The sequence below is a fragment of the Peromyscus californicus genome, unplaced genomic scaffold, assembly GCF_007827085.1.
Source record: "Peromyscus californicus insignis strain IS unplaced genomic scaffold, ASM782708v3 Scaffold_17__1_contigs__length_78620276, whole genome shotgun sequence".
Classification (NCBI taxonomy): domain Eukaryota; kingdom Metazoa; phylum Chordata; class Mammalia; order Rodentia; family Cricetidae; genus Peromyscus; species Peromyscus californicus.
The window spans coordinates 62,880,711-62,995,077 of NW_026294469.1; the positions used below are offsets into that span (position 1 = coordinate 62,880,711).

At 44.1% G+C, this 114,367-nt stretch overlaps 3 protein-coding genes and 1 long non-coding RNA gene across 38 annotated transcripts; 3 read left to right on the forward strand and 1 right to left on the reverse strand.

The window, feature by feature from the left end:
• Positions 1 to 15,429: 15,429 nt before the first annotated feature.
• Cxxc1 (CXXC finger protein 1) lies at positions 15,430 to 25,530 on the forward strand. 4 transcript variants are annotated; one of them, XR_008219251.1, is made up of 16 exons: positions 15,430 to 15,702; positions 16,394 to 16,512; positions 16,613 to 16,713; positions 17,009 to 17,244; positions 17,334 to 17,549; positions 17,918 to 17,944; positions 18,022 to 18,267; positions 18,430 to 18,549; positions 18,699 to 18,883; positions 19,139 to 19,346; positions 19,423 to 19,533; positions 19,659 to 19,708; positions 19,869 to 19,965; positions 20,196 to 20,348; positions 20,428 to 21,521; positions 22,553 to 25,530. XR_008219251.1 is itself a non-coding variant. In XM_052742509.1 (15 exons), the coding sequence occupies exons 1-15, from the start codon at positions 15,700 to 15,702 to the stop codon at positions 20,572 to 20,574; spliced, it is 2,007 nt and encodes a 668-aa protein (XP_052598469.1). In that variant the 5' UTR covers positions 15,431 to 15,699; the 3' UTR covers positions 20,575 to 20,872. The 4 variants fall into 4 exon arrangements, 1 of the variants encoding a protein (XP_052598469.1); XR_008219249.1 differs by having other exon boundaries at positions 20,428 to 20,961; positions 21,194 to 25,530; XR_008219250.1 differs by having other exon boundaries at positions 20,428 to 20,961; positions 21,234 to 25,530.
• Positions 21,164 to 46,139, reverse strand: LOC128112971 (uncharacterized). 2 transcript variants are annotated; one of them, XR_008219253.1, is made up of 4 exons: positions 45,323 to 46,139; positions 45,015 to 45,145; positions 37,856 to 38,082; positions 21,164 to 21,276 (listed from the first exon to the last, which is right to left on the reverse strand). It is a non-coding gene; the product is annotated as an uncharacterized LOC128112971 (long non-coding RNA). The 2 variants fall into 2 exon arrangements; XR_008219252.1 differs by lacking the exon at positions 21,164 to 21,276 and adding an exon at positions 28,853 to 32,409.
• A 234-nt stretch (positions 46,140 to 46,373) lies between these two features.
• Positions 46,374 to 60,779, forward strand: Mbd1 (methyl-CpG binding domain protein 1). 31 transcript variants are annotated; one of them, XM_052742510.1, is made up of 17 exons: positions 46,375 to 46,632; positions 47,632 to 47,767; positions 50,996 to 51,110; positions 51,200 to 51,396; positions 51,474 to 51,556; positions 51,795 to 51,835; positions 52,218 to 52,364; positions 52,459 to 52,587; positions 52,773 to 52,847; positions 52,960 to 53,070; positions 53,153 to 53,221; positions 53,768 to 53,935; positions 54,260 to 54,559; positions 54,648 to 54,782; positions 55,134 to 55,265; positions 55,353 to 55,414; positions 60,002 to 60,779. In XM_052742510.1, exons 2-17 carry the CDS (start codon positions 47,658 to 47,660, stop codon positions 60,072 to 60,074), a joined length of 1,947 nt encoding a protein of 648 aa, XP_052598470.1. In that variant the 5' UTR covers positions 46,375 to 46,632; positions 47,632 to 47,657; the 3' UTR covers positions 60,075 to 60,779. The 31 variants fall into 31 exon arrangements, with proteins under 31 accessions (XP_052598485.1, XP_052598488.1, XP_052598491.1 ...); XM_052742512.1 differs by having other exon boundaries at positions 53,771 to 53,935; XM_052742514.1 differs by lacking the exon at positions 60,002 to 60,779 and adding an exon at positions 56,715 to 59,305.
• Positions 60,780 to 60,844: 65 nt separating this feature from the next.
• Positions 60,845 to 104,498, forward strand: Cfap53 (cilia and flagella associated protein 53). Its single transcript, XM_052742544.1, has 8 exons — positions 60,845 to 61,411; positions 67,364 to 67,593; positions 68,356 to 68,529; positions 72,265 to 72,568; positions 73,125 to 73,343; positions 75,903 to 76,119; positions 93,682 to 93,784; positions 104,130 to 104,498. The coding sequence occupies exons 1-8, from the start codon at positions 61,343 to 61,345 to the stop codon at positions 104,356 to 104,358; spliced, it is 1,545 nt and encodes a 514-aa protein (XP_052598504.1). The 5' UTR covers positions 60,845 to 61,342; the 3' UTR covers positions 104,359 to 104,498.
• The last annotated feature ends 9,869 nt before the right edge of the window (positions 104,499 to 114,367 follow it).

The window sequence follows — 114,367 nt, forward strand, 5'->3', positions numbered from 1 at the left end:
CACAAAATCTTCCCCCTACAGCTGCCAAGTGAGATAACAAGAAGTGGTTTTGCGCTTAAAAGCCTCTTACTCTAAACACTTGGTGATACACTTGGGTCTGGAATACTGGAGTGTAATAACAGCCAGCTGGAATAAAGATTATCACTTGGCTACAGTCTGTGTTTGAGCAGTCATCTCTAGTTGACTCCCCATAAGAGTGTGTTGCTTTGGCCTTTTTACCTGGATTTGGGGTTGGAGTTTGCTATAGTCATAAAGCTTGTGCAGTTACTGCTTTTATTGTCTGAGTCATCACTTTGAAGCCTCTTCTGGTTTACAATGAATGATGCTGCCCTTCATAGACTGGAAAAAAACTGAGCAACCATTGTCATTGTAATCTATACAGTGGAGATTATCTACGCCAAAATGCATTGTTTAGGGCAGGCATTGTTGTGCATGCCTTTAATCTCAGCACTCAGGAAGTAGAGTTTGTGAGTTTGAAACCAGCTTGGTCTACATAGTAAGTTCCAGGACAGCCAGAACTATGTAGAAAAGACTATCTATCTATCTATCTATCTATCTATCTATCTATCTATCTATCTATCTGTCTGTCTGTCTGTTGTGGGATACTTGATACACTGTTTAAAGATGTATTGCTGTGATTGGTGTAATAAAGAGCTGAATTGACAGTAGCTAGGCAGGAGAGGATAGATGGGATTTCCAGGGAGAGAGAGGAAGAGGAGAAGGAATTTAGGTAAGCAAGAGATGTCAGGGAGACTGTACTGTAAATTCTAATTGTTCTTAATAATAAAAACCCAGAGTCAGATATTGGGGTGAATGCTGAAAGATCAGAGAAGTAAAGGAGCCAGCCACTAGAGAGATTTCTTACTTCTACCGAATCCTCAGACCAAAAAAGGGGCTGAGCTCCTGTCCCCACCCACCTTATATTCCTTTCTCTGCCCAGCCATATCACTTTCTGTCTATCTGTACAGACCTCCAGACCTCTATGGCTAACTAATGGCCAGCTCTACCCTCTGATCTTCAGGCAAGCTTTATTTGTTAGAGCATACACAAAATATCACCACAGGAGACACTGAAGAGTTTGGACATATGGAACAGAGTAGAGATAACCAAGCCATGTGGTAGAGCATAAATTAATATAAACAGGTTAATTCAAGTTATAAGAGCTAGTGGAACAAGCCTAAGTTAATGGCCAAGCTTTCATAATTAATAGGAAGTCTCCATGTCATTATTTTGCTAGCTGGCAGTCCTGATGAGAAAGTAAAACTACATCTATCTATCCATCTATCTATCTGTCTATATTTGCTTCACTATGTGGTCTATAAAATTGGTAGTTAAAGCAAATAACTAAAAGCAAGTCAATCTACAAAGTTTCTTCAGGTTTTCCTTTTTTTAAAATCATTTTTTCCTCTTAATTTTACAACATCTAGTGCGATTGTCAAGTCAGGAATAAGTACAAAGCTATGTTAACATTTGTTGCAGTTTTATTTAGAATATCATTTGAAAAATTTCTCTTACCCTAAAACTCAGAGTCTCACACAACTGTGTGCAGAAAAGAGTTTATTCAAGCCCACAGTTATTGTGAGATATTTGATTACACTGTGTAAAAATATATCACTGTGATTTGTTTAATAAAAAGCTGAATGGCCAATACCTAGGCAGGATTTCCAGGCAGAGAGGACACTGTGGAAAAGAAGAGCAGAGATGCACTGAGATGCTGAGTGAGCAGGATGGGCAATACATAGATGAGGTAAACAAGCCTCAGGGCAGCACAGATTAATAAAAATGGTTTAATTTGAGTTGTAAAAGCTAGTTAGTAACAAGCCTAAATTATTGGTCATGCTTTCATAATTAATAAGAAGTGTTTGGGAGCTGGCAGGAGGGACAGAAAAATCAGCCTACACAGTAAGGAGAGCAGCCCAGGAAACACCAATTTCAGTTGACCAGATTAAATACTGAGAAATGACCATGAAGGATCTAGTTTTACACACACACACACACACACACACACACACACACACACACACACACACAGAGAGAGAGAGAGAGAGAGAGAGAGAGAGAGAGAGAGAGAGAGAGAGAGAGAGAGAGTCTTCTCAGACAGGATCTCAACAAGCCGCTGGGCCTCGCCTTCACTGAACACCATGCTTCCAACTGTGGAGACCAGTGTCTTGTAGGGTAGGAAGAGGAGGCTGTTGCAGTCTGAGTTCAACAAAAAAGATATGGAGTAGTTGGGGACACAGTTCAGTCTGTAGGCTGCTTGTCTGGAATGAGAAACCTGAAACCCTGCCATTCCTCAGCATCTCAGCACATGCCTGTTATCCTAGCACTCTGGGGATATAACAAGCCCCCAGTCCTTAGCACAACTGATAACAAGATAAAAAGCACCATTCAGGCCTTAGAACCCAGCATGCCTAAAATAGGCAGCAATGCTTGTCAAAACAGGAACAAGACCCAGTCAACCTGCCAAAATAGAAATAAAGGCTAAGTCAATGGTTCCAGAATTTACCTAGGAAAGTCCCTAAATGTGCTAACTTGCTCTTTGGCCTCTGTAGATCTGCTTCATGCTAACTATTCTTGCTAACTAAAGTGTATCAACCCAGGATGTAGTTTTTGTGCTTAAAAGATCAAGAGCAGTAAGGTTTGGGGCTACATGATTTGGGTAAGTTCCTCATGCAGCTACCAGCAGTAAATAAAGACTTTCTATTCTTTAAGAATGTCTGTGTTTGTTCTCTGGTGGAGTTACTATACAACAGAGGTGGAAGTTTAATGTCAGCCTGGGCTAAATACTCTATCTCAAAAAGTCTAATGAGACAGACAAAGAAATGGATAAAGAGTGCTATTCTGTTAAGTTATTGTGCAAGTTGTAAAACTGAAGTAAAATTTGAAGTTAAAGAATTATTATTTTTTAATTTATCTCTTTAACTAAGTGTATGTATAGGCATGTTCATGTGTGTGCAGTGCCCTTGGAGACCAGAAGAGGTTATAGGATTTCCCTGGAGCTGGAGTTGTAGAGTGTTGTGACTGCCTGATGTGGGTGCTGAGACTTGAACTCATGTGTTCTGCAAAAGTGCTCTTAGACACTGAGCTATCTCTAGAGCTTCTTATTTGCTGCCACCACCCCCCTGTGTGTGTGTGTTGAACAACCAAGGCCCCTCCATCTTGTAAGCCTCAGTATTGCTGACATAGATCCAGGACCCAGAAAGTACAAAGTCAGGATGTCAGGAACGGCCATCTGGCCATCTGGTAGCAACTGATTAACCACAGAATGTCCCAACCTGGACACAGCTCAGGAAAAGGGTTTAACAAATAACAGAGGTTAAACTGAACATGAGCTATCAGCAGAATTCTGGAAAGTCCCTAAGCACGGGCCAATCAGGATTGTACCCGTACTGAACCCCCCCTTATGTGGTAACCTTGTGGTTTTGCCTTTTAAAACCATGCATGCTCGGGGAGGGGCACCTCCTCTACCCTCCGCTGTGATGGTGTGCTTGATCCACGAACATGGGCAGAAACTGGGGGCATAGGGCTAGCAAAACACAGACCCCCCCTATATATGTGGAAATTCAGGCAGGCACAGACTCAATTAAAGTCCACCAATAGCCCATGCCCCTGGAAGCAGAGGAAGAGATAATGCCCCACATAAGATTGCTGACCCTTGGGGTCCTAAGGCCAGTCTAGTCTGCATGGAACACCCCACTGCTACCAGTTAGAAAGCCCCACATCAATGACTATAGGCCAGTACAGGACCCAAGAAAAGTAAATAAAAGGGTAATGGACATACAACCCACGGTGCCCAATCCCTATACCCTACTGAGCACATTGCCCCCAGACCAGCAATGGTACTCAGTCTTGGACTTGTAAGATGCCTTCTTCAGCCTGCCCCTGGGCCCCGAGAGTCAGCAGTACTTCGCCTTCAAGTGGCACAACCCAGAGATCAGAATCAGTGGTCAGCTAACCTGGACTAGATTACCCCAAGGATTCAAGAATTCTCCAATCATCTTTGACAAGGCTCTACATGAGGATCTGAGTGAGTATAGAGCCCAGAACTCTGATATAAGCTTGTTGCAGTATGTAGATGATTTGCTGATTGCGGCTGCCGACAGAGAGACCTGTCTAAAGAGAACTGAAGATCTGCTACAAGCCTTAGGAGATCCGGGGTACCGGGCCTCTGCAAAGAAGGCCCAGATCTGTCAACCCTGGGTAACGTATCTGGAGTACATCCTTGAAGGGGGTCAGAGGTGGCTGTCAGACTCCCGTAAAGAGACAGTGCTAAAAATACCCACTCCCCAAACTACAGAACAAGTGAGGGAGTTCCTGGGTACAACAGGATGCTGCCACCTGTGGATCCCTGGATTTGCAGAGCTGGCCAAACCTTTGTATGAAGCAACTAAGAACACCTTGGACTTTGTTTGGACAGAGGACAGGCAGAAGTCATTCAGTGCCTTGAAACAAAAACTCCTAGAGGCTCCAGCTCTTGGCCTGCCAGATATAAATAAATCCCTTTGTTCATAGATGAAAATAAGGGGGTGGCAAAGGGAATGCTAACCCAAACAACAGACAATCAAAAACTAACAAGAAATTCTGGACCTCCTGCAAGCATATGGGGGCCCACAAAGCTGGCAATCATACACTGCCCAAGGCATCAAAAAGGGACCGGGTTGATCCAAAGAGGAAATAACCTAGCTGACCAAACAGCTAGGGAAGCAGCATCAGCCCCCCAAATAGCATCAGTCCTGGTAGACCCCAGAATGAGAAGTCTGCCACGGGTCCCCCAGTACTCCCCCACAGATCTTGCTTGGATTCATGGCTTGCCCATGGAACAAATAACAGAGGACTGGTGGAGGACGGCAGGTGGACGGATCATTCTGCCATGAGGAATGGGACTAACAATACTCAGGAAAATCCATCGATCCTCCCACCTGGGAATCTGGAGGATGCAAGACCTACTGAGACAGGCCAATGTGAAAATACGGAACGGTAGTCAGGCGATTGAAGAAATAGTTTCCAAGTGCCAAGCCTATAAAATGGCTAATGCCATCTCAACTGTCTCCAACCTTGGCGCCAGATAGAGAGGAACCAGGTGTTTATTGGGGAGTAGACTTCACTAAAATAAAGTAAAAAAAATTTAAATATAAATATCTATTAGTGTTTACAGATACCTTCTCTGAGTGGATTGAAGCGTATCCCACTAAACATGAGAGGGCAAACGTGGTGGCGAAGAAACTGATAGAGGAAATTCTACCCAGGTATGGATTTCCAGCAGTAATAGGGTCCGACAACAGCCCAACCTTCATCTCCCAGGTAAGCCAGGGAATAGCCACTGCACTGGAGACAGATTGGAAGCTTCATTGTGCATATAGACCCCAGAGCTCAGGACAGGTAGAAAAAAATGAATAAAAGAGACCTTAACCAAATTAGTCCTGGAGACGGCACAGACTAGGCGACTCTCCTTCCCTTTGCCCTGTTTAAGGTGAGAAACTCACCCTATCAGATGGGACTTACCCCCTTTGAGATCATGTATGGCAATCCCCCACCTAGAATACCGAGCCTACAGACTGAATTAATTGCCTCAATGGATGACCAGGACCTCCGGATGCCATCCACAGACTCCGGCTTACCCACCAGGATATCTGGCCCAAGCTTCGGGCCATTTATGAGGTAGCTTCCACCCTTCTCACCCATAAGTTTAGACCCGGAGACTGGGTCCTGATCTGGAGGCATCACCGCAAATTCCTGGAGCCACAAATGGAAGGGGCCTTACATTGTCATCCTAACTGATAGGGATTCACAATATGCCCCCATGGTTGGACATGATTGCGCTTGCCCGGCAGACCTAGACACTTCCGCCTAGCCATTTCCGGGCCAAAAGGTCTCGCATGACCAGGACCTCGTGGCTTTGTGTGGTTGCGTAAAGCGCACAGCGCAACCATGTGATCTACGTGCATGCGTGGAATAGCCACATGGGCCTGTGTGTGCAGGCGCGGCCCAACCTTTATAAGCCAGTGCCATGTTTCCAACTCCATCTTTATTCACATGTCTTTTCACAGGCCTGAGCAAAACTGTCTCTCTCCTTTATCTTAATAAAACTCTTGTTAGTGGATTCTGTCGTGTTTTGTGACATTTCCTCGTAGGGTAAGAGCGCCGCAAATAACTAACATCTGGTGCCGTGATGAAAAGGGTGCTTCCAGGCACTCTGCACTTGGAAACCCATAAACCAAGGACTTTGCTCTGTACACAATAGACCACTGTCCATTCGCCTGGCCTCACAAATTTCCATGTAACACCACTGCTTCAATTGGTGAGTCCCCCACTTTTTGGCCAGCATAAACGGTTTCCTGAATCTGTGAGAATGACCGTTGACCATCCAGAATTTCACTGAGTATTCTTGAAACTGGGGGAACCCCCGACCATGGTCTTTACTGGCTATGGTCGGCCCCTATTGCAGGCCTAAATTTCTAGCCATCTCCCACGTCTGCAGCTTGAGCTATTCCTCGTGGTTGGACCACTACCACTGGGTGTGTCCTGGGGCTATGTGGGAGCAACACGTTTTTCTGGCTTGATGAAGTGGTAGATGCTGTTCCAGATTCCCAGGGAGTCCTACATTCATGCAGCAGGGGCCCCTGCTTTTCAGCTGACAAGACGGCTAGTAGCCTGTGCTCGGTAAAGATCCATCCTTGGCCTTAGGGACACCTGGGGCCTTGGCTCCGGATCACATTTGTTTTTTTAATTTTATTTTTCTGCCCTATATCATAGCTTTCTTCTTTCTCAGTGCTAAACTGTCTCTTCTGGATTCCTTCTCTCCTGCTCATATGTTCCTAGCTATGCCTAAACCGGAGGATTCTCTGACTCCGGAATCTCTGACTCTGGAATCTCTGACTCTAGATCCTGCTAACGAACCTCCACCTATCTGACCTCCGGTTCCCACTCCTACTCCTAGGGCGACTGTTCCTTCAGCTCCTCTTCCGGATTCTTTTTCCTCTAAAGCTGATTTTTCCTCGGCAGCCCAGTTTCTGCCCTGTCCACTCCCATCTCACACAGGGAACCTAGGGTAATAATAAAAGTAAATGGGCACCCCATCTTGTTCCTTTTGGACACCAGAGCTACCTACTCTGTCTTGAGAGAGTTTGGGGGGCCTACTTCTCCTTCTCGTCTCCCTATTATTGGTGAAATTATTAAGGCCACTCCACATAGTCAAAAGGGAGGTTTATTTTGTGGGGTAACTTACAAGTGAATGGATAGTTTACAGAGTCTGGAAAAGGCGTGGCGCAGTCCAGCGGTGTTGTCTGGAGAATTCTGCTTGGGCTACCTCCAGTGTCCAGGGTCTAGGAACTAAGAGCCCGCGCATCTGAAACCTGGGTCTTCAGCATCCTCTCTCAGCCCCGCCTTGTAGGCGTGACTGTTACCGAAGCCTCAATGGGGGTTGGAGCTTCTAGGTCAAAGCGGGAATGGCTACTCACTATACCCTATTGTCGGGATTGGGGGACAGCCTTACCTACCTCATCAGACACCACCACTTAATTGTATTTTCAGAGGCATCCCTCACACACACATTCTTAGTGGTGCCAAGCTGCCCTGTACCTTTAATGGGAAGGGATCTTCTAGCCAAGGTAGAAGCATCCATTTCCTTTGCTCCACACATTCGCCTCATCCCAGACGCGCCAGCAGCTCCTTTCCTCCTTCTCCTAGCCACTCACTCTACCGACTCTAACCATTCTTTTCCCTTGCCAGCCTCTCTGGTAGACCCAAAAGTCTGGAATACCCAGAACCCTTCTATCGCTAGGCACCATCAGCCTATTACTATCCAGCTACAGAACCCTACTAGATATATCACCCAAGCTCAGTACCCTCTCTCACTCCAGAGCCTAAGAGGACTTAAGCCTATCATTTCTGACCTTCTCAGGAAAAAGCTGCTCCACCCAACCTCTTCACCTTTTAACACTCCCATACTTGCTGTTTAAAAGTCTAATGGAACCTATCACCTGGTTCAAGACCTCCGGCTCATTAACTCTGCAGTGGTCCCCCTCCATCCTGTAGTGCCTAACCCTTATACTCTCCTGTCCACTATCCCCTCAGGAACCTCTCACTTCTCAGTTCTAGACCTCAAAGACACCTTTTTTTCTATCCTTCTCAGTCCTCAGTCTCAAAATATCTTTGCTTTCACCTGGACTGACCCTGACACTCACCGGTCCACACAGCTGACTTGGACTGTTCTGCCACAGGGATTCAGAGACAGTCCACACCTATTTGGTCAGGCTCTGGCCTCTGACCTGCTTTCTCTGTCTCTCCCTGGCTCTAAACTAATACAGTATGTTGATGATATTTTACTCTGTAGCCCATCCTTACAGGTTAGCCAAACTAAGACCTCTGCTCTCCTAAACTTCTTATCCAGCTGAGGTTTCAGGGTATCTCCTTTAGTTCAGCTGTCAATTCCCCAGGTCACCCATTTGGGTCTAACTATTACTCCAACCCACAAGGCTATTACTGTAGACAGAAAGCATCTAATCCAGTCTCTTACAGTCCCTTCTACTAAACAGGAGATTCTGTCTTTTCTAGGAATAGCTGGCTTCCTTCGGTCTTGGGTTCCATCTTTTTCTCTCCTTGCTCGCCCCTTATACAAGGCAGCTCAGGGCTCACTACATGAGCCCCTCCTCCATCCTGTCACTAAACCTTTCCAGAAGCTCCAACAGGCTCTTCTTCAGGTCCCAGTGCTTCACCTTCCAGACTTAACCTGTCCCTTCTCCCTCTATGTAGCAGAGAAGGAGGGATTTGCCCTGGGAACTCTAGGGCATCAGCTGGGACCCTCCTTTGCACCTGTAGCCTATCTGTCAAAGAAGCTAGACCTTACCAGTCAGGGCGGGGCACCTTGCACCCGTGCCTTAGCAGCTGCAGAGCTCCTTATTCAGGAATCAAAGAAGCTAAATTTTGGGTCATCCATTACTGTTTTCTCTCACCATAATCTGTCCCATCTCTTAGCTTATAAAGGCTTACAAACTTTACCTCCTTCCCGGGTTCTTTCTCTCCAGGTGGCATTACTAGAGGATGCCACACTTACTTTCCAGACCTGTCCTCCTCTTAACATCTCAAGCCTCCTCCCTCAACCTAATGCTGACTATTCTCCTTCTCATTCCTGCACTGAAACCTTAGAGGAACTGTTCCCTCACCCTTCACACATACAGGAGGGCACATTGCCTCAGGCTACTTATACCTGGTACACAGATGGCAGCTCCTTTTTATATGAAGGGACCCATAAAGCGGGTTATGCCATAATGTCAGATACTGAGATAATAGAGGCACAGGCATTACCCACACACACCACTAACCAACAGGCTGAGCTGATAGCTCTCACCCGTGCCTTCCAATTGGCACAGGGACAATCTCTAAATGTTTACACAGACTCCAAATATGCTTTTCATGTCCTCCTGTCGCACGCTACTATTTGGAGGGAGCGTGGCCTTTTCATAGTAAAAGGGGGATCCATATCTAACTCAGGCCAAATAATGGCCATGCTGGAGGCTTCCCACCTCCCCAGGGCTATAGGAATTGTCCACTGCCAGTCTCATCAGACCGATAGCTCCATCATCTCTAAGGGAAACAACCGGGCTGACCAGGCAGCCAGGACAGCGGCCCTCCAGGGTCAAGTCTCACCCCACCCACCACAGGGAATCCATACAGTACAGCCTACACCCTCACAGGGAACTCCAGACACTAGGCAAATTCTTTCCTGTCTACACCAGCTCTTTCATCCTAATAATCTTGCTCTGTCTCAATTCATAAAAGCTCACCTGCAGCCCACCTCTGAGGACTTACAGTTCTTAAGAACTATTACTGCCTCTTGTGAGATCTGCCAAAAAACAGATCCCAATACCAAGTACAGGAGTCAGCCTTTTCCCACCCACCAGGCTAGAGGTTCCCTTCCAGGGACTGACTGGCAGCTCGATTTTACCCACACGCCCACTGTCAAGAAAGTTAAATATCTCCTCGTGATGGTGGACTCATTTTCAAATTGGGTGGAGGCATATCCGGTTTCTAATAAGCAAGCTCAGACAGTTGCAGATCTCCTTCTCTGAGAAATCATTCCTCAGTTTGGGGTTCCTGCTTCTCTTCAGTCTGACAATGGCCCGGAGTTCACCTCTCAGATTTCTCAGACACTAGCTAAGGCTCTTAACATTCCTTGACGTTTTCATATCCCATACCATCCTCAATCCTCAGGAAAGGTGGAGCGTACCAATCGGTCTTTAAAATCAATTCTTACTAAGATGTCACAGGAACTTCATCTCAACTGGGTAAGATTATTGCCTCTAGCTCTTCTCAGGCTCAGGGCTCTTCCTAAAAAGCCTCTTTCAATTTCTCCATTTGAACTAATGTATGGAAGGCCAGTTCTAACACCAAGTCTTCTATCCAATCCTCCAACTGTTCCAGATAGCCTGTTAACTCCCCTTCTATGTCACCTAAGGTCTATCCTATGGAGATTTGCAGACTGTTCATTACCTCAGCCGTGTGACAATCATTGTCCACCTCCAATTCACATCGGGGATCAGATTCTTCTCTTTCCTCCAGGCCAGCGCCCTTCACCCCTTTCCCCTATTGGCAGGGACTCTTCAAGGTAGTTCTTGTGACTCCTACAGCTGCTAAACTCCAGGGCTCTCCTCACTGGGTCCACCTGTCTCATCTAAAACCTTTTATCTCACCTCCATCCCAGAAAAATCTCTCTTCATATACAGTAAAACAAACAGGGCCTTGCACTCTCAAGCTCCAGAAGACATCAGGATCCACTGCCTTGTCACCAATTCCAGAGGAATAAGATATCACCCCTTCCTTTCCCAACTAGGGCCACATAGAGCTGAAGACAAAAAGGACCATCAAAATTATCCAGGTGATTAAAAAAATGTAATACAACAGTCTATCTATCATTGTTCAATATTCAGCAACTGATCACCTGCGTTTCCTAAATGCTAAACTAATGAAGGAAACAGGTGCCTTAAATAAACTACCTCTAATAAGGCTTGTCTCAGGTAAAAATTAAGCAGAGTACTAAAACACCATAATAATCATTAATTCTATCACAGCCACCTTTTTAACATGTCTCCATCTGGACAGGCCAGATCTACCTCAGATAAATGTCACCTCCAAAAATAAAATAATAATGATTCTTTTTTCTCTAAGCTTTTTCTATGTCACCAGTATCTTGTCAGACAAAAGGTTCCCAGCCACACCACAAAGGATGGACAGCTGCAGAACAAGGGGATGACAGAACTTCATTCCAGGACTCCCACCATCATCCCAGGACTTCAGAAGCTACCCTCCTCATTTCCCCCAAGAGCCAACCGACGCCCACCATTCAGCCGGAAGCAGTCTTTGAGAGAAACCGTGCCCCATACCCACTCATCTGACATTTTTTCTTTTTTAAAAAAACAAGAGTCTGGGATGATAGGGATTCACAATACACCCCCATGGTTGGGCATGATTGCACATGCCCAGCAGACCTAGACACTTCCACCTAGCTATTTCCGGGCCAAAATGTCTCGTGTGACCAGGACCCTGTGGCTTTGCGTGGTTGCGTAAAGCACTCAGTGCAACCATGTGATCTACACGCATGGGTGGAATAGCCACATGGGCTTGTGTGCGCAGGCGCAGCCCAGCCTTTATAAACTGGAGCCATGTTTCCAACTCCATCTTTTTTTTTTTTTTTTTTTTTTTTTTTTTTTTTTTTTTTTGGTTTTTCGAGACAGGGTTTCTCTGTGTAGCTTTGCGCCTTTCCTGGAACTCACTTGGTAGTCCAGGCTGGCCTCGAACTCACAGAGATCCGCCTGGCTCTGCCTCCCAAGTGCTGGGATTAAAGGCGTGCGCCACCACCGCCCGGCTCCAACTCCATCTTTAATCACATGTCTTTTCACAGGTCTGACCACATCTGTCTCTCTCCTTTATCTTAATAAAACTCTTGTTAGTGGATTCTGTTGTGTTTCATGACATTTCCTCACAGGGTAAGAGCACCACTAAATAACTAACAATGCTTACCGCCCTCAAAGTGGACAGCATCGCAACCTGGGTTCACTACTCCCATGTTCGACTGGCAGACCCATTTGCCCTTCCAGAGGAGTACTGGGGAGAAGCCTGGGAAGACTCCAAGCATCCTTCCAACCCACTGAAGCTCAAGCTATGTGGAGAAGAATGACCCACCCCATGAATCCTGCATTTCTGGTGCTATTGCTGCCCCTGATTTCTATGCTACTGGGAGTTGAGGCAGCTAGTGTCCATCTACCTTGGAACCCCCATCGACCCACGCACCTCACCTGGCTCATCATCAAAGCCAAAACGGTAACATAATCAATAGCACCTTGTCCATGGCACTCAGGGCCACTTGGTTCCCCAATCTGTATGTGGACCTCTGTGACTTGGGAGGGGCTGATTGAGGAGCCTCTTCAGATGAGGTAGAAAAAGTCTCGGCTGAGGCTGCAGTACCCCGGTGGGGGTGGGAGGGTGAGCCAAGACAAGGAGCAAGGGATTCTATGTTTCCCCGGGGCCACTCCTGGACAAAGACACAGAGAAACAAATGTATGTAGCATATTGTGGTAGCTGGAGATGTGAGTCCACCAGGTGGATGGACTGGACACCTGCGGTGAAGGGAGACCTAATCATGGTACAGTGGTCAGGGGATATGTGGATTAGGGGAATCAGATTCTGTGGGGACCCCCGGTCTCTGCCCGACCATGTGAGAGAATGTTTCCCATACCAACTCCCGGCTACTCCTGGAGGTTGATGCAATCCACTGGTTATTAGGTTTACTGAAGAGGGAAAGAGAACAGAACAGAACTGGACTAGAGGCAAACCCTGGGGTTTGAGATTATACACGTCCAGGGCATAGACAACCCCCACTGTGGCACTAAAACCCCAACTAGGACAGCCCCAGCCTCAAAGAAGGCCACCCTCTCACAGAGGCTCCGACTCCCCTGAATGATACAGTAACACAGGCACCCAGGTTGCCCCAAAGAACACCGGATTACTTTTTGCAGCAATTGCGTGACCAAACTTACCGGGTCTTGAATGAGACAGACTACATAAAGGCTTCTGCCTGCTGGCTCTGCTACAAATCCACTCCCTGATTCTATGAGGGGATTGTGGTTTCAACCGAGGTCACTCTGACTGGTAACCCAGCATACTGCAGATGGCAGAGTGGGTAAGCTTACCCTGGAACAGGTCTCGCCCGGGTAAAAGTGTCCGGAAGGTCCCAAAAGAAAAGCAGTTTCTTTGTAATTCCACTTATGTAATTCCACGGAACAGGAGGGGCATTTCTCCTGTTAGCTACTTAGTCCCACATGGGGACACTTGGTGGGCTTGTTCTACAGGATTCACTCCCTGCATACACTTCCAAGTGCTTAGTCAGGTACAGGGGTATTGCATATTGGTCAAACTTGTCCCGAGAATAATGTACCATGCTAATGAGGGGTTTTTTTTAGGTTTACTGGAGGCCGGTTCATCCTCCCCTTAGGTTCCAAAGAGAACCCATCTCCCTTGCGCTTAGTGTCTTAATTGGAGCCCGTATATCTGCGGGTGTGGGAACAGGCTCAGCGGCACTCATCTTCCAACACCAGCAGTATTCAGCCCTTAGAGAAAATATAGATCAGGATCTACAATGGATAGAAAAATCCATCACTCACATGCAGGATTCCCCTAGCTCTTTAGCAGAAGTAGTGCTGCAGAACAGAAGGGGACTGGACCTCCTGTTCTTGCAGCAAGGGGGGCTTTGTGTGGCACTTAAGGAAGAATATTGCTTCTTCAGGGATCATTCAGGAGGGGTAAAAGATAACACGGCTATTATTAGAGAGGGACTTGAGAAAGGAAAGCGTGACCGAGAAACCAGCTGGGGTGGTTGAGTCCTGGTTCAACAGCTCTCTCTGGTTAACCTCTTTAATTTCTACCTTAATAGGCCCATTGATAGTCCTGTTTCTGGTACTAACCCTTGGGCCCTGTATCCTCAACCGGTTGCTCCAATACATGAGACAGAGGCTGGGTACAATCCAGCTCATGGTACAGAAAACACAAGAGTATTTGCCCGTAGAGACAAGGGACACCTACGAGCTGGCCATCAGGAATCCATGATTGGGTTTCCACAAGGCACATAAGAGGAAAATAAAGAACCAAGGCCCCTGCATCTTGTAAGCCTCTCCATTTTGCAACAAGCCTTAGGTTCTGAGCTCTCAGTATTGCTGACATAGATCCAGGACCCAGAAAGTACAAAGTCAGGATGTCAGGAATGGCCATCTGGCCATCTGGTAGCAACTGATTAACCACAGAATGTCCCAACCTGGAGACAGCTCAGGAAAAGGGTTTAACAAATGACTGAGGTTAAACTGAACATGAGCTATCAGCAGAATTTTGGAAAATCCCTAAGCACAAGCCAATCAGGATTGTACCCGTACTGAAACCCCCTAATGTGATAACCTTGTGGTTTTTGCCTTTAAAAACCATGTATGCTCAGGGAAGGGCACCTCCTCTAGCCTCTGCTGCGTCGGTGTGCTTGACGACGACGTCCAACGTCCCTGCTGCGATTTGAATTGCTCCAATAAACCTTGCTTTTGCATTCCAGTGAGTTCATGTCTCTGGTGGTCTCTTGGGGGGGGGGCGGTCTTTCGACTTGGGCACAACATGTGTGTGTCACACCCAGGCACAAGCACACCAGCAATAGCTTTAGTGTGGATTTGCACCCTCTAACCCCAGCTCCCTTTCCCCTCTCCCGCTGAGATTACCAGCATGTGCCACCACACCTACGAAGTTTTAAAACCAAAATACATAGCCAGGTGTGATGACTCTAATCCCATCACCTGAGGCAAAAAAGCAGGTGGGTATCTGTGAGTTTGATGCGAGCCTGGTCTACCTAGTGAGTTGAAGGACTGCCAGGGCTGGAGAGATCTTGTTTCAAAAACAAAACAAAACAAAACAAAACAAAACAAAACAAAACAAAACAAAACAAAACAAAAGGAAAACGGAGCCAGATCTGGCTGAAAAACGTGAGGGGCGAGACGGGTAAAAAGCGGATAAACAACTGGGCGGGTACGACACATTCATCTCTTCTGTGGAACTCTGGCATCTCATTGATAAACGTCGAAGGGTAAAGTGATTGGACGAAGGAATGAATGAGACGTTATCTAGGCAGTAACAGGATTATCCAGTCTGTGGCAGCAGCAGTCAGTGTACGGAGTCAACAATCAAGATGGCCACGCCCTTTGGAAGCCGTGAACCGGAAGCTACCATTTGTTGCCTAGGAACGAACGGAGTCCTCCCGATGAGGCGTAAACAGATGACGACATCTGCGTCGCAATCGCGAAGCAAGTGCGGCCATATTGCCCTCTGGCGGCCACCGTACGGACTTGACTGACAAGGTGGCGGCGCGCTGGGAGGACCGGCCCTGTAGGCGCGGCCATAGCTCCCCGGAACGTACGGTGTCGGCTACCTTACGGACTCGCTGGTTAAGATGGCGGCGCCTGGGCGACATTGGCGGCTCTAGGTGGGCGACCTATTTGTTGGCTGCTAAGCGCTCGTCCGGGGCGTGCGGAGTAAGAGTGCGGTGCCGCGGGGGCGGGACCAGGAGCGGAAGTGGTTGTGGGCGCCTTTGCCACCGCCGCGGACGCCGCCGCCGAGGGGCTGGTTCAGGTTCGCGGGTTGCTGCCAGGGATCCGGAGCGGGTGCGCTGTGAGCGGAGAAATGGTGAGTACCCGCTCGGAACGGGGCTCCGAGGCAGAGGGCGGTGGGGTTGGCGGCGGCTGCCTGTTGGCAGGCGAGCTGGGGTGCCGGGGCTGGGGGCCGATGGGGAAAGGTGTGAGATGGGGTTGGAGGGGAACCATCTGTGAGTTCTTTGCTGAGCCGTTTGTAGGGGGTCCGTAGTGGAACTTGAGTGGACTCCAAGACGGCAGTTTTGTAGGAAAGCTTCACCTGAGGTCCCTTGGTCAGGGAGAGAGGAAGGACTTGGCCATGAGTATTTACACAGGCTCTGGAGAGCCGTCATCGGGGGTGGGGTGGGGGGTGGGGTCTGTGAGCTAAGTTATGGAGACTTGTGGGAAGCCGGGATGGGACGACAGCAGAATAAATGAAGTGGTATCCGGGCAGAACTCTTGAAGGAGACAGGGTGGTGAGTGCGTGTGACGAGCAGTTAGAGTGACAGGATGCTTGTCAGTGGGGTGTGTGATGGGAGGGAGGTCTGGGGCAGAGGGATGGAGAGAAGTGTAAGTCACGAGGCCCCGGGTTGAGAGATGAGGGTCTGGGGGAACTATGATGGAGAGGCGAACTGGAAGCTGTGAGGGGAAGGAAGTCCAAAGACCCAGGAGGAATCTGTGGTGAGCCGTGGTGGAGCGGTAAGGGCGAATTAAGGAGTCCTCATTGGGGGCGGTGGGTCTCGCAGGAAGGAGACGGTTCAGACCTGGAACCTCCAGATGCCGGGGAGGACAGCAAGTCTGAGAATGGGGAGAACGCTCCCATCTACTGCATCTGCCGCAAACCGGACATCAATTGCTTCATGATGTGAGCTAGGGAGAGGCAGGTGGGCTGCCGCCTGGCAGGGTTGGGGAACGCTGATGGAGCAAACCCCTCATGCCTCTACCGCTTGCTCCATTACATGCAGTGGATGTGACAACTGCAATGAGTGGTTCCATGGGGACTGCATCCGGATCACTGAGAAGATGGCCAAGGCCATCCGGGAATGGTACTGTCGGGAGTGCCGAGGTGAGGCCTGTGCATGGGCAGGGAAGGCAGGTGGGCTCCGCGAGATGAAGAGGAGCCATAAGGGGAGGGATCCTGGGTAATCTTGGTGTCCTCTGTGGACAGAGTGATTGTTGGTCTCTGGTGGATTGGAATGCCAGCCCCCATGTGAGCAGTAATGGAGGATCCTAAAGGAAGGGGGAACTTTCTCCTATAGCATGAGCCAGACAAGTAGGTAGGGTGGGAACAGAGAAAGAGCTTCTGGGATCATTCAGATCCTTCCTGCAAACCCACTTTGGTCCCACTCTTTGCCTCACAGAGAAGGACCCGAAGCTGGAGATTCGTTATCGGCACAAAAAGTCCCGGGAGCGGGATGGCAGTGAGCGGGACGGCAGTGAGCCCCGGGATGAGGGAGGAGGGCGCAAGAGGCCTGCTTCAGATCCAGAACTGCAGCGCCGGGCAGGGTCAGGGACAGGGGTTGGGACCGTGCTTGCTCGGGGCTCCGCTTCGCCCCACAAATCTTCTCCACAGCCTTTGGTGGCTACACCCAGCCAGGTGAGTGACTGCGGTGGTTGGGGAAGGTGAAGTTCCGCTTTGGGCCCCCTTTCGGTTCCTGATCTCTCCCCTGGGCATCGCTCCCCTAGCATCACCAGCAGCAGCAGCAGCAGCAGCAGCAGCAGCAGCAGCAGCAGCAGCAGCAACAGATCAAACGGTCGGCCCGAATGTGCGGCGAGTGCGAGGCATGCCGGCGCACGGAAGACTGTGGCCACTGTGACTTCTGCCGTGACATGAAGAAGTTCGGGGGCCCCAACAAGATCCGGCAGAAGTGCCGGCTTCGCCAGTGTCAACTGCGGGCACGGGTGAGCATGGACAGGGCTGGGCGGGATCGGGTGGGAGAGCATGCCTGGGAGGCCCAAGTAGGGCTGCCGGAGCTACAAAAGAGAGAGTGCGGGAGGGGTGGAGCCTGACTATGTCCAGCCGAGCGGGAGGGGGCCCAGCATGTTCAGGTGAATGCCACATGCCATCGCCAGCTGGCAGGGACTGTATATTTCTACGTGGTCAGACATGCCAGGGCACAACAGCTAGAACCAAGCATATCTTTGTGGTGATGGGGAGGGATAGAACTACTTTTGGTGAGACCAGGCAAGGATGAGTAAGTAGTCGGGGCTAGGACAGGGTGACCCTCCCATTTTCCTGGGGCTGACCTAGGCCTTCCTCCTGCGCACAGGAATCGTACAAGTACTTCCCTTCCTCGGTGAGTCCAGCCCCCCAGGGCGGGGCAGGGCATGCGGGCAGGGCGGTCAGGGCCAGTCCTGAGATTCTGCCCCGCAGCTCTCGCCGGTGACGCCCTCAGAGGCCCTGCCAAGGCCCCGCCGGCCACCACCCACTCAACAGCAGCCACAGCCATCTCAGAAGCTGGGGCGTATCCGTGAAGATGAGGGGACAGTGTTGTCATCCGTGGCTAAGGAGCTACCGGAGGCTACAGCAACGCCTGAACCACTTTCCGATGAGGACCTAGCACTGGACCCTGATCTGTACCAGGACTTCTGTGCTGGGGCCTTTGATGATCACGGCCTAGTGAGTAGCAGGGGCATCCTGTGGTCGGGGAGCAAGGGGAGAGGGCGAAGTTACAGGACGGGAAAGAGGAGGCAGAGGGCACACAAGGCTGCTTTGGGAAATGAGGAGGTAGGTGGTGGTGTCGTGAGTCGGTCAGGTGGTCAGCGCATGCCCTGCTTGCAGCCCTGGATGAGTGACGCCGAAGAGTCCCCGTTCCTGGATCCGGCCCTGAGGAAACGGGCGGTAAAAGTGAAGCATGTGAAGCGTCGAGAGAAGAAGTCTGAGAAGAAGGTGATGGAGAGGGTAAAACGGGCGTTACAGGGAGAGGATGGGGCAGGGAGGGAGAAGGCAAGGGCCCGATGGGGAAAGGGCCGGAAAGCTGGCGTGCAGAGGCAGAGAAGGTCCGAGGCTGACCTCTGTTGCAACTTGACACGACATGTCTTGCCCCATAGAAGGAGGAGCGGTACAAACGGCATCGACAGAAGCAGAAACACAAAGACAAATGGAAACACCCAGAGAGGGCTGACACCAAGGACCCTGCATCCCTGCCGCAGTGCCTGGGGCCTGGCTGTGTGCGGGCCGCCCAGCCTGCTTCCAAGTACTGTTCCGATGACTGTGGCATGAAGCTGGCAGCCAAGTGAGTCTTTCCTGGGGCACCGAAGGGAGTCAGAAAGTAAAGAGTAGGCATGGCCAGAGCTTCCCCTCCAGACATCTACAGTTAGTTGTCTGTGTACTGTCAGTCAAACCCCCACCTGGCCACACGAACCCACTGTTCGGTCACCGTCTGCCCCTCCCCCTCCCCGTCAGTCACGTCTGTCCCTTCACTGTCCCTTGATCACCCCACTCACTGCTTTCGGTGTTTCTCTGCCTGCGCTTCACTGTCCCCCGGCAGCCGAATCTATGAGATCCTCCCCCAGCGCATCCAGCAGTGGCAGCAAAGCCCCTGCATTGCCGAAGAGCACGGCAAGAAGCTACTAGAACGCATCCGCCGTGAGCAGCAGAGTGCCCGCACCCGTCTCCAAGAAATGGAGCGCAGATTCCACGAGCTCGAGGCCATCATTCTTCGAGCTAAGCAGCAGGCTGTGCGTGAGGACGAGGAGGTAAAGAAACAGTATGGCCAGGCAGGAGCCCGTCCCTTGTCCTGCCTGGCCTCATCTTTCTTTTCACCCTCTACAGAACAATGAGAACGACAGTGATGATACAGATCTGCAGATCTTCTGCGTCTCCTGTGGGCATCCCATCAACCCACGCGTTGCCTTGCGCCACATGGAGCGTTGCTATGCCAAGGTCAGGGGCCGTTCTAAGGGAGGGGAGAGGGTGGGGATGTCAGTGGGCCCACAGGGCCCACAGGTTTGTTGTGTGGTATCTTGAGAGGGCACCCAAAGTCCTTTTGTTTGTGCTCATCCTTCCAGTATGAGAGCCAGACATCCTTTGGGTCCATGTACCCCACACGCATTGAAGGGTGAGTAAGGGTGCCACGTGGAGTTAAGAGAAGGGTAGTGAAGGCTGGGGTTAGAACTGGGGTTATGTGTGGAATTGGGGCTGGAAATGGGTATGTGGGTATGGGCCTCTGAAGTGGCCAAGGAGCTACTCAAGGCTGCTCTCCTGCTAACTTCTACCAGGGCTACCCGACTCTTCTGCGATGTCTACAATCCCCAGAGCAAAACGTACTGTAAGCGGCTCCAGGTGCTATGTCCTGAGCACTCACGGGACCCCAAAGTAAGGCTTTCCTTCAGTTCCCTGCATCCTGCCCCGCCCCGCCTCATGTCTCACATCCATCCATGTGTTCCTTTCTCTCTCCCTCCCTTCTTTCTTCCCATCAACTCCCACTTCCTCTCTTCCCTGTTAATCATCTCCAGTTTCTCCCCTTTTGTCTCCTCCTATTCACACTCCTTCAATTCTCCGTTCCTCCTCTTAGCTCATCGCCTCTGCCCTCGGTGTCTCTGCAGGTGCCAGCTGATGAGGTCTGCGGGTGTCCACTTGTACGGGATGTCTTTGAGCTCACAGGTGACTTCTGCCGCCTGCCCAAGCGCCAGTGCAATCGCCATTATTGCTGGGAGAAGCTTCGGCGTGCAGAAGTGGACTTGGAGCGTGTTCGGGTGGTAGGTTTTAACACCGGGTGTGACCAGGCAGCCTGGGCTCCGGGGCCGCTTCTCACGCATCCTTCCACTTCCTTGGCAGTGGTACAAGCTGGACGAGCTGTTTGAGCAGGAACGAAATGTTCGCACAGCCATGACCAACCGAGCAGGCTTACTTGCCCTGATGCTGCACCAGACCATCCAGCACGACCCACTCACTACCGACTTGCGATCTAGTGCCGACCGCTGAGCTCCACCAGCCCAGAGCCCCTCAGCCCTGCATTCCAGTTAGGGGAGTGGCCCTGCGTCGCCCGCTTTCTGTTCCTCCATTCATCCGTTTCTTCCACCGCTCCTTAGTTTTATCCCTCTGCCCATCTACTTTTTGGCTTCCTTTTGCCCTTATTAAAGGGCCTCTGACTTCCCGTTGTCACTGTCCCTCTCCATATTCAGTGCTGGGGTGAGACCGTGGAGTTTACTCACCCTTGCCTGTACCCTCCCCGTAAACAAATGGGTTTTGTTAATAAAATTTTCAACAACCAATAAGGGTATCTCTTGAGAGTCTTCATCCTTCTATTTTCAGTTGTGGTCCTGACCCATGACAAGATAGAGGTGGCATATCTACTCGGGAGGGGCTCTGGTAAGTGCGCAGGCTGGGATTTTCAGCTGACTTGTCTTGTGTTGCCTTATGCTGTGAGAGTGTGACCTATTTTGAGGAGATTCCAATGATCTGTACTCAGGCCCCTGTTTTGGTACAGTGGTATCCTGTCAGCGTTAACTGTGATCGTGTGTGTGTGTGTGTGTGTGTGTGTGTGTGTGTGTATGTGTGTATGGACCTGGACCGCCTTTATACCAGGGTATATCTTCTCTAGCCCAGAGGTCATGCACTCACGTTGCCTTCTCCTCCCAAAGACCAAGAGGATGCTTCTTCACCAGGAGCTCCATCCAGTCTGTCCTGCCCAAAAGAGACACAGAAGAATGCCATTCAACAATTGATTAAGAGTCTTTTATTTGTAGGCAGTTGAGAGCATGCTCATACCAAAGAGACCCTTCAACCCCAGAGAGAGGCGGGATGGGGCTTATAAAGCCCGAACTACAATTGCATTAGACCAAGGCTGAGTGGCTGAAGTTTCTACAGTTCCTGTTAAAAGATTCCAAATGCTCTAGTTGATTAGAACTATGGTCTTCCTGAAACTACAGGTATGGCGAGACTAGAATGTTTTCTAAGCAAGATGTGGTTAGCCAGGCTGGGGTGGGTGGTTGTGTGAGGCACACAAAATGGGATTTCCTTGGTTAGTTTATTCTCCACTGGTTTTAGGAGAGTCAAAGCGCTGACTTGTTATCTTCCAGTGGCATGGAGTTGTGCTGGGCCCTTATGAGTGTTAATCTGACAAAGGCTATTCGTTGTTTGATGAAGTTTAAGAACCAGTTGATTAAACAAAGCCCAATTGCCAGTCCTAGGAGGAGAAGAACAAGGAGACTTTGAGACCCGTATTTAAGGTAGTCAGCCGTGGATTCCAACCAAACCAGGAACTGTTGGCCTCTTTTCTTTTGGTGTTTACTTAGATTTTCTTAGACCATTTTGTAAGGTGTTTTTAATAAGGACTGATATATTTGCATAGAAACCGCTAGCTTTTCCTAAGGATACACATAGATCTCACCAAAGCATGAACAGTACATCTAGCTCCTCCCCCCAATTCTGTAGAACTGTCTCAGCCAAAGATTTCAACCTGATTGAGAAGCATTTCAAGGGAAGTCAGTAGGATTTGTGGGTCATCTGGGATATTCCAACCTCACTTCTTGAGATAATCATTAGGGCTGCTGTTTGATCTGGGCTAAGTCTTCTGAGGAGAGAGCCTCCAGCATATGGTGGAGCTGGAAGCCAGGAGGGAATGTGCTCTGAGCCCCCTTGGGCCATTGTAAGCATATACCTTGAGAAAACATGGATAGTAACACACAAGGTTAGACTCCTGTAGTCTGTCAGAGGCCAAGCATTATTGTAAGTACAGAGTACAGGCTAACCAGGATCCTTGCAGTGCCAAGTAGGCTTTTGAATCAGACAGGCTGAGGGTGAAAGTATACTGCAGGATTCTGAGAAGGGAGATTTTTGGAAATTAGAGTCATGTTATAAAGCATGAAAAACTATTATATCTTCCTAAGGTTAACTGCAGGGCAGAGACAGGACAGGTGGACTTGCTGTCATTTGTAACAATTGGTATTTTGATCTCTAGCCCTGCATAGTGAGGCAGTTTGGAATTCACAGCCAGCAATCTCCAGCAAATCTGGGCTGAGAAGGATTAAGCAGCTGGTGTATTTCTTCTGACATGGGAAACAAGACTCAGAGATTGTGGGGAACTGTATTTGATTTATTCAGAATGGGGTAGAGGTAAAGAGAGGGATGAAGTCGGGTGCTGTGGGAGAGGCAAAAAGTGGGTCTCCTACATTGGCTATAGAGACAATTGGCCCTGGAGGCAACCATTGGTTAATGGGTGAGCAAAGCTCCTTCATTATATTCTGTAATGTACAATCAGAGGTTCCAGGTGGACACAACTCCCCTGAAATAGTTAAGGACCTGTTGTATCCAAATGAAGATAACTATGCTGGATAGTTTTGTGTGAACTTGACATAGACTAGAGTCAGTTGAGGAAATGCCTCCATGAGATCCAGCTGTAGGGCATTTTCTCAATTAGTGATCCATGGGGGAGGGTCCAGCCCATAGTGGGTGGTGCCGTCCCTGGGCTGGTGGTCCTGGGTTCTATAAGAAAGCAAGCTGAGCAAGCCATGCAGAGCTAGCCAGGAAGCAGCACCCCTCCATGGCCTCTGCATCAGCTCCTGCCTCCAGGTTCCTGCCCTGCTCGAGTTCCTGTCCTGACTTCCTTCAATATGAACAGTAATATGAAAGTATAAATCAAATAAATCCTTTCCTCCCCAAGCTGCTTTTGGGTCATGGTGTTTTGTCACAGCAATAGAAACACTAAGACAATGACATAACTGCCTCATCTTGATAGATGCCACATCCAGTGCAGCAAATGCTAAAACTTGGAGATCCTGGAGGAGAAGAGCAATGACCTCTTGGGCAGGGACTCACATGCACTCTCTGAGTTCCTTATATAGACAAAGGAAACCAACTTTATTTTATACTTTGGTATGTTTAAAAGGCAGGGCAGGATTGCTGGGAGCATCGGGCCTTATCTAGAGCTTGGTCATAAGGGCTCAGAGCTACCTCAAGACATATTTCTCCCAAAAGCTCACCTAAAGGCAGTTTCCTTCTGGCTATCAGATTGCCCTGCAGTTTTCCCACAGAGACATGAACACCAAGGGGAGGATTAACTGAATCACAGGTTTTGCCTTTGAGGAGAACTTTATAGGCTGTCTTCATAGCAACAAATGCAGCTTCCAAACTGGGAGGAGGCTATTATCATTTGGTCCCCCCCCCCCAACACCACCAGTTATATGGCTATAGTGACACAGGCCAGTAGGGCAGAATTCAACTGAGTCTTCACACCTGATGTCAGTAGGTTGGCCTGGACATAGATAAAAATCTGCCTTTCCTAATTTTCAGTGCTCATCTAGTATTTCCTGTTACACTTCAGAGGCAGAAACTTGAGGCTGGCCTTGAATAAGACTGTGTTCTTGGAGATAGGTTCAGTAAAGACCTACCCAATGGTGAAAGAGATGAGTCAGAACAAAGGACATGACATGGTCAAGTTTCAAGAGTCTTATGATTGGGAGTCTTGCTTGACAGTGTCTTGTTGGGGAGTGGTGGTCCATTCTTGATTTTGGTCTGGGGCTAGCTTGACTCAGGAATGATGGATCCAGGCTAGAATTCCATCTACCTTGATGATGGTTGGTATGGTGAGATGTAAAGTCCCCTTCATGTAGGGGTTAAGCCTTCTTTTTGGAATTTTTGATATATACCAGATCTCCAGCAAGGACTTGAGGAGGGAATTAGGAGGTTGTCTTGGATGTTAAAATGAACCACACCTTAAACCTGTTGGAGGCTGCAGACACTATAAAGAGACTTTGTTGTGGGATATTTGATCATACTCTGTGAAGATGTCTCTGTTTGACCTCACCTGCCTAAGGCACCTTAGTTTAATAAAGAGCTGAATGGCCAATAGCTAGGCAGGAGAGGATAGGCGGGATTTCTAAACAGAGATACAAACTCTGGGAAGAATGTGAGGCATGGGGATTCACCAGTGAGACAAAGAGGAAGTTGGATATAACAGTATGAAGGAGAGGTAACAAGCCATGTGGCAGAACATAGATTAATATAAAAGGGTTAATTTAAGTTTTAAGAGCTGGTTGGGAATAAGCCTAAGATAAGGTAAAACTTCCATAATTAATAAATCTTGTGTCATTATTTGGGAGCTGGCAGTCCAAAGAAAGACCTGTTACAAGACTTACTGGCAATTTCTTCTAAAATAGAGTCCTTTAATCTAGGTAGCACAGGAAGTGGCCTCCCAAAAATAATTTCACAGGAGGTGAGTCCTACCTTATAGGAAATCCAGCTAACTGGACGGCAGACCAGGGGTAGGTGGTTGGGCTGCTTTGCTGAACAGTTGGGCTATAGATGATGTGAAAGAAAATCATTTATCTGAGCTGATTGATAGACAACCGGAACCTGGGAATTATTTCCTGTAGGTGTTGTGGAATATTAGTTCAAGATGTGTTACATTTGTTTGTGCTTGTGAAATATTTGTTTGATGATGCAAAGATGTGTTACAATCTTTTATGTCTATCTATGGACCATTTAGCTTTTTATTAAACTAATCACAGTGATACATCTTTATGGTGACATTTTATTTGTGCTGAAATGTGATTTTATTTGTATATTAATAAATAAAGTTGCCTGGGGGTCAGAGCTAGTAGCAAGCCATTTAGCAGAAGTCTGGCTGTGGTAGCACATGCCCTTAATCTGATCACATGGCAGGAAGAGTCTGTGTGTTCAAGGACATAGCCAGCTTGGAGACACACGCCTTTAATCTCAATACCAACCATAGAGACCTGGAGGTCTGTATAGACAGGCAGTGACGAGGTCATATGGTTGGGTTTACAACCAATGAGAAGGCAGAACATAAAGTCAATAAAAATACAGATGCACAAGAAGTAGGTCTCTTTCTCAGGGGAAGGACGGCAGTGACAGTGAGGGGGTAAGAAGGCAGTCTTAGCTCTTGGCTGCTGCTCGATCTCTGGGCTTTTAACTCTGCATTTGGCTCTGTGTTTCTTATTTAATAAGACCGTTCAGATTTACATCTACACATCTTTACACAGTGTAATCAGATATCTCACAACATTTCACCCTTTTTGTCTAAATAGAAAGGGAAAAGTTTTAACTCTAACATAGTAAAAAACTATATACAATAAGAACAATTATCAGGTAAGAATATAATGTCCAGTCCATTTACTTTAGGTAAATTCAGAGAAAATATTCCATTATCTATCCTATCTTACCCCGAAGTTTTATACTTAAATCATTTTTGTCAGAACTTGTATTACCATCTTAAAATATCTTTTTAGATAAACAACTTAAGATTTTATGTTTTCCCACCTTATATACTTTACACTTCTTTTGTGAGTTTCTTTTCTGAACTAACAAGAAAAACTGTAACTATAACTATCTAGTCTTCAACTCCATCAGAGATCTGAGAAGGATATAATATTACCTGAGTAAACAGGAAGTACAGAGCAAACGAATTCCACAACCATAGAAATGACAGAAACAGCTGGCTACCTGGACAATCACCCAGAGTTCTTCAATAATATTGGGGCATCCATCTTCAGCCTACAGGCCTAGAATATCTAACAGATTTTTCTGTGAAGCAGAAATTTTGAAGGCCTGTCCTGCCTTGTCTTGGCAAAGTTTAACATTCACTTTCTTTTGTGTCCTGCTTGTCCAATTTGGACAGCATACTATCAACAGTCGAGGCAAGGGCAGTTTCTTGCCTAGTGACTAACTTTTGCCACAAAGAAAGAAAACTCCATATGGAGGATCTTCGATGATCATCATCTTCCCTGAAGTAGATTGATGCAGCCAGGAGCAGATGTGTCTCATTGTCATGAAAGCCTTATGTTATTAAAACATTTTAAATTCTATATTCTGTAGGTCTCTGAAGCGTTTGAAGACCATCTAGCTATTTAAAATACATTTCTAGTTGACCTTGAAAATATATCTAACATGACAATAATTTTGATTGTTATAGATGACTAACTACTAACCTGTATATCTTTATTATTCTAAATAGTTTTTCCAGGACTAGAACTTTACATTTTTAAATTAAATTTTTACAATACCTTAAACAAGACACAGAAACATATAATACAGTATAACAAAAGTAACCTTAAATTTGTATGAATATACAAAAATCCATATCAATGTAAAATATTTGAGGCTAGGTTGTTAAAAAGTAGACTAAACAATCTAACCTTTTATCACGTCATTTCTATACTATATTCTCCATTTTTCCTTCAGAAAGCGATACTTGCATCTAATTTCCTTTGTTCAGAGTCTTTCCTGATCATGACCAATAACAACTTGTAACCAACTTCCCTAAATAATGACAAACATCCATAACCCACTGAATGACCAAAAACCATCGACCCCACCTCTCGGAAATGTGGATGTCCTATTCTCTAGACTGCTTCCCATTGTCTGGGGGTGATGGCATTTTTAGGGGACCCTGAAAAAATTGGGATAATGGTCAAGTTCTGGGAGAGCTAGCTGTATCATTTGTTGTCCAGTCTCTATGTAATGGGAAAGTGCAGCGCTCATCTGAAGTCTTGGCTAGAATAGTTTGTGAGGCTGGGCCATCTTAGCTGGCATCTTTGAAATTTTTCTGGATACAGAGTTCTGAGGAAACTGCACCAGAGGAACTCTGAGAGGCTGGATCACTTGGGCCACCCATTTTCATTGGTGTTTGGTCCCCTTGCTCTGGAAACACACAAACTTTCAAAGGTAACATACACATCAGTATTAACACAAGTATGGGTTGTGCATTGTACACAAGCCATTCAAAGATGATTTTTTTTTTGTTTTGTTTTATGTTTAAGCAGGTAAAATATAGCCACCTGTCTTGTAGTTTTCTTAGGTTTATTTCTTTATATCTGTAGCCAGGATTTTCAGGGGTCTCCCCTGATCAAATCTGATCTTTATCAACCTTGAATTAATCCACAGCTGCTGTGGAGTATTACTTTACACTGTGTAAAGATGTGTCACTGTGATCTGTTTAATAAGAAGCTAAATGGCCAATAGCTAGTCAGGAGGTCTAGGAAGGACTTCCAGATAGAAAGAGCTCTGGGAAGAAGTAAAGAAGAGTTGCAAGTGTACACTAGGAGAGCAAGAAATGCAGGAGGAGAATTAAAAGCCACGAGTCACATGGCAACACATAGATGAATAGAATTGGGTTAACTTAGGGTATACAAGCAAATGGGACAATCCTAAGCTATAGGACAAGCTTTCATAATTAATAATAAGTCTTTGTGTCATTTTTATGAGCTGGCAGCCCAAAGAAAACTCCACCTACATATGGCACCCAATGTGGGGTGCCATTTGTTGTTGGACTTCTTTCTCAGGATTGTCAGCTCCCCAATAATGACATGGAAGCTTATTATTAATTATGAAAACTCCACTGATAGCTTAGACTTGCTTTTAACTAGCTCTTATAACTTAAAGTAACCCATTTCTATTAATTTACTTTCTGCCTTGTGGCTTTATGACCTCATCTCTATACCACCCATCCTGCTTGTTCTGCATCTCCTGGAATCTCTACCCTTCTTCCCAGCATCCTCTGTGCCTGGAAATCCTCCCTAGCTATTGGATGTTCAGCTCTTTATTAAACTGATCAGGTTGATACATCTTCACAGTGCACAAAAAAATTATTTCACTATAATTCCCCTTTAAAGTCTCTCTCTCTCTCTCTCTCTCTCTCTCTCTCTCTCTCTCTCTCTCTCTGTGTGTGTGTGTGTGTGTGTGTGTGTGTGTGTGTGTGTGTGTGTGTGTGTGTGTGTCTGTGAGAGAGCTGGCAGCCCAAAGAAAAATATGCCTACAAACAGCCTTTTGTTTTCTGTGAAACAAAAGCATAACCTCTTCCCCAACTCAACATATTTTTTGACTTCCATTTTGAAATTAAGGCATTTTAAAATATATAGGTTGGTTTAATTTAGCAGTTTCCATAATCCAATGTCTCTCAGCAGCTATTGTTCACACATCACCAATCAAAAAATTTAAAGTCAACAAGACACCATATAGGATCCAGACTCTCTGTATGTTTTCCATCTTTACAGGTCTTATCCTTTTTATAATATTTTATTCTTTCTTTAAAGACTATCTTATTATTTATAAACTATTTATTTTTTCATGACTGTCTATACCCATTTTCTTTTCTTTTTTTAAGCCTACATACATTTTTAAAACACACTGTAATTTGTTTAGAGGTTTTTTTTTCCATCTGAATCTGTCTTTATTGAGCATCAACAATGCTCTCTGATTGCATGAGTGTGGAGGCCCACAAATATTTTCTAGTGAGATCTGAGCTTGCGTTACCCAGCAGAACTGCATTAGATGATTGCTTGACCATGTGCATGGTTTCTAGGTGGTTGGAAGGGTCTACATTTGGCTGAGCTAGGGAGAGGTCTTTTGCTCCACCCCTTGGCATTCCTATAAATAGCCCTTTAGAAGAAACAGGAGGGACCAGTGGAGAGGATCCAGGCCATCTTGAGCCGATCCTGTATTTCTGTTTTTCTCCCCTCTATCCTTCTATCTAAATCTCTTATCCCTCACTCCTCAAGAGTACCCTGGGATAGAATGTGGGAGCTGGTCTCCCAGCTGGCCTCCCATACATGAGACAAGTCAAGTGCCATGCAGCTCAGCTTAGCTCATGGTGCTGGCACATGCTGCTGCCAGCTGGCTCCAGTCCACAGGCAATGGCCAGTAGCCATATCCCTGAACATCACTGAGCCTACCCAGAAGACTGTGGTCACTAGGAAACCATGCTTGACTCCATGTTCTGAACTTCAAAAAACAACTTTTCTCAGTCCTTATGTGGATATATGTAGCCCCATTTGGGGTACCATTTGTAGACAGATTTTCTTTGGGATTTCAGCTTTAAAAAAAAAATGACATGGAGACCTATTATTAATTATGAAAGTTCAGCGTATAGCTTAGGTTTCTTTCTAAATAGCTCTTATAACAAGTTAATCCATTTTTATTAATCTTTATGCTGCCACATGGCTCCTGGCTTTTACCTCTCCTCCTGCATGTCTGGTTCCCTCTGTGTCCAGCTGGTGACTCTTCTTCCCAGAGCTCTTTCTGTCAAGAAGTCCCACCTAGACCTCCTGCCTATCTATTAGCTATTTAGCTTTTTACTAAACCAATGTCACAGTGACATATCTTTTCACAGTGTAATCAAATATCTCGTAACAGAGAATGGCCTGCATACCAGTACCTTTGAATCCTTGTTTAGGGTTGACCTGACTGTATGAGAGGCAGAGAAAGACTGGCTAGGTGGTTAGTTTTTGAACCTGGCAGATCTGTTATTTAAAAGATAGTGACCCAGTCAGTTTGGTGGCACCTAGGTGGGTCCTCTGGTGTAGTTGGTCCACAAGGAGATGTCTGAGGGCTGTGGGAAGAATGATCCTGTAGTCCAGCAGGGTCCACCATTGCACAGGGTTCTTTTGTGTTCCCTAGGAATGAGCACTGTCTTCTCTCTCTGTGTATGTTGGCTGAGGGGGAACACTAGGTCAGAAAAGGTTATGGGCAGAACAGTGCACAGCTCAATGCAGAGTTCGGCAGCCTGCTAGGGCCCCTTGGTCTGTCAATGTCAGCCTTTTGATGATCCCTGCAGTGTATGACTGTTATTTCCTTGGGGAGCCAGATAGCCTCGAGGAGAGCTAGACTTTCCTTTTTGTTTTTGATGGTTTTTCTTCCACAACTAGGAGCCCCCTTACCCTATAGATTGTGGCATTGGCATGAAGACTGGTGAAGGAATACCTGCTGTCTTTGAAGATGTTTACCCAATTACCCTTTCCCAAGCAAAGCCCAGGCAAGAACAATCAGCTCAGCCTTTTGTGTGAAGGTGCCCAGAGGCAGGCCCTGGGCCAAAATGATATCCTTTCTGGTGGTCACAGAAGCTCTTGCCCCTTGAACCCTATTCATTATGAGGCTGCTTCCACATGTAAACAAGCCAATGTCTGCCTCAGGCAAGGGGATGTTTGGGTGGAGGTGGAAGTCTGGGAAGCTAATCTGAGGAAGATGTCCAATGGATCCTCTCAATTCTTTAAGAGTACTTTCAGGCTGGGCAGTGGTGCTGCACGCCTTTAATCCCAGCACTCGGGAGGCAGAGCCAGGTGGATCTCTGTGAGTTTGAGGCCAGCCTGGTCTACAGAGCGAGATCCAGGACAGGTCCAAAACTACACAGAGAAACCCTGTCTCGAAAAAAATAAAAACAAACAAACAAACAAAGAGTACTTTCAGGTCACTGTCTGGCATCACTGTTGCTGGGCTGAGGCTCTGAACATGGAGCTGATGGAGAAACAGGCTCTAGTATTGGGAAATGTGGCCATTTGACATCCATCAGGCATTTGATCCCTGGAACAGGATCTCCATAAGGGGTAAGTCCTGGTCTAAGGTGAGCCTGTCAGCCTCCTTTACCAACAGGGCTGGTAGCAGCTATGACACAGTCAGGGTGACCACCCAGAAGCCAAGCATTTGGATAGGTATTCTTCAGGCCTCTGATACGATCCAAAGGTCTGGGTAAGCATACCTTTGGTAATCCCTCAGAACTCATGAATGAAAAGGAGGATGGAGCAGTTTTGTGACATCAGGTAAGGCCTGAACTGGGTATTGTATTAGGGCATTCTCAAGTCCTGAAAGGCTTGGTTTTCTATCTCAGTCCATTTTCATGGTTTCTCTGCTGTAGTAGTCACATAGAAAGCCTTGCTATCTTGGCAAGACCAAGGATCCAAAGACAGCATTAACCTGCTACCCCCAGAAATTTGCATAGTTGTTTTTTGGTCTGAGGCATGGGGATCTGGAGGATGGCTTGTAGCACAAATTCTGATTGGTATTATTAATAAAAACCCAGAGTCAGATATCAGAGTGAAGGAAGAAAGATCAGAGGACCAGAGCAGCCGCTAGTAAGACTTCTTCCCTCTAGGAATCCTCAGATTGAAAAGGCTGAGCTCCTGTCTGCACCCTGCCTTATCACTTCCCCTCTCCACCCAGCCATATCACTTTCCGTTTCCTCCTTTCAAGTGCTGGGATTAAAGGTGTGTGCCACCACTGCCTGGCATCTAGTGGCTAGCTCTGCACTCTGATCTCCAGGCAAGCTTTATTTGTTAAAGGACAAACAAAATATCACCACATATTCCCTTTTTGTCTAAAATAGAAAAGAAGGTTATAACTAATATAAGAGAAACTATATACAATAAATACAATAACTATATATAATATATACAAGCAATAATTATATTAACAATGCCCAGTCCATTAACATTTAACAAATTCAGAGAAAATATTCCACTATCTATCCTATCTTGGTGAGTCCAAAGGGTTTTAACTAATTCACATTCTATTCTAACTTGCATTATCAAAACTCTCTTTTAATGTCTCTCAACGCTATACACTTTATACCTCTTTAGTGGATTTCTTTTCTGAATCTGGTAACAAGGAAAACTAAAACTATAACTATAAAGTCTTCAACTCTATCAGAGACTCAAGAAGGAAATATTACCTGAATAAGCAGGAAGTGCAAGCAAGCAACTTCCAAAAACTGTGAGAAATGACAGAAACAGCTGGCTGCCTGGACAGTCATCCAAGATTCCTTTGCAATATTGGGGCATCCATCTTCAGACTACAGTCCTAGCATATTGGTTAGACTTTTCTGTGAAGCAGAATTTTCTGAAGGGCTGTCATACCTTGTCTTGGCAAAGTTCAGTTTTCACTTTCTTTTGTATCCTGCTTGTCCAATTTGGACAGCATTTTGTCAGCAGTCAAGGCAAGGGCATTTTCTTGCTCAGTGGCTTACTTTTGCCACAAAGAAAGTAAATTCCATGTGGGGTTTCTTCAATGTCCATCTGAAGTAGATTGGTGCTGCCAAGAGCAAACATGTTTCATTGTCATATAAAAGAACCTATGTTTTTAAAACATCTTAAATGCTATATTCTGCAGATCTCTGAAGTGTTTCAAGATGACCTGTCTAAAATATATCTCTGTTTGACCTTGAAAACATACCTAATATGACTACAAGTTTGATTGTAATAGGTGACTACTAACCTACATTCCTTATTATCCTAAATAGTTGGTAATAATAACTTTCAAGGACTAGAAATTTGTATTACATTGTTAAATGAGCTATACCTTGAACATAATTAGAAATGTATGTCGAGTATGTTCTAACAAAAATAATCTCAACTTTTTTCAGTATACAAAAATCCATATCAATGTAAAATATTTAAAACTAGTAGTTGCTTTTTTGGTTTAGAAGTAGATTCAATAATCTACCTTTTTATCCTATCATATTTATATCCCCTTTTTTCTTTTCAGAGTAGATTCAATAATCTACACTTTTATCCTATCATTTCTATATACCCCCTTTTTTTCTTTTTAGATTGAGATCCTGAATCTAATCTCCTTTGTTCAGCTTTTTTCCTGACCATTACCAATAATAACTTGTAACCAACCACCCTAAACAATGACAAATATCTATAACCCATTGAATGACCAAAAACCACCCACCCTACCTCTTGGGAATGTGGGCATCATGTTCTTAAATTTACTCCCTGGGGGTGATGGTATCTTTAGGGGATATTGAAAAGAAAAAAATTGGGGTAATTGTCAAGTCCTGGGAGAGGTAGCTGTATCATTTGTTGTCCAGTCTCTGCATAATGGGAAAGTACAGGGCTTGTCTCAAGTCCTGGCTAGAGTAGTCTGTGAGGTTGGATCATCTCAGCTAGCCACCTTGAAATTGTCCTGAGCAGTTTGTAGTCCAAAGCCAATCATTGGGTGGTGTTTGTCAGCTTAGCAGCATTATCATAATCCATGTGGAATCATCATTATGGGGTCCCCATCATCTGGCTAAGGCCTTTCAGCCAGCCATAGCAGTTGCCCAGGCTCCCAAAGCCTGAGATCCTCTGGGTCTGTCAGGAGAGTAATTGTGCCTGGGCCTCTCCAAATCCTCACAAACTATTCCACCTATGCCCACAGTGCCATCAAAACAAAACGAACAAACAAACAAAAAAACCCAAAACATTGGGTACCTGACTGTCCTCATGTCCTTTGTGGCATGAGGATATTAAGCCTAGATCACCCACCAGCCGACCTCATAGGTCTGGCCATGGATGACTGAGGAGGCCAGGAGGCCCTTGACCGAACCACCACAGTCTCTGACAGGGGGAGCCTCAGGTAGTCATCACAGTATCAGGGCTATTCATCTCCTTCCTTCTGGATACCAGGGCCACTTTTTCAGTCCTGATGGAGTTTTAGGGTCCTGCCTCTCCTTCTCATTCCTCTGTTGTTGAAGTAAGGGGATAGCTTTACCAGCTTCACCAAACCATACCACTTAGCTGTATTTTGAGGGGTATTACCCTTACCCACTCCTTCCTAGTGATGCCACCCTGTCCCATCCCCTTGCTGGTAAGGGACTTCCTAGCTAAAGTAGGAGTCTCTATGTCTTTTGCTCTCCCATCTGTTTGACCCCAGGTTCACCAGACATCCCCCTCCTCCTTCTCCTCCAAACTCACACAATCTGGCACACCCTTTCCCTTACCAGCTTCCCAGGTGGATCATTGGGTATGGGACACTCAAAACCCCTCTCTAGATAAACATCATTCCTTTCTCCTTTGTCTCTTATAGGCCTAGGTCAAACTAACAATGTAGCCAGAAGCTCAGGAATATTAAGATGGTTAGATGGAGAAAATTATGGCATATTCTGCCCATATGTCATCCTCCATACCTAACATACTATGAGGAAGAGACATGCTGTAACAAATGGATGTATCTTTAATCTCTGTTATGGACTAATATCAGCTAAAATGCTATAGATGGGTTTTAAATTTAAAAGAACTTGGGTAAACAAATCCAAGCCATAACTAAGCCTATTATTTCAGAAATTATAAATGAAAGACATGGCCTAGGGTATCAAAATTTATCCTGGGGGCCATTGTCCACTGCTGACCCCATTACTTAGAGATCTGATGCTCCTATCTGAGTTAAACAATGACCTTTCAATGCTGAGAGAATTGTAGCTGCTACCTGTCTGGTGGGGAAAAAACTTATGTATGGGACATATAAAGCCTCTCACCAGCACTTGAACCACCTCAATATTTGTTATTTAGAAAAAAATCAGGCTAATAGACAGTTACAAGACCTTTAAAAATTAAATAAAATTTATTGACGCCAAGGGGAATTTCACACTCTGACTTGCCATCTCTCATGGCCATCCTTAGAAATCAGAATATAATTGTCATAGATTTATAAGATTGCTTCTTTACCATACCTCCTCACCCTAAAGATTGTCAGCATTTTGCCTTTAGCTTGCCTTCTAACCCTGCCACAATTGAGGCCAAAGCAGACATACAGAGTAGGAGTTGCATGCTCTGCTTATCCAGTACTCATTTTATTGGGCAGGGTTCCTCATCATATGTACAGATTAACTATCAGAACTGTCAATTATAGTCCCCTCAAAGTCCCCCAATCCAATAATATATATGTACATGTATGTATGTATATATGTACATATGTTTCAATACATTTATTGCACAGCTATTATATTTATATCAAACTATATAAAACTTGTGAGTCTATAGATTGGCAGATAGGTCTACAGGATATACTGACACTTTCTCATGTCTGTCCAACAATTACAAATTCTCTCCCTATGGAAGTTCACCCACGAGGCCTATGTTCTTATGATTTATGGCTATAAAATAAGAAGTAATAAACCATTTATTCCACTGCTTTTCAATTTTAGGAATGCTTAGAGCTCATAATTGGACAAAGGCCTTACATATACTTCAAGAGCTCTTAAGAACTGGTGCTTAACTTCTCACATCTCCCACTACAGGCATTCCTTATTACCCCCAGGCCAAGCCACAGAGTTACACCTAAGCCTCTAGGACCTTCTCACTGGTATTTGAAAAGGTCCTGATATTTTCATGTCAGGAAGAGGATATGCTTACATGTTTTTACAGGACACTGACTTGCCTTTATGGATCCTGGGTCACCTGATCACACCATATGACCAGGCTACTGCAGGATAGAGGTGCTCTAAAGTTGCCAGCCTGATTACAGGCTGCTAATCACTCATAGATAATTATTGGGCTTTGAATTTATAAATAAATTGATATAATTCCAGGTCCTATTGATGAACAGAGTTCATCAATGATATCAAAACCTGTAGAAATATGATTAAAAATAATAATTCTGTTCTAAATGTATTTTATTAATTTTGATAAAATGATAAACAAGATTTGATATATATTATATATATAATATATATATATATATATATATATATGAAACATTTCAGACTTTATTCTCTAGCTATCCTGCTGTTTTGTTAAGACTCCAAGGATTCATAATTTTGCTCTGACAAAATTCACCACTGTTATCATATTGCTAATATGTCTAAAGATTTTGTCTTTTAACAAGGTTCTTATAAGATTTAGGAGATCAAAATTCACCAACACTCACAAGCCAAGAAGGACCAGGAGGAATGTAACATGACTACAATTTATGTTTCCCACTTACAAATTTTCCTTTTTCTCTGGAGGAAGGGGAAGCTTTCCTTCTCCCTGGCCTGGTATCCCTTTCTCTCATCTGCTAAAACCATGCATTTAATATTCCATAGGTACACCTAAGAGAAAATGTTTTCTCTTTAAAACTCTTCATCTTTAAAACTCTTCTGCTGCATGTTCTACCATTAATATATATATTTGTTCCCAGCAGAAATTCTAATTTAAAGAGTTACAGGCTGTCATTCTCTGGATCACAGACACGCTGTCCAGCTGCAGGTCTGCATCTCATCCTCCAGCCCACACGGATGTGCAGTCCAGCTCAACCCTGCACCCTGCCCTCCAGCCTACAAGACAGGAAATCCTGCTACACATCTCACAAAGCCTAAAACAGTCTGTTTTTGCTGGGTTTCCACTGAATTCCAGCCTTCAAGACCCTCAGCTTTGCCCCCATATCAGCAGGAATTAACCATGGATGATTTCTACAACTCCTTTGTCACTTACCCTTCTTTCTGAACAGTACTCTCAAGCCCAGGGGCTAAGCTGCCCTTAAAATTTTCTATTGTATAATTCTACCCATGATCCTGAAATGTATATACTACCAGATATTCCCCTCATGTACTTTTCACAATTGTTCTATAAGTAAGTCTTGCTATGTACACCCTGACACAGGTTATTACTGTCCTCTCACAGCTAATGGTTTAATATTACATTGATTACAAATTTAAATTAGGTAAGCTTCAACTGCAGCTTTGGTCTCACAGATGCTCATGACTAATTCAGGTAATTTTATCTAAGAATGCCTCTTTAAAATACAGTTTAACCAAATTTATCACTACTAGAGATTAATAGAGTCAATGTTCCAAACTAACCATTTCTTTTTGATAAGTCAGAATCATAGTATTTAGACACATTTGACCATATTATGACATACTAGCCAATGATAGATTTTTATGTTATTCCTCTGCTCCCCTTCTTGGGACAGAGATAGTCTAATTATATACAAATATACCTATTAGATGATTAAACTAATTCTCAGCTTGCCATCTATATAGATTATTGATTATAAGTATATTTTATAGATTATAAATATGTATTGATACAAATATTGATCATATATCAATATTAACTGACCATTACTTATCATTTTTCCAGTCATCTCCAAATTAATATTTATTCACATCATTTCTTGCCCTAGAGAGAATTAAACATTCTTTTTTTAACTATACAAGAAAAGGGGAATTGCAGTGGGTTGCAAGAATATATTATAGAGATTCAGCTGTATATAATAAGCTATACTTTGATTGACCAAGGATTCCTTCAAGAGGAAGCCATTTATCAAGGAATATTTGGTGTTATTTAGCTTTTACTATATATTGGCTATCTTCTGCTATGAAATTCTTGTGTCCTCACATACTACTAGGCCATAGGACAGTTAAGCTTCTGAGACCTCCTGCTGATCCACTAGGTAACACCCCTGCAGGGCCTAGGAGACAGGCAGACTATAGATGCATAGCTTTGTTTCTTGTGCAAATGAACTTCAGACCATCCCTTGCCTTCAGGCCTAGTAGCATTGCAGAGCTATTGACTCAGGACAATAGGGCTTCTTGCATAACCAGGTGCAGTAAAGACTGGAGCAGAATTACTGATGCAGGCAGAGCTGCTTGGCCAGAGAGAAGAGAAAAAGGTAGAGTTTCTCAGAGTCGGGGGTAAGGAGCAAGGAAGGAAAGATGGAGGACTATTGGTGAAATTATTAAGGCCACTCCACGTAGTTAAAAGGAAGATTTATTTAGTGGGTAACTTACAAATGAAGGAATAGGTAGGTCGCGGGGTCTGGGGAAGGTGTATTGCAGTCCAGCGGTGTTCTCTGGAGCTCTGCTCAGTCAACGTCTCCGTCTGGGGTCCAGGAACTGAGAGCACTCGCCCATCCAGATCTCGGGTCCCCAGGCGCCGCCCCACCTTGTAGGCGTGACAGTTGCCGAAGCCTCAATGGGGGTTGGAACTTCCAGATCAAAGCTGGAATGGCTACCCACTACAGAGGACAAAGGAACAGAGGACTAAGATAAGGTTGAAAGCATAGGATCTTACTATTAGGCAATGAGAGGACAGAAATAGAAGGGACAGAGAGGAACTGAGTGTCAGAACAGAACTGAAGCTGTATAGGTAGAACTTTGTCTTAGAGAAATAAAGTAAACGGATGAAAGAGCATGGTGTATATAGATTCCTTCCCCTCAGATAACACCATGTCAGATGTAACATCTTCCTCAGGACCCTGGGAGGAACTTTCTCAGGGCAGGCCCTTGGGAAAATTCTGATATCATCCAATTACAAAACCCTTTTACTCCCATCCAGAGTAAAAGACAAGATGTAGCCTGCCAACTGGATTCTAGTTGTTTGGAAGTTCTGTCTGTTTTCTGTGTGCAGATGGATCAGTTTTCTGGTGTATCCATAGGTTTCATTGTAAACATGGGTGTTGTGATGGAAATTGCTCAGGCTTAGTTGAATGTATGAATGATGGTGGCCACTAAATGTTTTGTTTCTGACTGGTCTGCAGCGGAACAATCTTGGCACATTGTAAATATGTATTACTCTCATTGGTTAATAAAGAAGAGCTGACTGGCCTATAGGGAGGTAGGAAGAGATTAGGTATGAGAGCCTGACTAAGAGGATGCTAGGAAGAAGAGTGGAGTTGTGGGAGTCACAAGGCAGAGGATGCAGGATGTGTAGAAAATGAGGTAACAAGCCATGAGCCACGTGGTAGGACTTAGATAAGAAATATGGGCTAATGTAGGTTGTAAGAGCTCTTTGAGTGTGTGAACTTCCTGTGTTTTGTGTTTGTTGGTTTTGTTTTTGCTCTCTCTGCCACTGCCAGCCACCAGCCATCACTGCTAACTCTGCTTGCTATGGCTGCTTTGGTGGCCAGAGCTCAGAATCTATCGCTGGACTTTCTGGACACTGGGTTCAGTTTACAAAAGATGGGATTTAAAACAATGCTTGTTTAAAAAGGTATTAAAGCTACACTTCCATGCATTCATATACAAGAATGTACCTCTGGCCACAGTCAAACTTCTTAAATGCAAATCAAAGAAATTAATCTTTGAATAAACTTTTACTGTCTTCTCTCCTCACCACCTGTCCCATCTTCTAACATACAAGGGTCTGCAAGTTCTCTCTATTCAGGTACCACTGGTATAGGATGCGATACTTACCTTTCAGTCATGCTCATATCTCAACATTTCAACTTGACTCAAGTTGCTGATTTGACTCTCTTAAGGTGTGTATGGAATTTTTATTTCTGCTGGCTTCTGCTACCCATCAGTTGCCCCTTCCCCCCAACTGCTCTAACCATCCATATCTCTTCACCTACCTGGAAAGTGTCCCCTCTCTGCTCCTGGAGCCTCCTACACCCTCTGGAGCATCACCATGTGGGCAATTCTCTACTTTTTAAGACACTTGCCCCTCTACTTATGGTAGAATCAACCTCTCTTTCTTTGCCTTCTCCCCCTAGGAGATGTCTTCTAAGTCTTGCAGCTTAAGCCTTTATGGGCCTCTGTGACCTTATCCCTCCTGTCTCTCAGCTCTGCTTTGGAAGGTTTCACAGCTTCTATATGCCCTCCTGGGTTTCTCTCTTGCTTTCAGCTCACACTTGGAGCTTATAGAAACTCCCTCTGGTGGAGTTGATTTTGTCACCTGTTGTGGGATAATACTTTTATATACTGTGAAGATATGTCTTTGCCAAGGTGCCTTCTGATTGGTTTAATAAAGAGATGAGTGGCCAATAGATAGGCTGGAAGAGGTTGGGTGGGACTTCTGGGGAAAGAGGAACTTGGAAAGAACCTAGGTGCAAAACAGACCCCAGCAAGATGTGGAGCAAGACAGACATACAGAATGACAGAGAGATAAAAGCCATGTGGCAGAACATAGATTAATAGATACAGGTTAATTTAAGTTATAAGAGCTAGTTGGGAACATGCCTAACCTAAAGGCCTAGCTTTCATAATTAATAATAAGTCTCCATGTCATTATTTGGGGCTGGCAGCCAACAAGAAAGTCCAACTACAGTGACCTTTCTTGTCTTCCTCCACAGACTCAGATTTTAGTACAACCTTGCTCTGTTATTATAAACAACTTGGCCTCAGTACAGTTCAATGGCAAAAATTGACATGCTTGATTTTCAATGGTGACAATGTGACTGCACAAAGAAATTTGCAAGATATTTGATTACACTGTATAAAGATATGTCATTATGATTGGCTTAATAAAAAGCTGAATGGCCAATGGCTAGGCAGGATATCCAGGCAGAGAGGATACTGGGAAGGGTGGAGACACCAGGGGACATAGAGCAAGCAGCATGGGTATTACGAAGTAAAAGTAACTGAGCCACATAAAAGAATGTAGATTAAAAGATATGGGTTAATTTAAGTTATAAGAACTAATTAGAAACAAGCCTAAGCTGCCAGCCAAGCTTTCATAATTAATAATTAAGTCTCTATGATTTGGGAGCTGGCAGGTAGGACAGCTAAAGACTCACATCAAACAAATGACCCAAAAATCTTTTATATATAAACTTTCTCTCTATTCCTCTATTTCTTCCTTTTTATACCTGTTTGGGGTAGCTCTTATGTATGCATAGTCAATGTTCAAAAGACCTCTACCTCTAACCTCATGGGGTTAGGAAATTACACTATATCGGCTGTCAGAGGTTAATTCAGTCCCCTGTAACTCCCTTATCCATTTCTCTTTCACCAGGGCTTACCTAAATGCCTGTTTTCTCTATAATCATATGGATGAGTACTGTAAAAAGTGGCCAGAAACTTGAAGAGGTTACCCATAATGGTCCTGCAAATATCATGGGACAATCTGGGCCATCCTAATTGCATATCAGCTACTGAATAACACTCTGTCTGTTTTGAGGAGTCCCGATTGTACATTCCTCCTGGGTCAAATGCATGATCACCATTCATAACCTTACCCATTGGACACTAGACACTTGCCTCTCATTAACTGCTGCTGTGGAATAATCTTTTTGTACACTGTGAAGATGTGTCACTCTGACTGGTTTAATAAAAAAAGCCAAGTGGCCAATAGCTAGGAAGAATTTCCTGGCAGAGAGGATGCTGGGAAGAATAAGGTGGAGATGCCAAGAGACACAGAGTAAGCAGGATGGGTACTACGGAGACAAGGTAATAAAGCTATACGGCAGAAAGTAAATTAATAAAAATGGGTTAATTTAAGTTATAAGAGCTAGTTAGAAACAAGCCTAAGTTATTGGTCGATCTTTCATAATTAATAATGCCTCTGCATTGTGATTTGGGATCTGGCTGGTAGGACAGAGAAAGACTCATTACATATGGTGCCCAACATCCAGCCATGTATATCCACATAAAGCCAGAGAATGCTTTAAAAAAAAAGGTTCAGAAACCAGAGTCAAAAGCGGTTTCCTGGTGATCGAGGTGTCTCAGGTAGGCTCTATGTACAGAGACTGCCTGCAGATTGGAGCCAGCATCATTCACTAAGCTGAGCTGCCCTGGTGGCTGACACAGCAGTTTAAGATTTGTCTCATGTCATCAGAGAATGCTACAGACGCTCAGTAAAGACAGATCCAGATGGGACAGAAACCCTCTAAACAGGTTACAATGTGTTTAAGAAAATGTGTGTGGGATTAAAAAAGATAGGTATAGGCAGTCATAGAAAAAGTAGTTCATAAATAATAAGAAAATGTCTTTAAAGAGAAAATAAAATAATATAAAAAGGATAATCCATGTGAAGATAAAAAATACAGTCTGGATCCTGTATGGTGTCTTATTGACTTTAAATTTTTTGATTGCTGATGAGTGAACAATAGCTGTTGAAAGACATTGGATTATGGAAACTGCTAAATTAAACCAACCTATATATGTTTAAATGTCTTAACTTCAAAATGGAGGTCAAAAAATGTATAACATTGGGGAAAGAGATTATGCTTTTGTTACCAAAGGAAACAAAAAGCTGTAAATTCTTTTCAGGTTAATAGAGGTCAGATTTGACCAAGGGATTTGACTGAGTATCTTGGCTACAGACATGGGGGAGGAAGCCAATAAAGAACACAGGATAGGTGATGTGTAAACTGATTCCCTCTGCATGGAAACAGCTCAGAAATGAGAAGAGAAATGATAAATCTTGTTGGCTACGGGTCCTCATGACTTATTATTACATGCTATCCTTTTATAAGGCATAGATAGAGATTTATATTACAGTTTGGTTATGCAGTCCAAACAGACTTATAAAGTTGAGAGATGCCTTTTACCTGCTCAGACATAGAACAAAAAGCCATCTTTAACTGATTTGCACATAGTGCACATTCCATACTTGTGTTAATGCAGATATATATATATATGTATATGTATACACATATACATACACATACATACATACATATACATACATACATACATACACACACACACACATATGTATATATATAAATCTTTATGTGTTTTCAGAGCAAGGGCACCAGTGTAGCTAGAGTTTTCCTGCCTGGCCCACAGTCAGGACAAATTTCTCTTACCTGCTAGTCCTACAGCCGCTGAGACCCAACCAAGTAAACACAGAGACTTATATTGGTTACAAACTGTATGGCCATGGCAGGCTTTTTGGTAACTGTTTTTACAGCTTAAATTAACCCATTTCTATTAATCTATACCTTGCCACGTGGCTTGTGGCTTACCGGTACTTTACATCTTCCTTGTCCTCATGGCGGCTGGCAGTGTCCTCCTCCCAGCTTCCTGTTCTCTCCATTCTCCTCTCTGTTAGTCCCGCCTATACTTCCTGCCTGGCCACTGGCCAATCAGTGATTTATTCATTGACCAATCAGCAACACATTTGACATACAGACCATCCCACAGCATACCAGACACAATGAAAATAGGTGGCCCAGGTGATCCAACAGAGTGCCTCTGTTGCAGTTTCCTCAGAGTTTTGCATGCAGAGCAGCTTCATGGTTGCTGGCTGAGATGGTCCGGCCTCACAGACTACTCCAGCCAGATTTTAGATAAGCCCTATATTTTCCCATCACACCAAGACTAGATAACAGCTAGACTTGAACATTATCTTAAATTTCTCAGGATCCCCCTAAGATGTAATCACCCCCAGACAGCAGGAAGAAGTCTTGAGAACATGGCACCCACATTCCCAAGAGGTGGGGTGGATGGTTTTTGGCTGTTTGGTGGCTTCTGGATGTTTATCATCATTTAGGGGGGTTGGCTGCAAATTGTTTCTGGTCATGGCCAGAGAAAAAAACTGAACAAAGGAGATTAGATTCAGGGATCTCTTTCTGAAGGAAAAAAGAGGGGATATAGTATAGAAATGATGGGATAAAAGGATGGATTATTGAGTCTACTTTTAAACAACCATCAGTCTCAAATATTTTACATCAGTATGGATTTTTGTATATTGATACAAATTTAAGGCTATTTTTGTTACACTGTATTTGTAAATGGATGTTTCCTGTCCTGACCACCCAGTTCCAAATAACTGACTCAGAGGCAGAATATGACTTATAAATACTCCACCAATAGCTCAGGCTTAACATAGTAAATAGTTATACAGCAAAACTGTTACCAAGTAAGAATTTCAGTTAAAATATCTAGTCCATTTGTATTTGACAAAATTAGAGAAAATATTTTACTATGTGACTCCAACATTTTGTACCTAATTTACCTTTTGTCTTAACTAAGAGAAACTATAACTATCAAATCTTCAACTACATCCAAGACCCCAAAAGGATGAAATGCTATCTAATGACAGGGATCTCAAGCTGCCTGGACAGTCTCCCAAAGTACCTTTGTAACGTTGGGGTATCCAACTTGGGCCTGTAGGCTGAGTGTATTTGACAGACTTTCCTTTGAACCAGGGAATTCTGAAGGGTGGTTCTACCTTGTCTTGGCAAAGTTTGGCAGTTACCTTTTTTGTGTCCTGCAGGTCCAGTTTGGATAGTAAATGTCAGCAACTGAGGCAAGGGCAGTTTCTTTGCCCAGTGCTAAATTCTGCCACAGAGAAAGTAAACTCCATATGGGGTTTCCTTGATGCCAATCATCTTCTCTGAAGTAGGTTAGTACTACCAGGAGTAGACATATTCTGATTCTGCCCCCTTGGCACCACCCTATGCCCTGAAGTAAAAGCCTATTCTTAAGGGAAACTCTGCCCATTTCTCTTTCTTGTCCTATCTCTTCTGTCTTCCCACCACGAGATGCACACCTCCCAAACTCTTCTCCCTTCTCCTTCTCTCTATCTCTCTTTCCCTCTTTCTCTCTCCCCTCTCTCCCTCCCCCATCAAATAAAACTCTTGACTGAGCATTGTCTGCATGGCATCTCTGTCTCTCACCTGCCAAGGGACACTTGGTTCTACCCGCCAGCACGTGTATATCATAATATTGGCGCCCAATGTGGGGCTATTTATTATGCGGCATTGTTTACCATGTGAGAGTAACACAAGGTACAACAAAATCCACTATAAGAGCTTATTAAGGAAAGGGGATAGGTGTAAAGAGGTTCATAGGTCTATAGAAATGACAGGTGTGGGAAGGAGGGGAGGAACGGGTTGAATCTGCTTTTATTGCCGCCACCCCTCCCCCCTCCCAGCATGCACATATAGTCCTACGCAGCTGTGCGCAAATTACATGATCTCACGGTGCATGTATTACATAGAACATAAGGCCCTGGGATCTCATGGCGCATGTATTACATACGACAAAAGGCCCTGGGATGACTAAGCATCTTGCCTGGCTGCTGGACAGCACATATAGGGTCATGTAGCTGGTGGGGTGGTGGTGGTGGTGGTGGTGGTTAGGAATCCTAACACTTTTAAGTGTAGCTAGGGGTATTTCAGGAACAGGTCATCTAAAATAAAATTGATTAAGCAGGCGGCAGTTATTTTAGTACATTTTTGATAGGCCGAGGTTTTAGTCTTTTCCTCTTTGGACATACCTGGGTAAGTTTTGAAGGGGGGAGGTTGTAGTGTGAGACCAAAGCACCTCCATCTTAATAAGGCCTCCATTTTGTAAGCTTCTACATTCTAGGTGTAGGTTCCTGGAACCGTTGACCCAAATTCCAGGAACCTGAAAGTACAAAGTACAGGATATCAAGTTAACCATCTGGGAGTGACTGTTTAACCGCAGAATGTCCCCACCCGCAGGCAGCCAATGAGAAATGTGGACAAACAACTACCCGCTTAGCAGTAAGATGAAGACAAGGCTTCCGGAAAGTCCCTAGAAATGAGCAAATCAGAAACGTACCCGTACGGAAATAATTCTTTGCTGTTGTAATCCTATGGTTTTTGCCTTTAAAAAACTATGTTCAATTCAGGCTGAGTACCTATTCCATCCTCCGCTGGGTCGGGTGTGCTTGCCGAGGTCCCTGACTAGGCTTGTATTGCGCCCGAATAAAGCCTTGCTTTTGCATTCCAGAATGCTCGACTTCAGTGGTCTCAATGGGGGTCTCGATCTGGGCACAACCGGTAGGAACTGTCCTTATTGGTCATTGCTTTGAGATACTGTGACGCGGAATCAGGCCTTGTCCATGCTCTCTCCCTTGTCCCTGCTATCAGGGGTGCTGTTTGTTGATTAACAGCCCTTTAAGAAACAGAAACTTGGACCCAGTTTGTAAAATGGAGGAAGTTCAGACCTCTTACAGTCAGCTGGCCAACATTCAGCTAACTGGATTTGTTTGAGTCTGCGTGATGTTTCCCAGTGGTCTGCAACCCCGTAACACCATAACCCATCAGGGCCACGGAGCTGTTGGGTGAAGCACACAAATGGAGTCAGGTTAAAGCAAAACGGGTTACCTTGGTCAGTTCACCATCCCCTCCCATTTGGGCCTTTGAGGGATGGGCAAGCTCTCACTTGCACCCTCATTCCCTGCTTCCGCACCATGCCCTCCCCCCTGGTTCCCGAGGAAGGAACCTGGCCAGGGTGCAGAGACCCTGGAAGTTCCCGGAAGTAGTGGGTACCAATCCTGAAGAAGGTAGTCACAGGAACAAAGGAGGGGTGTCTTCTAGGAAAGGAAGTGGACAGACACAAGCTAGGCGATCACACGCCTGCTATTTGTGGAGACAAAAACTACGAGCGGGCCGAGGTGGCCAGGCCGTCCACGCCCCCTTGTGTTGGGACCCGACGGCGCCCACGCTCGCTCTCGGGACAAGCAGAGTGGGAAGGACGCAAATGCGGGGAGCTCGGGGCGCAGGCGCACAGACCAAGGGAATCCGTGCGGGCTGCGGATGTCGTCAGCGCGCAGGCGCAGCAGGTCCCGGGCAAACCGCGCGCCCCACGGAATCGGCAGTACGCAGGCGCCGGAGCCACCCCACTGAGGGCAGGCGTGTCCGGGCTGCACACAGGTGCCGTTCACGGTCCGAGCCCGAAAGGCAGCCCGTGGGTTTCCGGTTCCGGGAGTAGCCAACGGCCGCGGAGGCCACAACTAGTGCTAAGGAGGAGGCTGCGGTGGAAGAGGAAGGAGAAGAAGAGTGGACCAGGCGGGACGCGCGGGCGGGATCCTCCCCATGGGTCCCCGGGCCTAGAGCGCTGCAGGCTGCGGGCCTCGTGTCAAGCTGGTGAGCCAGCCGCGGGAGTGCAAGTGGAGAGAGAGCTCAGGAGGAGGCTGGGAGGCATTGGGGCTCCCGAACGCTAGCGGGGAGACGCGCAGGGCCCTGCGGCCAGGAGGAGGAATGGCGTCTTCTGCGCTTTGAAAGAGAGAACTGGGGAAACTGGGCCCAAGAGGGGAAGGGAAGGAGTGTGGTTCAGGGCGATGACAGCCGTGTCGAGGTTCCGGGACGAGGAGGGAAGAGGAACGGAAGAGATCAGAACGTTCAGACAGGCATCAGGCGTCCAGGTGAACAGCATAGAAATGGGGACCCAAAGCTGATAGTGAGAAGCCGGGACCCGAGACGGGATGGGAGAAATAGCAGGGTTAGAATTATGAGGGACTCGAGACCCGTGGAGGACAAAAAGGAGGAGAACGTCAGAAGACGGACACACAGATGGTATCGTCCTGGAACACAAGCAGAAACTGAGAGGCAGGTCACTATGTGAAGGAACCAGGAAGTTTCACAGGACGATAAGAGAAATCGAGAATGGCAAAGTTAGGGGGGAGAGTAGTTAACACTGGCTGGAGGGGTGAGGGATGAGATTGGAGAGGAATTGTGGGTCAGAGTAATGAGGGAAAAGAAGTTTTGGGGAGAGCTCTTGGGTTTAAGAAGGGGAGACACCGGAGGCTTCCAGGCTGAGGAATGGGAAGATAGATGGAGTTGGGGGCTTTCATGCACATAAATGCAGCTGAAACACTGAAAGGCATTGGAAACTCAGGTCAAGGAAAGTTTAAATGAAGTTAAACTGAAGTAGGAGGGGGCCGAGGAAAAGAGAAATAGGGACCTCATACCCAGAGTAGGAGCAGCTTGTCTTCTCAGACAGAATGAGTAGTCTGCACCATGGAAGTATGTGTGCAGGTCTGGGGCGAGTATTAAAGGAAACATGACTTTTGTGGCCTGGAAACAGTTCCCCCACTTTCTAGAGCCTCAATTTCTTCCATGCTCTACCTGCTTCCAATCCTGCAGGCTTCTGTTCTTTTCCTGAAGCATCTATGGCTGAGGACTGGCAAGACTGCCCAGCCCTGGGCCCTGGCTGGAAGCGACGTGAGGCCTTTCGAAAGTCAGGGGCCTCTTGTGGACGCTCAGACATCTATTATCAGAGGTAATGGGTGGGTTGTGGACAGTGTTCAGTGGAGTGGGACCTAGTTAGTAGTTAAACGAATGGAATTCACATTGTGCATGTAGTCGGTCCTTATTAAAAGTTTTGTGTTCTCACAGTCACCTATTCTTAATAAAGTTTTATTTGACCAAAGTCAGTATTCACAGTGCATTTGTGATTATTCACAGACACGCATGGGTCAGCTAAAGATTTGACTTGTCTAGTGCTTGCATTCCCAGTCAGTTGAACAAGAACCTTTTGTTTCCTTTTGTACTGCAAATCGAGCATTCTTTCTGTTGTCTATTTAGTGCCATAGTTTTCTTGCCAAATTTGTTGTTTAAAATGACTCCCAAATAAAGTGCTGAAGGTTTTCTAGTGTTCTGAGTGCAAGAAGACGGTCACATGCTTTTCTCCTTGTCAGATAAGTTTCTTCCATGAATTGCATGTACTATCCGCTTGAGTTACAATGTTAAGACTCAGAAATGGTGCGTTCCGAAAGAGAAGAGGAAACTTGCTGGGATTGTGTGAGGCCGCTCTGGGAAGAACAAAAACTAACATCTGTAGTACTTGATGAAACGTCAGAGGAGTTGGGAAAGCAGCTAAATCTGTAGATCTGTGAACTGGTGGCCAGTAAGGCATACTGAACAGCATTGTTGTGAAGAAGGCCCAAGACCTATTAGCCAGCATTAGGAAAATATAAACCATTTTAGCTGCTTCTGGCTGGCTTTCGTGTTTCATAAGGTGATATGGCATGAAGACCTTAAACTTGTGATACAGGTTCTGTACATCAGGTGTGTTCAGAAAAACAAAACCAAAACACTGGCAGACAAACGTAGACAGAACATCCTCTGAAGCCAGTGGCCCTTAATCATTAACCGATCATGGAGTCATTTGTAAGAAAGAATGTTACAGTGTCTTGAAGCACATACAACAAGACTGCATTGATGAGCTGCTGAAAATGTGGCGGCCGTGCTGGAACCTACTGTGTATTTCCTGTGGGAGCAGTGGTTCTTGTTCCATAAATTCAGGGTGTTTGTAGCAACTTCCTAACACATAATTACTACATATATAATGAGAATTGACTGTAAATACATCAGCCTTGAGGTTCAGAAGCATGTGTTAGAATGTATTTGTGATAGAGCTATTAACATTTCTCCACCCTTCCTGTTTATCTGAGTTGCCATTTCCCTAGAAGAATGTAATACAATTTCAGATAGTTTTCATTATGTTTATAACTTTTTTTCACATATGAAATTATATAAAAATTTCAAAACTTAAAAGTAATTGTCAAAAGATACATATTTCTCAGAGTAGTAAATTGGTTTGTTAGTTTTGCAGATGCTGGTAGGAAATGTGGTACTTATGGGCCAAAGATAAAAAAAGCTTCTCATAGTAGTATCAGAACCGAAAATATCTGTTTCTGACATTTCCCGGAATCCCAGTTCCCATTGGATGACGTGAAGAGGGCTAAGTAGCATATATGCTGCACTGTCTATTGGAAAGACAGCCTGTCTATTTGAGCATAGGTAATCAAGTAGCAGTATAATAAGCATGCTGCCCTTTCCCCTGGAAGGGGACCTTTTCTAAAGTTACTTGTTTTTACAGAAAATGAGAAGGTAGTTTGTTTCAAGAGACACTGAATGCCTCTCACAATTCTTGCAGAAGTGAAAAGACTTGGAGTGTCATCCCTCAACATTAGCTACTTATACTTTGTATTGAATGTAGTTTCACTTTCATGTTTTAAAAAATACCTCTGTTCTAAGCTTTAATGCTCATTCATTTGGTATGTAATACATAACATATTTAAGTACTGGGCACTTGTCTAATGTTCATGAAGCCATGGGTTTGATTTCCAGGACTACATAAACTAAGTGTGGTAGTACACTTCTGAAATCCTAGCACTGGTGTGGAAGAGGCAGGAGGATCAGAAGTTCTAGGTCATCTTTCTTTACATAGGAGTTTCAAAGCCCTCTAGGTTAAAATGATATCCCCATCTCAAAGCAGAACAAAACAAAATACATATTTACATGTTACTTAATATGTGTTTTGTGTCGATTTTTACTCATATTTTCAACACTAATAGTGTTACATGTTGTAAGTATGTTTGTGTGTCTTTATTTTTATTCATTTTTGAGACAGGGTTGCTTTCTACAGAGCCTTGGCTACACTGGAACTCATTGTGTAGACCAGGCTGGCCTTAAACTCACAGAGATCCATCCACCTGCCTTTGCCCCCCAAGTGCTGAGATTAAAGGCATGTGCTACCATGCCTGCCTGTTTTATGTGTCTATATACAGTTACCAATAGTAATACAATCTGAGAAATATACAGTGAATACAGTTACACAAACTCGGGTGGCATAATACACTACATTATACACCTAAGTCAAATATTCATATAGTCATACGTTGCTTACTAGGACTGATATATTCTGAGAAACATGTTATTTAATGATTTTTCATGTGAAAACCATAGATTATAAAACTAGGACATGTGGTGTCATTAGACAATATTATCTTATGGGACTTTTGTGTATATGCAGTTGATCATTGATGAGAACATCATTGAATACCATATAATTATATAAGCTATTGAATATGCTCCTATGCTGAACAAAAATCATGAGATTAAATCAAACACGAGAGAATTATGAAGTCAAAAGAAGCAATAACCATTTAATTGTATTAGGTTACTACTAGTCTGACATTGCAGTTTCACAGTACATTAATTTTTTTTGTTAAGTAGGACTCTAAAATAATGATAAGAATCACTAAGTTTATAAACCAGTAATTGTAATTATTATTAACCAAGCATGTACTGTACATCAATGTGCAATACACTAGGCTTGTTTACTCTTTTATACACCACTTGTGTATATACCTCTGTATATACCACTATAGGTGCCTGAATACTGTTTTGTGTTATGACATTAACATTATTACAGTATTGTCAGATAATAGAATTTTCCCCTGCATTATAATTCTATGTGATTACCATAGAATATGTGATGTCATGGATCAAAATGAGGTTCACAGTTGTATTATTTATTAACATTTGTGTGCATGCTGGTATTTATATTCATATTTTGTATTCCTGTTAGTTATATTGAAGGACTTGGGTGAGGCTCACAGGCTGAATCCAGACTGCTTCCTACATCTCACCATGGGGATGTTCTGTGAGTGGCATGACATTAGCACCATCTTGGTGCCAATTCGTTCTGGTTCATTCTCAGCCCCACAGGAGAGAAGATTCGAAGCAAAGTTGAGCTGACTCGATACCTGGGCCCTGCATGTGATCTCACCCTCTTCGACTTCAGACAAGGAATCTTGTGCTATCCAGTTCCCAAGGTGCTTCACAATGTCAGTGTCTGTGCAGGGGCCACTGAGTCACATGGCACCCGTGCACTGACTCACATTCTTGCTGTCTTCACCTCCAGACCCATCCCTTGCCTGCCCCCGACAAGAAGAAAAAGAAGACTTCTAAACCAGCCAAGGCTAAGAAACGTCAGGTTGGGCCTCAGAAGAGTGAGGCCAGGAAGGAGACTCCACGGAAGGCGCATAAGGCTGGCGCCAGCGCTGCTGTTGGCTCTGGCGCTGCTGCAGGCACAGCTCCAGCCTCATTACCTGCACTTGGGTGAGTGTTGGTGTAAGGTGAGCCATGCGGGCGAGGCTTGGGATTGGGAGCGCTGATCTCTGCTCTTTCCCTTGTAGGTGCTGTGAGAATTGTGGGGTCCGCCTCTCGTGGGATGGTATCAAAAGGCAGAGGCTGAAGGCGTTGTGCAAAGACTGCCGAGGTCAGTACGTCCCTGGGGAGCAGGAGACGGACCACATCTTAGACCCAGTGGCAGGCTAGGCTGGAGGGTGTATGGTACGTGTCAGGATAGAGGCTTTGGGCGTGTATGGAATCAGCCTGTGACGCCACTCTCTTGCATAGGGGGAGTGGTGAAAGTCAGGCTGAAGGTAGGAGCTGAAGCCAGCCGTGTGTCTGTGTCTGTCCTTCATTCCCATTTCTCTCCATTCTTCTTCCACCAGCACAGAGAATTGCCTTCAACCGAGAACAGAGAATGTTTCGGGTAAGAACAACATGTCTCCTTACAGTCTACAAGGGAGCAGGATATGATAGGACTGATGGGGCGTTTAGGATTGATGACAGGTCTACCAGGCATGATAGGCTGGTTTTTGTTGTTGTTGTTTTTTAAATAGAGACCTGGCTGTTGGTTTGTTTGTAGATGCAGTAATGGGAATTAGCGGGGTAGCAGTAGACACAGGGATGGATTTAACAGGGCCCTAGGAGAAGGCATAGTAGTGGTCTTGGTGCTGGCCAGCTAGTCAGTAGTTTCGTAACTGTAGTAAGAAGGCTAATGGGAGACGAATGAGTACAGCAAACATTTGGAAGGGCGGTCGTTGTGAAGCCCCTTCCTAGGCTTCTAATCTTACCCCATCCCTTGCTGACAGAGAGTCGGCTGTGGAGAGTGTACGGCTTGCCTGGTAAAAGAAGACTGTGGGGCTTGCTCCATCTGCCGCCTGCAGCTGCCCCATGACGTGGCCTCAGAGCTCTTCTGCAAGTGTGAGCGAAGACGCTGCCTCCGGATTGTGGAGAAGGTGAGTCAATCAGGTGAGGTGGGTCAAGGCTCTGCTCAGTCCCTGGCCTTCAAGGCCCTGACCCCATAGGTCACAACTCCGGCTCCCCCCACAGAGCCGAGGGTGTGGAGTGTGCCGGGGTTGTCAGACCCAAGAGGACTGTGGCCGTTGCCGAGTCTGCCTTCGCCCAGCCCGCCCTGGTCTCAAGCGCCAGTGGAGGTGTTTGCAGCGGCGCTGCTTTTGGGTGAGTCAGGCTGGAGGGGCCACTGCTGGTGGAGCCCAGGCTGGGCCCGAGCTCATTCTGCTGTTACATTTACCACCGATGCTGCAGTTGCTTCCTCCCGGTGTGGCTTTGCCTGCCTCATGTCTTCTTTTCTTTTCTGTCCATGCTCACCTCCTTGGTTCTGCCCACCTGCCTTTCTCTGCCAGCACTTTGCTCATCGCTTCCGTGGTCACCCTCAAGGATGTCACCAGTGCCCTCCTCAGGTTGTGGTTCCCCCTACTGTGAGTGCCTGACTGCACACTCATCCCGCCCAGTCATTGCATGCTTTCTGCACTCCCTGGGGTCCTGTGTCTACCGGGTACCACCAAGCCTCAGCTGTCTCTCTGCTTCTAGGGTAAGCGTGACCGTCGTAAGAGTGGCTCGAAGGTGGCTGCCCGACATCACTCCCGAGCCCAGCCCCTGCCTCCCCTTCCTGCATCCCAGCACCCAGAGCCCACAGAGCTGGTAAGGCCCTGGTGGGCAGGGGGAAGGCACAACCCTAAACTTCCTCGGGACCTGCCCTGACCCACCACGTTTGCCTCTGCAGCACATCAGCGACCTAGCGCCCACATCACCTGCTGAGTTCATCTATTACTGTGTAGACGAGGACGAGCTAGTGAGTGCCCACCTTACCTGGGTAAACCTAGACGCTCCTGGTGCCTCTTTAACCCACGGAAGGAAGCAGACGCTGTGCCGGTGGTAGGGAGTGGTAGTGAGTACTAGCGGGGGAAAGCAGTTGCCGGGAAAGAAGAAGGAAGGGTTAGCAGCACAGTGCTTCCCGTCAGATGCACCGGTCTCAGTGGCTGGTGCAGGACAAGCAGGCTGAATGGTGACACTCACAAGGGTGCAGGTAAACACATCAACGCAGCTGGCAGTGAGGAGGACCGATGGCAGTGAGGGCCCAAGACACTGTCTTGATCGCAGGTGCTCTGATGACGCAGTAACGGAGCGGCCTCAGTCCTAGTGGTCTCGGAGGCCAGGTGGCACAGTGATCGTGGCCTATTTTGAAGTCGCAGATGCCGAGGAGAGGTGGCAGGCTGAGCCTCGTGTGTAGACAGCTCCTCCATGGGGCTCGAGGCACACCAGAAGCAGTCCTGCAGCGGGTGTTGAGGATGGCCTCTCCTAGTCTTAGTGACAGCAGCACCGTTCCCCTCCACCCCAGCAGCCCTACACGAACCACCGGCAGAACCGCAAGTGCGGGGCCTGTGCAGCCTGCCTACGGCGGATGGACTGTGGCCACTGCGACTTCTGCTGCGACAAGCCCAAATTCGGGGGCAGCAACCAGAAGCGCCAGAAGTGTCGTTGGCGCCAGTGCCTGCAGTTTGCCATGGTGGGTGGGGCAGGAAGGGTTAGGTGGATGGGCTAGGTTGGGCCCAGCCCACCCCCGTGTTTGGGAGTAGTGGGCAGGCCTGGTAGATGGGTGGGTGGTGTAGTGACTGCAGTGGAGGATTAGTAGATTCTGTGCTGGGGTAAGTGAGTCCAGCTGTACTGCCATTGCAAACAGGAGACTGGTTAGCAGTTCAGTGATGAGAGCTCGTGTAGGCAGCAGGTTCTGTGCCGGGTCTGACGGGAAGTTAGCAGGCACATTGAGTAGGGCAGGGTGGGTATGGTCAGGCGGCACCAGGTTGACCACACCATCCGATCTTTCTCACAGAAGCGGCTGCTGCCCAGTACTGGGTCAGGGTCTGAGGAGGGAGCAGGACTGCCTCCATGTCACCCTTGTCGAAAGAGGCCTGGTTCTTCTCGACGACTCCATCTGAGCTCTCCCTCAAAGGCCCCTTTGGCTGTGCTCACCACCCCACCAGGCCCTGCCCAGGCTTCAGCAAAGCAGCAAGCAGGTAGAGGCTTTGTGCTGTCCTCACCTGACACAGACTTCGTGTTTTTACAAGAGGGTGCCGGCAGTCCTGTACAGGTGCCTGGCCCTGCTGCAGCTTCCTCGGAAGCCCCGTTACAGGTAAGGCTCTCCTCCCGCTGCTCCAAGCTCTACCCAGCCTTGTGCCGCGGATCTGAGACCAAGGCTGCTGCCCTCCTCCCTTATGCAGGAGGCCCAGTGCTGTGCCCAGAGTTGGGGTGTAGCCATGCCCCAGGTGAAGCAGGAGAAGACGGATGCCCCAGAGGAGTGGACAGCAGGCACAGCCTTCCTGACTTCTGCCCTGCAGCCTGGCTACCCTAGCAAGGTTAGCGAGGCAGTGGGTGTCCTGTGGCTGCCGTACAGGTAGTCTGTAAACAGAACTATAGTGAGCCCTGATGGTGGCACTGTTAACAGCGATGGTGTGCTGATGAGGACCGTTCTCTTGAACTACCCAACGTATCTAGCAGGTGCCTTACTCTCCATAGGCGGCTAAGTTTGCCTGCTGTACTGCCCAGCTCACAGGAGACTGAAGATCGTTGAGGAGTTGGAAAGATGGAAAGATTCATAGACAGAGAGGTGGCATTTAGTTATAAAAGCAAGGTCTGTCTGCATAATGGGTTGGCTAAAAACTGCCTCAGCCTGGCCCTGCCCTAACTGCTGCCCTTCATTCTTCTAGGCACTAGACTCAGACCTTCCACCCGTGAAACAAGAGCCCCCTGGCCCTGAGGAGGATAGAGAAGAAAACAGAGAAGATTATATCTCTGAATCAGCCCCAGAGGAGGAGGCAGGAGGGGTTGGCACACCAGTGGTCAGTGCTGGGGGATGTCGCCACCCTACCCTGACCTTGCCTTCTCTCCTCCTGTCATGCTGACCCATGATGTTAATTCTTCCCTAGATCACGGAGATTTTCAGCCTGGGTGGAACCCGTCTCCGGGATGCAGCAGCCTGGTTGCCAAGGTGTGCCCCATATAGTTAGGTGTGGGGATGGGTGGGTGCCGGCCAGGTGTGGGCCCTGAGTTTTAAACCTAGGGTCAGCAATTTGATTGGGTACAGAAGGACATAAAGGCCTGCAATCATTATAGTGCACAGCCAGTAAGGGAGTGTGTGTGTGTGTGTGTAGCACTGTAACCATTACAGTGCACAGCCAGTAAGGGAGTGTGTGTGTGTGTGCGCAGCACTGTAACCATTATAGTGCACAGCCAGTAAGGGAGTGTGTGCGCGCGTGTGTGTGTGTGTGTGTGTGTGTGTGTGTGTGTGTGTGTGTGCGCGTGCGTGTGTGTGCGCGTGCGCGCAGCACTGTAAGCTTGCTCCTGAGACCCAGCCTGTTGGTATTCCAGGGCTCTCTTCTTGGGGAAGGAACAGAAGGACTGATGCTCCATGATGAGATTTGAAAGAAAACAGATAAAGTGAGGCTGGTCCTCAACTCCCTAAGAAAATCCTTTTAAGAGTCAGACTTGATATAATACATTCTTACTCAGAAGATCACCATTTGTGGTCTTGAAGGCCTTTGAAGTCCCCACGAGCCCATTGTTGGGTGAGCTGTCCTTGATGATGGGAAGAATGTGTATCACACAGATGACATTGGACTTGCCCAAGCTGTAGAGTTGGTTAGGGGATTTGGCTTTAAGTGACTCTGTGGCTGAGTCTGTGTGTAGCTGTGTGATTTCAAGTGTATCCCCCACTTCCTAGAGTAGCCTCTGTGGGTAGATTCGGGCTGTGCATCCCAAACCTTGCCTGTTGAGTTGACTGTTTCAGATGCTGTGCAGAACTGTCCCCATATGTCTAGTGACAGAAGTGAGGAGAGAGGCCATTGTAGTGGGAGGACCACCCCCATGGTTAAAAAAAAACTCTTTAGCCAAGCACCTGGATTCCTTGGTTCCCACACACCAGTTTTAACTGTTAGAAACCTGCTAGTGTACCTTGTAGATAGCGGGTGGAGATGACTGAGACTCTGCCTGGTGTACAGCAGTTGGGGACTTCCACTGGTGATGATGCTGCAGCCTGTGAGGCTTACCTCCAAGGAGATACAAGATCCCTGGTTTCCAGGAGCTTATGATTTTCTGGAAGATTATATTGTTTCCTCTTAACAGAGAAGTGCTGTACTGTTTGCCTTGCTAGTCTGTAGCAGAAAGAAAAGTGAGTATAGGTGAAAAAGGAGAAATTGATACAGATGCAAAATAGTAGGAAATGGTTTTGTGATGCTGTTTTATACATGGCAAACCTCATTCAACAGACAGACCTGCTCCCTCTTCTCTAGGTCCAAGGACCTTAAAAATCCTGAAGCTAAAATGCAGTAGACTGGAGGCCTCTGCTGACTGTAGGCCTGAAGGTGATATTTGCAGATCGGCTTTATGAGAATCAACCCTGATCTACCAGGGGCTGGGCCATGGTTTGGTTGCAGAGCTTGTTTGTGAATGAACCCTAGGAGAAAATCTTGCAAGCACAATCGAGGAACAGGCCTGCCCAGTCCTGGAAGCTTAGCGGAAGCCAGCTGGAGAGGAAGAGAAAGAGTAGAAGGCTGGGAGAACGTCTGCTCCTCCAAGGATCTCAAGGCGATGAGAAGTTGGATGTAGGGTAGGGAGGGATACACCTGAAGCCCCGACACAAAACTCAAACAAGCCATCTTCATAACTGTTGGTGGCTTCTGGAAGAGACCTGGCAGTGTGTGAACATTTTCTCAGGGAAACAGCAGTTGAAATGCTACAGAATAAAGGAGGAAAAGGCATTGTTTGGTGAGCTCCTCCTGTGGAGCCACTTCCTAAACCCTCACAGTAGTCCTTAGGAAGGCAGTGAGTGACACTGTGCACTTTTGCAGGTGGGTAAACAGACTCAGAAGAGATGAATGTTCCCAGTGTCAAACAGCGAGTGTTGGTAGAGTCTAGAAATACATCAGGCTATAACAGCTTAATTCTTTAATTCACTAAACTGTTAACTGCAATCTTTTGTGCAATAATGTATATTACAGTAACAGTTTTAGTAACTTTGAAAATAGCAGTGGATCACTATGAACGCTAAGATATCCTTTACACTTTTGCCTCCATTATGGTTTAGGGATTCCCAGACTGTGGGTGGATGGGGTCACCTTCTGGTCAGAGCATTGGTTCGTTTAGAATCTAGATTCCCTGAAGGCCTTGGATGCTGCATAGGATCCCTGAATCCCGAAAGAGTGTTCTTCCCCACTGCTGGCTGACGGTTGACTTGAGCCCAGATGGTCTCACTTTGGCCGGAGCAGTGCTTGGAACTAAAGCTGTCAGCCTGGCCCGTCTTTTCCTGGCGGCATCTTTTCTCTGATGTCTTTTGTACTTGTTTCCTGCCCTCAGCCCAAATGTTTGTTAGGAGGCTGAATGAATTTATGCACTGAGTCCTGCCCAAGGGCCGGACTTAGCTCAGCCTTACCTCATTTTCTATCCTTAAAATGCCAAAAAGATATATAATTGGTTACTTAGCCAGCTTTACAGGGCTAGGACTGAGTGCCTCGTCATACTTTGTGTCCTGTGTGCCCCCTTTGCTTTAGCCTAGCCCCGCCCTGCTGCTCTAGGTAATTCAGATGGGGATTACTCATCTCTTATTTCCACCTCACGAGGCACAGCTCTCTGCCACCCTCTCCTCTTCCTTTGCTCTGCTTTGTCTACTTCTGTCCTGGAATCATACTGCTCTTTAACCCCCAGAGCACACTACTTGTCCCTAGTATTCTAGTAATTCTGACAGTGATGTTCTAAGAGTAATGTCTTTGGTTGGCATTTGACTTGTGAATGAAGATTCTGATTACTGTGTATTGACTAGGGTACAATCAAAAGATCAGAACCACTACAACAAAGAATAGTGTATGTGTTTTAAGGGAATTTGGGGAGACATTTTACATTATATAATTTTGGGAGATGGTTTAATAGCCTCTAAGGCTGTCATTTGTATATAATGCTGGAACTTAAAAGTATTCAGGACAGTCAGTCAGAAAGGGAAGGTGGATGGACACATGGGAGCCCATGAACAAGAGTTGGAATTCAAGAAGATGGCCTGGAACCCATGTCAGTGTCTCATCGTCTCCAGCTTCGATGATGTCTGTGTCCTGCAGAAGCTAGTGTCCTTCCTCAGACTGAAGTAGCATCTGGCCTAGGACTAGAGAAGCTGAAGGAAGATCCCAGGGAAGTTGTAGCAGCTGAAGGCCTGCCTGTAGGACTTGCTGTTTCTCCATACCAAGGTGAGACAGCAGATTAATGACCACTTGTGTGAACTGCAACATGCCTGGTATCCCTGCACCAACTTTCCAACAGCCTGCTGCTGCTGCTGCTTCACTTCTGCTAACAACAATGTTTCTGGATTTTCTTTACTAGAAGTCTGTGGGAAAGGATTCTGGGAAGCATAGTCTAGTCAAGGTGACATGTTAGAAAGGCACCCTGCCATGATTCAGCTCCCAAAGGTCTCAGCAATCACCTGAGGATAACTGACAGAAGTGCATTGGGGAAATCGTAAAGACCATGGATTTCATGATGGTCCCAGCAAGCAAAGAAATCCTGTCAAGCTCATCCATAGCAGTCTTGCTGGTCTCGGCTCTATTTGTGTTGTTCATCCAAGTATTGACAACTTGGCCCATAGTTATCACTGAACATGATACTGAGGTCTAGAAATGCAATTTTATAAAATGCATCAGTATATATTACAAGTGATACAAAGATCTCCAGTTTATTATGGACGTTGATGCTCAAAATACAGAATCTAGTATACTATGGAGAAGCCAGTCCTTGTTTGAGTTTTTTGAGATGCTCTAGAAGTTGGAAACAACTTAATCGTTTCTATTTCTAAGCTGTTCTATTTTAAAATTATTTTAAAATAATTTTCTTGTTCTGCTTATTGGTTTCTATGTTAGTTTTTCTTTGAGGAATGTTTGATGGTGGTAACAGTGTTGACTGCTGTGGAAAATTTGGGATAGTGGGTGGCAAGATGAAGGTCAGTTCTGTCATTTCCCTAGGCTTCAGATTGCCGTAGCTGCAGGCTGAGGCACTGTGCTACTCGTCCACCTTGCAGTCTAAAAGTCTCCTCCAGGCCTGGACTGGTTGAGAAGACCATTGGGTAGATTCTAAAGCTGGTACCGGGAACCCTGGGGCAGAGTCTGTGCCAGCAGTCCCTCCTGTGGTACAGAGAAGCTGGTTCCACTCCTCAGAGGATGGTGGAACAGTCTGAGAGTTTCCTCACCAGGCTCATCACCTGACTGCTCTGTCGTATGAGCTCAGGATGGTGGTGTGATGTCTGCAAGCAGCTGGCTGCCTCTAAGGGTCAGCTTCCCCAGGCCTTCCCAAACTCACAAACAGGACCTCTGTGTCTACATGAATCTCAAGGGTGTGGGGCCGGCAGCCCCAATCTCTGGACTCTTTGACAAACCCTGCTCAAGGGATTTCCTTCTTTCTGTAGAGAAAATATGTGCTGGGGGTGAGGGGAGACCCACCCAAAGACCAGCACCTAGAGCTGCTCAGATGAAGGAGCTGCTCCTCTGGACATTGTCGGGGAATCCAGACAGCCTCTTAATTTTTTCTTTTTTGTTTGTTTCAGGCTACATAAACTGTTAGCAGTAAATGAAAATGAGTATTTTACTGAACTGCAGTTGAAAGAAGAAATATTGTAGGAGAGAAAAATCAATTATTATTAAGAGAAGAAAGACATTCTTTTGTGGCTGAAAAGCTGAACCCGGAATTCAGGAAATGGAATCCAAATCTAGAGATGTACCGTGTAGAAAACCTGAAGTGGTTGGGTTACAAATCATTAAGCATGCTAATTTTGAAGGAAACCAACCTTAAAAGGGCATACACATGAGCTGCACTCAGACTATTAGTATCCGTCAGTGACCTTGTTACTGACCCTCCCTCGTCTACTTTTCTGTTCTTATTCCCTCCACTTAAGAGCAGGGGTACCAAAGCAGCATTCATAATTGGCTCTTCATTATAACTCCATCTAAACTGTTAATGGGAACTACAGCTGTGGTCCCCACGAGTGCTGGGGACAGTCTAGTTCCCTGGACTATGTTGCCGGTTTTGTCTGAGTTCCTGACTCAAGAATTGAGTAGCTGAACTTGTGATCTGCAAGTGCTGGTCCCCTCTGATTCCTCCGTTCAGACTGTCGTGTTCAGCCCAGTAAGACTACTGCCCAACCAGTGCGTCTGACCTGCCTGCTTCCTGTGTTCACCCAAGTGTAAGCCCCGTTCTCTGTTCGGTGCAGTAGGAAGATCCTCTTCACAGATATTACTGGTTGTGTGGCTCTATATAGCACTTAAGCTCTTTGAGCCTTAATCGATTTCATTATAAAATAAAGCTGATACTTTCAGTTCCTTCAACCCTGTAAGATTGTTGTCAACCTCAAAGGTTGTTTCTGGAAATACTTTGCAAATTGTAAAAAAAAAAAAAAAACAAGCATAAGTTTGCCATGTGATTATTACCGCCATCAAGATTAACTTAAAGGTAGTAGAAAATTTACCCTTGCCACTCATGGCCCACTAACCTTTCACATGCTTTTAGGTCAATTACAGGTGACAGCTAGCAAACTGGATTGTGTTTTGACCCTTCAGTTAGAGGTGTGCCCCGTCCGGTCCGGTCCCATTACTCCACCACAACCACCACCCCATCCAGTGGTGGGGCATCTGGCGAGCCCTGGAGGAAGAGAAGGAGGTGGATGGAGGTGTTCCTGCCAGGGGCTGGGCAATGGATGGGCGGGGTGATGACAGCAGAGTGCTCTTATGGGCCAGTGACCAGGGACAACTTCCGCTTGACCCGCCCACCTTCACTAGCGGCTCGCCGGAGGGAGGGGTGGCTCACCATGGCAACCGGCATCGGCGTCTAGGAAGTAGACTCCACTGGGCGCTGCGGTTCCCGGTTGCCGCCATCCCAAGGAGACTTGAAGATGTACAGCCAGCGGTTTGGCATTGTCCCCAGGGAATTTAAAGGCCCCACTCCCAAGGCGGTTATCATAGTAAGTACAGGGTGTTTGTGCAGGAAACTTACGACTTTTTGCATTGGGTGGAGCCTGTCCTGGCTGGGTTCTTTCACCTGGGAAGCAGGTAGGTCCCTGATGCAGCGGGTTTTGAGGAAGAAAATGTTGTTGCTCACCTGTCTATCATTCTGCCCACACCCACCCCATCCTTTTCTACTCCAACCTCTAGCTACAATCACCGCTTAGGATCTTTGTGTTTTTGTTTTTCCTTCAGTCTCCTCCAAAAGGAAAGATCTGACCCCTTGCTATGAGCTTGGGTGTTGGAGCATTATGGAAGGGCACTGGGCCAGGAGGCAGATTCTGATCTATACTGGCTATGGTTCAACGGCACAACCTTGGTTTGCTCTTGTGACACTATGAAAATAGTCTATAGAAAGGGAATTGGGCTTTGAATGCCGTGTGTGATAATGGAATGTTCCCTGTGCCCCCTAAATGAGTAAGTAGCTGGTGTTGGACAAAAGTGCCCCTACAGACTCAAAGTAAGCCAGTTAGTTGCCTCCTAGGATGGGCTGGTAATGGTAGCTCATAAGAATGGAATTTAATTTTGCTCAGAATACACACACTCCTTATCCATGCATATGGGTTTCTTTATTCCCACAAACTGGTTTCTACAGACCAGAAAACGTGCACTGTGTAATCAGAGTTATACTGGGTGTATAGCACTAAAGAATATTCAGGGGTAAATCCAGTGACCCTGGGAGTTTTCCCTTCATTAAACGCCCCATTCACATGGTGAAAGAGCGTCCTCCTAAATAAGCCATTAAAAGTAGGTAGTAGGTTATGGTCTCTATGGTGGCAACTTGTGGAAGAAAGATTTGGACTAATCAAGAATACAGTTGTAATACGGTACATAGGGCACATGCCATATTTCCACTTACAGACCTCCCTCTTCTCTAGGTCCAAGGACTATAGAATCTGGCCCTGGAAGAAAGTAGTCTGGAAACTGCTGTGGGCTTTAAGGGCTCAAGATAACTCCATGAGGGACAGAATCAGAACACTTTTGGGTCATGTATCTCAATGTAGTGCTCAAGGTCCAGGCCCTTTGTTGGAGAACATATTATTTATGTTCATAACCAATAAGGATCAGAAAAAAAAAAACCAGACTGCTAAAGCAGAACCAAGCCACTGAATACTGTGTGCTTACAGAAAAAGAAATAGGAGGCAAAAGAAGCCAGAGTTGTTTCTTCTTCTCTGGTGTATAAGTGTGTGATAAGAAATGCAGACATGATGCCAAGTGGTGGTGGTGCACGCCTTTAATCCCAGCACTCGGGAGGCAGAGCCAGGCGGATCTCTGTGAGTTTGAGGCCGGCCTGATCTGCTGAGCAAGTTCCAGAATAGGCTCCAAAGCTACACAGAGAAATCCTGTCTCAAAAAACAAAACAAAACAAAAAACAGAGAGAGAGAGAGAGAGAGAGAGAGAGAGAGAGAGAGAGAGAGAGAGAGAGAGAGAAAAGCAGATATGAAAGGATGAGAGGTAACAATTGATGAAGCATAGACTCTCAGAAATTCCCTAGGAAAAAGCAATTTAAAAAAAAGAATAATGAGGTGAGTAGCCACTAGCACATGTCTCTTCCTCATTTGACAGATGAGAAACCCTAGTGTGTAGGCCAGAGTCAAATCTAGATGAAGTCACTGTTCTTTAAAATAGGAACCTGAGATGTTATAGTTGCAAAGTCCTTCCTTGATCTTCACAAGTCTTCTTTGCTCTTCCTTTAGTGTGGTCAGAGCATCAGTGTCCATTATTATAGTTGCTAACCACATATGACTTCACTTCTGGAAATGTGTTGAGTCACATATTGAAAAGATAATATTCTGGATATATTGGATAAATAAAATATCACAATTAATTTCCTATTTTCACTTAACTAATTCAGTTACAAGAAAAATTTCAGTTATGTATCTGTATTATATTTCTATTGAACAGTGTGGATTTTGGTCATTGACAAGCCTGTTCCTTGATTGGTATCACCTTTTTCCGTTTTTAGACAACTCAAGGTCCCTCCTTCATCCAGAGACTGGGAACTCAGCTAGGTGTGGTGTCACACGCCTGTAACTACAACATTTGGGAGGGAGAGGCAGATGATCAGTTAAAGAGAGAATTGGAGCCAGCCAGAGCTACATGACACCATGTCTCAATGCCCCAAGCCTTACAAGGCTTCCAGGTCTAGCTACCACCCGCGGTATTTCTCATCAACTCTTACTGTTGTTCCCCCTTTAGTCAAAGTGTACCTCAGGTCTTGATTCCTGTCCTGACAGCTAGCAACAATTGCATCTAGCTGGCCTGTGAGTTGTTCTCAGCCCACACTTGTCTACCAGAAGCCTAAGTTCTTGCTGTGCCTCCTGCCCAAGTGACCCTGCGCTACTTCACTGTCACAGAATCTGTACTCATAAAATATCAGGAATGTTAGAGAATAGTAGCTTAATTAAATGACTCCAGACTCCAAAGAGTTTTGATGTGGATTTGCTTCTCATGAGACACTTCCTATTCGCCTCTTGGGTCTGCTTCCCAGTTCATCCTGTTGGCTGTATCTAGGTACCTTTTTGTGTGCCCCAAACCTGAAACATTTCATCAGTTTATCTTTGGATGCTGTGTTTGTTTATTTCCTTTGAATACTCTGCTATAAATCCCCAAGCCCAGTATCTGGTAATTCTGGCACCAATGTTCTAAATGTAATTCAGCAGAATGAGTCCGCCTGTGCCTTCTGGGTTTATTTCTATGAATGAGCACCCACATGCCACCACTCACCCAAGGATTACTGCATAAAACTGCTGCTGAAAACATGAAGTTCAAGATTACTGATTTCTTGGTGGCACCAAAAGGTACAGAGACTGAATCAAGACCACCCAGAAACACTTGTTCACTCACTTATATTGAGAGACTAATTGTGGAAAGAGTGGGCTCAACGCTAGCAATACAGAAATGATAAAGATGGAGTCAAGGAGATTTCATTTAGTGTGTTGATATATATTCAAAGGGTGTGGATGTGTTCAGCGTTTGAGTGACCATTGTGCAAAGAGAATACATTTAAAGTGTAGCGTCCCAGGAAACGCTGAAGGAAGACCCCAGGCCCAAATAGGATGCAAGAGCAAAGAGCGTTTATTATACCAGCACGCATGTGCAGTTGTTCACCTGTACAAAATGGCGGTGACCCCAAGAGCAACTTGTAGGCTCCTTTTAAGTACAGCTAAAGGGCGTTTCAGGGTCAACTACATAATAACTGCTTGGTTAAGCAGGCAGCAGTTACATTAGTCTATTTCTAATTGGCTGAGGTTTAGTCTTATCATTTTTGGACACATCTGCACAAGCTCTGAAGTGGCTCAGAAGGGGCTGCTGGGTTTGTCCTTGAGACACTGTGCGGCTGACTCAGACCCTCTGTGATTGTCCTCTCCCTGGACCCTGAATGTGAGGGCCTTGTAGATAAGTGGCCCTTTGTTGGAGAAGACACCTGTTTGTCCTTCTCAGAGAACTGGAACCTAAATTCATTTGTGAAAACAGGAGAGTTTAACCCCTTCAAAAGAAACCGATACTATCCCAAAAATGTCTGTCACATAGGTCTTGCATTCAAACTTTTATTTTATTTTATTTTTTTTTAAGATTTATTTATTTATTATGTATACAGAAGAAGGTGCCAGATCTCATTACAGATGGTTGTGAGCCACCATGTGGGTGCTGGGAATTGAACTCAGGACCTCTGGAAGAGCAGTCAGTGCTCTTAACCTCTGAGCCATCTCTCCAGCCCCCTCAAACTTTTAAAAACCAACCAAATCAGAGTAAATTTCTAATAGCAGCCTCCTCCTCCAGTCTTCTTTCCTTTCTTCGTTTCTTCCTTTTTTGTCTTTCACAATTTAGTACATGTGTAATTAAATAGTAGCCCTCTTTTTTTTTCATTGAAAGTATTCTGATGCTAATAACTGATTAGAAACAGTGTGCAGACAGTAGGTCACAGGAGAAAGCCCCTAATCCTTGTTATCCAGGTCTAGCCTATTTGAAGCACTTTGAGCATAACAGTCACATCTCTGGTTGATTAAATAATTTCTAGAACCTAGTCTGTTAAATTTTTATCTATCTATCTATCTATCTATCTATCTATCTATCTATCTATCTATCTACCTACTATCATCTGCCTATCTATCTATCTACTATCTACCATCTGTTATCTATTTATCTATCTATCTATAATCTATCTATCTCCTATCTATCTATCTATCTATCTATCTATCTATCTATCTATCTATCTATCTATCTATCTAATCTATCTATCTACTATGTATCTCCTATCTATCTATCTATCGTCTATGTATCTACTATCTATCTATTTACTATCTATCTACTATGTATCTACTATCTATTTACCATCTATCTATCTATCTATCTATCTATCTATCTATCTACTATCTATCTATCTATCTATCTATCTATCTATCTATCTATCTATCCGTCTATATTAGTTCTTTGAGAGTTTCCAGTTCCATGCCTGTTTGCTTGTATTTACCCCAACTCTTCCCATGTCCACCCCTCCTTCCATACCCACCTACCTTGTGCACTCTTTCTTTTTTAACCCTTCAAGACCGATCTATGCTGCTCCAATATTCTTGGATGTGTGATCTTCCACTGAGTGTGGTCACCTTAACCAGGGGGTACACTCTTAGTGAAAGTGTTCTCTCTCTCTCTCTCTCTCTCTCTCTCTCTCTCTCTCTCTCTCTCTCTCTCTCTCTCTCTCTCTCTCCCCCTCCCTGCCTCCCTCTCCCTCTCAGCAGCTAACAGTTGTTGCCATTTGCTCTGCAGCTAGTGATGGGATTGTGTGCCCAGCTCCCCTCTCCATGTTGGGATTCAGTCTGGCTTGGGCTTGCCCAGTTTTTGGGCTGTTGCGGTCACTGTGAGTTCATGTGTGCAGCTCTCCTCCTGTGTCCAGAGGATGTTTTCTTGTCATCCACTGCCCCTGGCTCTCGCTCTCTTTCTGCTCTCTCTTCTGCAATGATCCCTGAGCCTTGGAAGTGGGAGGGGGGTGCTGGAGTGCAGTATATATGTTTCCTTTGGGGCTGAGCATTTTGTAATTTCTTTTTTTTTTTTTTTTTTTTTTTTTTTTGGTTTTTCGAGACAGGGTTTCTCTGTGCAGCTTTGCGCCTTTCCTGGGACTCACTTGGTAGCCCAGGCTGGCCTCGAACTCACAGAGATCCGCCTGGCTCTGCCTCCCGAGTGCTGGGATTAGTAATTTCTTATTCTATGCACTTTGACCAGTTCTGGGTGCCTGTGTTAATCACCATCTTCTGCAAATAGAAGCTTCTGGTGAGGGTTGAGGGATGTATTGACCTGGTGGGAATATGCAGAAAGGCATGCAAAAAGCTGTTCAAAATTTACCTTTAATACTTATATATACTTCTAATCAAAGGACTTTTTAAGAAAAATAGATGATCTGTAACTCATGATTTGACTTACGTTTCTTGAATGATGGTGCAAAAATGATAGGCATTCAGTAGGTTGCACTTTAAAATGTGAATTTGGATCTTTTCGTGGACTAGCAATATATAGTAAGGTGACTCTCAAGGCCTTGGGCATGCCATTAAGATGAAGCCTACACCAGGCTCAGGAGAGATCGTGAGGCCAAGTAACAGATCCTTTGCAGTGTTTGTGACGCTTGGTAGTTTATGTGTGTTAAATGCGTTTTTACTAATAATATCTCCTGTTTACAATAGGTTTATCAGAATGCACCTCATCAAAAGCCAAAGACTCTCTGTACTTGAGGCTAATGTGAGGGATATCAAACTGAGGGAACAAAGCAAGTTAGCCCTTAGATGCTTAAGCTGCTTTTGGTTGTAACAGCAACAAGTTGTAACACACTTGTAAGAAGTTGTGACACACAAGTTTTTTCTATCCACAGTCAGGCGCTTGAATTTTGCTTCTTGTCAATGACAGCTGTTCTTTGTCTTCAGAGGGCCAAGCATCCCAAGGCCCATAGGGCTGAGCAGCATCTGAAAAGAATCCAGCGCAGCTACCACAAGTATCACACTACTTTGGCGTCCATTAAGTCCAATGAGCAGGATCGCCTGAGAAGTGACTGGCTCGAGCACAATGACCGCAAGTACTTTGACAGCCTGGTGCGGGCGAGGACCAAGGATGCCATGCAAGGCTTCATCCTCAACACCGAAGAGAGACGTAACAGGTAAGGCGCGCAGACCTGGTAGCCCAGGCACCGAAGCATTCTGAAAGCACCGCTCATGGTTGATTCCTTTGAGTCCTGGGGCTCAAACCCAGGGCCTCCCCTAGGCTAGGCAAGTTCTCTAACATTTCATTATATCCTCAGCTCACAAATGTTTAATATTGTGCATAAAACAATCAAGTGAGATAAAGGTCCTGGCTAAGTTTTTCATAGTAAAACCAGTAACTGTTGTTTGTGATTATTTTTGCTTATGTTAACAACATTTTGATGGAAAAAGAGTATACTGTTTTATGGTTTGTTTCTTTAATTAAAATCTGTCCACTCTGCTACTTTTGAAGATAAGCATTCATGTGTTATCTGTATATTATCAAATAAAATACGGCACAGATGAAAGTCTTATTTTATGGAGACCCACGGTGATTATTTTTAACATTATTTATTGGAGGGAGGGAGTGTCATTGTGCATGTGGAGGTCAGGAGACAACTTTTGGGAGTTGGTTCTCTCCTTCCACTGTGTGGGTCCCAGGGTCAAACTCAGGTCATCAGACTATTCTTTTTCTATTCTTTCAATTGAAGAAGAAGTCGTTTCTGGGGACAAAGCTCAGGCTTGCAAGGCAGGAGCTTTGCTGAGTTATTTCCTCAACTTAACAGTCATCTTTTATTTCTGAAGGAGCTACTAGACACTAATTCAGAAGAACAGAAGTTAGTTGGAATGATAGTTTTAATGAATAAATTACTTAGTTGTTTTTTGTTTGTTTGTTTCAGGCTACGTGAACTTCTAGCATCGGAAGAAAATGAATATTTTACCGAAATGCAATTGAAAGGAGAAACCATTGAAGAGAAAAAAAACAAAATGAGAGAGAGAACCAAGTTTTTACGAGAGAAGAAGGAAAAGGAGAGGCAGGATTTTGTAGCTGAAAAGCTAGAGCAGCAGTTCAGGTAATAAATTGGAGGAGCACACAAGCGGAGCGTGAACACGGGATTTGTTAGACGGACTACGGAAGGGAGACTGCCAGAGGTGCTTCATTAGGGGAAGGAAGCAGACACATGGTTCCCTTCCTCAAGACCATGATGGATCCCTGAGGTGGGAGGGAGAGCATTAGACAGAAAATGGTACAGTATGTGGCAGTGCTCAACGGGGGGCCTTAAAGGGGAGGGGTGAGAGGAAGGAGACGGGGAGGGGAGAGAGAATGGAGGGAGAGAGCCCCCCTCCCACTGGAGCACCTGGGATGGGTGGGGGTTGGGCACAGAGGAGCCTCCTCAGAGAAAGCCCCTAGATCAACCTCAGGAACAAAGGAAATGCCAGATTTTGTAACTTTCTGGAGGCTGGTGGACGCTTCACACTAGTGATTTAGTTCAACAGAACCTTCATGACAAAGGGCACGGAAGAGCCAGGATAAATTAAGAGCTGTCAGAGCATAGACTGCCTTTTAGTTCGCTGGCAGGCGGTGGCTGTGGGGAGCAGGGCTTGACTTCTTTAGGCTGTGGAATCTCTTTCAAGAGTAACCACTGTCTTAAAGGACAGTCCCGCATTCTAACTGGTATATTAAAAATGATTTAGAAAAGCTAGCTCACAGTAAATCGTAGCCTTAGAAGGGTGCACAGTAATCATACTTTAAATCTTGGTAATCACTTAAAATTCACAGGTTAAATACATAGATCACTTAAAACACAAGTGCTCAGTTTGTCTTAAACCCTGCTCTAGGGCTCTGTGCTTGCCTCCCAAGACTGGAAGTGCCAACTGAGGGTCATTTCCACCTCTGCCAAATACATGGTGGATCCCCGTTTACTAGTGTCTGATTATTGCCTGGTACCGTGATCAATTCTGATCACCCAGACTTGTGATCTGCTTCCTGACACAGACTGTTACAGAGACCCTTCGTTTTCAGATCCCTGGTCTTCTTTGTACTCAGTCTGACCCTGTGATTGTCTCTAGTGTCCCTTCTCATTTTACCTTTCCACCTGAAGATATCTTGAATCTGTTCTGATTTCATGAGATGTTTTGAAGGAAGTACCCCTCCTTTGAAATGACCTATTGTGTGTTACATCATCAGAGCATGGCAGATGCCTTTAACAGCATAAACTAAGACACATTCCTTACCTTTAAAAGAATGTGTGTGTGTGTGTGTGTGTGTGTGTGTGTGTGTGTGTGTGTGTATGTGTGTGTCCATCCTTGCCCTAGGTAGCTTCAGCTATCAACTTGACACAGCCTAGAGCTTGCTGAGAGAAGCCTCAGTCGAGGGATTACCAGATCAAGTTGGCCTGTGGCCATGTCGGTGAGGAATTGTCTTGATTGATGTGAGAGGTCCCAGGCCACTGTGTGTGGCATCATCCCTAGGCAAGTGGTGGCCTGGGATGTATAAGGAAGCTAGCAGAGCTGTGAAAGGGGGACCTCTCACAATGTACCTCATTTCAGCAAATAATTAGAGGCAACTAAAGAATGTCGAGAGTCGGAGATTAGTCTTCCGGGGGTGAACTTCTTGGTTAGTGTTACAGTGCCAAGTGGTCAGCCCTGAAATCAAATAAAAGGGACACTGGACAGACTCAGCAGATTGTATTTATATCTTTATGCCTTTATATATCCCCAGCCATAAAGCAAAGATATTTGGAAAAGTCTCCATGATTGCTGTTTCTTCCTAGTTTTTGGAGTAAGAACATATATATATATATAATTTATTATTCTGTGGTTATATTTTCACAGCCTCTTCTATTCCTAAGATGTGGACATTAAGGACATTGCTGTCATGGGGTTAAGAGCTGTGCACTGTTTTTGCATGTTCTGTTTGTAACACACAGATCTGGCAGCTCACAATCATCTGACAGTCCAGCTCCAGGGGATCTGCTGCCCTCTTCTGGACTCCATTGGCACCTGTACTCATGTGCACATACCCACATATAGACAGACATATATAGACATAATTTAGAAAACACAATAAAAACAAATTTTTAAAAATTCCCGTCATATTTCTCAAGTTGGTTTCTTCATTTTGCTCCCTTTTTTAAATTCAAGTCCTTCAATGTAGTGATTGTCACATGATAGGATTATCAGTTTCATATGTCTTTTAATTTTAAGATTTTAATCTGCAGAAGGGATTTGAAAAGGTCAAATTTTTCCTGAAAGTGTTTAAAACATAGCCATTAGCCTTTTCAAAAACTCATTAATAAATGCACTTATTATTTTATACTTATGAGCTTTTTGTCTGCATGGGTGTAAGTGCACCCGGTGCCTAGTGCCCAAGAAGGCCTTGGAACTGGAGTTACAGACAGCTGTGAGCTGCCATGTGGGTGCTGGAACCAAACTAGGGTCCACCCAGGAGCAACCAGGGCTTTAACTGCTGAGGCATCTCTCTAGCCCAAATGCATTCATTTTTGAGATGAGGTCTAACTTTGTAATCTAGGCTAGCTCAAAACTCACATTGTAGCCCAGGCTGGCCTTGAATTGAAGATATTTCTACCTCAGCCTCCCAAGTCCTAGGATTGCCACCACCCCTGGCTTCAATAAATATTTTTGAGACTTATGTCAACCTCTTCGATAGAATACTACTGTGATTGACTTAAGGAGAATGAATATCAGTTAGGTTCTCAAGTCACTGAACATGAATAAGCAAAAGGACGTCTCTTGTTAAGCTGCATGCAGGACCAGAGAGTCTAAGAGGAAGTCCCCACTTAACTTGCAGAATACAAAGGGAATACAAGAGTTCATTTTCACAGCACTTGCAAAGCAGGGTGAGAAAGCAGCAAAATCAGATCAAGATGTGGTCCAGAGAACCATGAAATCTTCATCACTGACCACAGTTCTATAGAATTTCCATTAATAATACACACTGCACTAATCCTTCCTGCCAGAGCCATGGTTCTCAACCTGTAGGTCTAGACCCCTCTGGAGGTGGAACAACCCTTTCACGGGGGTCTTGTATAAGATATCCTGCCTATTGTATATTTACAACACGATTCATAACAGCAATAAAATTACATTTATGAAGTAGCAACAAAAATAATTTCATGGTTGGGGGGTCACCACAGCATGAGGAACTGTATGAAAGGGTCACAGCATTAGGAAGGCTGAGAACCACTGCAGTAGAGGATAATAGGAAAAGTATGCTGCTGTAATGAGTAATGGGCATAGGATGCAAGAACAGCTAGCTGGTACGGAGAAATTCAGACTTAGGAACCAGAGAGAACAGGTGTTTCTGGGCAGGTGTTTTAAAGATGAGCCAACTGGCCCGGATAAGTTAATTCTTTTTGTTTTGTTTTCTTTTTGAGGCAGGGTCTCACAGTGTAGCCCTGGCTGTCCCAGAACTCACTATGTAGACAAGACTGGTCTCAAACTCATAGAGAGCTGCCTGCCTCTGCCTCCCGAGTGCTGGAACTAAAGGTGTGCACCACTACGCCTGGATAGATAAGTTAAATTTTTGATCCAAAGTCACACAGGAAATGGCAGAGCAAGGATTCAAGCCGATCCGGCCTGATGGCAGTACTGTATCTTAGCAGTGTCCATCCGCTTGGACCTGCCCCCTGCCTGTGGCTTCCTCACATGTCCTCTGTCCAGATGGCCTGCATCTGGCTGGTTTTGGTTTTCCTTGCTCCTGGGCATTACTGTGCAGTCAGATGTCTACACACAGCGCTGCCTCTCACGGAGTGGCTGGGGTTTGCCCTTTTAAATCCCCCTTTCAGGGAGCGCTGTGAGGAGCTCCGCAGTAAACTGGTCAGCGTCCATGAGCTGAAGGTGGGTGAGGAACGGAAGGCCCAGGTGGCGTTCAACGAGGAGCTGAAGAGGCAAAAACTGGTGGAAGAGCAGCTGTACGCGAGGCTCTGGGAGGAAGACAGACTAGCCAAGGAAAAGCGAGAGGCTTACGAGGAGAGGAGACAGAAAGCGCTGGTGGAAAACACACGCCTGGGGCTGGATGCTCAAGTCACTAGCAACCAGGCGCAGCGGCAGGCTGCGCAGAGGATGAAGGAAGAGGAGGCCCGCCTCCTGGTGAGCCCTTTTCAAATGCCCGTGATGGGGTGATACGCTCCATGGCGGTAGCGCTTTCTGGCTGGTTAATATAGTTTTCAGGCTTGGAGTTTGGGGCTGGTCCACTAAGCACATTTCCACTTTGAAGTCTCATGGTTTCTTAATAATACGCTCAAGTCTAGATGTACAGGTGTGCATAGAAGCACAAGGCCCGGAAGACTGTGGGCTGGCATGCGGAGCATCGTGGTGAGTGATGAGTAATGGGATCAAAGATTATTTACATTTACTTTTGTGTGTGTGTCACTTTTGGACACACACCTGCCTATTGTTTACAGTCACACACTGAACAATTCCGACAAAGCTTTATTGCTGGCTCAGCTATGTTAAAAGGCAAGCTCCCTTTCTACAGCCCCTCTTAATGCAGCTGTGTGTGTGTGTGTGTGTGTGTGTGTGTGTGTGTGTGTGTGTGTGTGTGTGTGTGTGTTTCCAAGAAATCCCTTAGGCTCACCCCTTTGAGCAAATGCATCGACTTACTTGCGTCTCTTAACTGTGCCCATCCATCTTGACTGCTCTTCAGGAGAAGAACAACGCACAGGTTAAGCTAGAGAAGGAACAAGAGAAGCTCCAGAAACAGAAGTCCAAACGGGAAACCAGGAACAGTTTGCAAAAGGCCGTGCAGGAGAAGCTGGAGTCTCTGCAGCAGGAGCACAGAGAGGAGCAGGACTTGAACATGAAACTTGTGGGAAGGGCCCTTCAAGACTTGCAAGAGGAGGCAGATAAGAAGAAGCAGAAGAGAGTAAGGCGTTTATTTAGTGCCTACTGAATGCTGGTCAGGATTGGCTGTTGTCAGTCTTATGGGTTGTTACTATCTCTCTCTCTTTTTCAGTTAGTGGATCAAGTTCAATTTATTATTATTATTATTATTATTATTATTATTATTATTAATAAGAGATTTTCTATTCATTTTACATACCAACCACAGATTCCTCTGTCCTCCCTCCTCCCGCCCCCCAGCCACCCTCCCCACAACCCACCCCCCATCCCACCTCCTCCAAGGCAAGGTCTCCCATGGGGAGTCAGCAGAGCCTGGCACATTCAGTTGAGGCAGGTCTAAGCCCCTCCTTCCTGCACCAAGGCTGTTCAAAATGTCTCACCATAGGCACTGGGCTCCAAAAAGCCGGCTCATGAACTAGAGACAGGTTCCAATCCCACTGCCTGGGGGCCCCCTAAACAGTTTAAGCTAAATAACTGTCTCACTTATCCAGAGGGCCTGGTCCAGTTCCATGGGGGCTCCTCAGCTATTGGTCCACAGTTCATGTGTTTCCACTAGTTTGGCTAGTTGTCTCTGTACTTTTTCCCATCATGATCTCGATGTCCCTTGCTCATAGAATCCCTCTTCTCTCTCGATTGGACTCCTGGAGTTCGGCCTGGCACCTGGCCGTGGATCTCTGCATCTGCTTCCATCAGTCACTGGATGAGGGCTCCATGATGACAGTTAGGGTATTCAGCCATCTGATCACCAGAGTAGGCCAGTTCAGGCACCCTCTCAACCATTGCCAGTAGTCTACTGTGGAGTCATCCTTATGCATTCCTGGGAACTTCCCTAGCACTCTGTCTAGAAAATGTCACCCTGAGTGAAGTAACCCAGACTCAGAAGGACAAACATGGTATGTACTCACTCATAAGTGGGTACTACATGTAAAGCAAAGGACAACCAGACTGCAACCCACAGCTTCAGGGAGGCTAGCTAGTAAGGAGGACCATAGGAAGGATGATGCATGGATCGCCCAGCGAAGGAGAAATAGATGAGATCTACATGAGCAAACAGGAGGTGAGGGGGGGTAATGGAGAGCAAGGGATGGGGGTTGAGAACATAGGGGAGTGGAGGTTTGAGCTGGAACAGGGACAGAGTTGGGAGAGCAAGGAAAGAGATACCATGCTAAATGAAGACATCATGGGAATAGGTTTGTTACTTTCTGTGTGCTTTACGGTGCAAGGCCCCGAATTCAGTCTCCAGCACCAGAAAGGAATGAAGGGAAGACAGGAGGAAGAGGGTAAGAGAGGGAGGGAGGAGGGGAGGGAAGACTATAAAAGATAGTTTTAGTAACCCCAGCAGTGCAGGAGCACTCCAGTATCTCCACGTTCTCTTTAGCTTTTGATATTGTCACTCTGTTTGCTTTATTATGGTACATGTTGACTAATATCTCATATGACTTTAATTTGCATTTCACTAATGGTTAATGATGTTGAACAGTGTTTTATGTTCTTATTTGCCCTCTCTATAGTCTCCTAGGTGAAAGGTCTCTTTATGGGTTACTTAGGTCATTCCTGTTGATGTTCCAATCAACCCATTGTAGGGTAGCAGTATTCCCGTTGAAAGTGTGCTGGTAACTGCTTTAGGAAACTCTTTGAGAAAGCATTTGAATCAGCTTATTCAAAAATGTGCTGTCAAATACTTCAAACAGATGCAAAGAATGGTCTGAGCCCCCTTGTGTCCTTAGCAAGCTTTAGAAAACTTCAGCTAAAGTCCATTCTTGTCTTGTCTATACCTACAAGCACTTCTGAGTCCTTTGAAGTAAATTCCAGACATAATAGTGTACCAATGATTGCTTAAGTATATGACAGCACAAGATAAGGATGGTACCTTTTAGAAGACTGCTTTTCAGGCTGCCTTAGGGGTTGACAAGATGGCTCAGCAGGTAAAGGAGTCTACTATCAACCCTGTTGATATGAGTTCTTTCCCCAGGTAGACAGACAGAGTCTGTTATTAAAAGTTGTCCTTTGATATTGCCCCTGACCCCCACAGGCACACACACAACACACACACACACACACACACACACACACACACACACACACACACACACATTACACATTCACATACCAAATAAATTACCATGTGTGGTAGTTTGAATGTAATTGGCCCCCATAGCCTCTTAGGGAGTGGCACTAATCTCTTAGGAGGTGTGGCTTTGTTGGAGGAGGTATAGCCTTGTTGGAGGAAGTGTGTCACTGTGGGGGTGGGCTTTGAGGTAGCCTATGCTCAGGATACCACCCAGTGTCTCAGTAGACTTCCTGTTGCCTACAAGATGTATGACTCTTAGCTACAGCTACAGCACCACATCTGCCTGCATGCCGCCATGCTCCCTGCCATGATGATAATGGACTGAACCTCTAAAACTGTAAACCACATCACCTCAATTAAATGTTTGTTTGTTTGTTTTTTATAATAGTTGCTGTGTTCATGGTGTCTTTTCACAGCAATAAAAACCCTAAGATTCCATGTAAGTCAAAAAAATATACTTGCTCTTACTGATGTGTTCTAATAACATGAATTAAATTCTATGCTGTGTAGGAAGACATGGAAAGAGAACAGAAGATATACAATGACTATCTAAAGCAGCGACGAATGGAAGAGAAAGCCCAAGAGAAAGAACTAGACAGAATACTAGAGGACATAAAGGCCAAGAAGCAGGCTGAGAAGGATCAGGAGCTGGCCCTTGAAAGGGAGGCAAGGAAGCGACTCCAGAATGAAGTCATGTGTACAAGAAAACTCCAAGTTCAAGAAAAGCGTAAGGAACTGAATTACCTCCATCTTCTCTTTGCCTTTACTTTTTAAAAGTTAATTGTTTAGTTAGCATTCAACTCAAAATGATGGGTTTCGCTGTGACGTTTTAATCCATACATGTCATTACAGTGTACTCTCCTTCACCCTTTCCCCACCATCCTCTCGTACCCCCCTCTTCCATGCTCTTATTTTAACCACCAAAACATTGAAGTACGTATCTGTGAAATGTCATGAATGTTTCAAGTACTAAGACTCCTGCTTTTGCGAACCTTATCTAATTAGAACTGGAGACATAAATGAATGAGAAGCTTCACATCCTAGCAGACACTGCACAGTCCCAAGGGAGGTGTTCTCAAGGTCGAAGAGCAGTGTGTACTCTGAGTGCCATTTACTTTGAAGATTATAAAAGAGAGGAAATGGTGGGAGGCAGAAACTCACCTCTTCCTCCTTCCTTTCATCTGTCCCTCTTTTCTTTCTGAAGGTGTTTCTATCCCTGTAACTGTGCAAGTCATTTTTAACAGCCTGTAATGTACTGAACCTTGAGAGATCCTAGGTGTCTGTTGAAGTCAGCTCAAATGGCTCATTCACTCAAGGCTCTTTGTGTTCCCCCATTCAAAGCGTATCCTTCTCTCCAAGGCTTTAACTATGACTTTTTGACATTTCAGATGACTGATGGACCAGAAGGGTCTCCATTCAGAGGCCATTCTCAAAGTTTGGAGAGGTCTTCCCCCCTTTTCTATCAGCAGTTAGTCTACATCAGTTCCCAGGTGTTTCATAAAGAACTTTCAATTATTCGTTTGAGGGTTAACTTTAGTTTAAGATTTCTGGAAGTACATGTGTGCTGTGTTACCCTTGACTCATGGATCTCCCTGGACCGAGTTGCCCCATACTACTAAGTGACAGATTCTATTAACTCTGCCTTAGAAGCCAGATCAGAGACTTCTCAGGTCAGGCCTATCTGTAGCTGTGTCTTCCTCCTCCCTCTAGCTGATTCTGCATACTAGCTAACACACTCCCAACTGTATGATAGATACCTATTAACGAAATGGGCCTCTCCTCCCTATTCATGCCATATTCTCAAGGTCGTGTATTCCTTTCTCAAGGGCAAGATGACACCCCCACACCCTTCACTCCCCCAAGCCCCCACCCCCATCACCTGGGAATCAGAGACAGTCTGAGTGCAGGTGTGTACTGTAGATTACGAAAACCTATAAGGGACCTCTACTCTACTACATGGGCCTGAGCTCTCCCTAGAGTTCCTGCCATGCTGGTATCTGCCTATCTTTATTAAAGGTAATATTTCTTCCAATAAATCCTCCACAGGCCTGGTCCTTTTGTCCCTCTTCCCCCTTCCTCCTAATAAAGCTCTCCGATACTAAGCAACTGGGTTCTGTCATGACCATGACCTTTCCTCCAGTAACCAGCACTGCTTATCATTCATTTCAGGATGCACAATATAGGGTAAGGTAACCAGGCCCTCTTCTCACACTTACCCTCTTCCCCAGATATCCTGCTCCTCCATTTCCCTTCTGGAAAGAGCAGACCTCCCAGTGATATCAACTGAACATGGCATAACAAGATGCAATAAGACTAGGTACAAACCCTTATATCAAGGCTGGATGAGGCAACCCAGTAGGAGGAAAAGGGTCCCAAGAGCAGACAAAAGAGTCAGAGACACCTCCACTCCCATGTTAGGAGTCCCACAAAAACCCCGATCTAAAACCAAAGCATATACACAGAAGACCTAGCACAAACCCATGAAGCCTCCATGCTTGTTGCTTCAGGCTCTGTGAGCCCCTGTGAGCCCTGATTAGTTCATTCTGTGAGCCGTGTTCTCCTGATGGCCTCAACACCCCTATCTCCTACAATCCTTCCTCCCTCTCTTCCACCCAGTTCCCCCAGCTCTACCTAGTGTTTGGCTGTGGGTCTCTGCATCTTCTCCCATCATCTTCCAGAGGAAGCCTTTCTGATGGTGATTGGGCAGGGCACCAATCTTAAAAGGTCTTAGTAATAAATCAAACCTGGAGCCAGGTATTGGGGTGAATACTGGAAGATCAGAGAAGCAGAACAAGCCATAATCACCTCACCTCGCCAATTCCTCAGCTGATTCTTTTCCTCAGACTGGAAACCTTTGAGTCCTCATCCAGAATGGATCTCAGCTGAACTGTTGCTCAGAAGCCTAAAAGCTTAACCAGTTCTAGTTCCTGGTCCTCATGCCTTATATACCTTTTTGCTTTCTGCCATCACTTCCTGGAATTAAAGGCTCACTTCCTGGGATTAAAGGTATGAGTCACCATGCCTGGCTGTTTCCAGTGTGGCTTTAAACTCACAGAGATCCGGATGGATCTCTGCCTCCCAAGTGATAGGATTAAAGGCATGTGCGCCACCATTTTCTAGCCTCTGTATCTAGTGGCTGTTCTGTTCTCTGACCCCAGATAAGTTTATTAGGGTGCACAATATTTTGGGAACACAATATCACCACAAATATCATTAGGAATCATTTCATTGACTTTTTTTGGTTAGTCTTATTTGGTTCTATCCTAGGTCTTTGAACCATTCAGCTTCCAGTTCCTGGCCATCCAGGCAGTGTCAGGCATGGGCTCCCTCTCATGGCACAGGCCTCAAGTTAGACCAGTCATTGGTTGGCCACTCTCACAAGCTCTGAGCCACCATTGCCCCAGCACATCTTGCAGGCAGGACAGGTGTGGGTCGAAGGTTTTGTGGTTGAGTTGGTGTCCCAGTATGGGGGAGGTCTTTTAAACATAGTTCTCATAGGGGATAAATCCCTCCCTATATGGGGTTCATTGGGCCCAAATCAAAGCAAAGGAAGGAGGTCTATCACCCTTTACTGGACTCTAATAAGAGTTCTGTTAGAGTTTCTTTTAATGTCCTATTTATTCTTTTTACCTGCCCAGACCTCTGAGTTCTATATGCACAATGAAATTTCCAATTTTCCCCCACAACTTACACTGCTAATTGAGAGGTTTTGGCTATGAAAACTGGTCCATTGTCAAACCCCATTGCCAAAGCAGGGGACCAGTTTGTGGGGGAGCTTTTTAAGCTACTGTTTGAGCAGTTTCAGTCTGAGTAGGGAATGCTTTTATCCTCTTAAAGTACTCATAAAATCTAGTAAGTACTTTTATCCTTCCTTTGCAGGCCAAATATCAGTGAAGTCAGTTTCCCAGGGTTCACTGGGCCATTGGCCTCTCATTTAGACCCCTTCCTGGGTAAGGATTTAATTGAGCACAAACCTGGCATCTGACTGAGACATCTCATATTAGGCTATCCAGTCTAGGTGTAATATACCTTGGTCTGAGCAACTCAGAAAGTTTTGTAGACCCCAGATGATTAGCCTGGTGAAGGTTAGTTACCAGAGTCCTGCCAGTTTGTTTCTAGGAGAATGATTTTTTCCTCTGGTGTCTTCCACCAACCTGTGGGTTTGAGGTGTCCACTTTTTTTTTCTTTTTGCATCCTCTCTTTCTTCTTGGTTGTACCATGGAGTCTCAGGCACCCCCTGGTCAGGGTATGTCCTCAGAATATTAATAGAGTCCACTGGTCTTGGGGCCATTTGTTGGTTAGCCAGGGCAGCAGACTCCTTTACCTCTTGCCACGGGGGAGTCATCTTTTTGACGTCCTTGAAGTAGAGCAGTGGAGGATAGCAATTTGTGGGGGCAGCCAAATAGCTTCTAGAAGGGCCAAGATTTAATGTCCTTTCCTCCAGCGGTGAGAAGCCCTCTTTCACTATCAATAATACCATGGACATGCACAGTAGAAAAAGCAGAGTGGCTGGCTACATACATGGCATTGGACTTTCCTTTTCCCTGTCTGAGAACCTGGTTAAGATTGGTCACGTCTGCTCTGTGGGCTGAGCTACCTGGCTTGGATTCAAATCAATTCAATTAAAATACCTACATATTCAGATATGTATCTGGTTTCATCTTTCATCTCATGACAGTCATGGATGAGCACCTATGGGCCATCATCAGGCAAGAGGGTAGCAGGATTGATGGCAGTGGGCTTTTCAAACTGGACATCAGGTTGGTCCAGGAGTAGGACTTGGTACTGGGTCACACAGGCATTAGACAGCGGGCATTCGGGCATTCTGGTGTTCTTGGAGGTGGCCCTCAATGGTGTGGGGGTGCTATGAGTATAAGATCCTGACCCAGAACTAACTTCTCCTTTTTTTAAAAAAAAGACTAGTGGTAGCTCTTAGACAGATGGGCTATCCTGTGGCTACAGGGTCCAATCGTTTGGACAGAGATGTCATAGGGTGTTTCCATGGCCCCAGAGTCTGAGTTGAAATCTCTTTTGTAATGTCTTCTGTTTCGTGGACAAACAGATGAAAAGGTTTTGAGACATATGAGAGTTCTAGGGCTGGAGCTGAAGTCAGAGCTGTTTTTAAAGCCTTGAATGTCTTCTGTTTAGTCTCAGTCCAGATTAAGGGGCTCAGTAGTCCCCTTTGTGCTGGTGTATAGAGGCCTTGCTATTTCTGCAAGCTCTGGTATCCAGAGGCAGCAATACATACACCTGGGAGCTCTTGAACCTGTCTCTTTGGAGTCAGGATCTGAAGGAGTGCAGCAATCCTACTCTGAGACCGACTCCTTTTGTCTCCCTTCAGCTAGTAGCCCAAATAGGTGGCCCTGATGTACAGAAGTTGGACTTTCTTAGCCTACAATCTATAGCCCAATCTATAGACTGGAACTCTTGAAGCAGCCCCTCAGTGGCTCTTTTATAATTTACTTTCCCAAGAAACCTCTGACGGAAGGGCAGGAGTTCAGCATTTAGCATCTCATCAAACAGGATTGGAGAATTTTTAAATCCTTGGGACAACATGGTCCAGATAAGTTGCCTTCTGTAATCTCTCTCTGGGTCTGTCCCTTTAAAAGCAACAATGGCTCAATTCAAATGCATCTTTCAGGTCCAAGACAGTGTACAGCTGTTTCTCTGGAAGAATCAGACTCATGAGAATCAGAGGTCTCAGGTTTCTTCACAGGCTTGAGAGGTGTATTCCACAGTGACTGACAGAGCGCCAGGATGGTGTACAGAAGATGCTGTCTCTCCAGTCCAGGCAACATGGACTGCAATTTCCCTTTGTTTCCAGGCTCTTTGGGAGTTGTTTAATCTGGATGGAGGTAGTCGACCTGGTTAGTTGAACTGGTATAGGAACTTGGTGTTGGGCCAGTCCTGGGGGTTGGTTTCTGCCCATACTGCCAGGAGTATTTGTTGTTAATCTGAGAGAAAGTCCAGCTGTATCTCATTGTCAAAGAAGGTGATGGTGGCTTTCAGTTTATGGAAAAGGCCTTCTCCCTATCAGTTCTCTGTTGTTAAACACCTTTTGAGCTACCCCCAGCATCTGGGACCTATTTATATCTTTAATTTTTTTAAACTTTTGTAACATTTTCTAATATCTGAGGCCAACTGGATGACAAAGGGAATCTTTTCAGCAATTGTCTTTAATGCTTCTAAAGGGGACCTAGCAAACATTGTTTAAAGTCTCTTTGGTCAGGGTTGGACAGAAGAGAAAATCCATTCTTTCCAGGCGGCATTGTCCAGCAGCAGTCCCCCCATCCAGTCTAGGGCCAGTTTTTCTACTTTTTTTTTCAGAGGAAGGTAAGTTTTAAGTTTTCCAATTATATGGATCATTGACCGAAAAGACGTAAATCATGGAAGGGAAAGAAATGGAACTTCCCCTTTTCCCTTCCCTAGGGCTGTTTGAGCAGGTGAGGAGCACAGGGAACACACACCTGGGGAACTGCTTCACCGTCCCTGTGTGCATTCTGCTCAGATGTCAGGGAGCCCTGGATGAGAGGCCCAGCTTCTCCATCCCCTACACAGGGACCTACCTGGAAACAAGGAAGAGCTCTGGGAATGGGACAGGCGGAGCTTTTGTTTTGTTTTGTTTGAGAGTTTCTCTGGGTAACCTGGCAAAGTCAAAAGGATTTGGGTTCCCAATAGGAGGGGGCAAAGACAACACCATGGAGGGGGGTGTCTCACACCAGAGAAAACCACTGATCAATACAGGGAAACAGAACTAACAGGAACACACACACACACACACACACACACACACACACACACACACACACACACACGTGGCCACCACACATTGGAAACACACAGGGGAATTTGATGACATCTCACACAGATTCTGGATATGCAATGGCTGTGTCCAACCTCTCCTATGTGTCCTAACAGGAGGTGCCTTAACCAGACTTACTGTTAATTCCACGGGGTGAGAATAAGATCACTACCACAAATTTTGAGCCAAACTTGAAACAAGCTTTATTAAATAATAGCCAGGATGATGGACACTGGCCAGGTCTATACCCAGGACTCCTAGAGAATGGTACCAAATTACATTAGTCAAAGGCTTATAAAGGCAAAACCCAAGGGCTACAAACTTCCCATCCTCATCCAATAGGAGGCAAACACGCATCCTGATGTACTTCCTGCCTATGTACCTCCTGCCTATGTATGATCAAGCACACATCCTGTGCAGTTGGGGCAACCAAGCTTGCTTATAGAAGCAAAAACACATGGCTTGTTATCTTATATGAACAACAACCCCTAGCATTACAGGACATTATCTGTTCTTGGGCAAGTGGGGCTTACAGGTTAGAGGTATTGTTTTATAGATCTCTTAAAGCATAATAATTTAGACTTAAAATATAACTTTAGCCCTCACATTATCTCCAGAGGTGACAGACCAGGAAACTTTTTATTTTGTTTCCTTTTGAGGTGGAGCTATCAGACTCCTCAAAAGTGTTAGGTAGTGGTTGATCAAAGGGAATCGTGGGGGCCTGGAACATCTCAGGTTGTGAACCCCCTAGAAGCCCCTTGAGCACCACACTCTTTCCTGTTCCAAGGGGTTCTGAGACCCCCCAGTGTCCCAAGGTCTGGTCTCTAGAATCTTGGTGGAACCTCCAGAGATGTGGGGTATGCACCAGAGAAGACTGCTCAGACATGGGTTTAAGCCAATGGAAAGTCTTTATTAGCTGGCCAGTGACTACATTGAGTGTTCAGGATCTCACTGAAGCCCCAAGCCTTTCTCAGGGTGAGCTTCTGAGCATAAAACCATATCATGGGTTGACATACTTCTGTTAAAAAGAACAGGTAGCTAGAAGTGGAACTACAAGAGCAAAAAGGCAAGGTTAGTACATTTAGAAACATTCCCAGAACTATGGACTTTAATGAATTAGGTCTTTGTTTTCTTTTTGGCTGGGGGTTGCTATCTATGTGATGAGCTTTATGGTCTGAATGGTACCTCCATTATGGAGTCAGTTATGCTAAGATCAGGGGGCCTATTACATATAGCTGGAAAATATTTTTCCCATTCTTTGGACCTGCGACTTCACTGAATTAGCAGTTTATTTTGCTATACAGAAGTTTTTTAAGTTTCACGAGATTCCCATTTGTCAGTTGTTGGTGTTATTTCTCATGCTACCAGGGCCCTATCCAAAAAGTCCTTACTTATATTTGTATGTGGAAGCATACCCCCTCTATCAGTTTTAAGGTATCAAGTCTTACATTGAAGTCTTTGATCCATTTGGAGTTGAATTTTGTGCAGAGTGAATGTGAGGATCTAGTTTCATTCTTCTTCATGTTGACACTCAGGTTGTCTTGCACCATTTACTGAAAATGCTATCTCTTTTCCAGTATACCCTTTTTACTTGTTTGTCAAAAATCAGGAAGCTGTAGTTGCATGGACTTACATCTGGGTCTCTATTCTACTGATAGAGTACTCTTATTTATTTGTTTTTGTGCCAGTACCATGCTTTTTAAAATTATTTTGGCTCTGTAATATAACTTGAAATCGGGTGTAGTGATACCTCCTACAGTATTCTTTTTGCTGTGGGTGACTTTGACTATCCTTAGTCTTCTGTGTTTCCATATACAGTTTAAGATTATATTTTTCTATATCTGAAGAATTTCCTTGGTGTATTGATTGGACTTGCATTGAATCTATAGATTCAATATGGTAGAATTCTATAAGATCATCATTTTACAGTACTGTTTTTTCCAGTCCATGAATGTGGGAGGTCTTTCCATCTGCTAGTATCTTCCTTAATTTCTTTCAGAGTCTTAACATTTTCATTGTAGTGGTCTTTCATTTTGTCAACTAGGTTTATTCCCAGGTATTTTCTTTTTTTTTTAGTGGGTAAAGTGAAAGGAATGGTTTCATTTGTTTCTTTCTCAGTCTATTTGTCATTGGTATATAGTAAGGCTACTAATTTTTGCATGTTAATTTTATGTACTGCCACTTTGCACTATATTTTGAAAGTGTTTATCAGTTCTAAGGGAGTTTTGGGGTAGAGTCTTTAAAGTATCCTGTGTAAAGAATCATGTCATCTACGAAAATAGATATTTTGACTTCTTTTCTATTTATACCCACTTATTTCCTTCCCTTGTCTTATCGCCGTAGCTAAAACTTCAAGCACTGTATTGAATAAGGGTGGAGAAAGTGGAAACTTGTTCCTAATTTTAGTGGGAATACTTTGAGTTTCTCTCCACTGAGCATGATGTTGGCTGTAGGTTTGTACTGGATAGCCTTTATTATTCTCCTTCCATCTTTAACTCCTCCATGACTTTTATCCAGAAGGGATGTTAGATGTTGTTGAAGGCTTTTTCTGAATTTATTAAGATGATCATGTGATTTCTATCTTTGAGTCTCTTTATGTGGTGAATTGTGTTTATTGATTTATGAATATCGAGCTGTTCTGCATCCCTGGGAAGAAACCAACTTCTCATTCATGACGTATGATCTTTTTTATGTGAACTTGGATTTGCTTTGCTAGTATTTTATTGAAAATTTTTGTCTTCTGTTTTGTCAGATATTGCGTAGCTATGGCCATGTGTTTCCTAGTTCCATTTGCTTGGAATATCTTTACTCCTACTTGTATTCTAAGGTAGTAACTATCCTTAATGGTAAGGTGTATGTCTTAGAGGGAGCAAAAAAAGATGGATCCTTTTAACTTTCTTTTTTAATTAAAAATATTATTTTAAAATCACATGTAGGTTTGTGTGTTTACATGTGGATATGTGCATATGAACACTGATGCCCTCAGAGACCAGAGGCATTGGACCCCTGGAGCCAGAGTTATAGCTGGTTGTGAGCTGCTAAAAGGGTGCTGGGATCCTAACTCTGGTCCTCTAGAAAAACAGCAAGTGTTCTTAACTGCTGAGCCAGGTCTCCAACCCCTGCATCCTGTTTACTACTCCAGTTTGTTAATCTGTGTCTTTTTTATTGTGGAGTTAAGCCCATTAATACTCAATAATATTGAAAGATGTGTTTTAATTGCTGTCATTTTTATGATTTTGTGATTTTTTTAAAAGATACTCTTTGATTGGCTGCCCTGATATTGTTTATTTTTCCCTGTGGCCTCTTAAGTATGTTTATCCTTCTTTTTGGTCTGAAGTATTCCTTTAAGTATCCTCTGTGGGGCTGGCTTAAGGGTCATAAATTCCTTTATTTGTTTTTATCATGGAAAGTTTTTGCTCCCCCTTCGCTCATAACAATAGTGCTGCTGAATATAATAGTCTAGGTTGGCAGTTGTGTTTTTCCAGAGCTTCAAGTATCTCTTCCCAAGATTTCCTAGCTTTGAACATTTCTATCAAGAGCTGGTAAGATGGCTCATGACTGATGGTGCTTGCCACCAAGTGTTGTGGGATAATCTTTTTGTACACTGTGAAGATGTATCTTTGCCAAGGTGCCTTCTGAGTGGTTTAATAAAGAGCTGAATGGTTAACAGCTATGTAGGAGAGGATAAAAGGAATTTCTGGGGAAAGAGAGGAAGAGGAGAAGGAATCTAGGTGTGCAGATTATACCAGCGAGACTTGGAGCAAGTCAGACATACAGTACAGAGGAGAGGTAACCGAGGCACGTGGCAACAGGTAGATTAATAAAAACAGTTAATTAAATTATAAGAGCGAGTTGAGGAAGAGCCCAAGCTAAAGGTCAAGCTTTCATACTTAATATTAAGTCTCTGTGTCATTATTGGGGAGCTGTTGGTCCCACAAAGGAAAGTCTGGCTACATTTGAGAAAGCTTGCTACAACCAAATAAGTCTCCGATGACCTAGTCTTGATCCTCAGAACCCACACAGTAGAAGGAGAGAACAGACTCTCACAGATAATCAACACATACACTTAATTAATTAATTTAAATGTAAATTTAGAAGTTGTTATAGAGTTTTCAGCTGTTATTCTAATGGGCTGCCATTATATGTGACTTGGTCCTTCTCTCTTGCAGCTTTTAATACCCTTTCTTGATTTTGAGATTTTAGCAATTTTGCTGTAATATGTGATGGGTCCCTTTTCTGGTCCCATCTATTTGGTATTCTGTTGGCCTCTAGTAGCTGTAGGGGCATCTCAAGATTGGAAATTTTTCTTTCATAACTTTATTAAAAATGATTACTTTGCCCTTGACCTGGAATTATTCTCCTTATTCTATGCTCACATTTCATGGTTAGATCTTTTTGTAGTATCTCAGAGACCCTGTATGTTCAATTCATGTGTTAACTTTCATATTTTCTGAGGCTGTGATCCTATTCTTCTACTTTGTGTTTTCCACGTGGCTCATTTTCTTACTAAGGCTTTCCATTGAACTTTTCATGATTTTTTTTCTCATTTCCAGCTTCATTTCACTTTGAGTTTTCTATTAGTTTATCCCTGTCCTCTCAGCTCATTGAGGTGTTTGTGTCCTCTTCAAATTCTTTGAACTCTTTGAATTTGTTTATAACTGTCCTTTTGAATCCCGTGTTTTCTTTTCTTTTTTTAAAATTTTTATTCATTTTTACATACCAACCACAGTTCCATCTCCCACTTGTTCTCCAGCTCTCCCCTCCCCCATCTCCTCCCAACCCACCTCCCAGCCACTCCTCCAAAAAGGTAAGACCTCCCATGGGAAGTCAACAAAGCCTGGTACATTAAGTTGAGGAAGGACCAAGCTCCTCCCCCCTGCATCAAGGCTGAGCAAGGCATCCCACCATAGGGAATGGGCTCCAAAAAGCCAGCTCATGTACCAGAGATAGATCCACTGCCAGGGGCCCCTCAAACAGACCAAGCTACACAACTATCTCTCACATGCAGAGGGCCTAGTTTGGTCCCATGCAGGCTCCACAGCTGTCAGCTTAGAGTTTTTGAGTTCCCATGAGCTTGGTTCAGTTGTTTTTGTAGATTTACCCATCCTGATCTTGACCACCCTTGCTCATAGAATCCCTTTTCCCTCTCTTCAGCTGGACTCCTGGTACTTGGCCTGGTGCTTGGCTATAGATCTCTGTATCTGCTCCCATCAGTTATTGGATGAAGGCTGTATGATGACAGTTAGGATATTCACCAATCTGATTATAGGAGAATGTCAGTTCCTGTACCTTCTCCACTATTGCTAGGAGTCTAAGCTGGGGTCATCCTTGTGGATTCCTGGGAATTTCCCTAGTGCTGCTTTCTCCTTAACCCCATAATGCCTCCCTCTATCAAGATATCTCTTTCATTGCTCTCCCACTCCCTCCCTCTCCCAGTTTGACCATCCCATTCCCTCATGTTCTCATCCTCTATTCCCTCTCCTCTATCCCCCCACCCCCAGTTTACCCAGGAGATCTCATCTATTTCCCCTTTCTTGGACAATCCACGTATCCCTCTTAGAGTCCTCTGTGTTACCTAGCTTTTCTGTAGCTATGGATTATAGTCTGGTTATCATTTGTTTTACATCTAGTATCCACTTATGAGTGAGTACTTACCATGTTTGTCTTTCTGAGTCTGGGTTACCTCACTCAGGATGATTTTTTTCTGGTTTTAGCCATTTGCCTGCAAATTTCATGAGGTCATTATTTTTACAGTTAAGAAATACTCTATTGTGTAAATGTACCACATTTTCTTTATCCATTCTTCAGTTGAGGGGCATCTAGGTTGTTACCAGGTTCTGTTTATTATAAATAAAGCTGCTTTGAACATAGTTGAGCAAGTGTCCTTGTGGTATGATTGAGCATCCTTTGGGTATATGCCCAAGAGTGGTATCACTGGGTCTTGAGGTAGATTGATTCCCAATTTTCTGAGAAGTCACTGTACTCATTTCCAAAGTGGCTATATATGTTTGCATTCCCACCAACAGCAGAGTATTCCCCTTACACCATATCCTCTCCAACATAAGCTGTCATCAGTGTTTTTGATCTTAGCCATTCTGACAGGTGTAAGATGGTATCTCAGAGTCATTTTGGTTTACATTTCCCTGATAACTAAGGATGTTGAGCAATTCCTTAAATGTCTTTTGGCCATTTGAGATTCTTCTGTTGAGAATTCTGTGTTTAGATCTGCAACCCATTTTTTAATTGGATTATTTGATATTTTGATGTCTAATTTTTTGAGTTCTTTATATATTTTTGAGATCAGCCCTCTGTCAGATGTGGGGTTGATGAAAATCTTTTCCCATCCTGTAGGCTGTTGTTTTGTCTTATTTACCATGTCCTTTGCCTTACAGAAGCTTTAGCTTCAGGAGGTCCCATTTATTGATTGTTGCTCTCAATGTCTGTGCTACTGGTGTTATATTTAGGAACTGATCTCCTGTGCCAATGCATTAAGGGCTACTTCCCACTTTCTCTTCTACCAGGTTCAATGTAACTGGATTTGTGTTGAAGTCTTTGATCCATTTGTACTTGAGTATTGTGCAGGGTGATATATATGGATATATTTGCAATCTTTTACATGTTGACATCCAGTTATGCCAGCACCATTTGTTGAAGCTGCTTTTTTCTTTTCCATTGTACAGTTTTGGCTTCTTTTTAAAAAATCAAGTGTTCATAGGTGTGTGTATTAGTGTCAGGATCTTCAATTTGATTCCATTGGTCCATGTGTTTGTTTTTAAGCCAATACCAAGCTATTTTTATTACTATAGCTTTAGTAGAGCTTGAAGTCAGGGATAGTGATGCCTTCAGAAGTTCATTTATTGTACAGCATTGTTTTGGCTATCCTGGGATTTTGATTTTTTTTTCCCCTATGAAGTAGAGTATTGTTCTATCAAGGTCTGTGAAGAATTGTGTTGGGATTTTGATGGGGATTGCATTGAATCTGTAGATTGCTTTTGTTAAGATTGACATTTTTATTATGTTGATCCTACCTATCCAAGAGCATAGAAGATTGAATTCCATATTTTCTATCTCATCTAATTTGTTCTCCTTTGGGATCATTACTGTACCATTGGTGCTTGGGTGGGGCACACTGTCTTCTTATTCTTTTTTGTATTGGGTGTATTTTTCCAACAAGTCCTGGGTATCTGGAGTTAGTTTGTTGGTTGTGAGTTTTGTTATGTATTTTTAGCTTACCAAACCTGGTACCTGTAGGTGATCAGTGGGCTAGACCACTTGGGAGGAGAATGGAGGGTAGGAGGTGGATAGAGAAGAGGAGGCTGTCTTTCTAGTCCACTCCATGATGGGCTGCTTGTGGCTGGTAGACTGGAGCAGGCTCACGAGGCTAGGAAGGGATCATGGGCATTGAAGATGAAGGGAGTACCTTGCCTATTCCCTAATCAGCAGGTCTGGCCAAGACATATTTTAATCTGTTATAAAAAGGTCACTCACAAATTTTCAGTGCAGAATGATGAGAAGAAATCTGTGTGGATCACAGCTTTATTCTTGGAGAGAAGTACATCTCCCTTTTGTTTTTGAGACAGAATTCGACTATGTTACTGTTGTTCATCGTTTTTACTCTTTTGAGGGGCCTGCCACCTAGCTCCCAAATAAATCACATGCAGGGGCTTATTCTTAATTATGAATGCTTGGCCTTAGCTTGGCTTGTTTCTTGCCAGCTTTTCTTAACTTAAATTATCCCATCTATCTTTGGCCTTGGGGCTTTTATCTTTCTCTATTCCTGTGTACCTTTCCTTTCCTTCTTAGTCTGTGTCTGGATGTGTAGCTGGGTGGCTGGGTGGCTGGCCCCTGAAATCTTCCTCCTTCCTTCTTCTTTTCTCCTCTCAGATTTCTCCTTCTATTAATTCTCTCTGCCTGTCAGCCTTGCCTATCCTTTCTCTTGCCTCACCATTGGCCATACAGCTTTTTATTAGACCATCAGGTGTTTTAGACAGGCACAGTAACACAGCTTCACAGAGTTAAACAAATGCAACATAAACAAAAGTAATACATTTTAAAATAATATTCCCCAACATTTCCCCTCATTTCTTCTAAACAAAAGTGAAAGGTTTTAACTTTAACATAGTAAGACTGTATACAATAAGAACAATTGTCAAGTACAGATTACATTCAAAATGTACTGAATTCCAATTTATTTGTAGCTGATCAATTTAAAGAAAATACTCCATAATCTATCCTATCTTAGTAAATTCAAATTTTTATACCTAATTTACTTTCTATAATATCTAAAGGAAACTGCAACTGTAACTATCTAGTCTTCAACTGCATCAAAGGCCCTAGAATGGTATAATATTATTTAAACAAAAAGTGCATTACAAAAAATTTCCAAAAACTCTAGAAATGACAGAGATATTTGACTGCCTGGACAGTCACCCAAAGTTCCTCTGTAATGTTGGGGCATCTAGCATCAGCCTATGGGCCCAGAATATCTGGCAAACTTTTCAGACAATCAGGAAATTTGAAGGACTGTCCTGCCTTGTATTGGCAAAGTTCATCAGTCGGTTTCCTCTTTGTCCTGCAGAATATCTGGCAGTTTCTTTTGTGAAGCAGGAACCTTGAAGGACTATCCTACGTTGTTTTTGCAAAGTTCATTGGTCACTTTACTGTGGGTCCTGCAAAGCTTATACAATATGCAATCAGGCAGTCCAGGCAAAAGCAGTTTCTTTGCCCAGTGACTAACCTTGCCACAATGAAAGCAGTTTCATTCAATTCCCATCATCTCTGAAGTAAATTGGTACTTCCAGGAGCAGATTTGTCTCATTGTCATGAAAACCTTTAGGTTAACAAAATATTTTAAATGCCATATCCTGTAGATCTTTGAAGTGTTTGAAAACCATTTATCTATCTAAATATATCTATTTAACCTTGAAAACATACCTAATGTGACTACAAGTTTCATTATTATAGATTAACTGCTAACCTCATTTTTAGTTATATATTGCATTTTTAAAATGAGCTACATAAGCAAAATACTTCAAACAGGAGTAAAAACATGTATATAGTATAGCAAAAGTAACTTCAAATTTGTATCAATACACCAAAATCCATGCCAATACACAATATCTGAGATTAATAGTTGTCTTTTTATCCTATATTCCTATATTCCTCTAACTATAACAAACATCCATAACCCACTAAATAACCCAAAGCCTCCCATACCTCTCTTGGGAATGTGGACATCATGTTCTCCAAACTGCTTCCTGCTCTATGTGGACAAAGTATCTTTAGGGTCCCTGAGAAAATTTTAAGATAATGGCCAAGTCCTGGAAAGGCCAGAAGTAACCTTTGCTGATAGATATCACCTGTCAAGTTTCAGAAGGTCTCCCTTGATCATAACTGATCCATATTAACCTGGCACAAATCCACAGCCTCTTGTTTCCTATGGAAATGAAAGCAAAACCTCTTCTCCAAAGCATTTTTTATTTCTCTTTGACAAATACATTTCTTGATGTTTTAAAGTTAAGGCATTCCTAAAGTATATAGGCTGGTTTATTTCAACACTTCCTCTTTCAATCCCATGTCTCTTAGCAATTGTTGTTTGCTTATCAACATTCAAAACATTCAAAATCAACAAATAACATACAGGTTCCAGACTCCCTGTGTATTCCCCATCTGTATGTGGCTTATTCTTTTTCATTATTTTCTTCTCTCTTTAAAGACTTTATTACTTTGATTGCACAAGCAAACTTTAGACTGCTAAGCTACACCTGATCCTCCACACCACCCTCTTGTCTAGCTCTGCCCTCTTCTAGGTTCATGAGAGCCAAGCCTAAAGCTTGTGGCCCCATTAGAGGTTTGTTTGATCTGAACTGCATTCAACCCTCCTAGTTGTAGGAAACCACAAGCAAGTGGGGTGTTTTGTTTTGTTTTGTTTTTTACTTAGCTTGCTGTTTCTATTTAGTGCTGCCTGCTGAACAGCAGTGCCTCTTAAAGGAGTGGTATCTTTTTTGCCCCAGCTTTCTCAGGCCCTACCTAGGTAGATATATGCCAAAAATATGTTGGTTGTTTTTACTCTTTTGAGGGGCCTACCATCTAGCTCCCAAATAAATCTCACACAGAAGCTTATTCTTAATTATAAATGATTGGCCTTAGCTTGGCTTGTTTCTTGCCAGCTTTTCTTAACTTAAATTATCCCATCTATCTTTGGCCTTGGGGCTTTTATCTTTCTCTATTCCTGTGTACCTTTTCTTTTCTTCTTAGTCTGTGTCTGGATGTGTAGCTGGGTGGCTGGGTGGCTGGCCCCTAAAGTCTTTCTTCTTCCTTCCTCTCTCCTTCCTTCCTTCTTCTCTCCTCCTGCTATGGGATGTTCTGTATGGCAAATGTGTTGCTGGTTAGTCAATAAATAAAACACTGATTGACCATTGGCTAGGCAGGAAGTGTAGGCAGGACAAGGAGGAAAATAAAGCTGGGAAGTGGAAGGCTGAGTCTGAGAGACAATGCCAGCTGCCACAATGAGAAACAGCATGTGAAGATGCCGGTAAGCCACGAGCCATGTGGCAAGGTATAGATTAATGGAAATGGATTAATTTCAGCAAGTTAGCAAGAAGCCTGCCACGGCCATACAGTTTGTAACCAATATAAGTCTCTGTGTTTACTTGGTTGGGTCTGAGTGGCTGTGGGACTGGAGGATGTCAGAGATTTGTCCTGACTGTGGGCCAGGCAGGAAAACTTTAGCAACATCCTCCCAGATTTCTCTTATTAATTCTCACTGCCTGTCAGCCTTGCCTATCCTTTCTCTTGCCTCACCATTGGCCATACAGCTTTTTATTAGACCATCAGGTGTTTTAGACAGGCACAGTAACACAGCTTCACAGAGTTAAACAAATGCAACACAAACAAAAGTAATACACTTTAAAATAATATTCCCCAACATCTTAGCTAGCTGGCCCCAACATCCTGAATTCAAGTGGTACTCTTCCATCAGCTTTCTAAGCACCTGGGACTACAGGTGTACAACTGCACACCTGGGACTACAGGTGTACAACTGCACACCTGGCTTGTACTTCTCTTTTCCTTTGATTAAAAAATATTTTAATTTTATTACATTTATCTATTTATTTATTGTGTTCTCTCTCTCTCTCTCTTTGTGAGTGTGTGTGTGTGTGTGTGTGTGTGTGTGTGTGTGTGTGTGTGATTGTGGGTGTATGTGCGCATGCACAAAAGCACCATGGCACCTGTGGAGGTCAGAGGACAACTTGTTGGGGTCAGTTTTCTCATTCCACCATGTTTCAGTCCCAGGGATCAAATTCAGGTCTTCAGGCTTAGCAGCCTTTACCCACTAAATCATCTTCCTGGCCCTATGTTTCCATTCTATAGAATGGAGATCCACCCCAGCAATTCTGAAGACAATATGGCATTAGTGCCCAGAAAGATGTCAGCCGGTCTTGCTTGAAAAAAACTTTGTCAAGTAATTTCTCTTGTCTTTCTTAGTGCAACGAAAACTCAAAGAACAAGAAGAATTGGCTATAGAACAAGAACATATAAATGAAGGCCTGAAAGAACTTAACTGTGAAGAGAGGGAGAATTTTGCCAGGTATGATCTTGTTCTCTTTATTACCATTTCTTATGTAGAAAAAATGTATCTTTAACATAAGAATAATGCACTATTGATCCATACATTACTGATAGTATTTTATATTAATGCTGCACTGGTACATCAAGAACCAACCTTCCTTCCTTCCTTCCTTCCTTTCTTTCCATTTTGGGATTATGGTAGTTTGTACATAGCTATGCTCATCCTGTCTTTACATCCTTACCCTCTATCAGAAGTTTTTTCTTTCTCTCTTTCTTTCTTTCTTCCTTCCTTCTTTCCTTTGTTTCTTTCTTTGGTTTTGGTTTTTCAAGCCAGTGTTTCTCTATGTAGCTCTGTCTGTCCTGGAACTCACTTTGTAGACTAGGCTGTCCTTGAACTCACAGATATCCTCCTGTCTCTGCCTCCTGAGTGCTGTAATTAAAGGTATGTACCACTACCTGGTCAGTTCTTTTTCTTTTTAAAGAGGTTTTCCCCCCCTCACAGTTTCAGAGTTTCAATGAGTTATCACTATCACTTTGGGCCTATGACAGTGCAGAAATCTAAACACCTCATGACTGGGATGCAAGAGACAGAAAGAGGAAAGAGCTGAGATCCCAATATTTCCATCAAGGTCAAGATTCTAGTGACCAGAGGACTTCCCAGGAGGGTCTACTTAAAAGTGTCTGCTACCAGACTGGGGAGCTGGGCAGGTGGCTCAGTGGATGAAGTCCTTGCTACAGAAGCTTGAGGACTGGACCAGATCACAAGAACCCACATAAAAACTAGAAGCACTAAGACACAAAGACAGGAGATCCCTGGGGCAAGCTGGCTAGCTAGACTAGCCAGATTGGTGAGTTCTGAGTTCAACAAGTGACCCTGCCTCAATAAATAACATGGAGAGTGATTGCAGAAGACACTTGGCATAGACCAGAGTAGCCTAATAGCCAGATTAGCAGAAATGGCTCACATGCACAGCGCTCTTTGTATGTGTCCCCAAGACTATGCACTTATGTGTTTTGGTGCCTTTGGAAACACCACTGTTCTCCTGTGACAGTCTTCTCTGGGATCAGTATGCTTCCTTATGATTACCCAGTCAGGCTCAGGGGGAAAAGCAGGCCACCGTCTTCTTGCAGCTTTCCTCACTGTCTTCCCATGGGGTGCAGTAGAAGAAGAGGGCCTGTATCCTCTAATTCAGTCATCCTCTCTGCCTTGGGGTAGGGGATTCTGTCCATTCACTGATACCTGGTGCATATAAACATGTTCTTTTTTTTTCCTAGAAGAGTATGATTTTGTATCTAAGCCTTTTGCCAATTTGATAAAAATAGTATGTGGCCTACCCTGTTTACTTCAAATGACTGTTTCAGCTCTAAAGGGTGGCATGCATAGGAAATCAGAGGGCAAATTGTTGGCGTCAGTTTTAACCTTCTACCTTATGGATTGTAGGGGTCAAACTCAAGTCATCAGATTGGGTGGCAAGCTCCTTTACCTTGACAGTCCCTCCTTCCGATTTCCTACTTCCTACTTTATTGTTGGAGATTTGAAAACATTTTACCCACTGAGCCATGTCCCTGGTCCTAGATTCAAGATTGGAAAAAAGAAGAAGAAAATACCCAAGCCAAAGGTGGGGACACACACCTATAATTCTAGCACTCAGGTCGTACAGGCAATAGGATTAGGAGTTCAAGGTCATCCTCAGCTATGTAGTAGGTTCAATACCTGCCTCAGCTTACCTGAGAACTTGTCTTTCTGATGACTAGAAACCTGTCTTGAAACTACCTAGGGACCCATCTCTTTACCACAAACTGACTTGATTTGGTGAATTAAAGAAGACATTCTTGTTCCTTCAAGGATTTTAACAGCCCTATAAATATGTTTCCCTACTAGAGACAAAGGCTAAATAGAATTCTCATCATTCCACCAGCTAATATTAAAAATAATACTTGTGCAAGCTAGGAATGCTAGTGTATACCTGTAATCCCAGCACTGGGGAGATGTAAGCAGAGTTTAGGAGGTCAAGGTATCCTTGGCTATATATTTAGTTCAAGGTTAGCCTGGGCTACATAATAAACTGTCTCAATTAAAGGAAATAAGGGTGCCCAAATAGGTCAGTGGGTAAAGGTGTTTGACCCCAAGCCTGATATTGATATGTGTTGTGATAGTTTGAATAGGAACAGCCCCTTTAGGCTCAAATATTTGAGTGCCTGGTCATTGGGGAATGGTACTAATTGAGAGAGATTAAGGGGTGTGGCCTTGTTGGAGTAGGTATGGCCTTTTTGGGAGGAAGTGTGTCACTGTTGGTAGGCTTTGGGGTTTCAGAAGCCTAACCCAGGTCCAGTGTCTCTGTTTTTTTGTCTCTCTGTCTCTGTCTCTATCTTTCTGTCTCTCTGTCTCTCTGTGTCTCTGTCTCTGTCTCTCTGTCTCTCTCTGTCTCTCTGTCTCTGTCTCTCTCTCTCTCTGTTCCTGCCGCCTTTGGATCTGGATATAGAACTCTCTACATGGATCCAGATGTAGAACTCTCTACCATGTCTGCCTGAGTGCCATCATGTTTCCCACCATGAGGATAATAGACTAAACCTCTGAAGCTATAAACAAGCCCCAATTAAACGCTTTCCTCTGTAAGAGTTGTCATGGTCATGGTGTCTATTCATAGCAATAAGATTTTGACTAAAGCATGTGCATTGGTGGTTAGGATCAGTGCTGTAATGAAAGCAGTGAGTTTTGCCTGCTGAGAGGTAGTCTTGGGAAGGAGGGGCTGGACTCCATGGTCTGAGGTGGTAGGGAGTGATTTGACAGCTCCTCGGTGATGGTATAGCTGACTATTTTTAAGACACTGCCATGAGTGAAGCAGTCATGAGCCTCTGGGACAGGGGTATTAGAGTGCTATCCATAATTTCAGAAGTGAAGGAGATCAGTGGAGGAGGTGTTCATTGGCAATAAAGTATCCCTATTTAGGGGAGGGCATGGATACAGGGAGATAGAAGGGTGAAGGAAGGCTGAGTGCAGGGATTGGAGACATGAAGGCTAAAACATGAAGGGTAGGCTACATGTGATGGGTTGTAGATGGAAGTTTCTCTCCCACCTGCCTGTTCCCAAATACCCAGCAGCTGATTCCCAAATAATTGACTTGGAGCCTTCATATTACTTATAAATGTTCAGGCAGTAGCTCAGGCTTATTATTAACTAGCACTTACACTTAAATTAACTTGTAATTCTTTTTTTTTTTTTTTTTTTTTTTTTTGGTTTTTCGAGACAGGGTTTCTCTGTGTAGCTTTGCGCCTTTCCTGGAACTCACTTGGTAGTCCAGGCTGGCCTCGAACTCACAGAGATCCGCCTGGCTCTGCCTCCCGAGTGCTGGGATTAAAGGCGTGCGCCACCACCGCCCGGCAACTTGTAATTCTTATCTATGTTTAGCTGCATAGCATGGTACCTTTTCTCAAAAGGGCATTCTTATCTTGCTTCCTCTGCATATGGCTGACAACTCTTTGACTCCACCCTTCCTCTTCCCAGAATTCTCCTAGTCTGGTCACACCACCTATGCTTCTTGCCTAGCTACTGGCCAATCAGTGTTTTATTAAATCAATTCAAAAGACAAATCTTTCCAGGGTACAAGAGCATTATCCCACAGCATTTCCCCTTTTTTGTCTAATTAAAAAGTAAGATTTTAACTTCAATATAGTAAAACAAAAACAGTTATTAAGTAAGAATTACAGTCACAATTCTAATCCATTTGTATTTGACAAAATTAGAGAAAATAAGCCGGGCGGTGGTGGCGCACGCCTTTAATCCTAGCACTCGGGAGGCAGAGCCAGGCGGATCTCTGTGAGTTCGAGGCCAGCCTGGTCTCCAAAGCGAGTTCCAGGAAAGGCGCAAAGCTACACAGAGAAACCCTGTCTCGAAAAACCAAAAAAAAAAAAAAAAATTAGAGAAAATACTTAATTATCTATCTTATCTTGGTGAGCCTAAAGTTTTATATCTAATTTATCTTTCATTATAACTAAAGAAAACAATAACTTTAACTATCTAGTCTTTAATTCCATCAAAGACACCAGAAGGATGTAATGCTGTGAATATGTGTTGCTCTCACTGGTTGATAAATAAGGCTGATTTGGCCTATAGCCAGGCAGAATATAGCTAGATGGGGAAGCCAAATGGAATATAATAAGAAAGAAAGGTGGAGTCAAAGCAGGCACCAGCCAGCCACCCAAGGAGCAACATGACAGCAGACCTGTAATGCCACAGCCACATGACAATACAATAGATTGATAGAAATGGGTTAATTTAAGATGTAAGAGCTAGCTAGTAATAAGCCTGAGCCATCAGCCAAACATTTATAAGGAATATTAAGCCTCTGAGTCAATTATTTGGGAAGCAGCTGCCAGGTATTTGGAAGTTGCTGGCAGGACAGAAACTTCCATTTACAATGGGTAACTGATGGTGTGAAGCTACAGAGAGAGATTGATGAAAAGTAAGTTTTAGAGTTTCAAGGATAAGGAAGGAGGTTGTAGGTAGGACCTTTAGGAGAAGGGACCATCCTAGAAAGAGAGGAGCACTGTGGAGATATCAGTGAAAGGGATGAGAAGATTAGCCTGGCATAGGGTTAGAGCCTTGGCTATGGTGTTGCTGTGAAGGCCTTTTGCCACACTGATTTCCAAAGTGGCTGTACAAGTTTACAGTCCCCAACAGCAGTGGGTGAGCAGTCACTTGTTTTATTGATCTTAGCCATTCTGATGGGTATAAGATGAAATCACAAAGTAGTTTTGATTTACATTTTCCTGATGACAAGGGATATTGAACATTTCTAGAAGTGTTTCTCACCATTTGAGTTTACTCTTGAGATTCAGTTTAGATCTGTACCTCATTTTTAAAATCAGGTTGTTTTCTTTGATATCTAGTTTTTGATATCTTAATATATTTTGGATATTAGACCTCTATCAGATGTGTAGTTGGTAAAAATCTTTCCCATTCTGTGGGCTGCCAATGTGCCTGGATGATAGTATCATTTGCCATATAAAAGCTTTTCATTAAGTTTCATTAAGTTCCTATTTGTTAATTTTTGATCTTAGTTCCTGTGCTAATGCTGTTCTGTTCAGAAAGTCTTTTCCTGTACTAATGAGTTCAAGGCCATTCCTCACTTTCTTTTGTATCAGGCTTAGTGTATCTAGTTTTGTGTTGAGGCCTTTGATCCATTTGGAGTTTAGTTTTCTGCAGAACGATATTAATAGTCTATTTGGCTTCTTCTACTTGCAGCCATCCAGTTTGACCAGCACCATTTGTTGAAGGTTCTGGTTTTTGTTCAGTGTATATTTCTGCTTATTTATATAAAAAAATAACCCAAGTGTCCATAGATGTGTGGCTTTATATCTGGGCTTCAATTGGATTCCTTTGATTATCATGTTTGTTTTTGTGCCAGTGCCATGCTGATGCTGTTTTTATCACTATACCTCTGTAGTACAACTTGAAATCAGAGATGGTGATACTTTCAAGAGCTCTTTGATTATTCAGGATTGTTTAAGTTATCCTGAGCTTTTTGTGTTTCCATATGAACCTGAAAATTGCCCTTTCAGAATCTGTGAAGAATTGTGTTGAAATATTGATGGGGATTGCATTGGTTCTCTAGATTGCTTTCCATAGGATGGCCATTTTTACTATATTAATCCTACTGATCCATGAGCATGGGAGATTTTTCCATCCTCTGATATGTTCTTCAATTTCTTTCTTCAATGTCTTAAATTTTATCATACAATCTTTCACTTGCTTGGTTAGGGTTACCCCAAGATATTTTATGTTATTTGAGGCTCTGGAGAAAGGTAATGTTACCCTGATTTCTTTTTAAGTCCATTTGTCATTGGCATATAGGAGGGCTACTGATTTTTGTGAGCAAACTTTGTTTCTAACTACTTTGGTCAAAGTATTTATCGGCTGTAGGCGTTTTTTATGTGTACTACCATATCATCTGCAAATAGGGCTATTTTGACTTTCTCCTTTCCAATTTGTATCCCCTTGATGTCCTTCAGTTATGCTACTGCTCTAGCTAGGACTCCCAAGTCCTATATTGAATAGCTATGGAGAGAGTGGACAGCCAGGTATTGTTCCTGATTTTAGTGTGATTGCTTTGAGTTTCTCTCCATCTAAGCTGATGTTGGCTCTGGGATTGCTGTAAACTACCTTTATTATGTTGAGGTGTACCTCTTTTATCTCCAATCTCTCCAGGACTTTTATCATGAAGGGGTGTTGGATTTTCTCAAAGGCCTTTTCTGCATCTAATAAGTTGATCAAGTGATTTTTGTCTTTTAGTTAGTTTATATGGTGGATTACATTTATTGATTTATGTTTAACAATCCCTGTATCTCTGGGATGAAGCCCACTTGATCATGATGGGTGATCTTTTGGATGTGTTATTGGATTCCATTTGCAAATATTTTATTGAGAATTTTTGCATCTATGTTCATAAAGGAAATAGTCTGTAATTCTCTTTCTTTGTTGGATCTTTATGTAGTTTGAGTATTAAGGTTACTGTGGCCTAGTAAAATGAACTGGGCAATGTTGCTTCTATTTTTATTTTGTGTACTAGTTTTAGGGGTATTGGTATTAACTCTTCTTTGAAAGTCTGGTATGATACTTTAATAAAACCATCTGGCCCTGGGCTCTTTTGGTTGGTAGAGTTTTAATTACTGCTTCTAATTCACTGAGGATTATAGGTCTGTTTAAATTGTTTATCTGATCTTGATTTAAGTTTGGTAAGTGGTATGTATCAAGAAATTTATCCATTTCTTTTAGACTTTACAATTTGGTAGGATACAGGTTTTTAAAGTATGTCTTTATGATTCTTTGGATTTCCTTGATGTCTGTTATGTCCCCTTTTCATCTCTAATTTGGTCAATTTGGATATTCTCTCTCTTGCCTTTTGGTTAATTTGGATAAGGCTTTGTTAATCTTACTAATTTTCTCAAAGAGCCAACTCTTTGTTTTATTGATTCTTTGTGTTGTTTTGTTGTTGTTTGTTTGTATGCTATTGATTTCAGCCCTGAGTTTGATTGTTTCTTGCCTGCTACTCCTTTTGAGTGTGGATTTTTTCTTTTTGTTTTAGAGCTCTCAGGTATGTTGTTAAGTTACTAGTATGTGGTCTCCCCGGTTATTTTTTTAATGTAGACACTTAGTGCTATGAATTTCCTTCTCAGAACTGCTTTCATTGTTTCCTATGAATTTGTGCATGTGGAGTATTTATTTTCATCCAATTCTGGAAAGTCTTTAATTTCTTTCTTGACTCATTTCTCATTCAGTAGAGAGTTGTTCAGTTTCCATGAGTCTGTAAGCTTCTGGTGTTTCTGTTTTTGTAGATATCTGTCTTTAATCCATGGTGGTTAGATAGGGTGCAGGGTGTTCTTTCAATTTTTTTTAATCTGTTGAGACTTGCTTTGTGTCTCAGTATGTGGTCAGTTTTGGAGAAAGTGCCATGAGGTGCTGAGAAGAAGCCGTATTCATTCATCCATTCATTTGTTTATTCATTCATTCATTCATTCATTTTTATTCTCCTATGTTACATCCCAACTACAGTTTCCCCTCCCTCCTCTCCTTCCAGTTGTTTCTCCCCACCTCCCCTGGCCCATAGATTCACTCCTACTCCATTTTCCTTCAGAAAAGGGCAAGCCTCCCAGGGATATCAACCAAACATGGAATATCAAGTTGCAGTATGACTAGGCATATCCCCTCATATTAAGACTGGATGAGGCAATACAGTAGGAATAAAAGGCTCCCTAAAGCAGGCAAAATGTCAGAGACAGTCCCTGCTCTCACTGTTAGGATTCCCACAAGAGGACCAAGCTACACAACTGTGACATATATGCAGAGGACCTCAGTTGGTCCCACGCTGGCTCACTGGTTGTTAGTTCAGTTCCCATGGGACCCTATGAGCCCAGGTTATTTTCATTGACTTTTTTTTTTCTGTTGGTCATGTTTGACTCTATTCTAGGTCTCTGGGCTACGCAGACACTGGGTCCTGGCCCTCCAGGCAGTGTTATGGCTGGGCTTCCTCTCATGGCATGGGTCTCAAGCTGGACCAGCCATCATTGGCCACTCCTACAAATTCAGTGCTACCATCTTGCAGGCAGAACTAATTGTAGGTCACCAGTTTTGTGACTGGGTTGGTGTCCCAATCCCTCCACTGGAAATCTTGCCTGGTTACATAAGATGACTGGTTCAGGCTCCATATCCCCCATTACTGGGAGTCTTAGCTAGGGTCACCCTCATAGATTCCCAGGAGTTTCCGTTGCAATTCCAAAGCCCCTCAATTCCAGTCATCTCTCCCAGTACTCTCTCTTTTCATCTTCCTCTCACCTGATCCCTCCTTTTCCAGCCCTGTTTGCCCCCAGTCCACCCATAAATATACCTTTATGAATAAACATAAAGGGTATATTCTTTTGTGTTTGGGTGAAATGCTCTGTAAATATCTTCTAGGTACATTTGGTTTATAATGTCAGTTAGCAACAGCATTTCTGCTTAGTTTCTGTCTGGATGACTTGTCTGTTGGCAAGAGAGGGTTTTGAAGGCTCCCACTATTCGTGGGTGAGGGTCAATATGGGATTTAAGCTGTGGTAGTGTTTCTTTTATGAACTTGGGTGCCCTTGTATTTGGTGCATAGATATTAAGAATTACAATGTCCTCTTTGTGGCCAGCCCCAAGAGGGAGTTTTTAGATTTAATATTTGTTTGATGGAGGTATCCATTTCTTCTATCATGTCTTCAATGCCTGAGATTCTCTCTTCTATCTCTGGTATTCTGTTAGTGAGCCTTGCTTCTGTGGTTCAAGTTCTTAAGTTTTTTCATTTCCAGATTTCCCTCAGTTCGGGTTTTCTTTTTTGATTGATTTCCTGCTGTGGAATGTTCTGTATGGCAAATGTGTTGCTAATTAGTTAATAAATAAAACACTGATTGGCCATTGGCTAGGCAGGAAGTGTAGGCGGGACAAGGAGGAGAATAAAGCTGGGAAGTGGAAGGCTGAGTCAGAGAGACACTGCCAGCCGCCACGATGAGAAACAGAATGTGAAGATACCGGTAAGCCACGAGCCATGTGGCAAGGTATAAATTAATGGAAATGGATTAATTTAGGCTGTAAGAACAGTTGGCAAGAAGCCTGCCACGGCCATACAGTTTGAAACCAATATAAGTCTCTGTGTTTACTTGATCGGGTTTGAGCGGCTTGGGACTGGCAGGTGAGAGAGATTTGTCCTGACTGTGGGCCAGGCAGGAAAACTCTAGCAACAATTTCCACTTTGAAGTTTTGAACTGTTTTATTCTTCTCTGCTGTTTGCTTATGTTTTCATAGATTTCTTTAAGGTGTTTATTCACTTCCTCCTTAAGGAGCTCCAGCATATCCATAATGGATGTGTTAAGTTCCTTGTCTTATGCTTCAGCCATTTTGCATTTCTCAAGGCATACTGTAGTAGTTCTTGTGTTCTAGTGGGGACATATTTTCCTGGATATTATTGTGTTTTAATGCTGGCAGATAGGCATCTGTATTTAGGAAGGTTATAATTTTGGGTGCAGATATCTCTGTGGTCTGATGGAGAAGGGGGCATAGAGGAGTAGGGGTGCATCAGATGTTCTGCTACAGAGCTTGGGGGTTGGATTTAGAAGGAAGAAGAGGCAAATATCTAAAGTTAGCCTACCTGTTTCCCTGGATGTTGTGGCGGCCAGCATGTCTGTTTGTGTTGGGGGCTTAGATAGTAGGGTGAGTGGGAGGAAAGAAAGTTGGATAAAAAGGTTTCCATGATGTATTGGGGATGGGAATTAGAGAGTAAGGGGAGACTGCAGTAGGTGTTCTGCTGCAGAACTGTGGATGAAACTGTTCAGGGTGTTTTAAAGAGCTCTCTATGCTTGTTCTTAGGACCAGGGGCTTTGGTTTAAGGTAATGTCACAGTTGTACCATCAGTAGTTATTATGGAACAACTAACCGGAGTTTTCTTATTTATTAAAAGGGTATTTATTTCTTTTTATTGTATGTGTGTACATGTTTTGCCAGCACCACATACGTGTCTGGTGACCTCAGAGCCAGAAGAGGATATTGGTGCCCTTGGAAGTAGAGTTCCAGATCGTAGTGACCTATAACACACGTGCTGGAAACTGTACTTGTGTCCTCTGGAAGAGCAGTTAGTGCTCTTAACCTCTGAGCCATCTCTCCAGCATTGGAGTTTCTTAAATATGAAAAAAAAAAAACCCAGAACTGTTACATAATCTAGCAATCCCACTTCTCAGTCTCTAAGTGGTATTTGCATGTTCATATTCATGGAAGTGCTTTATTTCATGATAATGCTATAAATAAATCCAAATGTAACTTTTAATGTTATCCTTTGTTGTCTTTAAAACCTTAGGCGCTGTGGTTTGGCTAAGGAGTATAGGAATCAACTTCGGATGCAAATTGCCTACCAGCAGCAGGCTCTAGAAGCGGAGAAGGAGGAGAAACGCCAGGAATTTGAAGCAGGCATGGCAGCAAACAAGGCCTGTCTGGACAGGATCCAGGAGATCCTCTCAGAGCATCAAGCTCTGTCTCAGAATGAACACCCCATGCGGAGGGCTTGCCCTGACAAGCTTCCAAGATAGTTTATTAAATGTCAATGCACAGTTTCTGGGTCTTTTAGTGTTTTGTAACTACACCTTTTAGCTAATGGATAAACACTTATTCTCTGTGTTTGTATACTTTATTAGACATAATTATCTTCCTTCAAATAAATGTATTTTTTTGTCTAGATACTAGTCAATTCTTCATTGCCATGACATGATACCTGACATTACCAACTTAATGAGAGTAAAGATTGATTTTAGCTTCTGGTTGCAGAGTTTTCAGTATAGCATGTCTGGTTTTACAGGATGTGAAGTTCCTGTGTGGTACTTTACCCAAACCCTGGAGACAGGAAATGGGTTTGCTTATAGTTTGGGCCATGATGGGGTCCCATATGGTGATATATTGTGTACCCTAATAAACTTGCCTGAGGATCAGAGGACAGAGCCAGCCACTAGATTAGACACAGAGGTCAGATACTAGTGGCACACACCTTTAATCCTAACACTCAGGAAGCAGAGATCAGTCTGGATCTCTGTGAGTTCAAGACCACCCTATATGAGATTGACTCAGTCTAGGAGAGAAAACAGAGCCAGGCAGTGGTGACACATACCTTTAATTCCAATACTGGGAAGCACATACACCATTAATCCCAGGAAGTAATATGGCAAGGCAAAGAAAGGTATATAAGGCATGGGGAGACAGGAACTAGAGGCTCTTTTTAGCTGAGGCCTTTTGGGTGAGGACTCAGAGGCTTTTAGGATTGGCTGAGGAGTTGGCAAGGTAAGTTTGGCTGTGGCTTGCTCTGCTTCTCTGATCTTTCAGCTTTCACCCCAGTATCTGGTACCAGGTTTTTATTAATAAGAGTGTTTAACATTCAAACAACAGTCCTGTCCCCACCCCACCCCCTACTACCTACTGTGATAAAACACTGACCAAATGCTGGAATACTTTCTGGCTCACTCACAAGTTCATGATTAGCTTCAGCTTCTTGTATAGCCTAGGAAAGATGCTACCCACAGTGGGCTGTGCCCTCCAACATCAACCAATAATCACGACAATCTCCCAAAGACATGTCCACAGGCCACTCTGATCTAGACAATCCCTGGATGGAGGCCTCTTCTCTCAGACACTCTAGGCTGTGTCAAGCTGACAAAGCCAACAGAACAGAACCTAATGCTTGAATTTTTTTTTTTTTAGCTTCTCTCTCTAAGAATGAAAGACTAGAATCCAGACCAGACTGCTGCTCAGGCCACAATCCCTGCAGCAACCCTTCCCCTCTCATAGAAACTGGCAGGTGCCTGCTGAGGCACTGTCCATGCCGCGCTAGCCAACAGACTTCCAGGTGCCCAGATTTCTTCCCTGGGGGAATGAGTATACAGAAAAGGAGACACTGGGTGTGTACAGGGAGAGCACATTCTGCTCCGTACTTCTTCTCTGTCTCCTACCTGAGAATTGGAGAGCCTGGCTTCAGGCTTGTCCTATAAAACCACTCCTACCTTCAGAAAGCTGCAAGAGAAGAACTCCTCATTTACCACACAGGCCTGGTTCCTCTCTTCAGAGCCCCCACCATGCTGTTGTCTCTCTGTCTGTCCATTTGTCCAGGGCATTAACAACTTCTCTAGTAAACTGCTTATGTCAAACAGTCCATTTCAGTGTCCCTCTTGAACCTGCATCTGAGATCTTTCATTTTCCTATGTCAGCATTACAATAGACAACAGACAGGACATACAGGTATGGAGCCTCAGCTCTGAGATGTTATCAGAATTTTTCCCGGATCTTCTCTGACAGTTATGCCTTGGGCTATTCTCACTCACAGCACGAAATTTCCTTGAAAAATTTTATGTCTTATTGTTTGGGAGATGGACCCCAGGATCTTGAAAATGTTGGGTGAAATGTTTGCCTAGATCCCAAACCCTCTTTTTACTTAAAAAAAAAAAATGCGCTATCATCTGAGTTACCCAGGCTGGTCTTGAATATGTGATCTTGCCTCATTCTCCAGAGTAAACAGGATTATAGGCCAGATGACAATTTAATTCTTTCAGGTCTCTGTCATACTGTCCCCTGGTTCTGTTCCTGTGTCTATGACAAGGTAGCACTGTCACAGCCAAAGATGTAATTGGAAGCTTCTCACCTCAAGACCAACAGAAAACAGGTAACAGGAAGGGACCAGGGACAAGACATGTACTTCAAAGGCATGCTGCCACCCCACCACACACACACCTGCCATGAGTTACTTCCTCCAACTAGAAACACCCTTCCACAGCTCTATCATCCACAATGGTGGATCCTAATTTTACATCTATCATTTAGAGATAAGAAGGCCCAAAGCAAATGATTGAAAAATAAGAGCAAACCCCCAACTCTCTGGCCATCATGCCTCTAGTGTTGGATCCTAGAGCTGTGCAAATAAATGGGGACCAGACCACTGCAGTCTATTAACCTGAAGCAAACTTCATTCTCTCACCATGGGGTACCAAAACTTCTAGCTAGCTAGGGCCACAGACCAGTCAGGATTTAGCACTGTGACCTTGAGAGGAGGCCACAAGCTTCTTTTTATAATAAAAAAAATATCACAGGCCAGGTGATGAGTCAAGGAATTTTTACAATCATGAGGTAAAGGTTTGGGGAGTATCAGGGAAACTTTTGAAATCTTGAGTTTAGGCCTTTAGTCACAGTGCATTCTGAGATTCACAGTTTTTGATTACAGAGTGTTGGTTCAAGATGTTTGTGAAAGTTGTGACTATCCTGACACAACTATGGGTCTGTCTTAATTCTTAACCGACTGCTTTTCCCACGACTGGAAGGTATGTAGGGCAAAGGGTGACTGTTAAAGGTTAACCAACATCCCTGGAATATGTGTGTAATCTGTATAAATAAGCATACAATTTTTCATATTCCTGGGCTCTTTGTTCCCCACTTGAGTTTATACCAGAATCAAACCCTTGATTCTTCTGAATCTACAGATGAGACTGAGTCTGAGTCAGAGTTTTCAACAATTGCATATTGTGAGTGGAGAATCAAGAGTTCTACCAAAGAAATGCTGTGTAGTGGTTATTCATTCTACCTATGGCCTTAGGATACCAGTCCCTAGGGCGTGGCCTGTTGGCTAGCTTAAGACCTGGGAATCATGTATGTGCATTCCTACTTTCTCATCTCTTTCGACATCTTGGATGGTGGAGACTGAACCTGCCAGCATGAAGCAGTGTGGGACCAGTTCTCAGCCTCCCAGGACTCTGAGACTGAATTTGCCCTATCCTGTATTAGTGAGTTGTTCCCTCAATATAATCATTTAATAAATAGCCCTTTTATCAGTAATCCATGGATTTCCTGAATTATCTGGTGCTGTGGAATGGTCTTTCTATATGTTGTAAATATGTGTTGCCACTGTTGGTTAATAAAGAAGCTGTTTTGGCCTATAGTAAGGCAGAATAATAGCCAGGTGGGAAATCCAAGAGAGATACAGGGGTAAGAGGGCAGAGTCAGGGAGATGTGATCCCACCACCCCAGGAGGAACAAGATGCCAGCAGACTGGTAATGCCACAGTCACAGGGTGAAATACAGATGACTAGAAATAGGTTAATTCAAGATGAAAGAGCTAGCTAACAAGAAACCTGAGCCATAGACCAAACAGATTGTAATTAATGTATGCCTCTGTGTGTTTACTTGGGGCCGAATGGCAACATGACTGGGTGGGACAGGAAAACTTCCAGCTACAATTGGCTCCCAGATTTGGCGGCAAGAGTTTCCACCTAAAAGAAGAGATTCTAGAATGGAGCTAAAAAACCACCTTCCAGCCGGGCGGTGGTGGCGCACGCCTTTAATCCCAGCACTCGGGAGGCAGAGCCAGGCGGATCTCTGTGAGTTCGAGACCAGCCTGGGCTACCAAGTGAGTCCCAGGAAAGGCGCAAAGCTACACAGAGAAACCCTGTCTCGAAAAACCAAAAAAAAAAAAAAAACCACCTTCCTAGTTGTGTCTCTCCTGCAAGGTGTGAGACAGAGATGGAGCAGCATGTGGACTTGAGCTACAGCATGGCAGACTTCTGCCACAGTACACAGAGGCATCTCCAAGCTGTGCAGCACACTGTGTGGCAGATTTAGCTTTTGCTATAAGGGTTCTGGGCTACATGCTGCTTGGTGGAGGCATGGACTCATTGCTTCCCAGAGTTGGTGGTGAAAATATCTCCCAGAACTGGCAGTAAACATACCACAGCCACGTTGAAAAACCAAACAGGATGGAGCCAGCAGCCAAAGTTGCAGATTCAGTCCTAGCTGTGCAGCTTAACAGTTTAAAAGCTCTCCTGGTCAAAAAAGGATTACAGATACACAATAAGAAAAGATTCAAATGGAGAAAACTCTAAACAGTTTACAGTGTGTGTAAAAACAAATGTAGGCTTGGAAGACAGTAGAAAAGGAGCATAGGCAGTTATATAAAGAAATAGACAGTTTTAAAAAATAAAGTCTTTAAAAAGATAGTAAAAGTAATATGAAAGTTAAACCATATAAGGATGGAAAATGCACAGAAAGTCTGGATTATGTATATGATTGTGCTTTCTTTGAAAATTTTGGCTGTTAATGATCTAACAACAGAAAGACATTTGATTGTAAATGTTGCTGAGTTAAACCAACATATATATATATAAGATATTTTGACTTTAAAATTTGAGTCTAAGAATATGTTGCTTTGGAAAAGAGGTTCTGCTTCTGTTTCCACAGAAGATGAGAACCTGTGGATTGTGTCTAGGTTAATATGGTTTGATCAAGCAAAACCCCCTGAAAAATCTCCAATGAGATGGTCCAGATGATCCAAAATTTCAGAGCACCTCTGTTGCAGTTTCCTCTGAGTTCTATATCCAAAAAGGCTTCAAGGCTGCTGGCTGAGATGATCTAGCTTCACAGACTACTCTAGTCAGGACTTGACCATAATCCTAAATTTTCTCAGGGTCCCCCAGTCAGCAGGAAGTACCCTAGAAAACTATGCCCACATTCCCCAAAAAATGTATTATGGAAGTATGTCTTTGTTTGGTTATAAATTGTTATGGGTCATAGTCAATCTCTTTCTAAAGGAAGAAAGAGAGATATGATATAGAAATGATGAAAAAAGTGGTAGATTATTAAATCTACTTTAATCCAAAAAAAAACAACTGTTAATCTTACATATTTTACATCAGTATGGATTTTAGTTTATTGATACAAATTTAAAGTTAATTTTGTTATACTGTAGGTGTATTTCTACTCTTGTTTAAGGTATTATGTTTTTGCAACTCAATTAAAATTGTAATATATATTAAGAAATACAGATTAATAGTCATCTATGATAATCAAACTTATAGTCATGTTAGTTAAGTTTTCTAGGTATACATAGATATATTTCAATTAAGTAGGTAATCTTCAAACACTTCAAAGACCTATAGAATATGGCATTAAAATATTTTTAAGAACTTAAACATTTCTGGACATTGAGACATGTCTGCTCCTGGTGCCACCAATCTACTTCAGAGAAGATAAGGAGCTTTGAAGAAACTCTGTATGGAGTTTGCTTTCTTTGTGGCCAAAGTTAGGCATTTGTGCTGCAGGCCACAGGAATATATCATAAGAACTCAGCTGGTTATGGCAAAGTCACTACCTGGAGGGATCAGGGAATTCCTCCAGAGGAAACCAAATTCCAAGGAGTTTTTGATGTTATTTGGCTTGTTATATATCAGCTGTATTCTGTTATGAAAATCATGTGTGCCTTCATAGTTTTCCCAATTGACTTTTCCCTAAGAAGGGCTAACAGTGTGGACTGATCACTCTCTGGACATACACATTCCAGGTATTTGGAGAACAGCCTCAGGAAAGACTTTCTCTGGAATCAGATATCTCCCTTAGCCACTTTCAAGGAGTAACAGTGATAACAGCCCACATGCAAGTCTCCTGATTTAAGATAAATTCCACAAGGAGACATTGCCTAGGTCAGGTAGACGTTCAATAATAGCTTTACACAGTTTAGCTTGGATCCTCCTTTCTTGTACAACCTTACTAATAGACTCCTAACTTCTTTCCTAACCACTTCTAGGAATGTAGACTGAGTACATAGATCCCCTTTTTGATATGCTAACCAGTCATTAGCACTCAATTGACCTTCTCTTTTACCACTCCCATTTTAGATTTTAAAAGAAAGCCTGGTGGTCACTGCCTGAGGAAAATTATTACCTGCCTTTGTGACCCTGTAGAATTCAAGCCTGGTGACCTTGCTTGACCAGGGGCTTGCTATAACTGGATTCCTGGGAGACTTAGGTAGAATGTGGAGAATGGAGGATGGAGAAGAGAAAAGAGAATGGAAGAACTAGATGAGTAAGAACTTGAGAGGAACAAACTGAGATGGGGAAGAACTAGATGGATGAGAACCTAGAAGGGACAGAACTAGATGGATGAGAACCTAAAAGGGACAGAACTAGATGAAGGAATTAAGATAGAACCTGGAGGGATCAGACAGAATAATGAAATGTATTGACGAAGAAATTTTGTGTACATAGATTCATTTCTTTTCATCAAAGATTAATTATCAGCTGGTTGTAGATTCTTCCCAGACCCTGGGAGGGGACTATTGAGGAGCTGGACCCCCATAGTCCCTGATACATTTGGGCGAGAAACTGCTCTTGCCTGGACTGCTTGACAGTATGTTGTATAAACTAGACATACAAGACCCATAGGAAAGTGACCACTAAACTTTGCAAAAACAAGGTGAGATGGTCCTTCATGTTCCTGCTTCACAGAAGATATTACCAGATGTTCTATAGGACACAGAGGAAAGTGACTGATATACTTTGCCAATAGGCAGAAGAGTCCTTCAAATTTCCTGCTTCATTGAAAAGTCTGCCAGATACTCTAGGCCTATAGGCTGAAGATGGATGCCCCAACATTACAAAAGAAATTTGGGTGACTGTCCAGGCAGCCAGATGTCTCTATCATTTCTAAAATTTTGGAAGTTGCTTACAATGCACTTCCTGTTTACTAAAGTAATATTATATCCTTCTGGGATCTTTGATAGAGTTGAAGACTAGATAGTTATAATTATAGGTTTTCTTAATCATGATAAAAGGTAAATTAGATATGAAACTTTAGACTCACAAAATAGGGTAGATGATGGAGTATTTTCTTTCACTTTGCTAAATACAAATAGACTAAATATTGTAGCTATAATTCTTGCTGAATAACTCTTTTGTTACATGTAGTTTTACTATGTTAAAATGAAAACTTTCCTTTTTGATTAGACAGAAAATGGAAAGTGCTGAGAGATGGTCTTTCATATGCTGTGAATATATGTTGCTACTATTGGTTAACAAAGAAGCTGTTTTGGCCTATGGTAAGGCAGAATAGCCTGACAGGAAATCCAAGAGAGATATAGGAAGGAGAGGGCAGAGTCAGAGAGACACAATCCAGCTGCCCAAGGAGGAAACAAGATGCTAGCAGACCAGTAATTTCAAGGCCACATGGCAAAATATAGATTAATAGAAATGGGTTAATTTAACATGAAAGAGCTAGCTAACAAGAAGCCTGATCCATAGGCCAAGCAGTTTGCAATTAATATTAAGCCTCTGAATGATTATTTACAAGCAGCCATGGGATTGGGAACTGGTGGGAAGGACACAGAAAAGCTTCCGGCTACAATTCAGTCCTTTCCAAATCTAATCATCACATTAATCACACAAGGACCAATCATTAAGAGTATCAAAAGAATAAGCAATGGTCCAGCAGTGGAGGACAATAGGATTGTTGGCCAAAGGGACCAATTAAAGAGCTTATGAAATCAGGAAAATGATGGTTGTTTCTCTGTCTTTCAAGGAGACTTACTTTGAGCTCTTGAAGAGTGTTTCTAACAATGCCTGAGTTGTTAGCATAGAAACAAAAGCATTCACCCAAGGTGGCACATAGCCCTCCTTGTTTCAGGAGTATTAACTTTAGTCCCCTTCCTTTTTGTAGAACCATTTCTGCTAAAGAGTCTACCTGTTGTTCAAAGTATGAGGTTGCTGCCTGGAGGTGGAATAAGTCTTTTTCTATGGCCTCCAAGAGACTATTGTAACTGTCTTGGCTAGTGATCAGTGATGCTTCTTCCAGGGCAGCAGAACCCACAATACCTACTCCCATTATTATGGGGATGAATATTGAGGCTCCTCCCAGAGAGGAGTTCAAATGTTTTCTTCCAGCTGAGTCATCATAGTAATATATTTGTGGGACAATTTTTGCTAAGACACAGAGTTCATGCTAGTTTCCCATGGTGAAAAGGCTAGTTGATATACAGGGTATAAACCCACAGTAGAGTTGTACCAAGGCCCTCAGGGGAGTGACTAATTGATGAGAGTTGTCTAAGTTAAGAGCATTTGAAGACCTTGAGAAAACATATTTTTGCATATTGGCAAATAGGTAGTTTTGTCTAAAGGGTAGTTATATGAGCAGAAGCAGGTGGCATCCCCTCAAATGTCTCCCATGGTGAGAGGCACCTCCCAGGGACAGCCTGTCCTGTTGGTTAGAAACATAGTCCCGAGTTTTACAGATGTCTGTGTAACCAGAAGGCCTAGTTCTATGTAAAATGGTGGTCTAGGATCTAGGTACAACCAGCAGTCATCAGTAAGATTGGTATTGGTAGAATTAAGAAGGGAGTAGGTGGCAAGGACAGTATCATAGCAGGTGTCCATAGGCACTGGTGGTTTAATTGGCTTGTTATTGTTTCTTTAGTTATTGTTAACACATCAGTCTCTGGTAGAGTGGTATTTTGGACTATCTGGATGGTGCTGGGCTGAGTTGGGAAGGCCTGAGTGGGAATCATGAGAGGGATAAGGAGGTCATATAAAGGTCCTATGGGGAGGACAGGAGTCCTGACCTGTGATCATTGTATGGTAAATGCCATTCCACAGTCATTACTGGACTCCCATAACCTGAATCCCCAAGATCTTTCCGAGTCCCAGAAGCTATAAGCTTGTGGGTGTATGGCATTCCATTTTAAAACTTGGATTATAATAGAATTACAGAATATGAGTCTTGTGCAGGAGCTATTGACAGGAGCTGATAGTGTAATAAAGGAGTCTTGTTAACATTCCAAGAGGGAGCCAAAGTTTCACATCCCCAGGATAGACACCAGAATTCATTTTGACTGGAGCAGGCTGGGATAGAGATAGCCAGGCAAACATTGAAGTGTTCCCCTTGAATTTCTCCTGAAAGACATTTATTAAGGGCCAGAGGTTTACATACTTTCATAGACTGAGAAGCAAGTTGGGCACCTCCCCCATGAATGGCTCTCCTGGGTATCTTATTGAATATTAGGTCTTGCATTAGATGACACAAGTCAGTTTTAAAGATTGGGGCTGACTCAAAATCAGATTGGAACACTTCAGAAGGCAGAGTTGCTTGTTCAGAAGTCTGAGTCTCCAAATAAAAGTAACACGAGAGGGTACTGGGAGATTCTCAGAAATCCCAGGGACTAGGCATAAGTAAATCAGAAAAGTCATGATAGCTTAACAGCTTTTTGTCTTATCTTTAGGGGGTCCTCAGTGTGTGAGGAGGCCTTCTATCTAATGTCTGGGTCATCTGATCTTCCATTGTGAGTGGGTTTGAGATGTGAGTGGTGAATCATTTTGATTCCACCAATCTTAACAACAGTTGGGATAGTTAGGATCACTGTGTGCGGTCCCTTCCAGTGTGGTCCAAGGGCCTCTTTATGATGTCTTCAGACCAAATGAGGTCACCTCATTTGTGCCAGTGTGATTTGGCAAGTGGCAACTCATAAATGTGTCTGTGGAGTGGGAAGACATTGTTCTGGGTGGTCTGGAGAGCCTGGATGGACTTAGAAAACTTGTATTCAGATATTTTAGCCATGACTTCTGAGAGGAGTCTGAGAACCAAGAGAGTGGGTCTTCCAAACATGATTTCATAGGGCATTAACCCACAGTCGTAGGGAGTGTTCTGTTCCTGGAACAGGGCAAAGGGTAGGAGGGCTGGCTAGTTATTGCCAGTTTCTAGGGTTAATTTAGTCAAGGTCTCTTTAAGGTCTGATTCATCCTTTTTATCTAT

Coding starts and splice junctions, on each gene's coding strand:
- Cxxc1 (XM_052742509.1), top strand. Junction 17,945..18,021: donor ACAAGTACTTCCCTTCCTCG/GTGAGTCCAGCC, acceptor TCTGCCCCGCAG/CTCTCGCCGGTGACGCCCTC. Junction 20,349..20,427: donor ACTTGGAGCGTGTTCGGGTG/GTAGGTTTTAAC, acceptor CTTCCTTGGCAG/TGGTACAAGCTGGACGAGCT.
- Mbd1 (XM_052742510.1), top strand. CDS start 47,658: ATGGCTGAGGACTGGCAAGACTGCCCAGCCCTGGGCCCTGGCTGGAAG. Junction 47,768..50,995: donor TCAGACATCTATTATCAGAG/GTAATGGGTGGG, acceptor GTTCATTCTCAG/CCCCACAGGAGAGAAGATTC. Junction 54,783..55,133: donor AGCCTGGCTACCCTAGCAAG/GTTAGCGAGGCA, acceptor TCATTCTTCTAG/GCACTAGACTCAGACCTTCC.
- Cfap53 (XM_052742544.1), top strand. CDS start 61,343: ATGTACAGCCAGCGGTTTGGCATTGTCCCCAGGGAATTTAAAGGCCCC. Junction 67,594..68,355: donor ACCGAAGAGAGACGTAACAG/GTAAGGCGCGCA, acceptor TGTTTGTTTCAG/GCTACGTGAACTTCTAGCAT. Junction 93,785..104,129: donor GAGAGGGAGAATTTTGCCAG/GTATGATCTTGT, acceptor TTAAAACCTTAG/GCGCTGTGGTTTGGCTAAGG.